Below are 144,179 nucleotides of genomic sequence, written 5' to 3'. Positions count from 1 at the left end.
CGGCAGGATAGACTCGGGGACTCGTTACATATATATATATATAATCCATATATAATAAATACATATATAATATAGAATAGAGGAATCACATTACAAAAAAAGAGGCTCCTGAAAAGATCATCAATGTGCATGGTCCATTGGACAGATTCAAAACAAAACAACTGTGATGGTAAGGGCGTGCCACACAAGCCAAGGGCTTATCAAAAAAATAATAATAATGCAGGGCAATGTACCCGGAGGAAGAAGTCAGCGAAGAAGAAGACGACATTGGATAGAGGACACCAGGGAGTAGACTGGGCTACCTGTTGCAGAATTACTTTATGAATGGGTAGAAGACCTCAAAAAGATGGCAGAAGCTCACGAGAACATAAACTGTGATGTCCCAACGATCCTATGGGTTAAGGATCGATTGACTGATCACTGAACTGCTCTGTGCCATCTAACCCTATACTTTTCTACCTCTGGCCATTCAAACCGTTTGGGTCAAGGCTAAGTAAATAAAGGCTCTGTCTATGGGTCAGTAGCGGAACGAGAAAAAAAGCAATCCCCACCCCAAATAATTTTTTATACCACCCTTATATATATATATATATATATATATATATATATATATATATATATATATATATCAGTGGCGTAGCAATCGTAAAGCTAGCGTTAGCAATGCATAGGGGCCGAAGGCACATGGGAGTTCTTTTTCCCTCTTTAAAAAAATAAAAAAATTAAAACTTCTACATAATATTTTATATTTATGTAAATAATTTTTAAAAGAAAATGGAAATACATTTTCTTTTCTACTCTAGAAATAATTAAAATTTCTAAAAAGCCACAGTGCCTATCGGTAATAATAATAATAACATTACAGGTGTTGTCGCATTGTCGGGCAAGCCATTGAGAGAATTAGCTTATCAATAAACTTGAACTTGACTCTTTTATGAGATCGGTTGACTGCACTCGTATATTTACATTTATTGCTACAAACCTCAACTCACTGTGAAATTACCAACACCTCCCTCCTAACTGTCTGTCCTCCCCAAAATTCGACCAAACTAAACATCCATGACATTAATTGAGCCATTTTAATAAAAAAAACAATCATGTTTTCACAACAAGGTAAGTCCAACATGTGTCACTGTTTTTCTACTAATGTTTACCTAATTGATATTTCACTTTTTTATCTAATTAATCTTTAATCAATATGGCACTACTAACACCATAAGTTTTTGGTTTTCATCCGATCGACAATAAACTTTGAGAAGTAGTTGCGAATACTCCAGACATTTTTCTGAAAAGGTGCCTGAAATAAACGCTGACATTTGAGAAGGTTTCTGCTATTAAATTTTAATTTTATTTTGGATGGAGGCGCCCCGCAGTACAACGGTGTGGTTTGCCACCCAGAGTTTCCCAACGGCTATCTTTGCACCTGGGGTCCGTTGATTGGGTGTCCGGCGCAGAGGGTCAGTGTTACTACTTAGTTCAACGGTCAAATTGCACAGGCACATCATCCGGTGCCTCGGCAGTCGTGTAACCTGGTGCGCCCCGGGTTTCTCCATGAGCTCTACGGCGCCTTTATTCATTTTAATAAGCGACATACACTAGGGATACGGAGGGATGCTAAAATTGATTACTAAATCGAATAAAGGCTGTACTCCAGTGTATTAGCAGTAGTAAAGGTTGGGCGCCCCGAGATAGCCATTGGCTACCTGAGTGAAAGAGATCCGTTGATTGCGCGTCCTGAAGGGAGACCAATTATTCAACGAGCAAACTGCAACATGGGCGGCCCTCGACGGATGACACCAAGCACAAGAGCACCCTACACTAGGGACACCGTGGGCCTCGACGTTCGATGATTGAACCAAACCAGGGGTTGCATCCGGCTACCTACGGTAGTGCAACACGTCACTCCCCCGACGCCTCAAGGTGGTCGGTGAAAGGTGCTCAACCTCACTATTACGGAGGATAATTAACGTACACTCTATGCCTTCATACAGCACGCTAACGGCGTCAGAGCGGTGGACGAACCCGAACCCAAGCAACAAAGATCCGAAAACAAAATATCATAAATAATTATATTTCAACTACCTTAGTTTTAAAAACGAGGTAAGACGACTAAAAATACGTAATCGGTAACGCGTTGATAAAACCCTTACAAATTGTTTCGTTACCCTGGAATGTGAGACTAGATCGCAGCAACGCGGACGGGTACGCTAGTTACAGATAAACAATCTTTAACATTATTTGCAAATTTTGATGCTTTTAATTTGTTATGAAACAAATTGTAGATATGTCCATTAGGTCAGTAACTTGGCCATCTAAGTATTGACCATACAGAAGCAGCTAAAATCGATCTCAAGAAACTCATTAAACATTTTGCAAAGTTAAAAGCATGAAAACAAAACAGATCTAAATTAATCATGATCAACTTTTTTAAAGAAAAGTTTGGTTAATGGCGTCACAATGTCGGTTACCCTACTCGTTTATTAAAGTTGTCACCCAATCGTCCCCAACAACTTTGCACTTTCGGTGGGGCGCCACCCCTATCTCACTTATCTTTTGTTACTTTAGCTGGATACAACATAGTTTTGACTGTAAATGTTACAGTGTTTCGTCATGGTGTTACGCCTAAATGTTTTTATCCGATGCGGACCGCACCTCTGACCCCACCTTGTGACGATACTGTCTTTGGTTACTTAAAAACAAATTAACTGTAAGCCAGTAACATTTTTACAAAATTACGGCCTACATAATAATAGAGTATAAATAAATATTTAAAGCAATTGTATTACCCTCTCCCCCCCCCCCCCAAATCGACTATTTAAAAGTGTTATGAGTTTTTAGAAAGCGTATTAAGGACTCCAGCTATTTGACTATTTTAAAGAAAAAATGCACGCAAAAAAAAATAATTCCTAAATAAAATCCAATCTTTCTTCTTGTCGTAGCATTTTGGGCCCCTAAACAGACTGCAACTCCCTCCCCTCCCTTATTTAAAATAGATGGGTCCTTAATCTAGCTTAGTAAAGATAATGAAGGTAGTTAAACATTATTGTTCTTTGATTTCTCGTACAAATACAGTAAAATGTGTTTGCTAAAACTAAAACAAATTACGAATGTTAACAAAGAACAGTATACAATGCCGAAAGTAAACAGGTACATCAGAAAGTCCTAGTAAAGACTGCCTTTCATATGTACCTATGTCTATCCTCGGCATTGTAATAATATTCTGTTTACAACTTTTAATATATTGACTCGTAACACCCCTATATGCTAAAACTATAAGATTCACACTTTTTATGCATGATATGATAATTGGTCTAATTGTATTGACAGCAGTATTTCCCCGGCAGGTGGGGGGGGGGGATTAAAACTATCAGCGGATGAGACCACTAAAATAAATTTAATTACTATACTAAGTATACGTTTTCTATATACATTTTTAGCGCAATTCTGGAGAATTGCGTTTATTAACTCGTCATTTCTGGGAATGTATGGATGTGTGTCCGCAGCTTTAAGTCGTATCTCCTCCTCAACGAAGCAATATCAAGGACTAGTTCCAAAGCAATTATGTTAAGCAAGTTACGAGGATGAACATAGGCCATAAAAATTCCGGGTTTCTTTCATGGATTTCCCGGAAAAGCCAAAAAAACTCGAAAAATGCAGTTTTTGGCCCATATCTCGGCAACCAGACCACTTAGCGACTTGAAACATGTACCAATCGATTCCTGCCATAATTTAGAACAATATTGCTGAAGAAAGTTTTCAAAAATATCCTTTCGTTCGGTCACAAAAAATTTTTTGAATTAATTAAAATTTGGACCGAATTAGTAGGCATTTTATGCAACCACACCACACGTGTCATCACGTTCAATAGCTGCGCCATCACGTTCAATGGCTGCGAGGTCACGTTCGGTAGCTGGGTGCGCAATGGTTTTTAGTCATGTTACTCTATTGTAAATAAAACATGTAAAATACTGAAAAAAAATGTAATAAAAAACGTTTTAATAACTAACCAATGGTTTTACTAACCCTGCTCTTGATTTACGCTACGACAGAGCTATTTTTAGATAACACAAGGAAATTGCGCTAAAATTGTCACTAGACTTTTTTTAATTACTTGTTTTCTATTTTGTCGTTGTGGTGGTGGTGGGGGGGGGGGGGGGAGGGCGGTGCTCTCCAAGACGTGTTGTTTGCTCCCAGTTTTGTAAAGAAATCTATATGGTTTATAGTTCAGACATAGTTAACTATTTCTAAGGCAAAATATTAAACTTTCCTAGATGTAAGTTTTTTTTTCAGTCTTAAAATTTAAAAAAAAAATGTTTGTTATTGAGAAACTCAGTGGCGTAGGCAGGGGGGTTATGGGGGGTCATAGATCCCTCGGTATATATATAAAAAGTATGAGGGGGTGCAAATCGAAAGTTTGAGGGGGTGCAAATCGAAAGTTCGAGGGGGGGATGCAAATCAAAAGTTGGTCCCCGGGTAAAAATTGGACCCCCCCCCCCCCCCTCCCCTTGAGACGTTCCTGGCTACGCCACTGGAGAAACTGATGACTAAAACGAACGGTAAATCCTCAACACTAAGTTGGGCCGAAAGTACTTGCAATTCTCTGCTTGAGAATTGCAGAAAAAAAATATATATTTAAAAAAAAAACGTAATAAAAAAATAGCGAACACATTTTCTAGAAAAGATTATGGATATGTTTTTTATTTCATTGCGTCAAAAGAGAAACGCATTCGTTTCTTAGATCGGTCTTATTTTCATCTCAGTAAAAGTTGCCGAATTATGTTGAGTTGTTGTCGGTTCCCAGGTGACACCTCTGCCGTATCTCATGTTTCCCCACTCCCCGTTTAGATTGGCGGTATGACATTCGTGGTACCACCAGCCCCCGAGGTACTTCAAGGCGCAGTTTTGATACCGGCCAATGTCGTTGTCTCTGTCAAATGTGCTGAACTTGCAGTTGTTGTGGGGTTTCAAAGCGTCTCCTGTATTCCCTGAAAACCCGGTAACTTTTAACTTATAACTTTCCCGTTCACTACCCACATTAAAGCTTGAATATTTAGCGTAATAGTCCTTCTTTTCATATTTAAAATCGACCCTCAGTTCGTGTTGCGCTAAAGACGTAAGACGATAAATGTTTTCATTACCCAGCCAAAATTCTCCACCGTCAACTTCACCAAACCCATGTTTGTATTCATTCCAGTCCCGACTGAAATTTGTTGATCCGTTGAATCTTCTCTGTATCACCGTCCACCTTCCGCCGTCTGTCTTTGTGTCACACATCACGTCCAATCCACTTGGCAGAGTGACCACTGGTCTGGGCAGGGTGCTGGTGCAAATCCCGCACGCGTTAGTGGTCAGGAATTCATCAACAATATGACGTCTTGATCTTGCGTTGTTGGCACTCACTATAGACAGAAAGTTATATTATAATACTATATAAATGCAGTTTTTAAAAACTGAATGCCCTCTTAAAAATATACGTGAATTTAAACTTCCTTAGACTTAGAGTCATTTTGGTCAAGCAAGAACGATGATTAAACTGTCCTTCGGCAGAGAACAGACCAGACTTGTTTAAAGAGTCTACAGGACTAGACTACGGGTGTCTAACTAATATATGCAAACATACACATCTGGAGCAAGGTTCTTAAGCCTTGCAGATCGCAGATTTTTCACTCTTCTCTTAAGGGAGACAATTCCCTCTCACGAAGAACGTCTATTCCGTACCCCATCTTCACCCCAACCCGTACTAAATTTCAAAAATATATATTTTTTTATAAAATAAACACTATATCCAGTGTCTGACCCCCTAACGGAAATTTTTCCACCCCCCTACTCCCCCAAGAAAGTTTTAAGTGCTTGAGGTTCGACCCAAACATGCAGCGCTCATTAAAAATATACCTACCAGTCTAAATTCAGGCGCTGTACTGATTTGTTATGCATACTACACAAGCTGTAGCGATTGTTCAAGTGTTAACTAAGTTCTTATGTAAGCCCTGCTAGGGGGGGGGGGGGTTACCTTAAAATCTATTCTACCCTTCCCTAGGCTTATCTAACTAACTACCGTCCGGTCAGTGCAAGCCCGGCTAAACCCAGGCTGGTTAATAACCTAACCTTAGTCTAAATAATAAGCTACTAAAATAAAACAAAAACTTTTACAGTTAATAAAATTTATTCAACAAAATATGGAACCAAAAGTTATAAAAAAAGAATAGATAAAACTGACACAAAACAGAACCAAACGAAACAAACCTTTTACTTCAAACAAAACAATTCATATATAACAAAACACCCAGCCAAGTTTCCCAAGCAACCTCACTGGAAGAGGGGGGGGGGGGAAGAGAAAAAGAAAAGGAAAACATAAGAAAAATGCATGGTAATGGCTGTTAACGGTAAAAGATAAATATTTGGTACCGTATAATAGATATAATAGTAAAATCAGTGAAATGCTGGTATTCAACCGGTAAGAGGGTCTGTGCCGCTTCTTTACCGGGAATATAGATTCTAGTATTGTATAACTAGAGGTAATATTATTAAGGTCTGATGACTAAGGTTCAATTCAATGCCCAGAGTTCACAGCCTTATTAAAATGATAATTGGTTCTTACCAGGTCCGATGACCTCTTGTCTCTGGCAAGGGTTTACGGCCGGTTAATAAAATAAAATAGCAGGTCCGATGACTACGGGTCAACTCAATGCCCGCAGTTTACGGCCTGTAGTAAAATAGAATGAGGCTGTGTATGATATATATCTACTGCTCCGTGGCTGATACACGTGCAGGATAAAAGTAGTACAGCAGGTAACAAATATCTACTCAACTGCCACGTGGAATTACATCACAGGCAGGAATAGTTTAGGTCAGATAAGTATTTAAATGCCCTGTGGGCTAAGGCACGGGCAGTGTAAAGTTAAGTAATTCAGGTAAGTCATCGACTAGCACAATGTAAAGTAACAATGTATAGTGTTTATGAAAAAAATACATGACAGCAAGATAATATCTATATATGGTATTTATTAAAACTCCTTGATACACTGTTAATCAATTATGCATATAAAAAGTAAAGTTAAGTAAAAGTAAGAAATAACTAAGTAAAACCAAACCCAGAAAAACACGTGGAGGTCGGGCCGACGGCCCCAACGCCGCGTGCGACACCACCAGCTGAGCTCAGTGCTGGGAGAGTGCGAGAATCCCTTTGTTGCATCCCCTTATATGCCTTTACATTGGCGGTGTGTCACGTGGACAAACTAGCCAACTAGAGAGGGGCCTGCGAGGGGGACGAAAGATAGGAATGTACGTAGTTGTATAGAGGGGGGGGGGGGGAGTATAGAGCAGGTAAGGGGTGGTGTAAGAATAACGTGGAGCTAGGCCTAAACGGTTTCACCGTCACACCCCCTTTCCTCGCTAAAATTTCGTGGTAACGCAATTTTCAGCGGACCAGAAATAAAACAATATCTTTTCATGTGTCTTTCAAAGTATAGTTAAGCAAAAAATGTAAATAACAATGTCTTTAGACGAAAATTAATAACATTGAAACATAGGCCATTGACAGGCAAAATGAGTATACATTAGTCCAACATCAATTACAACATTGTGATATGCCATTAGAGGCTATAGAAAACAAAAATTGTTTTTATGTAAATTGTAATAAGACAACGGTGAATAATGACATTTTTTTGTTCAGTATAAGTTTACATTGTATTCAGGAAATTAACTAACGCCAAGTTCTGTTTTAGAAGTATGACAACCAGGTCTAAGAAGTCAGTGGAAACCTGTGAAAAATACTGCAAGAACAAGGGAAACCAACAAATTTATGCATAGATATGAAGTTATGATTACATAAGATATGACAATGATAAATGCCCATAGAATTTTTTTTAAAAAGCAATGCTTGTGTATACAACATATATCAAAGTAAGTCATAAAATAGCTTCATTATTTTTTAACTGTGCAGCTTGCATCAATTAAGTGCAAGGCTGGATTTGAGCTAAGTTCAGGCAATCGACCATGACTTACTAAGAAATTCCACCCTAAGTCTAACTAGCTAAGTTATGCTTAGTGACTTGTCAAAACTCAGAATGGGGTGGGTGGCAAAACGTGAAGCGCCAGTAATTAGAGATGGGTAGACATGGACACAACAGCTATAGAGCAAACGGCACGTCTCCCGATAACTTAGGCTGGTGTCCTTGGACCGTTGTTTCATCAAGTTGTATGTAGGAGGGCGGGGCTTCCAACGAGGTTGTCTGCGTTGGCCAATTTGAGCGTTAGAGTTCTTGTTTTGGCCAGGTACGCAGTAATTGACTGTGCTGTTAGTTGGGGACGATAAGTCTGATTCGGTCCGCAAGGGGCGAGAACCAGATTTTGTTGCTAAGGGTGATAATTGTAACTTGCTTTGTTGATTATCTGCCCCTTGTATAGCTGCGACAGGTAATTCAGGACCGAGAGCGATCCTCCTCTCGTCGGCGAATTTTTTCCCTCTGGGCAGGGGCTGGTAAGGTTTGGTATGTGTGGTAGGTATAACAATGGGGCCGATAAGGCTGACAATCTCAGTGGTTGGGTTGTTTGCATAATTAAGGTCGACTGAAGCATCCGGTGCTGTGTTTATTGATGATTCAGTCGGGGCAGGGGAAGTAATTTTAACGAAGTTGCTGCTATGGCTCAGTGTAGCATCATGAGTGTTATCTTCTCCCTGTGGCAGGGTTGGTGTGTCTGGTGTAGCGGGTGTTGGTTCAGGTCCTAATATGGTCATGTTTTTCAGCTGCTCAAGCATCGCCTGCTCGGCTATCTGCAAGCGTGCTTTCATTTCGGTCATTCTTCTTATACGTTCGTTACAAATAATAATTTTCTCAGCTATTGATATGCTGGTATCTGCTAACATTTCGTCTTCTTGTTTTGCTATTGGTTTGATACTATCCCACTCCGATCTTTCAAATTCATAGAACCTGGCTTCTATAGCCCATTTTCTCTCTTTTAATTTAATTTCTTCTTCCCACTGCAGCTCATTTAATCTTTCTTCTTCGTCTAATCTTCTTCGTTCCTCTTCTTCTTGTAAGTCCTCTAAATTCTCTTGGTATCTTTGTCTAACAAATGCACTGAGTGCCGCCCCTTCGTAGCCATAGTCAATGGCGTACCTGATGAGGGCGGGGATGCTAGTGGAGCCACTCATTATGCAGCCTGGCTAGGCCGTTGACACTGGTAACGTGACACGCGTGTGCTCAAGCCGTGTACCGGGTCACGCCTAACAATAAACTAACTACAAGAAAAGTATTTGACAGACTAACAGAAGTAGGCCTATTCTGCAAATAATAGACTACTAAGCTAACTACAAGAATAGGAGACCAGTTTTAAAAGTACCACTAAAGGAATCAACGTAGTAAGTCAGAGTCAAAAGCTAAAACTTGACACTTAGCTACAATTCCAGTGGTCTTGCCTTTCTTGTGCAGCCGTCAGTTGTACAGAATACTTCTTGAGCAGGTAGCAATAACACACAGAAATATTTTTTCTGAAAATTCAAAGTAAACAACAGCAGTAAAATTCAAATATGTGAAACAGCAGGATTTATTCAAATACGAGTGGCTAACTCGTGTCTAGTATTTAGTTTGACGAGCCCCCATGTTAACGGTAAAAGATAAATATTTGGTACCGTATAATAGATATAATAGTAAAATCAGTGAAATGCTGGTATTCAACCGGTAAGAGGGTCTGTGCCGCTTCTTTACCGGGAATATAGATTCTAGTATTGTATAACTAGAGGTAATATTATTAAGGTCTGATGACTAAGGGTCAATTCAATGCCCAGAGTTCACAGCCTTATTAAAATGATAATTGGTTCTTACCAGGTCCGATGACCTCTTGTCTCTGGCAAGGGTTTACGGCCGGTTAATAAAATAAAATAGCAGGTCCGATGACTACGGGTCAACTCAATGCCCGCAGTTTACGGCCTGTAGTAAAATAGAATGAGGCTGTGTATGATATATATCTACTGCTCCGTGGCTGATACACGTGCAGGATAAAAGTAGTACAGCAGGTAACAAATATCTACTCAACTGCCACGTGGAATTACATCACAGGCAGGAATAGTTTAGGTCAGATAAGTATTTAAATGCCCTGTGGGCTAAGGCACGGGCAGTGTAAAGTTAAGTAATTCAGGTAAGTCATCGACTAGCACAATGTAAAGTAACAATGTATAGTGTTTATGAAAAAAATACATGACAGCAAGATAATATCTATATATGGTATTTATTAAAACTCCTTGATACACTGTTAATCAATTATGCATATAAAAAGTAAAGTTAAGTAAAAGTAAGAAATAACTAAGTAAAACCAAACCCAGAAAAACACGTGGAGGTCGGGCCGACGGCCCCAACGCCGCGTGCGACACCACCAGCTGAGCTCAGTGCTGGGAGAGTGCGAGAATCCCTTTGTTGCATCCCCTTATATGCCTTTACATTGGCGGTGTGTCACGTGGACAAACTAGCCAACTAGAGAGGGGCCTGCGAGGGGGACGAAAGATAGGAATGTACGTAGTTGTATAGAGGGGGGGGGGGAAGTATAGAGCAGGTAAGGGGTGGTGTAAGAATAACGTGGAGCTAGGCCTAAACGGTTTCACCGTCACAATGGCAGATATATACATAAATATATACACAAGTTCAAAATGCTACCTACTATTTCTAGCTAGCTAAAGCCTCGAGTAAAACTAATCCTTACTATTACAATTCTAAAAGCAATTCTCAAAAACACAACTAACCACTGTCTAACCAAGAACTATCAACTTAAAAATAACGTGTAAACAAATTCATTGTAGAACCAATCTTTCCTACACAAGGAGCAGCCCGAAGCCATTGGTCTACATAAACAACATCTATATTGATAACATTAAAGTTAACACACTCCGCTAAGGCCCCAATGAAGGCAGACACAAAGCAAGCGATACTCAACATGACGTTGCACGAAACAGCACACACATTAATTTTAAACAACCTAAAACTCGAGGCAACTAAAATATAGTAATCTAATTACTGTCTAAAACAAATGACTATTGACTAAGCCAATCCTAGTCAATAACAACACATCATAAAACAATCAAGTAAATGCACACACGCATTCACAACAGTTTAGGAAACACTCCTAAACACACTGACCTAAACCACGTGGTCCGAAACACCCCTAAACACAATGACCTAAACCACGTGGTCCGAAACACACGCCAAGGGTTTAGAAAACATCAAAAATACATTTTAAATCTTTCAAAATAACACACCACGTGCATACCAGACATGCCGATGCTCACTATCTCGTTTTAGACGAAAATGAAAGAAAACGAGAAACATCGGCAGTCGCATTCATACAAATCACATAAAGATAAAGTATAAAAAAACAAATACCCCCACGCGTGCGGTGCGCCACGCAGAAACCTGACCCGACCTACATCTCGCCGCGGGTCAAAAAGGAAGAAAATCACTCCGAGCGGTCAATTTATACTGACCGCTTCGGGCGAGGACCCCGTGGCTGTTCCCCATTGGACCACCATGCACTCGCAGATTCGCAACAAATAAAATAATACAAAATAATCCATTCACCCGCTCACATTATGTTTTATTAACATAAAACTCAAACGTAAGCGCTTGTACCCACATCAACAAGTGTAGGTGATGCCCATAGACGAGAGAAGATGAAAAATATTTGACCAGACTTTAAATATTTTAACTCACCGCTAGAATCTTGTGCAGTGATGTGTGTATTCGACCAGAATAGGCAGAATACGAAGACAAATCGCGTGAACATTTTAGACCAGAGTTTACTGCTCGCTTGTTAAGTAATTGCTGACTCAAATCAAACATAGAACAAACAAGCAGCTACTAAACTGTGTCATCTATGTTACTACGCCATACACGTCACCACATTCTATCAATAAGAAGATAATCTCTAAACTAGAACATTGGATACGTGCTCACTAATACGTGGGTATTCATGTACCAACCCACATTAGATTATCACTGCATGTGGTCATTTTCATATAGTTAATCTGTTGTTATTAATTTATTATAGGGATATAACTGACATCGATTCAAAAACTTTTTTTATGCTGCTAATTCAAATAATGGTAAAACGGGTTGCATTTATAGCAAAGGAATATGATGTGCGTTATTTAAGATTTAACACTGAATTTAAAGCTTCCGTCAATGGATTCTTTCCTCAGTGTTACGATAACAATAGTATTTCCATGAAATGTTGGGTAGTTGCTGAGAATACTCCCGAGAAGGTTTCTGTGGGTGAAAAAAATCATTTTCGCACGGGCGGCCCCGGGATAGGTGCGATTTGGTGCCACGGTCGTTCGTTTTAAACAGCGCAATTGACTATGGATAAAATGGGGTTTATAGTCGTTCAATAAATTGAATCAAACGAGTCCGCCGGCGCCCCTGCAGCGATCAATTTTGCGCCCCGAGCTATTCCGTAAGCGATATGGCTTTTAAAGACTATAGACTAGAACACCAACAAATATGGAAATCGACTGGTGCCAACGTTATAGAGAAGACAAACATGGAACTAAAAAAAGTGGATGGCAACAACAATAACGTAGATTGAAATAGAAGCCAGAAGATTAGAAATCTCTCTACAAGGAAACTTAAAGATGACATGAATGTCAGACAAAAGTAGGACCTACCAGCCCTCAGTACCCCTGTGAGGGAAAAACATGGCAAAACAATAAAAAAAGTGTTGCAGAACAGAGAGATTGCTTTGTCACACATTTGGAGGTGTTAGGTACTCATCCTGATCATTCTTTCTTCGTCTTCTTCGTTCTTAATTTTTTAGTGTTGGAATGGATCGATCATTATCTGCCAGAGAGTTTGAACTCGAGACTTTTTCGAATTTATCAACCATGAGCTTTTGCCGACTCGACCACGCCTACATCACAATTAATGATACGTGTCAACTGGTTATGCGCCATTGATGCCATTGACTCCGATTTCAGCCTGCTTTTCTTTTTGGATTTGCTTCTACCAACCAAGAACAGACTACAAGGCAGCAGTTGTTTGATTTTGGAGTTGTCTCTCCTAGAAGACTGGCTGTCCCCAACTAAGGAGCATCATATGTTCGAGGGCTCGAACTCGAGACTTTTCGGTTTAGCAACTCTGAGCTTTACCGTCTCGACCACGCCGACCCCCATCCTCATCATTGATTCCTAACATACCCCTTGCAGCACAACTTTTTCATCTGACGCAAGGGTCCACCAACTTTGGTGCAAGTCATTAAGCCCATCAAGAAAATTAAAAATGGTCAGTCAGCTGGACTAAACCTAATCCCTAGAGGCACTAAAGGCGTCGGCGTGGTCAAGCCGGTAAAGCTCATGGTTGCTAAACTGAAAAGTCTCGAATTCGAGAGCCACTCTTTTAGGAGAGACAACTCCAAAATCAAACAACTGTTGCCTTGTAGTTTGTTCTTGGTTGGACAAAGGCTATGGAAGCAAATACAAAAGGAAAAGCAGGCTGAAATCAGAGTCAATGGCCTCAATGGCGCATAACCAGTTGACACGTATACTGTATTGTGTTGGAGGGGATCACTTCCAACACTAAAATTAAGAACGAAGAAGAAGAAGACTGAAGGCAGATCTATCTGCGACACCACTGCCTCTACTCTCGTATAAGATCTGGGCGAAAAGACAACGTCCTACAAATTGTTAACCTGGATATTTAGTTTAAATTATTTTTTTTAAACATTACTTTTCTTAATGGATAAGATGTTCTAACCCGTTCATGTTTTTTTTAAACGGTTATGGGAGGTAACTTTAAATTACATTCAAAATATTTACTAAAGTGTATATTTTGTCTTTTTTATTGCAATACATGTAATTTTAACTTGCTTAGTATTAACATAAGTATTTATTTATTTTAATAAGTTAAATAATAAAGATTTTATTTTTTTTTACATAAGTTTTTTAAAATATTTAGAATAGCTGAACTTTATAATACAAGTTTTACGTTTATTATATATAGTTAATGTATTAAATAAATATTACTTAACCTCTTTTAAAGTTAGAACTTCTATACTTCTCTTTATTTTGTTCATATGAAATGTAATTTAAATTTATCAAAAATTAATGTAGACCTAATATATAACAAAATATATTGCGAAAAACTTCCATTGACCTCCAAAAATGTGTATATCTTCACTATTTCTAGAGTAACAAACAGCTACCTTTAGCACCAGACATATATTTAAAATTTTCTTCGCAGCATGCTTTTGGTGTATTTATTTACCATATATACTCCACAGACAGCCCCACACCTCAACACCCCCCCCAGTCCCAGCACCGCCTCTGTCCTCATATGCCCCACCCCTAGCATTAAAGGGAGATAACTATATTAAATAGCACGCTTTTTGTACAATAACCTTACAACACAAATCAGAGCCAGGCAATTTTGAAATTTATTCACTTTTTCTTCCCCAATTATTTTATTAATACTAATCACGAATTTGTCATCATTTAAAAAACAAACCAACCAAGTTTTCGTAATACTTCAGTAAATTTCAATAACTATTTCAATATTTTAATTCTCCCCGATATCACTCATAGCAAACTCTCCCACATCAACAACACTGCTCTACACATCAGCGGCTTCGCTTGGTCGGGTGTCACCCGGTGCGGCATTTCGTGGTGTCACCCCCCCCCCCCCAAAGAAAAAAGTATATATATATATATATATATATATATATATATATATATATATATATATATATATATGTGTGTGTGTGTGTGTGTGTGTGTGTGTGTGTGAGTGTGTGTGCGTGTGTGTGAGTGTGTGTGTCGACCAACATAGGCCTATAATACCCTGCCCTTTTGCAATGATTGTTAATTTGTACTTAAAAGACTATTTAACTTTAATTAATCACTAATGGATCTGACAAAAAAAAGGCATTTTTCTTCGGTACCTTTTGCAATTTTTTGCCTTGATGTCACCCCCTAAATGGTGTCACCCGGTGCGACCGCACCCCTCGCTTCTCCCTCTGCTACACAGTACTGGGCTATAGGCCATTCAAGGGGACATTACCAAGACATCTAAGACAAGGGACGTAACTTTGACTTACAAGGCATAACGTAACACTGGGTTTTTTTCCCTAATTAATTACTCCAATCAATTGTGTCGCATGTGTAAGTGTAAATATTTTTTTTTATATCGTTTGTATAGTTTCCTTAAATTGTCAATCTTCTTTGCGAAATTTAGATGGATCACAACAGCAAACACCGTACAGCCCCCTTAATATTTATCTAGCTCATCGTGAGGTTCTCCATTAGTCATTGGCATCCTAAAGTGTGTTGGGTCTTCAGACTCCAAAACTGTGAGACGTTCATCATCGGTCAGGTATTTAGGTTCAGGCACATTCTCTCAATGACAGATAATTATAAACACCATTTCACCATTATCTGTTCTTGTTTAATTGTCATTGGGGTATTCTTCTGTTTTGAGTTTCTATAGCAGCTTTTTTGTTTTCCTTGCTTAAAAATAGTTGCTTTAGAAATATATTGGTGAATTCTTCTTCTTTCTTTTCAGAATCAGGTAATTCGCTGTTCGTCATGAATATAAAACTGATTATATTTAGATCGACTACAGTTAATGAATTAGAAATGGAATTAACTGACCTTTGTTTTGGTTTTTCTTACTTAAGAATTCTACTTTGTTTTATTTTTCTTATTTTCATTTCATTTAAAAGCCTTTTATTAGAAAAGTTTTTATACTTGTTTTTTTTTTTTTTTTAAATACACATTTAAATGATAACCCCACTAAGCCTTAAGAATCTGGTCGTCATTAAAACAGTGACCTCCCCTGCGCAATATTCTGCTGTCATAAGAATTAAAGGGAGGTTATCAGATAGTTAAATTGCAACCTTAGTCAAATAAATATTGTCAACCCGACGAAGGCAAAACCACTAAACTTTATTTATATTTTAAGTGTATTGTTTTCCCTTTGCTAAGATATCCACTTCTTTATGGTACATGTGCTTTGATACTTTTATAAGAGGAGACGTAAAACGATTTACGACAGCCTCTAGTATGCGGCATTGGTCACTTCATTAATGGACTACGTGACTTTAATCGCTTTAATGGTTTTAGCAATTAAACTTTTAGGTGACACCGTCCTTGAACTTTGGTAATGGATGTCACTCGTTAATGTCAGCTGTCAGGGTTTAAAACAGCGCGAACTTTGATGCGCCATGCCGAGTGCTGCCTCTAAAAATAGCACAAGTAGATCTCATATTGTGCGACTTAGATGTGCTTGAGGAACGCGCATAAAATATATAGATCTAAATCGAAAACGATATATATTGGATAATTGGATACCTTTACTTATATTTAGAAAGAGACCCGCGCTTTTCTTTATAGTTATTTAAATAGTAGTGTATAATTAATTTTCTACTTTTTAGTGCATTATTACATAAAAGCTTGTTATTTAAACGTTTTTATGAATTTTTTTGTGTAATGTTGTAACTTGTATTGCTACTTATTAATTCAAATTCGCATTTCTCCAATGAAGCGATGCATGAAATATACAGACCCTGCTGTAGCTGCAGAATGTAAGTAAAGGAGGACTGCGATGGTACTGTCATCTCGATAGAATTTCAAACACAAGCGAGGTGAAGAGACGTAGATATGTAACCAAAGACTGTATAAAAACCACCTACTTGCAGGCCGTGGCTCAGGTGGGTAGATGATGTGGAGACAGACCTACATAGGTGAATGGATAATGTGAAAACAGACCTACAAAGGTGAATGGATTATGTGGAGACAGACCTACATAGGTGAATGGATTATGTGAAGACAGACCTACTTAGGTGGGTAGATGATGTGAAGACAGACCTACATAGGTGGATAGATGATGTAAAGACAGACCTACTTAGGTGGGTAGATGATGTGAAGACAGACCTACTTAGGTGGGTAGATGATGTGAAGACAGACCTACTTAGGTGGGTAGATGATGTGAAGACAGACCTACTTAGGTGGATAGATGATGTAAAGACAGACCTACTTAGGTGGGTAGATGATGTGAAGACAGACCTACTTAGGTGGGTAGATGATGTGAAGACAGACCTACTTAGGTGGGTAGATGATGTGAAGACAGACCTACTTAGGTGGGTAGATGATGTGAAGACAGACCTACTTAGATGGGTAGATGATGTGAAGACAGACCTACTTAGGTGGGTAGATGATGTGAAGACAGACCTACTTAGGTGGGTAGATGATGTGAAGACAGACCTACTTAGGTGGGTAGATGATGTGAAGACAGACCTACTTAGGTGGGTAGATGATGTGAAGACAGACCTACTTAGGTGGGTAGATGATGTGAAGACAGACCTACTTAGGTGGATAGATGATGTAAAGACAGACCTACTTAGGTGGGTAGATGATGTGAAGACAGACCTACTTAGGTGGGTAGATGATGTGAAGACAGACCTACTTAGGTGGGTAGATGATGTGAAGACAGACCTACTTAGGTGGATAGATGATGTAAAGACAGACCTACTCAGGTGGGTAGATGATGTGAAGACTCACGAGTACAAATACAGACGTCTACGAGGTGGTGAATTAATTAACCCCCTCCATGGGCTATAGAGTCACAGGGATGGTTAGCGGACGGATATATATGAGGACACACATTGATATAATATAAAGATAGAAGCTGGAAAATTGGTCGCTACCACGCGCCACACGAGCTGTATCCGGCTCTGAATGAATTATTACGGCTCTTCTAACAGCACGTTTTAAAACTTTACCATAAATAAAAAGTATCAACAAAGTCCGTTGTCAACATGACCATACAACAAAAAGCCTCCGTCGTGTTTGGCTTGAGATTTTTATTTCTTACACAGAAGTAACCGGTTTTAAATGTAAACTCTACTTCACCTGCCCTATTTACTTTAAAAACACTTAAACAGAAGCAAGGGCCACCGGCCCCCTGAATTCAACTCATGTGATGACGTCTGTGTATTAAGACCTATCGGTTGAAAGCACCTGACAGAGCATTACCTTCCCCTCCCTGCCCTACCCTTGCATTCGATGAAAATGTTTAAACAAGCATTGAACGGTCCACCGCCCAATCTTAACGAGATCTTTAAGGCAAGGGTTGAACAGAATGCCGCTGATAAGTCGAAAGTAAATGACGTTACTGGCGGTGACGTCAGTGTTTACATACCACAAGATTCCATTTTGTTGTCTATAATTAGAACAGATTTTCTTGCAAATTCAATGTTTTTTTCTTCTCCACCCCACCCACCCCACCCCGTACTTCGATAAAATATACCATTATTTTAATAATAAGCCCGTACATTTGAATAGAAGTTTAGACATTTTCTTGTTACGTGTAATCTTCAGTTTGTTAAAAGTAAAGTACCAAAACTAACTTTCTGGTCAATGGGGTAGGTGAAGTAGAGTTGATCTGTTTCTGTGACCACGACATATAAATGGATAGAGTGGTTGGCACTATGCCCAGCCAGATGTGTACATCTATATTATGAAAATATTAATTTAGTAGAAACATAATTTTTTTTTTACAATCTTCTAAATGTAAATGTATGGTTATTTTTTTTTTATTTTTTACGCGTAATGTTTAGTGGATGAAAAATTAATATTGCCAACCTATATTTGTATAAGAATGTTTGACTCGATATATATTTCTTTCGTGACCAACTCCAAAATCAAAACTTCTGATGTTAACAGTGTAGCCAATCAAAACTTCTGATATTGATAGTTGTAGCCAATTAAATCTTCTGAGGTTAACAGTGTATCCAATCAAATCTTCTGATGTTAACAGTGTAGCCAATCAAATCTTCGTAAGTTGACAGGTGTAGCTAATAAAAACTTCTGATATTGACAGTTGCAGCCAATCTAATCTTCTGATATTGACAGATTTAGTCAAAGGACTAATTATTCACCCCTTCCATTTCACCCCCCCCCCCCCCCCACCCCCACTCCCCCACCCTACTCCCTTCATTGAACTTGAAGATAAAATCAACCATCTTTGATCCTCCTCACTCGATCCATCAAATAACTGTACACAAAAATGGTACCTGGTTTTTCCCTCGCCCATGACCCGCACTGTTTAATTAATGAAATTGTCAAGAATACGAAAATAAACCAGCCATTGATTTTTGACGGAAGTATTCTGAGGAAAAAACAAATAGGACAAAAAAATTAAATGCTCTATTTATGATCTGATGAAGGCTGTTTGATATCACAAAATAACTCGTGTTTTGTTTTCGTCGAGAATAATTCAAACTTTAATTAATTAGGTAAGTTTTATCTGAAACTCTACCACAAGATTTAAGTTTTATTTGAAACTCTGCCACAAAAGTTATGTTAATAAAAAGGTATAACAGTGCTGATAATAAAGTAAAGTGACAATTTTAAATCTGACAGTCCATGGAGCAAGTGAAGTAGAGTTCACCTGTATATGTGACCTCGGCGTATGAAGGGATAGTGTCGTCAGCACTATGCCCAGCAGCCTTTACTTCCCCTAAGGTGACTCAGGTACACATCATATGGGGTCATGGCCGTCCATCGGGCCCAGGATCCGAACTCGAGACTTTCAAGTCAGTGCTGATAGATGAATACAATGGTCCATTCCATTACAGACTAGTTTAAAACACATCCTATATTCCATACATGTGTTAAATTGTTATCTTAAATCGCCCCATGTTTATTGATAATAAAAGATTTCTTGAGAAAAAAATAAAACACGTTTTACCTTAGTTAACCCTCTATATAATTTAAGGCCTAACCATTAAACAGCCAGATGAACACACGTCATACTGAGCAGTGTTTCTTTCAGCCTTCTTTCTCCATAGGGGCACTTGAAATTTTCGAGGTGGGGGGGGGGGGGACGGACCAGAGGCGTAGCGACCCTTCCCGGCGCCCGGGGACAAACTTTCGATTTGCACCACCCCCCCCCCCTCAAACCTTCGATTTGCACACACCCCTCAAACTTTCGATTTGCACCCCCCCCCCCCTTCAAACTTTCGATTACTTTTTCCAACCCATTTTGGCGCCCCCTAAGGTCGGCGCCCGGGGACATATGTCCCCCCTGCCCCCCCCCCCCCCCCCCATCGCTACGCCTCTGGGACGGACTAAACTTTCCGGGGACGGACACTGGTAAAAGTATATATTTTCTATATAAATTCTTTTTCGGTCAGGGGGAAGGGGGGCGGGCTAGACATTCTTTAAGGAGAGGGGCCCGGAAGAGATACCTGAAAGGAACTCTGATACTGGGTTAACCTTTGATATAATCTAAAGCCTAACCATTAAGACAAAGATTATTCTGAATTAACCCTTGATGTAATTTAAGGCCTAAATATAAAAGTCAAAGTGCTACACACGCCTTTTCTTAGACAAAAAAAAACACTTAAGTATTTTGTAATGGTCTTTAAAATGTTTTTATCTGATCTCTGTTTAACTTAAATTTATGAAGCGCGAAGATTTGGAGCACGGAAACGTACCTAACCTAATGTTAGTACGCGTTTATATTTAGTATACACCTTTTGCACTGTGCATAAACCTGGCTAGCGAGTTTTAGATTTTGATGCAGCTTGTTCAATAAATATTTTATTAGGTATATTAAACACTTAGCGAGATTTAAAATACGTACCTCAAAGTTGTAGGATAATGTTTTTCTTGTTGGATGAGATTTCTTGATGGATGAGATTTAGAGTTTCTTCCAAGCATCTCTTCGGCTGAGGCCCCCCCTCCCCGAAGGAAGTCTACCGCCCCCCCCCCTCCCCCCGAACAAAATGGAATTTATATAGAACATATTTACTTTAAACAGTGTCCACCCCCCACCCCCGGGAATTTTAGTCCGCCCCCCCCCCCCCCCCAAAATTTCAAGTGCCCTCCCGGAGAAAAAAAGTATGGAAGAAAGACTGATAAGATTGTCATAACAACAACAATAGTCAATACCACCAGGCAGTGGCGTAGCGAGGTCGGGTGTCACCCGGTGCGGCACTTCATGGTGTCACCCCCCAGAGGCGTAGCGACCCTTCTCGGGGACAAATTTTCGATTTGCACCCCCCCCCCCTCAAACTTTCGATTTGCACCCCCCCCCCTCAAACTTTCGATTTGCACCCCCCCCCCCCCTCAAGTTTTTCTCTATATATTTTGTTATTTTTTGGCTTGGTGTCACCCCCCTAAATGGTTTCACCCGGTCCGCACCCCCGCCCCCCCCCTCGCTACGCCCCTGCCGCCAGGTTGCTAGCGTGTGTGTTGATGCAAGAGACGTATATTGAACGTCAGATAGACTGGTGTGATTGCTATCTGAGTACCGTGGCGATAAAGGATCCTATCGACATGGATGTTTGTAAGGTGTGGTGCTGGTGGGCCACACTGTGGATAGTCGGGGTGGGGGTGGATTCGTCACACTATGTTAATGGGAGTGGATATGTTACATCGCGCGTGTATGTGGGGGAAATGTCATATCCCGCGTGTATGTGGGGGCGCATAGCCGGATAGGTCATACACCGTGTATGTGGGGGCGGATAGGCTACACATTATGTAGTGTGGGGGCAGAGTTTCTTCCAGGCATCTCTTTGGTGGGACTCCCCGCCCCCCCCCCCCCCCGAAGAAAGTCTACAGCCCCCCCCCCCCCCCGAACGAGATGGATTTTATATAGTAAACATACACTTTTACTAGTGGCTGCCCCCCCCCGCCCCGAAAAATGTTGATCGCCCCCCCCCCCCTAAAATATCAAGTGCCCCCCCCCCCCGGAGAAAAAAGTCTGGAAGAAACACTGTGTGGGGTGGGGGGGGGGTTTAGGTCATGTGTAAGTGGGGTGCTTAGGTCACACTCTGTTACGTAAGGTGGATATGTTAAATTGTGTGGAATGTGTTAGGGTTGGGAGGTTTCTCGCAGTGTGGGAACATGTTGCTAAAATTCATCAGACCAGTACCCTTCTCAAAATATAAGAGCTAATACATACTTGGATTATGCAGGTATATATGCAGGTTTTATAACGTTGCTTACACAAGCCTTAGTTTAATCTTAAATATGAACTTGGTTACCACAATTTAGACCACAATATCACTAGCGTGCATCAGTCGCTAAATACTACGTTTGTTTTTGTTTTTTTGTTGTTTTTTTGGGTACGGCTAATCGGTTATAGTCATATGAGTTATTGTGGATTAATTTCAAGCGTAGTAAACTGGTGAAGTGTGATTACTGCTCTTTGGCTAAAATAAATCAATATCATTTATGGGGGTTTTCTACCTTTACTAAACATAGTGCTAAAAACTAGATCTGTCCACTAAATCATACATAATGCAACTTTAATTAATTTCTTATAATTTTGAAAACTATTTATGAATATTTCTAATTTGCAAAACTAAACGAAATTTAAAAGAACTAGATCTAGATAGAAGAAGGTAAACGTACAGATCTAGCATTTTCTATATTTATTATCTGTTTTTCTTAGTTTCTTTTTTTTTTTTTTAAGTTTCTTTTTTTTAAAGAAATAATGACATTTGGACAACTAAAATTGTACGAACTATAAAAAAAAAACCATCCTTAATTTTGTTTTCAGTACACAGTTACCCTTACGACACAAAACATTTACAGTAAACAGAACCAGACTAGGCCTATAGTTTACTTTATATTAGATCTATATCCCTACGCCTGACAAAATACAAATCTTAAACTCCACATTCTCGTGTCTTTATGGCCCCATACCATCTTCACCAACCATCTTCACCAACCAGCCGACTAACGCCATCCACAAACGGCTGTCGGGTCCCATCACTTCTGGCCTGTCACACACTCGCCTACCTGGCCAAAAGGTGACATTTTTTTGTGTGTCGAAAGGGGAGAGAAGGCGTACGCGAACACACTGACACACAACACATTATGTGCTTTTTCGTTAGTCGTGCATGAACATTCTTTCTTCGCAAAACGGGTAGGCCTACAGACGGCTATTTTTAAATGTGAACACATTTCATACCAGACTGCTGGTGGATTATTCTAGGTTAGATTGTGGTTAGTGTGTTGATTCCTTGTAGTCACTTTATTCTTTAGGGCCTGAGTTTATTTTTTTTTAAAGTATTGATTTTTTTATTTAGTGACTGCCGTGTTGTGGCGTGTTCTAATTTAGTGGATTTAAATTTAAGTCAGTTGGCAGTGTTTAAAGTTAGTATAAAGCTATCACTCAAAATATCGAATATAACCCGAAGTAAAAATTATTAATTTTAGGCCTAAATATAATAATATTTATAGGTGTGTGCCTTATTTAAATCAGTAAGTAGGCTTACTATTTTACTATTTTGTTTTGTTTGTTTTTATGTAAACAGTGTGACTACGATTAAATTGACATAAATTTCATTTGCTTAATTTTCTGAAGTTACCCGGGACCTAAATATATAGATCTAATTCAAAATCTGAAATCGGACTACAATTTTGAATAGTGTACTTCATACTTAGATCTACCTACAGGACAGATTTAGGTAAGTCAATAAAAATATTAAAATACCTAGATCTAGATCTAGATTCTAATCTAGTTCTAGAATCTAGATCTAGGTGCATCTTAATTACAATTAGTACAATGACAGAAATGACATCATATTCTGTGTTGCAAAATGTTGATTTATTATTTTAACTTAAAAAATTCTCTTAGGGTACACCCATAGATCTTATTTAGAGTGTATTGAACATAATATTTCATCTCGTAGCTTTGATATTAAAAGGTAGCCCTATATTTAATTAGATCTAGATCTAGAGTCTATATCAATTTTATTAAGTAGGTAAATCTAGGCCCCTAATGACAATGGGTATCATAGTCCTAATAAGTTGGAAATAAATATCAATATTGATTATATTGTATAGATCTAGAATAGGTCTAGATCTAGTAACTACATGGCTTGGATTCTAGATCTACGATCAATTACTATATTTTCTGACTGAAATTTAACTTGAATAGACTCTAGTCCAGTTATTTTGAAAAAAAAAACGTCACTTTTCCGAGGTGCTTTGTGTAGGGATTTTTTTTAAGCCTATCAAAATGAAGTCATACTTTATTAGGATAGGATCTAAAACCTGGATATAAGCCTGTATAACATGCACAAAAACCCAACCCAACCCACGGTTGTATTAAAGATTGATGTACTGATAGTGCTGTGTACCACTTATCGTTATTAATCATTAAAACATTATCTGTCTTGGAGTGGTCTTTTTATCTTTTAAAACACCAGGGGATCTCAAAAAAAAAATGTTTCCTTGTATGTATGCCTTGTATTTCAGACATGCTTATGTAAAAAATAAATCAATAGTTTTATAAAAGTACCTTGTTTTTTCAGATAACAGTATTCATTGTTATTACGAATAACAAAAAAATATGGTCTTTAAAAAAAAAGTGTGTTCCGATGATAGTTTTAGAACCACTGGGACAGTTCACTTGACGTGTAGTGTAGTGTAATGTTAAAAAGTCAGACTTGAAGAAAAAATAATCTTGTACAAGATGACAAGAGCCGCTTGATACAAGACGATGGGTAGACAACCACATGATATCATTCACGTGTCTTGATTGTCTATCCTGTAGTCTTATAGACCAACTAGTTTTATGTTTATGTTAGCAATACTTTAATAATTAACATAGTATATGTGCTACTAGGGTCATCGGTAATCATAACTGTAATGGAACCCTAGCCTATTTGTATTTCAATTTGTGGGTACGTCTATCCAACAGTGCTATCTTTGATTTGTTTATTACTTAACGTATTGACAATGAATTTAGTTTTTTTTAAATGTTTGTCATTGTTCACTGTCGCCATACAATTTAGTCTAAGTCCAATGACATTTGTCATTCAACACATGACATATGTCACACTTTACAGAACAGGTGTAGCCTATGTTAGACTACCTATGGGCGCGACTGACTAAAAAACGGAAACGAAAATTCCGGCTTGTCAGAAAGTGGGCGTGTCACCGTGACGAAATGGGGTAAATCGTTTACTACGTCGTGAACAATGGGATGGGGTGACGCATTGTTCGGGGTTCGGGATGCTCTTTACGGTGACGGATTTTTTAAATTTTTATTTTAGAATGGAATGTAGGCAGGGCTACAGTGTAGTTAATATTTTAAAATAGGGTGTTCAGTGTGTTAATGTTCACAATGGGGTCCGTTTTGCCTTGAGATATTTTGATATTGTATAATGAAAACAGTTCACATCGAGGTGTAGTCTTGTTAATGGTTTATTTCTGAACAAGCCGCTAGAGTCACTTGTGTGAAAACACTAGTGTGTAGTAGAAGATTTGAGACAGATCTGGGTATTGTTGTAGGGGGCGCTTGGTCTTGTGGTGCTGCTCATGAATACTAACCCAAAAGTAATGAGTTCGGATCCCATGTCGAGTACCTGGAAAGGCTCAGACACATGCCACAATCCCATCATAGGTTAGGCTAAGTTAGCCGGTCGTGTCTCGTAGAACATGGCTGTCGACAAGAGCTTGTTAACCATGTATTCATAGGCTAGGTTAAGTTAGCTGATCCCCCCCCCCCTTGCCAACAATCCCTCCATCCATATGACGTCTGAAAACAAAAAACTTTGATTCATCTGCGCTATTAACCATCTAGTCTACAGTGAAACATGTTTAGCGAAACAAGTGAGTGGATGTGGCACGCACCAAACCATTTAGTCTACACTAGAACTGTATTGACTGTTATGCAACTATCGTAACATGTTTTGTTACCCAAGTGAGTTGATGTGGTATGGACCACAAGTGATGATGTTGGTGTTATTCTGTGTGCTCACTACTGTCTGCACTCGACATTAAGTATGTCTCTAGCCGTGGATAGCCTACTAGGAAAGAACCGGTTATCAACGTGTGTCCACATGTGGATCACTGGTAGTGCTCGCGCTGGTCAGTTACCTCCATACAGGTGTGTCCACCTGCAGACCACTAGTGTGTCGTCTCATGGACGTCAGGTGTCCACATACTGTAGTGTTCCCTAGCCCTACATTACTGCTTGTATTATAGCGATACATAAATTATGGGATTTTATTTTCTCAGAATTCATTTTGACTTGTTTGAGAAAACAAAGAATTGTTTATTTACCTAAGTGTTTAACAGTTTGCCTAAGTGTTTGTTATTTTATTTGAAGATTTTTTTTTCTTTCAAGTTGAATGTTTCGTTACCAAATTTGTTTTTGCGGTCGACATTTTATTACTGCCGTGACTCTGGGTACAGTCGGGGTTGATTTAAGCAACGTTTGAAGTGTTACCTCCTGTGTTTACACTGGCTAGGTGTTGGTTCAAGACTCTTTGATCACACAGGTGCCCACCCCCCTCCATAGGTGCCCACCCCTCCCACACAGGTGCCCTCCCCTCCGTGTCACTACCTTTCCCTTCTCTCCGCTCTCTTAAGTAAAGGTCTCAAGTTACAAGTTTAAAAGGTCACAAAAGATTCCCGTACCTGGTCTCTCCCTGTACATCAAGTTTTGTATTTTGGTGATTCTTACATCTTGAACATCTACAAATAACAAAATATTCTGTATATATTTAGCTCAAATGGGACGGAGTGGTCTAGCTGTAGAGAGCTGTACTGCTCACCTGTAAGCCTCGAGTTCGAATCCGGGTTTAAGTCAGTAGACCGTCCCTGAGTCCACCCAGCTCTGATGGGTACCTAACTCATGTTAGGCGGCTGGGCATAGTGCTGACTACACTTGCCCCGTAGACATTTAGGTTTGAAAGGCAACTTTACTTTTTTTTATGTAGCTCCTATTATAACGATCTATAGAGATCGCATATTCTCAAAATGTGACCAATGAAGGAATTATATCTGCAGCTATTCTAAACTTTACACAGACTTCGTCTACTCTATACTTCCCGTTTATTTTAGTTCCGTGTTTTATCGATAAAGCTGAGTAAAATAATTCCCTAAATCCGACACTACAGACCCTGTCTGTATGTGATTGTGATTTGAACGTTGGACATAAATCAATTAGTGCCAAATGAGGTGGTACCCTGATAGACAGGCTGTTACCGTTTGACAGATTGTTTGCGTTTGTTTATATATGTAGAGGAGTGGTAACATTGTTAGCTTTTCTCTAAAAATGGGGAGGGAGGTGGGGTTAACATTATCTTTAATATAAGAATGGGGGAGGGGGCGGTGTTAACATTGTTATCTTAATCTAAGAATGGGGGAGAGGGCGGTGTTAATATTGTAAGCTTTACTCTAAAAATGGGGGGGGGGAGTTAATAATGTTGGCATTAATCTAAAAAAAACAGAGTGGGGGGAGACATTGTTTTGGTCTATAAATGAGGGAGGGGGAGGGAAGAGATTATTTCAAATCGCGAATAATATCCCCGCTAATCTTTGGCATTTTCGTTTATCTAAATCTAGATATCTAGAGCTTAGGGCTAATTGTTGTTATTGTGGCTGAAATTATCACCAATGAATGCACGTTCTACGTGTGTTGCTAGTTATGTCAAATATTCTACTGCCAGTACTTACACCACTGCCTAATTTTTTTTAATTAGCATATCATGTAATGTTGACGTAAATATGTACATAAACATCAAGAAATCTACCCTATCTAGTTTAATACTGCTTGCACCTGTAGTACGTTAATTGATTATTCAAACAAAATCTGGCAATAGTTATTGAAGTGGGCCATAACTGTTGACCGACTTGCCAGATGGTCAGTTAATAACCTTTCAATAGCCCTTGTCTCCTGCGCAGGCATGTCTGCGCATTAATCACCTATGTTTGGGTTGGTATGCCAATTAACACGCCCGCATGCCTACGAATTTCTAATAGTTTCACGTCGTTGAGATCTAAGTCTTTAATAAAGAAGCGATCATGCCGTTGAATTTGGCTCGGGGCGTAGACTTATTCAGCCGAGTAAACATCGCGTACTTGTCAACTTGGGTGTGTAGAAAATATGAGATTACACCAGAGGCGCCCGGGGACAAACTTTCAATTTGGCTTTCCCCCCCCCCCCCCCCTATATTTTTTTTTATATTTATAATTCAAAATAGCAGCTAAATGAGCTTATTTTGGCGCCCCTTGGGTCGGCGCCCGGGACAAATGTACCCCCCCCCCCATGTCACTACGCCTCTAGATTACACTACGCACTTGGTCTTAGAAAACCAATTGGATTTAATTCACTTGAGAAAAAAAAAATCAATCGCGGGAAGTAATTAAAGTTTACATAATCCATGATTGAGCTATCGAGGCCGGGGATCTTCACCTGTCTCTTCAACCGTTAATCCCTGTGTCCAATCTATATTACCAATATGCTAATGCGTTAGGTAAGTTATGCAGGGCAACTGTTTTTTCGCGCGTCTTCATAACCTTACCTTTTCGTAGCCTCGTTTTCACGAATTCGCGTGTCAGTTATGATAGTGAAACTCGTTTGACGGGCTAATTCGAATATTAATTTAAAAGTTTTTATTTATTTTTTTAAATACACTTTCTTTCGCCAAATGTTTAACTTGTCGCGGTAATTGTGCTTTTGACATCCGACAATCGACTCTGTTAATGTGTTAAGTTGTTGACAGTTTTGTAATATTAGGTTAATTTTAGGGTAAAAAATAAAAGATAAGGCTATGTTAGAGTTAGGGATAGGGTTATTTTGAAATTAGCAAGAGATATTAGTACCTATTTTACCACCAGTACATTGATTACCCTCTTTTTACAAATAGTCCATTACTGTGGGAATATCGGATTCCGGTGTATCACATTCCCAACAGTGTTTCTTCCAGACTTTTTTCTCCGGAGGGACACTTGAAATTTTCGGGGGGGGGGGGGGGGGGGGGTGGGCGGGCGGACACTGTTAAAAGTATATATTTTCTATATAAATTATATAAATTTCATTTCGTTCGGGGGGGGGGGGTAAAAAAAATTTCGGGGGGGGGGGGGGGGGCTAAGCCCCCCCCCCCCCCCCCCCGAAGAGATCCCTGGAAGAAACTCTGATTCCCAACCCCCAAAGTACCAATAACTCTTCTTCACCTGCGCAATTGACTGTCAGGTCCAACATAAATGAATCAGCAGATATATAACCTATCATGCCACACGAACTCAATTCATTAGTTAATTAATAACGTAAAGACCTTAAACATAAATGAATCGACAAAGCAGTTGATTATATCATTTTAAAACTCTCAGCTAGTTAGTTGAAGTTATTTTAATGCAACAAAAATGAACAACCCCTTAAGCTAAGAAATACGAATTAAAACTAGCTTGAAAGGCCGTATAGAAACAAAAAAAAACAGCACAGGGTGTATTCAAGCATGTCCGTTACATTTCACTGAACCTTTTCAACGCGGAGATTTTGTAATTTGAAGTCGCAAGACGTTCGGGCCAGAGCTTTGAAGTTTTTCTGACAGGCGGTGTGTTCGTGTCTGGGCGTCATGGGAGTCACGCACTGACTCAACCCTCCATGCTTCATTGGCCACATAGACTCCTATGTATACGTAATATTTTTTATAGGATTTATTTTCTTTCTCAAGCCTTTGAAATTAGAAGCAAATCTAGGACAGTTTTGAGAGTAAGGTGCGGTAGCAATGACGTCATTGCCGCTGAAACCACGTGATGATTAACCAAGGCCAATAACCTCAGTTCAATTTGTTGTAGATCTAATAAAGATCCGGTAACATTTGTCTGACACTGGGTCTTGGTGTATACAGTAAGTTGTGTCTAGTAACTGGTTCTGGTTGTTTTACAGTAGGCGTCTCTTGTAGGTCAAGGTTGTTAGTAGAAGGTCGGAGCTGTGGGTGGATCAGGGTTGTTGAGGGTGGATCTGGGCTTTTGGTGGTAAGTTAAGGTTGCTGGTGTTAGGTCCGGGCTATTGGTGGTAAGTCAATGCTGTTGGTATTAGGTCAATGCTGTTGGTGATTGGTCAGGCTGTTGAGGGTGGGTCTGGGCTGTTGGTGTTAGGTCATTGCTGTTGGTGGTTGGTCAATGCTGTTGGTAGTTGGTCAATGCTGTTGGTGGTTGGTCAATGCTGTTGGTGATTGGTCAGACTGTTGAGGGTGGATCTGGGCTGTTGGTGTTAGGTCATTGCTGTTGGTGGTTGGTCAATGCTGTTGGTGGTTGGTCAGTGCTATTGGTTGTAGGTCAGGGCTGTTGGTGGTAGGTCAATGCTGTTGGTGGTAGGTCAATGCTGTTGGTGGCAGTTCAATGCTGTTGGTGGCAGTTCAATGCTGTTGGTCAATGTTTTTGGTGGTTGGTCAGTGCTGTTCTGGTTGGTCAATGCTGTTGTGGTTGGTCAATGCTGTTGGTGGTTGGTCAATGTTTTTGGTGGTTGGTCGATGTTTTTGGTGGTTGGTCAATGCTGTTGTGGTTGGTCAATGCTGTTGGTCAGTGCTGTTGGTGGTTGGTCAATGCACTTGTGGTTGGTCAATGCTGTTGGTCAGTGCTGTTGTGGTTGGTCAATGCTGTTGTGGTTGGTCAATGCTGTTGTGGTTGGTCAATGCTGTTGTGGTTGGTCAATGCTGTTGTGGTTGGTCAAAGCTGTTGTGGTTGGTTAATACTGTTGGTGATTGGTCAATGCTGTTGGTGGTAGGTCAGGCTGTTGAGGGTGGGTCTGAGCTGTTGGTGGAAAGTTAAGGTTGCTGGTGTAAGGTTCGAGCTATTGGTGGTAAGTCATTGCTGGAGGGTAGGGCGGAGCTTTTGAGGGTTGGTAGTTGAAACATTGTTATCTATGTTCAGATCAAATTTGTTGATACCTTGTCGAAATAACTGTGGATTATCTATTTTCAATGACAACCTGTTGTTTTTATTTGTAATTTTTGTTCTATTAAAACCACCCCAGGCAATACACTAGTGTGTCCTCATTATTCATAAATGTGCTCTATAAAAATCTAAGAACAGGGATTCATTTGGGGTTAAAAGACCATAAAGGATGGGGCGGGCATTATGGGATATTGGTTTGTATTAAGCAGTGCAACCGATAGATCGTTTCCGAACTGGAAACTGGGTCGCCTAGTATATTATAACGGGAATGGGAGACACTTTTTTGCCAATACTTTTTAAATAGTTATAGTGATAGGTGGCTATATTAAATCTATTAGCAGCTTAAATTTAATTGTTTTATTAATGTGTATTTTCTTGTCAACACTTGCTACTATTAAGAAGTAATTTAACTAATGAATATTTTACGTTAAATCATCAGTTAATTGTCAGCTCGTTTAAATCTCATGTATATGCCAGTGAGAGGAGTTTCTCTTAAGAAGTTATTTATCTAAGGCTGCATGGCTGTTATACATTAACTTTTATAGCTATATGGCTTCAACAGGTGGCGTATTAATAGCTGTATACTGTATAGCTTTAAAAAACTTTAATCAGTGACCTTTTGTCTAGCTGTGTGACTTTAACCAATGACATATGTCTAGCAGTATGGCTTTAACCAGTGACCTATATAGCTGTATGACACCAATGACCTATGTCTAGTTGTATGGCTTTAAAAAGTTTAACCAGTGACCTATTTAGCTGTATGACTTAAACCAATGACCTATATAGCTGTAAGGCTTTAACCCATGACCTACACAGCTGTATGGCTTTAACCAATGATCTTTCTATAGCTGCATGACTATAACAAGTTACCTATGTTTACCTGTAAGGCTTTAACCAATCACCTATCACTAGCTGTAACCTATTTAACATTTTGGCTTTTAACCAATCATCTATCTCTAGCTGCATGCCTGCACTTAATGCAGCACATTATCTATGAACAACTGCCCTTCCACTTCCTCATTTGTCTCTTATCTAAAACCTTTATCGACCTGAGATGATCCATTTCAATTTAAAATCTCGTTTTATTTTTAACCACCGATCTCGACTATGTGGCCTGTGTTGAAATGCCTGGTCGGTTTTTGTCGCAACAAATGGATTAAAATATAAGGTGACAATTTTTATTAAGGTGGATTTTGTCAGGTTGAGTTAGCATCCTGTAAAAAAGGTAGGTATTTTTATTGGTTGTATATCAGTGTAACATCATCCTGGTTGAGATGCGTAGCCTTGTATAACAACCTGGTTGGTATGTGTAGGTAAAAATGTGTAGCCTTCTATAACAAACTGGTAGAGATGTGTAGGTTTCTATTACAACCTGGTTGGAAGTGTAGGTTTCTCTTAAAACCCGGTAGAGAGGTGTAGGTTTTTAGAAAAACCTGACGTTTTTGTGTAATTTTTTTTTCGCTTTGTATATCCCCGAAATGTTAGCTGTTATAATCGTTTAAAGAGCGACCTAAGTATTGCTTACTTATCAAAGTCACGCGACGAACGTCAAATAATGACAGTGTTTGTAACAATACCTTTCAACTCTAAACTAACCCTAATTCATGTATGTTTACAATCTGTAAGAATGTCCTTAAAACGGTGCCAAGCCTAACCCTTACATCTCATGTAAAGAATACTTAATAATTTTTATCATACCTAATCGACCCCCCCCCCCCCAACCCTCTTAATAAAGAAATCAAAAACAACCCTAAACGTTTATAGATGTTTGAATAAGCAATATTTACTTGGTACTCTAACATGGGCGATCACTGATATACTGTATTTGCGAAATATCGTGTTACGTTATTACACGTTGCACATATAATCTGCGCACATCATGCTTTCACACGCAACACACGCAACACACGCAATTTCTATACACATACACATAACGACCGTACATAATGGCTATACACAACCCATATACAGGAACCTTTCGTGTCGATTGAATGATCTTTTATGGTCGACCTAAAATGTGCTGTAGAAATTTTATTAACTTGTTTATACATCTTTTCATCGCAGCGACTGTAGGAATTGTTGGGGGGGGGGGGGGTGAATATAGGAAAATGGAAGGTTGGTGTTTGGTTGAGGCTTGGGTTGGTACACGGAAGTGAATCTAGAGACGGTTAAACGGAATTGTGAAATAATTTAAACTAGTCACGGCTGATGTTTCTGTAATTCTAGTATAGTTTACCTCTAAAGACGGATCTGTTGAATTGGGGGAGGGGGGGGGGATATAAGGATAGCTTAGGCGTGGTCTCGGTTGATGATGTGTTTAGTCGTATGGTGATAAACTGAACAGTTGTCAACGTAGAAATACCTATTTTAACCCATCCTCTACTCCATAAAACATTATAGAGGCCCAACATATCTTTAGACGAACCCTCTACCCCATAAAGTTTGTATAGGTCTACAATTTCTTTATACCACACCCTCTTTATATACATTTCTTAGTCACGCATCCTCAAGCTAAAGTGACTTAAATATCAATTATGAGCTTCGCGTCATTTTACAAATAGCTTGCTACATCTTGATTAGAAACCACTGAAAAGTCGTCTGTTGTTTCAAATAAAGAACGTGTAAGCCCGCCTTGTCAATGTATTTCTCTGTACCGCCCCGTATAACAAAATATAACATGATAATAAACCACCCTCATTCCTTCCTTTGTATTGTACATGTACACAAAGTGTGTATTTTGTTTTGTTAAAGGATAGACTTTTCATTATATACGCGTCATGTTTTTTTTAGCTTTGAATCCCCAATAGACTTGGAGACAATAGATACAAATATTTACTTTACTATTTCTTCTAAACATTGTTGTCCGTTTCACGCGGTCTTGTTTACAGTTCACAGCCCCCTGTAGTTTAACGAAGTTTTTTAAAAATAGCAACAACAAAAAAAAAATAACTTAAAAAAAAATGTAATACTTAATCCAAGCCTCCGCGTGGATTGTTAACGATACACCCCACAAATATTGTCAAGTTACTGACATTAATCTTTGTGATTTGCAAAACTCCAAGACAAAAGCGAGTCAGTGCGTAAAGGTCGAGACGTGACGTCATAAGTCTTAACATTTTTTAAAGGCTTAAGGTACGCAACGTGATCTGAATTACAAGGTAACAGAATCTCTACCCTGAGTCCACACCCATATGTGTGACAACCGAACCTCCCCCACTCTCCTAGTGTATTCTGATCTCTAAAGTGTGTCTGGTCTTTGGGTCCACGCATACATTCATTCTGTTTACCCGGCATGCCTTGACCCATACATTACCTTGCTCAATTAATAACATAGGCAGCGTGTTCAGCATGTTTAATCTCCTGGGATTTAGAATTTAGACCGTCACTTGTGTATGTTTGATACCCTTAGAGCAGGGGTCTCCAAACTACGGCCCGCGAGGTCCTCTTATCCGGCCCGCGGATATCTTTTTGTCCATGGAAAAAAACGTTTGTTGTCCGTTTGTTGTTGATGGCTGAGGGCCTTTGCCCCGAAAAATAAAGACATGCCTGGAAGAAACTGGCCCCCGAACTGAAATTCGATACTTAATGCGGCCCTCGGACTGAAAAGTTTGGAGACCCCTGCCTTAGAGCATTTCTGCTGCTTGAGATAATTGAATTTGCAGTGGTGTCCAATACCTGTAGTTTTGTCTAATTGATTCTCCCCAGGTCTGAGAATATGTGTTTACTTTATTCTCCCCACCCCCACCCCCTTTCCTTGTCTGAGCATGTCTGTGTTATGTCTACCTGAGACCCTTGCCTGAAAATGTCTATATTTTCTAGGATCCCTGTTAAATTACTGTTATTTTGTTTATTGATTCCCATCTCTATATTTTCATAAACGTAAACACGTCTGTTTATGAATTCAATCCCCGCTTTACTGTGTTTTTTTTTTTACTTTGCACGTTGTATCCTATTACCATATAGCATTAGGCTGTTGACAAATTTCACCCACCCCCACCCCTAATGTTGTTGCGTCGCCTGGAGTTTTCACATCGGCTCTATTTATAGCAGTAGGGTGGGGGCTGCAGTGGTTTGGATTGGGTTTCTCTATGCTGAAGGTTTAAGCTGGTTTAAAACACGGATTATCCTCTGTAGTAACCGCTGGTTTAGGGTTTTATACGAGGTGTACACGTCGTATTTTATACCTAGATGTGCATTTTGTTGTTGCTTTCTTGGTGTGTGTGTGTTGTTGTTTTTTTTTATATAGAGCGTTTTAGATACTTCCACATTTTGTTCGCAGATGGTTACTTATTCTCCGTTCTTACTTGCAAAATATTGGATAGGAATTCCTCCAATATACTAAATAATTCCATGTCAGCTTTCTGTGTGCCTAATGTTTCATTGTCTTCGATTTTAGCTTTGTTTTTCTCTTTTAGGTATGTGCTTCCATAGCCTTTGTCCATCCAAGATTAATCTACAAGGCATCAGTTGTTTTATTTTGCTAGTTTTTTTTTTCTCCTAGATGGGTTTCTAGTCCACCCCGCTCTGATGGATATCTAACTCACGTTAGGGAAAGTAAAGACGGCTGGGCATAGTGCTGACCACACTATCCCTTCATAGGCCGAGGTCACAGAAACAGATTAACTCTACTTTACTTGCCTCATAGAACGTCAGGTTTGGAAGAGGAACTTTACATTTAAATGGGTTGCTGTCCCAAGCTAACGAGCCTCATCTTCCTAGGCGGAAAGCTATAACTAAAAATGAAATTCAAGGCCTGTTTTGGAATACAAAATGTGTACACATGAAGACAAAAATATGTGCACTTTTTGCGGCAAAGACCTTGGTTATGCTTGCTAGCTTTTAACTTTTTCATTTTTTCAGTATGTTTGTCTGCATCCTCTCCCCCTCCCCTCTGCCCCACCCCTCAGGGAAGTGGACCTAGTCTTACACGAAAGTGTTAACGGCCTTACCTATGGCCGCTTAGCTCGTGAGTCAACAAACACAGTCCACTGGTTCAAAGTCCCGGTGTGAAGCCAAAAAACGACCAGAAGATTAGGGTTCAAATTCTCTAAAGATGCATCCTGGTTTCGTGGGGGTTTTATTTTATGAGGGACCCGGATGTGACGTAACACGGTGTTTGATTTAGGTTTTCTACTTTCCTTTTTTTTTTTTTTTGCTGAAGTCGTACTTGTCACTGTTTTGCTTTTGTGGTCGTGGGTTTGCTAGATTTGAAGTCGGAAACTGCAATACTAAGATTTTATAAATTCTTAGATATGCTGACTCTTGTCTTTATAGGCCAAATACTTCTTGGCGTTTCTAGTTCATGTGTTGGCAAATAATTTTTTACATTATTCAGTTTATGAACTTTTGCAGCTAATTTTTTTTTTTAATTTAATTTTTTTCCTTGCACTGAAACGATAAACAGCAAGGTTATTCATTTTAACAGCCTTTTTCGTTGTTTTTTTTTAAAGTAGTGTGCCATTTTTATTCATTTAAAAAACAATGATTTTAAAAACAGCATTACTTTATTTCAAGAACGTTATGCATTCATTATTTTAAAAGCCACAATTATTTATTTTTTAAAAAAATTAGGTTTTCATGCTTTTAAAAGCCGCAATTATATCAAAAGTCATCTCCTGTTCTGAGACTTAGGCCCCATTGGTCTGTTTAAAAAATAAAAACTGATTTGATCAACACAATGGGAGACAACTCCGTGAGCTGAAGTCATCCCTACGTGTTTACCTCCCCCCGTCCGGGCTCTCAAAAGTTAAAAGAATGGCGTCGCTGTTCCATCTTCACCATCAACACTTTATTTTCTCAGCCACGTGTGCGCATCTCTCATCAAACGGACTTCCCAAACAAACTGACCATTGTAACCAAGGTGACCAGACTTCCTCTAACTAAACTGACCCAGGTTTATTTGGTGAGGGGAGGGGTAGTTTATATCTTAACGACCGTGACCTAGTTTTCCACAACAGACCGGTGTTTGATTTTAATGTCAATGTAAATTTTCACCTGTCTCTCTGATTATTGATAGCATGTCTTGTCCGTTGATTAGTCAATCGTGTGCTGTGTGACTGCGACCTGGCGCCCCCAGGCAGCAGACTTTGGCCCAGTTCACGCGCAAGGTTATTTTGTTTGTTGTTTTTTTTTTGTTGTCTGTCTGCGCGAGGTAGGACTTCGGCTGGGGCTGTGTTTGTTTACAAAAAAATTGTCAGCGAGAGTTATCGGTCTTGGGTTTGGGGTCAGCGTGCTGTTAGTAACCAATGTGTAGTGTGTTGTTGTTGTTGTGTTCAAACATGGACAAGAAAGACATCCACGGTTAGTAGAACCGGCGTTTTCATTTCGGTAAGATCTTTTACATTTTAACCGAATCTAGATCTATAAGAGTTTTTTTTTTAATCAGTGGCCGATAATAGACTTCTGAAAAAAAAAAAAACGTGTGAAGTTGTTTTGCTATATTTTGTTTTATGAGGTTTCGGTTTCGTGTACGGTGTTGTGGTCAGAAATTGAAGTTAGAGTTGTAGTAAATAACAGTAGGACTTGTGGTTTGTGTTTGGAAAGGCAGCGTTTACATTTAGGCCTACACGTTATATTGGTATTCCGTCTACTACTAGTAACCTAACAGCTCATATTTGTCTGCGGTTAATTACTGTTATGGTGACAAATAAACCAGAAAACATACGTTTTTATGTAACTGGCTCTCCGGGACGAAACTATGGCCACGTTTAGCTTCAATGCTCATTAAAATTGCAATCCCATTGTATTATTATATATTACGCATGTAATTATTGAGCTTAAAAACAAAGCCCGTGTTTTAACCTAATTAGGGCATGCACATTTTCATCTCAATTATTCCGTTTGTTAACGCTGTCAATAGAAATGCCTATATTATTAAGCCCTCTCTCACCTGTATCACGTGACTCGACCACACACACCTCACACAACACCTGCACATATTTCAACATTTCCCCATTATGAGCTGTCCTATGGCTACCTCTGCCATTACACAATAGTCTCACACGTACAGTTTGTGTGTGTCTTTAGTTGATCGTAACTTTGAGTTCTGTTCACCAATATGACTCATAACAATAGTTATTGTAAAAGCTAACACTAGCCATTCAGCAAGACGTTGAGTTACCTGCCCCCTCTTCTCCCCCCCCCCCCCCCCCCCCCCACACACACATTACTGGAGTGTCATATTTCAAAAGAAAACAATTTGAATAGGTCTGGGAATTCTTGTGTTGTGTAGCCCAATAATGTACACTTTACCCTTCTAATGGGCATTCGCTTGTAAGTTAAACTGTTTGCGTGGTATGTCCCTTCAGGGTATTGATACTGAGGTTTGTTTTGAGAGCAGGCTATGATGTCAAGTTATGGGGCATATGCCCTAATTTGGGCATACCACTGGGCACGCCTTTTTTGTTTTCTTTTCTCTGTGCACACACTTTTCTTTTTAAAAGTTCAATAAACAAGAAGTCCTAGAAAACATTAGAGTGAAACAAATGCAATTGCGAATTCAATGCACCGATGTGATTTTTTTTTAAAAAGTTTATTCTCTTCATGGAAGCATTGCTTAATTCAAAGTATTTTATTTCATAACATCCTATTTCTTAGAACTGAATGTTAACTATGGCGAATGACGTTGAGCTCATGTTCATATAGCCTTAGTTATCTTCAATTTACACGCGTTATGTCATTAATTTACACGCATAATGTTATCAGTTTACACGCGTTCTATTATCAGTTTATACGCGTCACATCGTCATTTTACAAGCATTGTATCAAATTTGTAGGCGTCATACCAATACACATAGATTTACACGCGTTATATCATCAATTTACACGCATTGTGTCAATGTACACGCATTATACCATCTATCTATCACAGGGGTCGGCAACCTTTTGAAGCGGAAGAGCCAAAAGTTACAATTTTCAAAATTTCCCTGGTTTTAAAGAGCCATTAACATTTTTTTTATTTCAAATATTTTATTTTTTATTAAGATTATTAGTATTTGTTCAAGGAGCTGGAGAGCCGCATCTTGACATCAAAAGAGCCGCATGCGGCTCGCGAGCCGCAGGTTGCCGACCCCTGATCTATCATCAAGTGCGAGATGGACCGCAGACTTCACCGTCTTATAATTTGACCTCAGTGGCGTCGCTGTGTCGAGTTTAACCCGGTGCGGAAACTAGGGTTGTCACCCCACCCCTCCCCTACCCCACCCTCTTAAAAAGTGTGCATTTTCGGTTAGTTTCACCTGTCTCCCTTACCTTTGTATTATGTTTAACAGTAAATTTTACAATTTTCGATTTGGTGTCACCCGGTGCGTACCGCTCCGCATTATGACACTATCGTCTGGACTTAATCGTATTAGTTATGCTGTATGTTATTGTTCAACCGCATAGTCAATGTAAACTTGGTATGTTCATAATGCTCATAATTGAGAACATACATGCCTGTCATATCACATCGTTACCTGCTGTGTCATACACAGTTTACATAACACATACATCTGACACAATGTTAGACTTCTTTGATCAGACTTTACATTGAGTTATGAAAACCTTGAGTTATGAAAACATTGTGGAAAAAAATGCTGACAAGCGCTAGACAAATGACTGTGTTGACGCCTGAGTTTTCATGCGAGGAACATTCCTGACACGGATAGTCACAGTAGTGGTGGCTGGTGTATCATAAAATGTTAAAACATAAGTCTAGTTTGTGAAAAGGGGGGTGGGAGGGGGGGGCAGTAAAGGGGGGAGGGAGAGGGGCAGTGTAGGTATACCACGTATGGGCCATCACAGTAACTGGCTAGTGCATCATGAAAGGTTAAACATTCGTTCGCATAGTTGTACCACCTATAGATAGTCACAGTACTGGTCGCTAGCGCATCATAAAATGGTAAAACAAACGCCTAGTTTTTGTGTGGAGATGGGGAGGGGGGCAGTGTAGTTGTACCACCCAACAGGCTTTAGGGTGTTGTTGCGGGTCAAAATATTGGACGAGTGATTTATGGCATCTAGTACGGTCACGTACGGTCGCTCATAAATGACGTCACGCTGTCGTAGTCTAACTTTTCCGTTGAACCTATTATGTTACACGCTTTCTCACAAAATACCAGTTATTCTCCCCCCCCCCTTTTTTTTTTCTTAATTATCTCACAAGTTAAAAACTATAATAACTATAATAGTAAAATTGCTCCTATTTTGTATTCTGAAGAAAATATATAACGAATGCTACCTCACATTTCTTGAACCCACTCTCCCCCTTCCCCCACGTAGAACCTCGTCATATAAGTGAGTCCCGCCTCCTTTTAACCATGAGGCTATTTATGGCCCCAATGAGAACATGACTTAACAACATAAGCAGTCACGACGGTAACTTACAGTAAATCTTACCAACTTTAATAGATCGCATCTTCTTCTTCGTTCTTAACTGTAGAACAAAATTAAGTATATAACATGTACTATATAGGCCGTTGCAGTGGCGTAGCGAGGTCGGGTGTCACCCGGTGCGGCACTTAATAGTGCCACCAGAGGCGTAGCGACCCTTACCGGGGACAAACTTTCAAATTTTCGATTTGCACCCCCCCCCTCAAGTTTTCGATTTGCACCCCCCTCCCTCAAACTTTCGATTTGCACCCCCCTCAAGTTTTTCTCTATATATTTTGCTATTTTTTGCCTTGGTGTCACCCACCTAAATGGTGTCACCCGGTGCGGTCCGCCCCCCCCCCCCTCGCTACGCCCCTGGCCGTTAATTCCAGCCTGTTCTTGATTGGCTTCCACAGCCTTTGTCCAACCAAGAACAAATTACAAGATAGCAGTTGTTTGATTTAGGAGGTTTCTCTCCTAATTGGGTTTCTGTCCCCGGCTATCGAACCTCATCTGTCCTTCCCTCTCCCCCCCCCCCCCCCATTCCAACTCAGGGCCCATCGGTTTAGCAACCATGAGCTTTATCCAACCGACCCACACCGACCGCCGTCCACATCTTGATTTCTGACAAAAATAACGCAGTCCCTTTTGTGAATCGTGTACGACATAAAAAGGTTTGGGATAGATGTTGCTTCTTTTTTAAATGTCTGCGTCTTGTAACAACTGGTGATGGCGTGGTACTGGGCGAACTGTGTCTGTGTTTCCTGCACTAAACAAACACAGGAGTTTGTTTTAAAAATTGGCTCTTCTGGGTTAGAAAGGTTGACATTTCACGTTAATTTTTTTTTTAAACTTCCGTATGTTGAGAGAAAAAACAACAATCCAAGAGTAACATTTTTAGAAAGTAAACCCAATAAAAAATACATATTGTAAAATTCCATACTTGAAGAATGTACACTAACCATTTACATTGTTTAAAATCCCCCCTCCCCCAAGAACGTCTACCCTCCCCCCCCCCCCCCCCACCGAAATAGAATTTATATAGAAAATATCTTTTATCAGTGTCCGTCCGTCCCCCCCCCCCTCTGAAAGTTTCAAGTGCCACCCCCCTCCCACCTCTCCGCAGGAAAAAGTCTGAAGAAACACCGGTTCCAAGAAACGTACTGGTTTAGATCATGCCACTTCCTTCCTGATAAAATTTTAGCAGAAATAACCTAGAGCATTACGTTGTCTATTATCTTAAACCGTAACTAAAAATAACCCAAGAGATAATTCGTTATCCGTTGTTTGAATCTTGAGATAGACACAGTTCTTGATTGCACAGCCCAGCACTGATTTCATTATTGATTCGTTTCCTCATACTTAAGGGCCTTCGGAACGTAATTAAAACTTTTCATTCGTTGTTGCACGCGCGGCTAAATTTATCTTATTATACAGTGTCTGTTATCGATTCCCATCACGTGCAAGAGTTTATCTTCTTAACCTTTATCCCGGCTTATCCGAACCTTGGGATTAAGCTAAGCTTCTTGTTCTGGGGTCTAAACTCCCCGGCGTCGGACTGGGTGGATTAGCAGTGAGATTAATGGAGCTGTTTGCTAACATGGCAATATGCGGCGCTCCATGAGACTCGTACAGCCGAGGGTGAAGGGGGTTATGTCCCAGCACCATGAGACTCGTACAGCCGAGGGTGAAGGGGGTTATGTCCCAGCACCATGAGACTCGTACAGCCGAGGGTGAAGGGGATTATGTCCCAGCACCATGAGACTCGTACAGCCGAGGGTGAAGGGGGTTATGTCCCAGCACCATGAGATTCGTACAGCCGAGGGTGAAGGGGGTTATGTCCCAGCACCATGAGACTCGTACAGCCGAGGGTGAAGGGGGTTATGTCCCAGCACCATGAGATTCGTACAGCCGAGGGTGAAGGGGGTTATGTCCCAGCACCATGAGATTCGTACAGCCGAGGGTGAAGGGGGTTATGTCCCAGCACCATGAGACTCGTACAGCCGAGGGTGAAGGGGGTTATGTCCCAGCACCATGAGACTCGTACAGCCGAGGGTGAAGGGGGTTATGTCCCAGCACCATGAGATTCGTACAGCCGAGGGTGAAGGGGGTTATGTCCCAGCACCATGAGACTCGTACAGCCGAGGGTGGAGGGGGTTATGTCCCAGCACCATGAGACTCGTACAGCCGAGGGTGAAGGGGGTTATGTCCCAGCACCATGAGATTCGTACAGCCGAGGGTGAAGGGGGTTATGTCCCAGCACCATGAGACTCGTACAGCCGAGGGTGAAGGGGGTTATGTCCCAGCACCATAAGACTCGTACAGCCGAGGGTGAAGGGGGTTATGTCCCAGCACCATGAGACTCGTACAGCCGAGGCTGAAGGGGGTTATGTCCCAGCACCATGAGACTCGTACAGCCGAGGGTGAAGGGGGTTATGTCCCAGCACCATGAGACTCGTACAGCCGAGGGTGAAGGGGGTTATGTCCCAGCACCATGAGATTCGTACAGCCGAGGGTGAAGGGGGTTATGTCCCAGCACCATGAGACTCGTACAGCCGAGGGTGAAGGGGGTTATGTCCCAGCACCATGAGACTCGTACAGCCGAGGGTGAAGGGGGTTATGTCCCAGCACCATGAGATTCGTACAGCCGAGGGTGAAGGGGGTTATGTCCCAGCACCATGAGATTCGTACAGCCGAGGGTGAAGGGGGTTATGTCCCAGCACCTTGAGACTCGTACAGCCGAGGGTGAAGGGGGTTATGTCCCAGCACCATGAGATTCGTACAGCCGAGGGTGAAGGGGGTTATGTCCCAGCACCATGAGATTCGTACAGCCGAGGGTGAAGGGGGTTATGTCCCAGCACCATGAGACTCGTACAGCCGAGGGTGAAGGGGTTATGTCCCAGCACCATGAGATTCGTACAGCCGAGGGTGAAGGGGGTTATGTCCCAGCACCATGAGACTCGTACAGCCGAGGGTGAAGGGGGTTATGTCCCAGCACCATGAGATTCGTACAGCCGAGGGTGAAGGGGGTTATGTCCCAGCACCATGAGACTCGTACAGCCGAGGGTGGAGGGGGTTATGTCCCAGCACCATGAGACTCGTACAGCCGAGGGGGAAGGGGGTTATGTCCCAGCACCATGAGATTCGTACAGCCGAGGGTGAAGGGGGTTATGTCCCAGCACCATGAGACTCGTACAGCCGAGGGTGAAGGGGGTTATGTCCCAGCACCATAAGACTCGTACAGCCGAGGGTGAAGGGGGTTATGTCCCAGCACCATGAGACTCGTACAGCCGAGGCTGAAGGGGATTATGTCCCAGCACCATGAGACTCGTACAGCCGAGGGTGAAGGGGGTTATGTCCCAGCACCATGAGATTCGTACAGCCGAGGCTGAAGGGGATTATGTCCCAGCACCATGAGATTCGTACAGCCGAGGGTGAAGGGGATTATGTCCCAGCACCATGAGATTCGTACAGCCGAGGGTGAAGGGGATTATGTCCCAGCACCATGAGATTCGTACAGCCGAGGGTGAAGGGGGTTATGTCCCAGCACCATGAGACTCGTACAGCCGAGGGTGGAGGGGGTTATGTCCCAGCACCATGAGACTCGTACAGCCGAGGGTGAAGGGGGTTATGTCCCAGCACCATGAGACTCGTACAGCCGAGGGTGAAGGGGGTTATGTCCCAGCACCATGAGACTCGTACAGCCGAGGGTGAAGGGGGTTATGTCCCAGCACCATGAGACTCGTACAGCCGAGGGTGAAGGGGGTTATGTCCCAGCACCATGAGACTCGTACAGCCGAGGGTGAAGGGGGTTATGTCCCAGCACCATGAGACTCGTACAGCCGAGGGTGAAGGGGGTTATGTCCCAGCACCATGAGACTCGTACAGCCGAGGGTGAAGGGGGTTATGTCCCAGCACCATGAGACTCGTACAGCCGAGGGTGAAGGGGGTTATGTCCCAGCACCATGAGACTCGTACAGCCGAGGGTGAAGGGGGTTATGTCCCAGCACCATGAGATTCGTACAGCCGAGGGTGAAGGGGGTTATGTCCCAGCACCATGAGACTCGTACAGCCGAGGGTGGAGGGGGTTATGTCCCAGCACCATGAGACTCGTACAGCCGAGGGTGAAGGGGGTTATGTCCCAGCACCATGAGATTCGTACAGCCGAGGGTGAAGGGGGTTATGTCCCAGCACCATGAGACTCGTACAGCCGAGGGTGAAGGGGGTTATGTCCCAGCACCATAAGACTCGTACAGCCGAGGGTGAAGGGGGTTATGTCCCAGCACCATGAGACTCGTACAGCCGAGGCTGAAGGGGATTATGTCCCAGCACCATGAGACTCGTACAGCCGAGGGTGAAGGGGGTTATGTCCCAGCACCATGAGATTCGTACAGCCGAGGCTGAAGGGGATTATGTCCCAGCACCATGAGATTCGTACAGCCGAGGGTGAAGGGGATTATGTCCCAGCACCATGAGACTCGTACAGCCGAGGGTGAAGGGGGTTATGTCCCAGCACCATGAGATTCGTACAGCCGAGGGTGAAGGGGGTTATGTCCCAGCACCATGAGACTCGTACAGCCGAGGGTGGAGGGGGTTATGTCCCAGCACCATGAGACTCGTACAGCCGAGGGTGAAGGGGGTTATGTCCCAGCACCATGAGATTCGTACAGCCGAGGGTGAAGGGGGTTATGTCCCAGCACCATGAGACTCGTACAGCCGAGGGTGAAGGGGGTTATGTCCCAGCACCATGAGACTCGTACAGCCGAGGGTGAAGGGGGTTATGTCCCAGCACCATGAGACTCGTACAGCCGAGGGTGAAGGGGGTTATGTCCCAGCACCATGAGACTCGTACAGCCGAGGGTGAAGGGGGTTATGTCCCAGCACCATGAGACTCGTACAGCCGAGGGTGAAGGGGGTTATGTCCCAGCACCATGAGACTCGTACAGCCGAGGGTGAAGGGGGTTATGTCCCAGCACCATGAGATTCGTACAGCCGAGGGTGAAGGGGGTTATGTCCCAGCACCATGAGACTCGTACAGCCGAGGGTGGAGGGGGTTATGTCCCAGCACCATGAGACTCGTACAGCCGAGGGTGAAGGGGGTTATGTCCCAGCACCATGAGATTCGTACAGCCGAGGGTGAAGGGGGTTATGTCCCAGCACCATGAGACTCGTACAGCCGAGGGTGAAGGGGGTTATGTCCCAGCACCATAAGACTCGTACAGCCGAGGGTGAAGGGGGTTATGTCCCAGCACCATGAGACTCGTACAGCCGAGGCTGAAGGGGGTTATGTCCCAGCACCATGAGACTCGTACAGCCGAGGGTGAAGGGGGTTATGTCCCAGCACCATGAGACTCGTACAGCCGAGGGTGAAGGGGGTTATGTCCCAGCACCATGAGATTCGTACAGCCGAGGGTGAAGGGGGTTATGTCCCAGCACCATGAGACTCGTACAGCCGAGGGTGAAGGGGGTTATGTCCCAGCACCATGAGATTCGTACAGCCGAGGCTGAAGGGGATTATGTCCCAGCACCATGAGATTCGTACAGCCGAGGGTGAAGGGGATTATGTCCCAGCACCATGAGACTCGTACAGCCGAGGGTGAAGGGGGTTATGTCCCAGCACCATGAGATTCGTACAGCCGAGGGTGAAGGGGGTTATGTCCCAGCACCATGAGACTCGTACAGCCGAGGGTGGAGGGGGTTATGTCCCAGCACCATGAGACTCGTACAGCCGAGGGTGAAGGGGGTTATGTCCCAGCACCATGAGACTCGTACAGCCGAGGATGAAGGGGGTTATGTCCCAGCACCATGAGACTCGTACAGCCGAGGGTGAAGGGGGTTATGTCCCAGCACCATGAGATTCGTACAGCCGAGGCTGAAGGGGATTATGTCCCAGCACCATGAGACTCGTACAGCCGAGGGTGAAGGGGGTTATGTCCCAGCACCATGAGACTCGTACAGCCGAGGGTGGAGGGGATTATGTCCGAGAGAACAGGGGGATAATTGTTCTGGTAATTAGTTCGTGACCTGCTCTATTTTTGGATAGTAATTTACAATTGTCGTTAGTGTTGTGCAACAATAAAAATGCCAAGAGAAAAGTCCGTTTCCTTCTAAAATATAATGGCCATTATTTGTGTGTCAGATGTAATTATTTCCCCCCCCCCCCCCCACAATCTGTGTGGGTTATATAAATGTATTCCTGAAGTTCCCCCATTGTGGGTTTATTTATGAAGCGCTCCTAATCTTGGTTTATTTCTTAAATGCTCCCATTTTTTTACATTTAAAACATAAAAGGACCCCATTTTTGTGAGTTATGTGTGTGAAATTAAAAGGACCCTATTTTTTTGTGATTTGTGTGCAGAAATTTAAGCCGGCTTTTAACTTGTGATCTCGTGATCATAACAGAGGCCAAACATTATGAAACGTAAGGGATTAGTTGAACTCTTGTAACATCCAGTCTAAGTTAAGTCAAAGTCGATTATAACATAGCGCCTGCATAACAAATAATCACATAGCTTTGTTCGTGTTTTGTTTTTTCTTCCTTACTCCATCGTTTCGCACCATCTCTAATGATACCATTCATTACAACACAAATAAGCTATGATGATAACCCCACATCAGGTGATTTCTGTACTCATCCGTGTTGTCTCCTGTATACACACGTCATATAAATCAGCACATTGATAATCACACATTGAAGGGACCATAAAACTGGCTCTACACATAGTACCTACATTTTTTTTATAATGACCTTTTATTTAAAGTCGGACATAATTGATTGTCTCAGGGCTATACATTCAATTATACATTAGTAAATATTCATTGTGGTGAGCTAAAAGTAATAGCATTTTAACAGGGCGTGGTTTATCTACTTGGTGCAGTGTAGATTTCAGGAATGTTGTCCTTAGGCAATATCCAGATATGGTCAACACTATGGAACGTGTCTCCCTGATGCCTACCAAATTATTTTGACAGTTAGGCCCTATATACGCGTACAATTTTTGTTCACGGGCCGTGGGTGGGGCAGTTGTCACGTGGTTTAACTTACTGTCATCTGCGTCGTCTGTCATTGAACTGTCATCTGTCACTGGTCATTGAAATGCTAGACAACACGGCCATGTTACATACCATCTGGTTGTTGTTACATACCATCTGGTTGTTGTTACATACCATCTGGTTGTTACATACTGTTGATGTTGCTTATATCCGTGTTCAATATCGCAACGCGACATACTAACCCAACATTAAATAACATATCCTACAACACTGTTACATATCATCAGAGGCGTAGCGAGGGGGCGGCGATGCGGACCGCACCGAGTGACACCATTTAGGGGGGTGACACCAAGGCAAGAAATAGCGAGGTCGGGTGTCACCCGATGCGACACTTAATGGTGTCACTCCCAGAGGCGTTAGCGACCCTTCCAGGGGACAAACTTTCAATTTTCGATTTGCACCCCCCTCCCTCAAACTTTCAATTTGCACCTCCCCTCAAACTTTCTATTTGCACCTCTTAAAACACTATTTAAAACTCGAATTAATCACTTAATTAAGTGGAATTATCATTTTTCTCTATTTATTTTGCTCTTTTTTGCCTTGGTGTCACCCCCCTAAATGGTGTCACCCGGTGCGGTCTGCGCCCCCCCCCCCCCCCCTCTCTACGCCTCTGCTCTTACAATATATCCCAACATTACAAAGCATGGCCTACCAAACTGTTACATGTCATTCCAACTTAAACACATATCCTATCGCACTCGTACATACTACCTCAATATGATAAAGTCGCACTGTTACCTAACATGGTATTGCTACAAATAAATACAGTACCACATACGTTTTGTTTACCTACCACTATAGTCCTACATCTTATTTGAATTATCGGGAACCAGTCATTATTCCATTCTATTTAAACCACAACCATGCGTACGCCCCAGTGTATCTGCCTTTCTTGCTTAAAACAAAAAACCACGTACATGCATAAGCCCGTGATTCCCCCACTCGGCTCTAATGACTCTATCCTAACCAAAAACCACCTGCGTGCATATGCCCGTGGTGCCCTACTCTGCCCTTATTACTAAAACCACCTGCGTGACTATTTCGATTTCCCCCATACCTTGTCATCCACCCTCCCATATTAGCGCACAAAAACTAATCTCAGCTTATCGATTTCCGATACGTTAAGACCCAGGTAAGTAAAACAACGGACGCGATAGGGACTCAAGATGGCGTGTAGCCGGTGTGTAGTGTTGATAACGGGGTGTCACATGGAGTGTCTACCTACAGGTAGGCTAGCACCCTGTCCCCGTGTTATGAAAAGACTTTTAACTTCATCGATTTACGACATTTAAAACTTTTTTTTTCAAATCGTAAATTACAAAAGTTAAATCGGCTGGGTGAGAAAAAAAGGAGACAAGAGTGAAAGTTTTCGTAGGTTATTAATTTGCTTCGTTGATAGCTGGTGTCAATCTTTCGTTACTGCATCACTTGATATACTTGCACGGCTGGGTAAATGTAATATATTATTATGTTACGGCCAAAGTCCGAAACGCGCATTGGCCGACTATCTTGGCCAGTGTCCGAAAAGCTTAAAATTGACATATATCGTACATGCGCAAACTGGCCACTATGCCCTGGCCAATATCCGAAGAATTTTAAAACTGATATCGTATTTTGTACACCCACATCTACACACCCCACACCTGTCAAATGCAGACCTCAACATCGACTTCCTACGCACATCAAATCGACAGCAAAATTGAATTCCCTCCCCCCCCCCACACACATACACTGCCAAATTTTCACAGTTCATTCACAATTTTTGCAAGGGTTCACTGTGAACAAATATCAGCTTCGATCACATCTCCCATCGGCTATTGATTTTGTTTCGTTTCTAATTGATTTTTTTCTCTTTATTCTAAGAGAGAAAAAAAACAGCCACGCCCGAATATTGAGACAATGTGGCGGTGTCACGCATCACGTGATAGGATCACGTGGAGATGCGAAACTTCATTTTGTTTTTGACACCTTTAGGCGGCAACTGCGCAATGGCAGAAATGTACTTTACCGGAGTTTTGGGGCGAACGTTAATTGCAATAATCAAACAGGGACCAATATAGAATTCAAGCGAAGATAAGCAAGGGATGTAACCAACCCAATATGTATTTTTCTAAAACATAGACCTACGATATGAAAAATGAAGAGACGAAAGAAAATACAACGAACGTATCATTGACTTGAGTTATGATACCTTCTGAAAACTAGATTAAATCCCTTTCATAGTCATCGTATTGACTACTGTAGGCCTACACCAGGGGTCTCCAAACTTTTCAGCCCGAGGGCCGCATTAACTATCAAATATTAGTTCGGGGGCCAGAGTTTCTTCCAGGCATCTCTTCGGGGTAGCTGAAATGCCTTTAGTTGGGTGTATAGAAACTATATTTCCCTCTCTTATAGTTATGGGTTCAGAAAATTTCAATGACTAGTTATGTTTGCAGCAGAGGCCAATTGCTATACTCATTCTTCACCAGACATTTATGGACGTGGCTTGCCTACTTTCCAGGAAGTCACCTATTTCCTTTCTTAACTTAAATACTCTGCTCAGAAGTTTCTCACAACTTAGCCATCGTACTGCTGTGTAATATAGTAAATATTGCGATTCTGTGTTTGTATCTTTCAACATGTCGCTAAACTATCTAGGGTTAAGCCCATATGACCTTATTAAATTCACCATCTTCGTTAGAGTATTCAGTACACAGCTTAAGTCCATATATTTAGCACACAAAGCTTGCCATTTTCACCAATGTCTGTAAAACGGCGGGCAATGGTATTGCAACCAAAGCTACATTTTCAAATTATTTTGAATTTTCTGGGCAAAGTTCCTCAGCCACCTCCAAGAAACATTTTTTCCCGTGGACAAAAAGATCTCCGCGGGCCGGATGAGAGGACCTCGCGGGCCGCATCCGGCCCGCGGGCCGTAGTTTGGAGACCCCTGGCCTACACTATAAACTTAATTCTTATCGTTTCTCAATCTTTAGTTGTTTCTTTATAAACCGCCCTCTAGGGCTTACACAGTAACCGCAAAAATTCTCTACCGTCAAAATATTATCCTTTGTTTTTTCTTTCCGTAGATTTTTACCTCATAATAAAATTTCCTTGCCGTGTATCAACCCCGTTTTTTAATCAATAACAATCGGGTAAACTTCTACTTCAGTGGCCGAAACTTATGTAGTAAAGCTAGCAACAGGTGGTGTGGTCTCACTTACGTCATATCCACACACAGCCGGTCACTGCAGCAATAGGCGGTGCTCTACATTATAATGCTACTGAAATTTGTTCCTACCACTTATTAGTTGGCAAAATAAAAAACAATTGTTTTTAAAGGTTTTCTTAATTATCCTCGATTGACGTCATATTTAGAGACTAACTACACATGCAATGTGAATTATTTTAAAATTAATTATTAAATTAAAATGTAGATTATTTTTTCTAAATTGCGTTTGAATGTTTTCCATATAAGTTTTAATAGATTTCATTTTTATTTTTATTTACAGACATCACATAGTTCTATCACTGAAGACATAGTTTCACTGGAGTCTTATTTCGACTAAACTTGGATCGGATTACATTTCGTTGTTGATAATTAATTGTTGCCATCACGAAGGATAAACACTTTAAATTTCTGACTTGAAGGGAGATAATCGACTTTAACAAAGTCTAGATCATCACTTCTCTTGAAACTTGTTCCCACAAAAAAGTGCCATAATGGGTATGTGGAGCCAGAGAGCTAGCATCTACAAGGTGACTCTTCTCTTCAACTACTTCATCTTCCTGGTGTACGCCCTCGCTTTCTGCATCCCAACCTGGTGGGGCGTCACTTACTTCCAAGGTCTTTGGGTCGGATGTTTGGGGACTGACACTGCTAAGATGACCAACTGCTCCAAAAAGGCTTTTGGTGATGATGTTGGTAAGTTGTTTTCTATGTTCTCATGTTGTGTGTGGGTTTGTGTGGTTGAAGGGTAGAGTGCATGCTTACCAACCTAGAAGCTGTTGAGTTCAGTTCCTGAGGATGAGTCTGTAAGATATCTTTGAGTACACCAACTACTTATGTCTTATGGGCCATCAAGTTAATAAAGCTTACTTTGCTGTTTACTTTTAATTTTTTATTCATTTTAGCAGAGGCCTAGCGATCCTTCCCGGCGCCCGGGGACAAACTTTCGATTTGCACCCCCCTCGAACTTTTCATTTGCACCCCCCCCCCCCCTCAAACTTTCAATTTGGCGCGCCCCCCCCCTAAGGTCAGCGCCCGGGGACATATGTCACCCCCCTCGCTACGCCTCTGCATTTTAGAATGTACTGAGATCAGTGGCTATTGTTCAAATTTGCCAACCCCTTAGTTAGAGGGTCTGTTTGAATGCTGTAAAGAAAGAATTTAAAAAGACATTTACTATGTTGACATGGGTTCCGATCCAGCAACTGACATTTAGATATCATATTCTCCACCCGGCCACGACATCGATTCCCAATTTGTCAAAATTTAGTATTTTGTATTACTTGAGACTGAGGGGATTAGCCTAGTTGCCAGAGTCTTCAGACAGCACCCCACTGAGATCAAACCTCCTAGAAGCCTTTTTATTTTCTCTTTATTTTCATCTGAAAAAAAAACTTTTTATGCTGCTGAACTTGTGTTTGTTGGTTGTCTAACTTTATTTTTAACTATATTTCTAAACTGTAAAACTGTGACATATCCTCGCTAAAATATGTGTATTGACTTTTATAGACTGCCCTATTTCCTTTTTATTCATTCATTCTAAACTGACCAATGCCAAACCTTGATTACTTTAGTTAGTTATTTTTAAAAAATTCGACTTTAATTTTTAAAAATAAATTTTTTTCAATTTTCTAGTTTGGATGGATGGTGTACGAGGTGTTTGGATTGGTGGCATGGCCTGCTACCTCCTGGCTGTCCTGTACAGCCTGATACAGAACTGTTGCGGGGATCCTGACAGCAAGGATTATGGTTTTACTGGAGTCATGACTATGTTGGCTGGTATGTGTTTATTTTCATCATCCCCTAGACCTTTCCATCTTTGATTCTAAGCAGTGATATGCCTTTCTTAAGTGTTAGCTATTGGATAATTGTTGTTTTTTCTTATTTTATAAGCAAGTTAGCCCATGTCATATTGGTTTCTACACTTAACTAATTTAATTAAAACTTTTGTACTTACATTATTTTCCATATGACTATAAGTTCCCAGTGTTTTTAATAATTTAAAAAGATAGATATATAAAAATTAGTTAACATTTGTACATTTTAAAAATCTAATTAGGGTTATGTGGAGCAGCTGGTGTGATTGTTGTGGCCATTGAGGTCGAGATAAATATCAATGCTAGTGAGCTACTCCCCGCCACCAAGCAGTACTACTGGGGTTACATGCTGGCTTGTATCGCAAGTGGACTTGCCCTGATCCTGGCGCTGATTCTCCTCATCACATGCAACATCAGAACCAACGACAAGGCCTCAGCGTCCAGGACTGCGGATTACGTGTTCAACCAAACCCCAGCCAACCCGTACGGCCCAGAGTACACCAACCACGCATTCAACCGTGATGAAATCCCACTAGCCAACGGCGTGACGCACAAGCACGTCCCAGTCAACAACCCATACTCCATGTACGGGAACGGTAATGGGCCTCAACACCCCAGAAACGGCGCCCCCTATCCAAGCTATGTCGGCAATGGTTACGAAATTACAAGACCCAACCAGCGCAACAGTTACGCTGAGTCAGCAGACCTCAGCAATGGATACACGACAGAGTTAATCCAAGCGGAGCACACGCTGAGTAGGTCAAATTTAAATCTGGCCGGGCGCGGGGATGGAAATTATGCCAGAAATGACACCAGGGCTGACTATGTTATGAATGGCAACAAGCGGTATTAAAAAGTTTCGTCATGGTCATAATTCTACAACTAAGATAAATTTGATACAGCAACATTATTTAGTTAATTTTAAACAAATCAAAGTTGGATACACATAGGTATTCTGTGAAGTTGCCACGTTTTTAAAGATAATCAAAAAACTGAAAATTTGCCTGTAATTCATAAAAATAGGTTAATTATTTTGTAAAATGTAAATGTAATGATTTACTAGTAACTAGAGGTGAATTTATTTTTAAACTTAAAATCTATGCAAATTTAATTTAAATATCTCTATAATTCGGTATACCTGCATGCTAAAAAAGTTAATTGATAAACAATTAAAGAAATTTGGCTTTAAAATGCGGAAACATTTTTTGAAGGAGGTTCTTAATTGATATTTTTTGTTAGAGATTGTAGGCCATAGTACAACAAAAATAACAATTCTAGATACATTATTTCTAGATGTAGATTATTACTTTGTCAATAATTAATTATTCATTTTAACATATTTTTAAAACATTATGAAATGTCATTTAAATTTAATTCTCAAAAAAATTATTGTAACATCAGACTCTTTGTCCAACCAATGAGCAGAGATTTACAAGTAAAACTTTTGAGACTTCTTAATTAATACAAACTTCTTATCAAATTCTTTTTTACTGGCAAATTTCAGTTAAATAAAACATAAGGCTAGCTAGTTTCAAGAGCTTTAAATATATTTCATTTCATTTTCAATTAAGGTCTAAAATTTAAACATTGATATCTAGGCTAAGCATTAAAAAATATTTTTTCATTTAAAATTAGCTCAATTTAATTTTTTATAATTAAAGAGCTCTAAAGACAGTTTTTTTTAAAACTTTGGAGCTGGAGAGTCAAAATTAGTTTTGGTCGAATACAATGTAAATCATACTGATGTTAAATAATGTACTTTCTAAGCTTCTGAAAGCTTGTGAAATCATTCTGGGTAAGCTTTTGGATGTTATGTTTGTATAGTTGAGTACTTTCACTAGATGTGAGGATGAGTTCTTTCTGGGACGTCTGACTAATGAGTGGTTTGTCTTGTATCAGGGAAGTATTAGGACTGTTGTTGCCATGCTGTGCCTCAATATATATCCAATCATGTTCACTTCCAGTTTGTCATGTGATTGGATGAATGAGTAGTGTTCTTCAAGTTGTGAAATGTGTGTGGTGGGGGGGACAGGTATGAGAAATTATGATGTATTGATGACCAAAAAAAGCATGACAGAATATTGTGCAACCAAAAATTTTGCCAACAGAAAAATGTGCAAATGTAAACTCATTGTACTAATATAGCAACATTTGTTTCATAGAAAGATCTTTTATTATGCTAGATTTTACATATGGTCATTTTTTTTTACTAATATCTTTTTTAGTTAAAAATAAAATCCATTGCGCATTTTTCTGTTGCTCTTTTTTTTGTGAACTGACCTTTTCTGACTGTCAAAAGGGATTTGTTGATTATTGTTGCTTAATGTTTACTAAAGCAATTTTCTGATGGTAAATCTTGTTTGTTTGCTTTGATGAAAGGAGCATAGTAAGAGGTGTGCAAGATATTGAGGTAGATTACTTATGGTTATGTCTTTGCTACGAACTTTTTTTTATTATTATTAGAATAATAGTGTACACTGAAAAGAAATATTGTAATCGTCAAATAACATTACAAAGTGTTGAATTTTTAAACTGAGTACACGGCTTATATCATTGTTGGTACTTAATTAAACCTTAATCAATGCAATATATAAAAAAAACATTCCAATAGCACTGAGGTTTATTCTTTTGTTTTGTAAATATTTCACACTTAAAAAGAATAATATTTCTGTTTTTGTATTGCCATGCTACTCAAACAGTATCAAAATTATGCCAAATTTCATTTGTATATGTTTCATAATCTTCTCACAATTTGTTTGTTAAATACATTTCATACTTTGTAATTGCATTACCTCTCTGACTGCTGTATAGCTGCAAATCATTTTTTTACTGCTAGTGTTTCCAAACTTGGCACTATGTGCATTACTTTTCAGACTGCTGTATAGCATTATTGTACTTGCCCAGATTTGGCATTTTCAGCCTTTGTTTTTTTTTTTCAGAAAAAGTTCTGTGATATTTCATAATATTAAATTTTAAAATCATCTAAAAATGTTAGGAGATAAGTTTTTTTTTTATTGCTTTTGTAAAAACTAATTTTAGATTGAGAATTAAGGCTTCGGCAAGTTAGAACCATTTTTTTTATACACCTGTTAAATAATTACTATTACTGCTATTATTCATAACCTACTCATTAATATATGTATACTGGTAAGTTATCTCTATCATTTATACTGTACAGGCATATGCCCATTAATTCATACATATCAGGCATTTGCCCATTTCTTAAATAACTAATACTGGTCATACTTATGGCATGAATTTTAGTACTGAAAAAATACATTTTTTTTTATTATAAGCTGGATCATTAATTTATTACTGGTATGTATTTGTACTATCATGAAACTATTAAATACTATAAATTATTTCTCTAAAAAATGTTTTTCCAGTTTTTATTTTAAGACTGAAATTGTGTGAGTGACAAATGAATGACTACATTGAATACTTTGTGTAGCTTTATCTACACATTTTTGTAACCTAGTTCTAAACCTAAAAATAAAATTAGTTCTAGATGAACTCTACTTCACCTAATCTATTGCATAAATATTGGCATTATCTTCGGAATAGGCACATGCTAAACTTGTCATTGTTGAGGGTTGAAAACTTGCAAGATTCCACAGGCATAACAGACATGGAATTAACCAAAAATGTCTGTTATTTAAGCTGTTACATTAAACAATTCCAAGTTGATTTATTCCCTCCATTTAGTAGAAGTTAATTTTTCTACTAGAAATTCAGATGATGATCATCTTCCACAGAAAAAAAAAAAACAGACGGTAAAACTTATAGCAAAAAAAAAACAGTATAACAAAGAATACAAAACATGAAACAAGATATACAATTTATAATAGAAGATATGTTGAATGGAAAGGAAAACAAAAGCTAGAACATCATTGAAATTGAAACATTTATTGGAACACAGCATTTCTCTACACATCAAAGTGCAAAAGATACTTGATTGTTGAAAACAATATGAATTTAGAACTTTTAGAATTGTATATTTGTTTAACCACTAAATGTATATTGTTAAGCAAATATATTAAACAATTAAAAAATATTAAAAATGCATAATTTCTTTTAAAAAATTTATCAAAAAAACGAATCTGGAAATGTTGAACCACATTCCGTAATAAATATTTTGTAAATTGAAATAAATGCTGTGATCTTTTCACATTTTCATTATCTTTTTTTTAAATTAAATTATGCTATTGAATAATAGTTAGGAGTTTGAAAAAGAATTATCAATAAAAACAAAAATTGTAGTAAATGTAGTTGTCCATTTGTAATCATGGCTATTCAAATTGCCTTGATATTGCTGTTTCTCATTAAGGTTCTGTAATTTTCTAAAACCAATGGAGCCAAAACTACACAGTAGAAAGACTAGTTATCAAGAACAAATTGTGCAAGATGCTTGCGATAGACCTGTAAATATGGGACTGTTTTCTGAAAATTGTTTCTAAGTGATAATATGGCACACAGTATTTATAAATACTTTATGAAGGAAAAAGGAAAAAAAATTCCCTAGTTTGAGACACAGTCATTTTTAACAGTGATGGGACAAAGATAGCACTATTTTTTGTTTGTTTGGTGACATCTGTTAGCTGATAGATCAAAGGAACATCAGATTTCTAGGGGATTATCTATTTTCTGATGGAACAAAGAAAAGTAAAAATAATTTATCAGAAGATACACAATCAGAAAAATATCATTCAAGTTTACCGGACCAAATATTATTTCATAGTGAATTACACTAAACACATTTCTTTTATCTAGTCAAGTAAAGGGGCCAAAAAAAGTATTAGCTTTTAAAGGATATATTAAGGATATGTGTCAACTGCGAAAAAATTAAGAACAAAGAAGAAGAAGAAAAGGATATATGTATCATTAACACACTTTATGTATATCACTCTCTTTCTCTCTCCCTCTCTCTCTGTGTTTGTTTTAACAATAAATTGATTAAAATCTAAAGCTAAACCATTTTTCTATTCTTTTTTCTCCCTCAATTTTAAATTCTGTTTAAATAGATCCTAGATATTCATTGCATAAATTTATCTACTAGTGTTGAGAAAAACTAAAAACTAAACTATAGTGATCTATATATATCTAAATTTAAAAAAAAACAACATTAAATACATTGCATGTTTAAGAAACAAAACTCAACTATTTTGAATTGACATTACAATTTGTAAAGATTTTGTATTTGAACAGACAGAGGCATAAACAAAAAACTTTGTACCTACTCATTTTATTCTACTTTATTTATATTTAGTTTTTTTTTTTTTAAATAGCTTTTAAATTACCAAGTAGTGTTTTTGAAAAACCACAATTGAATGAAAAAAATTAAATTTTCAGCATACATTGAAATTGCAGAGATTGACTTACAAAGTTCAAAAGGTTGTTAACAGTAAAAAAAATTTAAATATTAATACAAAAATATTAAGCAACTCGCTTTGGAAGAATTAGATATTCATGCTTTTAAAAGAATTAGATATTTGATATTCAAGCTTTTGAAAGAATTAGATATTTATTATTTGAACAATTAGATATTCATGCTTTTGAAAGAATTAGATATTTATTATTTAAGGAGATAGATATTCAAGCTTTTAAAAATATGCGATATTTGTTATTTGAAGAATTAGATATTCATGCTTTTAAAAGAATTAGAAATTTAGAATGTTAAAAAAAATTGTTTACAAAAAATTTAACATGATTCTGAAAGAATTAGATATTTAAAATGGTAACATGTAATTGTAAAAATAGTTTGCATTATTAAAAAAAAAAATTTCCATTTTGTTTACAATTCACAATTAATTATCATAATTTAAATAAAAAATGGAAATTTTATATTACTTTTTTTGAGCATCACAGCAAAAACAAACATTGAAAAAATTGAAATATTGGTCAATTTGCTGAGGTCAGCGATTTATCTGGCCAATTTGCAGAACAAACAATCTTTGGAAATATAAACAAAACCTGAATTACAGCAACAGTATATGTTCCTGGCTAAAACATCAAGCCTAGAATGCTTGCACTTGATTTATAAACACATCAGCCATCAACTCAAATAATAATTAAAATATAAAACAATAAGGAATGTAATAAGGCAAAAAAAATTGTTTTTGAGCAAATAAGTGCACATGAAATTCACAGTAAAAAAAATTTGAGATCAGACTTTTGCTGCAGTTCAATGTAAAGGTCATCACAGGCAGGTTTTATTTGTAGGTTTTAAAAAACTAGTAGCACATTTATCAGCGAAATAAAATGTTAATCCATTAATTAATATAAGGTTTATCTCTTAACTAATATCACATTAATTAATTTGTATATCACTATAATCAACTAATATATTAATCAATTAATATCACATTAATCAACTAACTGATATTCTATTAGTATTAATACATTAATTAATGTCACATAAGTCAATTAAATAGTTGCAAATTAATTAATAAAATAATTTCACATTTATTATGCATAAAAGAAAATAGTTGTATAAAAATATAAATGTAAACTTAAGTAGTTCAGTGTAAAATGTATAGACCACACTTCTGTATAAATAATAAAAGTGTCAGGTGAGATTCAACAAGTAACAAAATTTGCTGAAAAAATAAACATTTCAGGCAAAACGATATTAATATAAATATAACATTATTATCTATTTATATAAAACACATCTCAAAGTGAGCAATGTATTTGTGTTGTAAAAGAAAATTTTAAAGCTGCATTAAAAGACATGCAGCTAAAAACAAGGGAGATAATATTTGTTTTAAAGCTAAAGTCTGTAGGCATACTGTAAAAATCTAAAAAGAATCAATTTAAAATAACAAATACTCTTAAAATAACTGTTTTTTAAATTTCATGTTGATGTAAGTTATGTCTGCTGAAAAATAATTGGTTTAGTAATTATTTAAAACTTTGCTGAATTTTGAATTAATGCCCAAAAAAGTATCCATATATCAGAGCTTAAGTCAAGAAATTGTTTGCTTTATGCCATTGTTCCATAAATATATTTGTTCACAAATAATACCATCTGAATTATCTTTCAAATTATCTCACAGAGCTACAACTGTGAACATTAAAACTATTTTTAAAAATTGAGAATGGAAACTAAACCAGCTAAACTAGGTGGACTAGTGAAGTAATTGATTGAATAATATATTCACACAATTAACTGGTGTGACTATTAAAAAGAAAATACCCACAAAATATTTCATGTAAAAGTGTATTCACTACGAAGCAGTGTGTGCCAAAAAGCAGATATGAAATCTCTGCAACCAAAAACCGGTGGAGTCATTAGGATTTGTCTTTAACAAATAAATATCAAAATAAAAATGTACTAGTATTGCCAGATAAGAAAAAAAATTATCTGTCAAAAAACATTATCTGTCACATAAAAAACACAGGGAATGTTTCTAATTACTACCATTAAAAAATGTAGTTAACATTAACAAATATTCCATAACCGGAAATCAAAAACATAGTTACATTAATAATAAGAATAATAGATATAAAAATATTGATTTTAAAACAGAACACTAAATATAAAATTACACCTAACAAAATGTGTAAAGACTCCGGTTAGATAAATTAAAATGCTCATACCAATATATCTATAAACAAACACAAGAAAGGTTTACACAAAAATAATGTAAAACCCTTTTTTTAAAAAAAAAGGTTTTACAATTTAGTTCTAATATTTGATATTAAAATTTTTCAAATGAAAATTTTGAAGACCAAAATTGGATTACTTAAATACAATTAAAAAGCATTTGATTAAAATCAGTAGGCCTATGAATAATGAAATTTAAATTACTTGTTTTTAATCTATTTCGTCTGAGATAAACTTCAGATATCTAGATAAAATGGATCTCTGTTCATCAGCAGATGAGGTAATATCTTTCTGGATGAGCTTTTAAAAGGTCACAAAAAAGTTTGATTCAACATTGTTGGACACATGATGTAGGCTACAGAAAGCTATATTTAACATTTGTCACATGAAAGACATTGTTGATCACATGACATACCCAAAGCAATTGTCAACATTAGACAAACCCAAAGCAATTTTTAGCATGGTCACATGACAACCAAAGCTATATTTAACATTTTGTCACATGACATACCTAAAGTTATTTTTAACATGGTCACATGACAGACCCACCCATTTGTTTTGTATGGTTCAGTCTTTTTGTTTGAGCAGCTTCTCCAGCATGGCTGTCAGCTCCATCAGTCGCAGGGAATTCTGGGATGTCTGCTGCTGAAGATCTTTCATCTGTGCTTGCAGCACTATCTCATCCCCTGGGCTAATACTGTTGTAAATAAACAAAATAGTTAAAAGCTTGGTCTAGAAGATATATTGGTGTGTAGGGTTATTACTGTAATAAATAAACATAGTTAAAAAGTTGGACTAGAAGATATATTGGTGGGTAGGGCTAATACTATAATAAATAAACATAGTTAAAAAGTTGTCTATCTATCTATCTGTCTATCTATCTATGTATCTGACAAGAACGCTAAAGAGAAAATACAAGCAAATTAAAAACTTTCATAGTAAAGCGAAATATGACGTCACATTTAGCATATAGTAGAAAATAGTATCAAGTCGGAGAGTCCACACAGTAATATGACGTCATTGATTGTCGAGTAAACATTGAGTTAAAAAAAGCCAATTTTGTCTAATCTAAGTGGTTTGCATGAAGAGTTTCTTTCATACAATTCTTCGGGTAGGGGCGAAGCCCCACCCTCGAGAAAGAACGTCTAAGCCCCCCCCCCCCCCCCAACTCAAAAGAAATGTAGTCATCGATACTCTATTATAAAATTACCGCCTAATTAATGTGTCTATGCTAAAAAGTGGTTTGTGTGTAGAGTTTCTTTCATGCAATTTTTTGGGTGGGGCTTCGCGTTTTGCGTGTAGAGTTTATTTCATGCAATTCTTCGAGTAGTGGCTAAGCGCAACACCAGTGTTTCTTTCAGACTTTTTCCTCTCCTGAGCGGGGAACTTGAAATTTTCTAATCTAAAAAGTGTTTAGCGTGCAGTTTCTTTCATGCAGCTCTTTCAGGCTCTACCTTTAGTTTGTATGATCAACAAATATACCTGCTACTGTGTGCAGTGATCCTAGGGGTGACATCAGATTGTGACACAATGGATGAGGTAGAGGCTCCCAGTGGTATACTCTTTGCTGGGGTGACCATTTGTTCTGCAGAGTTCAGCCCTTTCTCTTGTTGCTGGACAGCTTCTTTAATTCTCTTCAAGTCATCCATCACTATTTCTAGTCTAGAGGAAGAGAAGGGGGATGTAAGTAAAGTTGTCCTTTCAGAATCAATGATCCAAAGGGCAAATAAAGTGGAGCAATGTTTCTTGACGTCAGCATATGAAAGGATAGTGTGGGCCACACTATTCATAGCCATCTTTACTTTGCTTAATGTGAGTCAGGTACCCATTAGAGCTGGGTGGACTCAGAGACATCTTACAGTCACTAGTCTGGACAAAGATCCAAACTTGAAACATTTAGGGCTGGCAGTCAAGCCTCTACTACTTGACCATGCCATCTTCTATGGACATAACTATGTCTGAGATGAGATACTTATATAGTTTTCATAACTAAAATATATAAAAAAAAATAAGCATGAAGTCAATTTCTTTTACAGAGGTTGGTGAGCTTTTCTATAATTCTGAGATCAGCAACTAATGTCAAGTTTCTTTAAGTGCCTTATTCATTCATGTTAGAATCTGGTTAGTGTCAGCATCTTTAGTGGCACGCATAACATCCAAAAAATTATGGTACAACTAACATCTTTGTGGTTTGTATAGACAAATATTTATTTCCCTTTCTGAAAACATGGAGACCAATAGATCAGATGAAGTAGGGTATCTCTTCATTTAACAAAATCATAAAAAGATCTTGTGTAGCCAGTAAAATATCCAACTGCTTTATACGACACTACAGACCACCATGAGAGTGATCTAACACATAGATAAAAACAAAGACCAGACACACTTGTTCACCATCAAAAAATCATTGAGATTATTTACAGAAATTATGTACAGAAAGAAACTGACCTCTCTGCAGTCGAGGCTACTCTACTGTCCAGCTGCTCCCGCTCTCGTATGGACGAGTTGGCCAGATAAACCTCCATTGCTTCCTTTTCAAACAAGCTCAGACGTAGGTTCACTTCATCACTCAATGGTACCCCTACAAGAAAATATACAGTACACTAAAACTTAACTACATAGAAATTATAAAATCACCTATGGTTTTGCATCCATAAAAATCCTCAATTAAAAAGTATATCTACAGAGAAAAAATATTTCAATTTTACTGCATGATAAAAAAATCTTATTTATTATTTTAAAAAAAGAAATAATAGAAATAAATTTTGAATGATTTATTTAAAAAAATTTATTTCACAGTATATGTTGTTAGAAATTGTTACTGAAAGGAAAAAGGAAATCTCTTACTAAATGCATTATGTTCTGCTGACATGTAGCCTTTTTTAATCAACAGATGACGAAGAGCTCTCCACAAGTGGTTTAGGAATATAATGGGAGGAACCAGAGATGGGCGGTCAAGGTATTCGTAGATCAGGGATATACGGTAGAAATGCCAGACTTTGGTGGAGACATTTTGGACATTTTGAAAGGTGCAGCTGAAATATGTTAACAATGATTTTAAAGGTTGAAGGTTGAAGGTCAAAGGTACAGCTGAAATATGTAAACAATGTTTTTAAAAGTGAAAGCCAAAGGTGCAGCTGAAATATGTAAACACTGATTTTAAAGGGGTGCAATGGAAATATGTAAACAATGATTTTAAAGGGGTGCAATGGAAATATGTAAACAATGATTTTAAAGGGGTGCAATGGAAATATGTAAACAATGATTTTAAGGGGGAAGGTCAAGTTTTCAATGTATTTAACAGAGTGAGTTTCTTAAGGTGTCCCCATGTGAATGTTTTAGAACTTTCATTCAACTTTTACTAAATGTTTCAAGAGGAAAGAAACATTGTATTGAGGCATCAAAGTTTTATTGAGCATTAAAAATTGAAAGAATGTAATAATATTATAACTTTTAAGTTTTAAAGCATGGACGTTTAATCTAAAGAATTAAATAAATGGCTCCTTAGTCTGATAGATGATTGGAGGATTGTATTTTGGAAATTAAGGTGCAAAATCAGGGCAGCAAGTTAAGAAGAGCCAGATGTTGCCCATGTATCAGATGTTGCCCATGTATCAGATGTTGCCCATGTATCAGATGTTGCCCATGTAGCAGATGTTGCCCATGTAGCAGATGTTGCCCATGTATCAGATGTTGCCCATGTATCAGATGTTGCCCATGTATCAGATGTTGCCCATGTATCAGATGTTGCCCATGTATCAGATGTTGCCCATGTATCAGATGTTGCCCATGTAGCAGATGTTGCCCATGTATCAGATGTTGCCCATGTATAAGATGTTGCCCTTGTAGCAGAAGTTGCACGTGTATCAGACCCCATCTTTCCACACAATTGATGTACCCAAGGGAGAGGCATTACTTATACAACATTTAATTTATTCTCTTTCTTTCTTAATTTATACTCTTTCTTTTGAGACCTGTTTATTATGATAAATGACCATGGTAAAGATGACATCTATTGTTAGACTTTGTGACAAATGACAATGGTCAAGATGTCATCTATTACTGTGAGACCCAATCATGACAAATGACCATAGTCAAGATGACATCTAATGAGAATGACACCCACAACATAACTCACCTGAACATGGCAATGAGCAGATTGACCAGGAGAATGTTGGTCAGCACCAGGTACAGGGCACAGAAGATGAGGTTGATGGCATTTTTTTCTGGACACCTGCTGGCAGGGTCAGATAGCCACAAGGTCTGGTTTCTGGTGCAGTCATTGACATCCTCACCTGGAAACATTCAAACAGCTGATTCATGTTGGTCTTACTTTGATGAATAATTTTAAGATTTATTCTGGTTTTACTTTGATGAATAATTTAAACAAAGATTCATGATGGTTTTATTTTGATGAATAATTTTAAGATTCATGCTGGTTTTATTTTGATGAATAATTTAAAGATTCATGCAGGTTTTACTTTCATGAATAATTTAAAGATTCATGCAGGTTTTATTTTGATGAATAACTTAAAGATTCATGCTGGTTTTATTTTGATGAATAACTTAAAGATTCATGCAAGTTTTATTTTGATGAATAACTTAAAAGATTCATGCTGGTTTTATTTTGATGAATAATTTAAACAAAGATTCATGAAGGTTTTATTTTGATGAATAATTTAAACAAAGATTCATACTGGTTTAATTTTCATGAATATTTTAAACAAAGAATTTAGAGTTCACACTATAACCTAACCTCCTCTGTACTGACCTACTCTTTGCTGAGACCATGACCGACTATGATCTACCACTTGCTGTGACCATGACCTACTCCTTGCTTTGACCAACCATAACCTACTCTCTAATGTGACCATGACCTACCCCATGCTCTGACCATGACATTACCCAGATGTGAATATGACCTACATTTAATGTACCCATGACCTACCCCAACTGTGACCATGACCTACCAACCCCTTGTGATCATGACCTACTCACTACTGTGATCATGACGTAACCCAGCTGTGACAATGACCAACCCCTGCCATGACCATGACCTACCCTCTAATCTCATCATGACCTACTCCTTACACTGACCTTGACCTAACATGACCTACTCTCTATTGTGACCCTAAGACTGACCCTCTACTGTGATCATGACCTACCCATGCCACACCCTTTAATTTGACCATGACCTATTCTTTAATTTGACCATGATCTACCCTCTAATGCCATCTTGGCCTACTCCTTACTCTGACATCACCTATCATGACCTCTCTATGGTGACCCTCACCTACCCTCTACCGTGACCCTGACCTACCCTGCATATCCTCCAGGAAGATGTTGCCCTGCAGCTGGAAGTAAGGGTAGTAGAAGACCCTGTAGAGGATGGACCAGCTGTCTGGGGAGTTGGGGAACATGTTGATGTGGTAGGCCACGCCAAAGCTCACCAGGAACACAGAGAGGATCAAGAAGAAGAACATCAGGTCTGTCAGCTGCAAGGGGAGGCAACAGATATGTGTACACAACAGCAGGTAATTATTGGTTACTGTTAAGGGGATATAATTCTTGACAAGGCACTAGTTATAAACAAGGAAATATCAACAAATAAAATATAACTTTAAATGTGTTTATTCTGTAATTATAATGGTGAAGCTCTAATCAAGTACAGAGTCTGAATGTGGTACAATTTTGTTAACAAAATGAAAACAGACTAAATAATGTCTTTGTGTTTCTAAAGCAAACTACAAAAACATAATGACATATTTCTCTGAGTTTCTCAGTCAAAACAAAAAGATCTAATGATCTTTTTTCAGATAAAAAGTGGAGACGTACCATTTTTCTGATCATGATGACCTTTGGCCCCATATTCTTCTCAGCAAAGAAATACTGCATGAAGCGCAGATAACACATGATCAGGGTGATGGAGTACACAATCCTCACGTACACAAAGTGGGAGTCCGTCATCAGCTCGAAGCGCAGGATGACTGACAGGATCATGCCGAGGCACATGACAAAATCAAACTGGTTCCAGAAGCTGCTCCACCAGCTCTGGAACTTGTACTTCACTGACCGCTGGTCACTCACACAAATCTGGGGGAGAAGTTTGAGTTTTGTCAAATATTTAGGAAAAATTCAGAAATTTTGTCAAATCTGGATGAGAAATTTGAGAGTTTTGTCAAATATTTAGGAAAAATTCAGATATTTTGTCAAATCTGGATGAGAAATTTGAGAGTTTTGTCAAATAATTATGAAAAATTCAGAAATTTTGTCAAATCTGGATGAGAAATTTAGGAAATTTGTGTTCATAAGTTTTCTATTGAATTAACTAGTTTATTTAAAGGTGGTTAATATGAGGGATCAAATTATGCAGTTAATGTATGGTTCCAATTTTTTAAAGCTTTACATATGAGCTTTTTATATTTTTGGTTGAAATTAATACAATAGAAAGATGCTTAAAATATGACATGCTGGCTGCTAGGAAAATTAATAAAAGCTGTAGAACAGAATCAGTAGAACTATCACAACATTTTTCTAATGAAATTTTTTTTTTAGACCATATAACAGAAATATAATGTTTTATGAATGCTATGATAAAATGCTAGATAAAAAATTATTTGAAAAACTGACTTGTCTGATTTCTTCAAAGATCATGGTGAGGAACCAGACCCAAACAATACACTCAACAACTGATGGACGCTGTCCATTCTCCATTGGGTTGATGTCTGTCAGCAGGAAGTAGCTGAACAAGGCCAGGAAGATCAAACTGGCAATCTGGGGATGGATGTGGCATGTGGTCAGCTGGACAGTTGGTGGACAGTGGATGGACAGCTGGACAGTGGGTGGACAGTGGATGGACAGCTGGATGGACAGCTGGATGGTGGATGGACAGTTGGATGGACAGTTGGATGGACAATTGGTGGGTGGGCAGAGTGTGGGTGGACAGTGGATGGACAGTTGGTAGACAGGTGAATAGAAGGTGTACTGTGGGAATGTGGGTAGACAAGTAGAAACAGCTGGGCAGTCAATGTCAAAATTCATTGAAAAATCTTTAAATGTAACTTCTTTAACTACTACACCTGTTAGATTAATTGTATCAAACATATTTATATAGTCAAGAGTTTTAAAATTGCCTTTGTTGCTAACACAATGATGAAATATAAACACTCTGAACAAAGGCCTCTACTTACAATATTGTTAAGAAATTTAGTGACTGGAGTCCTGTAGAACTTGTAAGCAGCCTCCAACAAACTGATGGAGTTCCCATCCCCACAGAACATGCGCACCTCCTGGAACTTGGAGCGCAAGGTCGTGTCCTTGGGCTTCTTCTTGGAGGGGGAGAAAACAGCGGAATCTGTGGCGGGGTTGACCTTGTTGGTGTCCAGGTATGGCTGGTTCTCTGGTGACCCCGCCTCTACCTCAGTGGTCAGGGAACTGCTGGATTTCTCAGTGGTGTGGAACTTCATGAAGTAAATCAGAGGGGGGAAGATGATGGTCATCAGGATCTGCAGGGAATGATTAATACAAGGATTAATGATTAGAAGCAACGGATTAAACAATGATTATCATAATGCTTAAAAAAATATTATAAAAAATGAAATGTATTAAATGATTAACAGAGTTATTAAAATGACAATAAAATGCATTGGTTTAAATAAAGTTTAGAAGTATGATTAATGATTTAAAGCAATGGATTAAAAAATGATAAAATTAATGATTTTAAGCAACAAAAACAATAAATAAAGCAATGATTAAAAGATATTTTTAAAACATTTGCTAAAATATAAACTTAAATGTTGCACGCTAAGCAACGGTGAGTATAATGAAACAAAAGAATAAAAGATTTATAATTAAGCTAAAATGAAGTAAATAGTGACTTAAAATAATCAGATATACATGAAACATATGAATAACAAGATAAAGATAGTCTCAAATAATAAACACAATATAGAGAGTGAAGAACAAGGTGTTGAGAAAATAAAAATATCAAAAATTAAAAACGCAACCCAAGGTGCAAGACGAAAATACAAAGTCAAGATGTTGAGTCAATAAATAACTCCAGGCTAACGTGTGAAGAAGATGAAAAGTAAAGATACAGAGTCAATTAAAAAAATCCCAGGATAAGGTGCACTACGAAGATAATAAGTCAAGATATTGAGCCAAAAAACTTCAGGCTAACATGTATGAAGAAGATAAAAAGTCAAGATGTTGAGCCAAAACAAAACCCCAGCCTTGAAGAACTCACCCTCAGCTCTGACGTGTGCAGGGCGACATTTCCCTTCCAGATGCTGCTGAGTTTGGTCTGACAGGCCGAGTGTTCGGCCAGGTCCATCAGCTTCTGCCTGTCCACCAGCACCAGGATGGCCATGTTGCCCAGGTGTTTCAAGGTGCGGCACAGCAACAGGTGGGTGTTCATCTTGCTGCGCAGGTAGCACACGTCCAGTACATTGACGGCAAAGGATTCTAAAGTTCTGTGGGGGAATAAAAATTAATTAATTTTTTAATTACTAAAAGGTTTTAAATTCAAATGTCAAGGCAGTTTAGTTTTATGAAGCAGAGACGTGGAGAGTCTCCGAGACCTTACGGACAAGATACAGATCTTCCGTAACAAATGTCTAAGACAGATTTTGAAATTGACATGAAAAATCTTCATTTTAAAAAAAACATGCACTGAATGTTAATTACAAGCCTTAAACCAAACAAAACATGAAATACCTTATACTAAATATTGATAGAAAAAAAAACATACACTGAATGTTAACTACAAGCTATAAACAAAACAAATTATGAAAATATTGAAAAGAGAAGGCAAAGACGACACTGAATGGATGACATCAAGAATTGAACGGTGCTACCAGTCTCAGAACTAATCACAGTGACAGAGGACCAAGATGGATGGTGGAGAATTATAACAGGAGGATGATCTTCTTCTTCTTAGTTCTTAATTTTTAGTGTTGGAAGGGATCGAGCCTTATCTGCCAGAGGGTTTGAACTGGAGACTTTTTCGAATTTATCAACCATGAACTTTTTGCCGACTCGACCACGCCTCCATCACAATTAAGGATACGTGTCAACTGGTTATGTGCCATTAAGGCCATTGACTCCGATTTCAGCCTGCTTTTCTTTTTGGATTTGCTTCCATAGCCTTTGTCCAACCAAGAACAAACTACAAGGCAGCAGTTGTTTGATTTTGGAGTTGTTTCTCCTAGAAGAGTGGCTGTCCCCAGCTATCGAGCCTCATCTGCTCGAGGGTTTGAACTCGAGACTTTACCAACTCAACCACGCCGACCCCACAGGAGGATGATGATGAAATTTTGAAAGAAAGAAAAAAAAATTTTGAATGTTAATTACAAGCATTAATCTAAAGAGACGTGAAAAATCTTACTCGGAGTGTGACATCAAAGCTAGGCTAGTGCTCGTCTCCTCCTCCTCTGTGGCTTTATCAGACAGGGCCCTCAACAGAGAACACCCAAACAGGGAGGTGCCTGGTGGACAACAGAAAAAATTTCTTACTGCTAGCTCAATGGCTCTATCACATGAAACAAATTTATTCACACTTCATTTTAAAACTCCAGTTGTAGTATCATTTTTTCCTGTTTGTGCCCAAGACACATTGGGCAGATGAAGAAGAGTTCATCTGTTTCAATGACCTCGGCATACAAGGAGATAATGTGGTCAGCACTATGCCCAGCTGGCTTTGTTTCACTAATGTGGGTTAGGTACCCATTAGAGCTGGGTGGACTCAGGGACTCTACTGATTTGAACCCGGATTCAAAATCAAGACTTCTTGTTTACAGTCTAGCTAAGCCATGCCATCTACTATTTGTCGTATATCAATATATAATTCAAAATTCCAAAATTCATGCCGATTTGGGTTAAAAATTGAAAAACGCTTGAATAAAAATTACAAAAAAATGACCAATCATTTTTTAATGAAAAAAAATGATTGAAGAAAGTTTCCTACCAATGGGGTCAATACCCTGCTGAAGAAACATGTCAGCCATGTGCCTTCTGTTGAAAAGGATGGCAAAAATAAACAAATCCCTCTCAGGAAATTCAAAGTCAAAATTTTCTTTCATCTTCAGCTTCTGTTTCATCTTCCTGCTTCGTGACATGTGACCTCCAAAGCCTGATGGGGAAAATGGGTAAAAATAGAATCCGCAGATGTCAAATATTTAGTCAAATTTTGGTTTTAAAAAATAATTCAAGCAAATAGTTAGCTATTGGTTAGTATTTGTAATCTAGCACTAGTCTGTTAAATAAGCCTATAATCAAATTTAATATAGGCCTCTATTGATGCCATTTTTTCTAAAGAAAGGAGCTCTATTCCAGAATAGAATGACCTAAAAATTAATCATTTTGTCCTTACTTTCATCAGTATTGTCCTCATAAGTCTCAAACTGCTCATTGCCTTTACTTTCATGACCTGTAATAAACACATGCAAAAATTGGTGACCGGAAAACTGCACATCGGAAAACTGCTCACAAAAAAGTGTGCAAGCTCTTTTTTTTAAATCGAGCGTCTATAGATATTAACAAAGAATGACCACATCTATAATATAACGCTGCTGGTAGTGTGTCAGTCCTTCCTTCCTTCCGTCATCGCTATAGATTTTGGAACCATAAAAGTAAACATTCGCACCATGCTGTGCTTTTCAGTGCACCGCAGTGTCTTATTATAAGTATTAGAGTAGGGTTTGTTTATATAGCGGCATAGAGCTATTTTATAATTGCCACGGTTTTTACTCTTTCGCATAACGTCAAGAAAATATTAAATACACGCAAACTGCTAAAACGTATTAAAAAGATTAATGTCAAATATCATTTTCGTTTAGGTTCCCAGAAAAAGTGGATACATTTTAATAAGATAATAACAGTACGGTAGAAAAATCAAATTAATTTAACTCTTTTCTAATTTTGACAAAGGAGGTAATTTAAAAATACATTAAACTCACGCTAATAAAAAATGTAAATGCAAATATACGTTCGTCATAGAAGGAATTAGTGTTGCAATAATATAATTAGCAAAATGTGAATGCAAATTATTCGGATGTGTAAGAGGAAATTATTGTTAGAAAATTATAATTAGCATGGATTGATAAAAGGCAGTCTTTTATTTATTTTATTCACTGAATGTAGGCCCTACTGTTTATTACTTATAATTTTTAATCAACTATTCAGCTCTATTATAGACGCGTCATCACGTTCATTAGGTGCGCAATGGTTTTAGTTATGAAACTCTATTGTAATTTTTTTAAATTTAAAGTACTGGAAAAAAATGCGTGAATGGATAAAGTGAAATATTGTAGGTAAAACACGGATATTTTAAATACTGCCTATTATTTATACTGTTTTCTAATTATTATTCTATCTTTCGGGTTTTATAGGAGAGGCGTAGCGAGGGGGGGGGGGGCATATGTCCCCGGGTGCCGACCTCAGGGGGCGCCAAAGTGCATTGGAAAAAATTTGCGAGGGGGGGGGGTGGAAATCGAAAGTTTTAGGGCGGGGGGGGGAGGGGTGCAAATCGAAAGTTTGAGGGGGGTGCAAATCACCGGAAAGGGAGCGATTTGGCGCTACGGGCTAGACTGTGAGCAATATGCCTTTATGATTGCATTTAAATTGTGTTTATGTTATGAGTGTTGTGTTTGTTTTTTCGTTTTTTTTTTTGCGTTCGTTTGTGTTGTGTTTAGTTTTGTTCTGTTCCCAAGTTGGTACATTTAAAAAAGATTTACCGTGGCGGAGCACGGGATGCAGCTAGTACACATTGAAGCATAATAAAACACTTTTTCATGAAATATAATAAAATGAAAGTGTCTTAGTATAAAATTTGTATTTGCGCATTTTTCTGTTTGTGCAATTATCGGTTTGCACATTTATCTGGGAACAAAAAAAATTATAGCAGGATGTATTGTATATTTTGCCATAAATCCTTGTATTATATTAGTTTTTATATTTCACTATCAAAGATATTGGTTCAGCATGTTTTAAGTCCACATTAAAACAACACTTCTAGACAAATACCAGTCTTGAGTGAACAATTATATTCTCACCAGTTTGATCAGCAGTTTCCAGGCGAGACAGAAGTGGCTGGATGCTTTTAGAATCTCCCTTCCATTCCATGGTGATCTTTTCATTTTTCACTTTATACTTCTCTCCTGGGGTAAAAAATATAGGGTTCAAGCGCAAGTATATGTACATGTATATGTCAAAGTATACATGCATGCATATGTATAAATATAAATGCATATGTGTTATATGCATGTCCATATAAATGTACAAGTATATTTCCAGTCATAGGTAAAGGAATGTGTACTTGTGAATGTACACATGTCTCTGTACTTGTCCATTTATAAGCCTAGTTGTACATCTATGTCAAATTATATGTAGCCTGCATTTCTTTGTCTATACATAAATGTAAATTTGCATATACTGTATATGTTCATGTGAGTAAAGGTATATGTCCATATGCATACCCAGGTATCTGATCATGGGTTTATACAAGTATACTTAGACCTACATATCTGTTTGGTATTCAGAAAATTAGGACAGGATAAACAAATGTGAACTCACAAAAATCATCTATTAATCTACTCAAAGTGCATTTGATCCAAATGTTTTGCTATAATGACAAGAATGAATTTAAGGGGTCAAATGGGATTTTACCAATGTAAAACTCGAAGCCCTCGTCAGCAAGCAGGTAGATGATAACCTTGTTGATACACTCCAGAACTTCATCTTTAGGGAAATCTCTCCACTCCTCTAGTGCCTGGCGTCTCAGGTATGCCCCCCATCCTTGCTGTAAGATCGAATTTCAAAACATATTCAGCAGTTTTAAAAAATCTTTAAAACATCTTCTTTAACGGTGCCAATATCAATACTTTCTTGCATACTATCAAAGTTTGAAATTTTGTAAACTCTACTTAAAAATGAGTTTTAATAAATCATTTTTCATTGATTATAGAGGAAAAACAGTACAAAAATGCAGAAAAGTGAGCTACATTGTACCTACATTGAAAATAAATTGAATGTCTTGTAACTTTTCTATTAACAGGCTTATACAATTAAAACTATATGATTTTTTACAAAAAGAAAATTAAGAAACTCATTTGATTGATCTTTATGTTTTCAGGATATACTATTAGTCTGTGTTGATTTTGAATAAAATCACTGTAAATGATAGAGCCTAAAGAAATGTTATCAAGGAACCTCACCTTAAGGAACATGATCATTTGCCTCAGTATGGTGGCCTCCCCATCATCTTCAACATCCAGGCACTGCAACAATGAGAGAAAAACTGCTTTATAGAACTGAATACAATTTTACAGAACTGAACACAGCACAATTTTCCACAAGTGACTTCAACCGCCTCTAAACAGAAAAACCTATTATTTAATTCTATCCCTTATAAGTAAATTTTCCACAGGCACCTGTAAATGTACTAAAAAATTATGCCATTAAGGAAAAATATGAAAATGTTTGCACCATTTTTAACAAAATATTATAAATTTAACCCAAGCTCAATTGTGATAGATAAAAATACACAAAGGAAGTTAGTTTTCCTTTCTTTCTTGCTCCACAATTTTGTTCTAGGGCAGGGGTCGGCAACCTTTTGAAGCGGAAGAGCCAAAAGTTACAATTTTCAAAATTTCTCTGGTTTTAAAGAGCCACTAACATTTTTTTATTTCAAATATTTTTTTTTATTGAGATTGTTGGTATTTGTTCAAGGAGCTGGAGAGCCGCATCTTGATATCAAAAGAGCCGCATGCGGCTCGCGAGCCGCAGGTTGCCGACCCCTGTTCTAGGGGAGGCAGTTTGTGACCATATGACCGTGCATGTGAAATTAAAATAGCTATTCTAAAGAACAAAACACAGCACAGAGATACAATAAAAAAGTCCAGACTTCAGAAGTTAAATGCTTAAATATCAGAGAATAAAAGTTACATCAGGAGTCAAAGAGTTAATTATCAGAGAAAAAAGTTACATCAGGTGTTAAAGGGTTAAATATTAGAAAAGTTACATCAGGAGTTAAAGGGTTAAATATTAGAGAAGTTACATCAGGAGTTAAAGGGTTAAATATTAGAGATAAAATGCTACAACAGGAGTTAAAGGGTTAAATAATCAGAGAAGTGAAGAGCCGACTCACATGGCAATACAAATTCCACAGTGTCTTGACTGTCAGGAACTTCCTCAGGTCCACACCGTTGTCCAGGAAAAGTTGGACAAAATCTGGCCGGTCCTGGACTAGGGCAGTAAACATGGCATCATACAAGTCCTTGACCTGCTCGAAGAAAACAAAATTAATGACACACGGTTTTTCAGTAATGAGATCTATTACTGGACTCTTGTTCTTACTGAAAAGTAGGCAAAATAATACAGTATTGGTTGTTGTATTGACTTTTTTTTTAATACCTGTTTGGCTGTTAGAATCAGAGTTATTATTACAAGCAATACAATAGCCTTGAATAAGTAATACCTTTGTTTTAATAATTTGGCCTATTTTATTTTCTACATAGTTAAAAAAATATATATATTTAAAAAAAAACAGAACCTTGGTTTTAATAATTAGACCTATTTTATTTTCTACATAGCTAAAAATATATATATATTTAAAAAGAATAGAACCTTGGTTTTAAAAAGAATAGAAAAGCAGCACATAATACAAAATTGCTGTCAAAACCAATGTCCGTTATCATAAGAACACAAACTCTACAGGACAATTATTGACTCACCTTCCAGCTACTTCTGTTTTCTGGGATGAAAATCTGCTGGCGTGCGATGTCACATCTGTTCCATGCCAGGGCCAGAGCCAACTGGGACTTGCAGTCAAATTTGTTGGCTGTATAACAACAAAGTATACTCATTTAGATGATTCAAGAAAAAAGCTTACATTAGGGTTGATTTAATTAAAAGTATAATAAAAAGTTTACTCACTTATGTGATTCAAGAAAATAAGCTAATAATACTATATAATTAATTTACACAATGAAGTGTAGTCATTATTAATTTAAAAGAAAAAAAAAATCTTATATTTGTTTTCAGTTATTTGATTCATTGAATAAAATAAAAATAAAATCTTAGAGTAGTGTAAGTTTGATTAACTACGCAATAAAGTTGAGCCATTTTATTGATGTAAGTGTAGGTTAGATTGACTAAACAACAGGTTCAAATTTTGAAAATAATTACAAAATAAAATAACATTTAATTTTCACAACGAAAATGTAGGAAATGTTTTAAAAAATAGTTTTCTTGCCTTTGAGCAAAGCATACAAGATGGCTCGATCAATGTCCTCTGCTGATTCTGACTTTTCTAAGTCATAAATGTTGATCTGTTAATTTTTAAAAAGTCACATTCTTATTCTCAAATAAATTGGTAGCTGCAGCAAGATATATGTAACCAGCATTTTTTTTAAACAATAGTGTTAGAAATCTCAAAATTTAATAAAAGATATTGAAATTTCAATCTTTAAGGACAGTCACAATTACAACAGTGTGATAGAGGTTACTTAATTAAAAGCATAAAAAAAATTATTTATATAAAACTAACCAAAAAGTATCGATATAGTATAGTTCTATCAAAAATGAATATAAATATAAACATACATTATAATGAGAACAAACAGTCATACAAAAATTGTGGTGACACATTCTTATGATACTATTTGTAAATTTCAGATAATTTTTATGAGAACTAATATTTGTAAAATTAAAAACCCACCAAAGAACGATGCTCTTTAAGTGCTTTCTTCAAGTTGTCTATGCACTCTATTATTTTCTTGTCCTTATTGGTGTCATGGGTCTTCCAGACAAATATTTTGTTGGCTGATTGTGTCAATGTTGGTTTGAAGTCAGAGGGGAATTTTGAATGATCTGGGCTAAAAAAATTAAAACAAAAAAACCAAAGGATTTAAGTAGTTTAAACTTTATACAACAATGCTCTTTAATAATACTAACAGTTAAAAACATTTTAAAATGTATTGGGTTTTTTTTAATCTATGACTGAAATATTTTTTAAATTGTGTTGATTTAGTCATAGGCTGTAACTGTTTATATTACTTTATTTAAAATTTTGTTATCACAATAAGTAGGACTATTACTGCAGATTTTGGTGTGAAGAATTTAAATCTATTCAATTTCATTCATCGTTTGGGAAAACAAAGTTGTATAGCAGTGGAGATGAAATTAATTTTCAAATTATTTCATGGTTTTTTTGGCCAAATAGCCAAGTGTGATTTTATATATCATCCGTCCAAATATTAGATATTACTAACATATATACATTAAATACCCTTAAAAGTAACGCTGAAACATTTTAAAACTTTCTAAGGCATCTGCCCTTAACATTAAGTAATATTTAGCACATTTTAGATATTTTTTGATAAGTTATTTAATGTTAAAAATCGATAACATTTTTCTACACTAAACAGCTAGATGATTATTCGCCAACATGTGAAATTTGTTTACTTAGTTGGATCCGAGGTCATTCTAAAAGCCAGGGCGATAAAATCCGCAGCCCTCCCTGATCCGTTTATGACAACCACTGGAGTTTTTCTTTCAATTGACTGGAAAAATGTATCCATTGTGCCGACCCCTCCTTCTACAACAATGAGAACCACTGGGATGTTCATATCTGTGGAAGAAGCAAGAGTGGTTTACACATGCATCTATAGTGCTGGGTTCCATGACAATTTGCCTATAGACTTTTCAGCTATGACAGATTGTCTACAGAGATTTGGTCAACTAGTCTGGTTCCATTACCACATTTTTTAATGCTACTAACAATTACACTCTCTTTTTATGTGGATTCGAGTATGTTAGGAAACATTCAACATATATGAAATAAAATTAAGAACTTAAATTTGGTAATGGGCCTGATTTTTTAAAAATAATAATGCAAATGCACTAGTTAAATACTTAAAACCCTAACCCTGCTCTCTATTCTACTTTTAGCCCTAATCCTAATTGAACAGACATCCCAAAAACAGACAAGCTCTACTCCATCTGTCCATATTAACCATCTAATCTGTAAAGATATTTTTCTTTAAATGTGAACTGTTAAACATTTATTATCTTAAAATTTCAATAACAATGTAGAATTTGTAGTAACCTCAAATAGCATTAATACAGTTAACCACCTAGATTCTATGGTTTTAGCCTGCTGCACTAATTTAAATCAATAGCACAATTTTAGCATTCTTTCTTTTCTAGTAGCTCTTGCTTTTAACATAAAATAAACAAAAAAAAGGTCTCAAGAAAAAAATGTGTCAAGAATGTAAGTACCTTGGGTCTCTGATGCGCCTGTTGTTCCAGCATTAGAAATGTAAGATTCAAGCTGGGTGCGGAAGGAAATCTCAGCCCCATACGTGATGTCACACCCATTGTCCACCAGTATGAAATGGGAGTGGTTAGGATCTAATGATGTGTACCCTTTAGGCTGATGAACAACATCCTCAATAGCATATGTGGCAGGCCATAATCCTTGCTCCTGCACAAATAACATATGTTCATATGAATACGTTCAGCTGCTACTTTAATATTTATATGAATTAGTTCAGTTGTTACTTTAATATTCATATAAATTAGTTCAGCTGCTACTTTAATGTTCATATTATGAATAAGTTCAGCTATTACTTTAATGTTCATTTGAATAAGTTCAGCCATGACTTTAATGTTCATATTATGAATAAGTTCAGCTATTACTTAAGGCTACTGACCACATGTGTTCAAATAAGAAATTGTTTACGCTACAGATCCTATATTTTCACATATGAATTTGTTTTACTATTACTTCAAGTTTCTTTTGGTAAGTGCTAAATTCTAATACTTTAGTGTAAGGATAGCTCAAAGTTAAGTCAATAAAGGCAATCTATAACATTGATTTAAATTATTAGTTAATGTCAGTTTGGCATTTGATAATGTAGAAAAAAAAATTTTAAGTGATGAATTTGATATTTTATTTATTGTGCCATCTTAATGGCATCAACCATAAATCTTTTCTCTCAAGCATTGCAAGCAATAAACCCTGATAATAAATATCATTAGGCTTATATAAAGCGAGATAATCACTGTAATCTTACAATCCAAAACATACAAAACTCAGAAGAAAAAAAAATTGTCAAATCAATTACTCACCCCTTCTCCATCCAGTGCTAAATTGTTTGCCACACAGCCCCACGGAGCAATGCCGAGAGCCACGCAGGATTCGTCGTTACTTCTCCCACGCACTGTCATGTGGTCCCGGACTGCCTCCCCTACAAACTCCATCACCCCTGAGGCAGTACCTCCAGTAATGATCCATGCACCTAGAATGACACTACTTGTTAATGCTGCTATCAGTCCACATTAAAGAATCTTAATACAGTCTCAAGGGACATTTCATTCTGTGTTCTTTTTTTATTTCTATTGAGACTGCTAGTGAATTTGTAGCAATAATATTAGAGACATAGTAGGGAATTGTACCTAACCTATAAAATTCTACGGCAGGTCTCTTAGAAAGTATATAATAGCACAAATTGTGGTTTGTAAAGGAACTGTTAAAAAAATAGCAAATTTTAAAATGTACTATTATTATATAATATGAATATATAGTTGTATATAAAAAAAATTAATTTGCAATAAAAAAAATTCTATTATGAAAGCTGTATTAATACTAAAAGAGTTAAATATGCTATGCTAATTATATAATATTTCTACTGGTTTTATTTGTAAGTTCATAGGCTTAAAGATACTATATAATAACTCTTGTTACTTTTAAAAAGGCTGGTGGATCATACAGAAACTACAGTTGTGAAAATATTGCTACTCTATCCCTGGTCTTAATGGTGATAACGCTTACAGGCCAAAGTGTGATACTAAAATAAATTTAACAATAGATATAGTTTTTAATGGTCTCAAGTGCAATTTTATAAAAAAAATACTCTATAATAACTCTGTTACTTTTAAAAAGGCTGGTGGATCATACAGAAACTACAGTTGTGAAAATATTGCTACTCTATCCCTGGTCTTAATGGTGATAACCCTTACAGGCTTAAGTGTGATACTAAAATAAATTTAACAATAGATATAGTTTTTAATAGTCTCAAGTGCAATTTAATAAAAAAATATATATATCTTAAACAACTAAGACAGAACAAGAATGTAGTTCCCCCTAACCTGTGTTAATAGCTGCGCCAACGAGGCCTCGTTTCAGTAAAGTGCTCAACCTAGGCATCAACTCAAACCTTTGTGCTCCGCCAGTAACAGATATCAACAGTCTGGGAGGGGGCATCTTCCAGTAGTTAATCAACAAATTGTGAACGATGGCGGGGTCTGTTTTTATGTCAACACGAGCATACTGAAACACAAAGTCAGCAAATAATTGAAGAATAAACATTTAACTCACTTTTAAAAAATAATTTGTTTTAAAAGTTGAAAGGAAAAAAAACAAATTTTTTTATTACACCCACAAAATAAGCAACTGCAAAACTTGTCACTTACTGGAGAATTTGCCACGGTTGTGCCGAAACCTCGGAAGTGAATGTCCCCAAACGAGTCGCAAGGCATGGTGGCTGTGTGTTTTTCTGGGTCCCATTTCTGTCCTTTTTGGTCATCAATGGGCAGCCTGCGCTCCACGTGCCACTGTTTTGGTCTGTTACAGCAGCATTTGTCTTTGGTGCTTGATAGTAAAACAAGATATTTTAATTACTTGATAAAATACATATACACATAAACTAAGTAATGTAAAAAAAGTTTGAATAATAAAATATAATCATTTAAATAGAAACTATAACTCAATATTTTTGTTTCCATATAAATTGAACCAATTTATAAACAAGTCCTAAATGCCAAGTGAGATTATATTAGCTCTTGTTTCAGCTAGTACTTTCCACTTATATTAAAACTGTTAGTATTTTCGATCACAAGAACAAACATAAGAAGAAATTATTTTTTTAAATAAAATCTGGAAAAATGCTATCAATTCCAGACCAAAATTTATAAGAAGTCACAAGTAAACATATTACAATGGGCAAGTTCACCTAAGTAGGGACTGACTTTTATTCTTTAAAAAGGTTTATCAAAAAGCATGGGTAATTACAAAATAGATTCCCATAAGGTAATTTAAAATTATCAAACACAGAATGTTGAACCATCACATGCAGAATAATAAAAAAAACTAATAGCTACGTTAGTTTAATATAACTTTAAAAGTAAGAGTAGCTTACCTTGCTTTACTCACATAATGACAACACTCACGTTGTTTTATTTTGCTTGATACATACTGCGCAGTTTCCCTCTGCAAGAATAAGGTTAAAGTTAAAGTTATTCCATATTATTTACATTAACATTTTTTTACCTTTTTACTTGTAAGCACTTGATGCATATTAAATTCTGTCCAAAAAAATTTTTTTTACCTGCTTCAAAGTTAAATGTTTGGCGTGGTTTCCTAGAAACTGAGTTAAGGTTTTCTCAGCAGAAGCCAGTGACTTGTCTAATGGATAAGACTTGGAACTTGTCATACTTTTCTCTTCAGCATCTTTGGTTGGCACCAATGCTAAGGGCGGTAACTTTAAAAGAGAGCTTTCAGGTGCATCACCTTTACAGTTGATTTTGTGCAGTGATGTGGTTAGAGAGCTCCCAGAATGAGGTGCTCCTGTGGGGGAAAACGCCTTGTTGCTGATATCTTCTTCAACAGTTTGCTTTTTCTTTGAGTGATGTTTCCTTTTCTTTTTATCCCTAAGCTTGCTCGTCGCATCCAATGGTTCAGCGTCAGTGGCATTAGTAAGACCAGTGTCGTAAGAAACACTGCTGTTAATACGCGGTAAATGCTCAGACATGCTTAGATCAACTTCTATAGTTGGAATATTAGAATGAGACTTTGTATACGAGTGGTTGTCTATATCAGGGTTGTCAAAAAATAATTCATTTTGAGTGCCATCCGTTTTAAGAAGCTTTGACTGGTCTCTTGAAGCGCCAGCCCCGAAATAATGTTTGTCGCTCCCAACAGTTTTCAGCTTTTTGCCACCATTGGGTGAGCTCATAATGAAGACTTCGTTAATTTAATGACTGAGTTGTGAGCAATTTTAGCCAGTCTTGTCATTTTTAAACTCTGAAGTCTCTTTATCACCTGTGTAAAACTGTAAGTAGATAAAATTGTAATTAAATTTTGGCAGGCTAATTAATAATTAGCACTAGATCTAGACTAAATCTAGGTATTATATAAAATATTATATTATAAAATTATAAATAAATTATTAACATTATGAGGCTATTAGTTATTAGATCAATAGGGGAGTGGGTCTATAACTATAAGTTGTATAAGACTATTATATATATACGAGCCGACCCGCAGCGTATCATACACCGCTATTTAGTTGTTTTATTTTCTACTTTTCAGTAATTCATAATTTGCTGCCACTGAAAATATTTGCTTTAAAACACTAACCCCCCCCCCCCTTTCCCCTAACCCCGACCCTACACCCCCCCCCCCCCCCTGTGAAAGCAGCCTCCTCTTAGTTATTTCTTAGTTACCTCCTGTAAGTTTAAAATCGAACTAAATTATCTAATAGAAACCCGGCTCGACAGCTCTACGATTTGTAAACATTTAGCTTTGTAAACATTTAGAGAGAACACCGCTCACCAGATAATGTGGGGGTGGGGGTGGTAGTGATAGTGAAATAGAGAAAGAGAGGGGACTGCAAGGAGGCGCTTGCAGCTTGTTTTCTAACGGCACCCAGAAGAGAATTATATATATAGATATATATAGGCCTATAATATATATATATATATATATATATATATATATATATATATATATATTATATATATACCTAAGTCTAGATAATATATATAGAATAGAGATATATAAGATAGTGAGATACCAATGGCTGGAGCTGTTAATTATTTATTTAAGAAACATCATTAATATGGACAGATAAAAAGAATTAAAATTATTAAGATTGCCTGACATGACAGTGACAAGAAAACTGACTTTTTGGGTGGTTGGGTTAGGCTGCCTAGACATAGGAAGCTCCCCTAATAAGGCCTACGTTGCAAAGTTAGAAATAGTGTAATAGAATCTAGAAGTAGGCTTCTAATATTAGTAACTTAGTAGTTTTAACTCAAACTGGCATGCCAGGCCATATCAAACAAAATCAATCAGTGTGATTGGTTGATGAGTTGAATGAATTTACAAACGACAGGTCTAAAAATAAAATACCTAGGTCTACTACTACCATGATTAATTTTAATCAAAATATATTTAATTGCTTAATTCTTAGATAATTTCACAAGTGAATATCTGAATCTATGAAATAGTTTTCACATTATCATGTCGTTAGTTACCGAGTTTGTTTACACAAGCTATACGCCGCAAAACGCCATCTTTTACAAAGGGAAGCCAGTGAAAAATTATTATAATTAAGCCTTTGCCGAATATTAATTACCGTTCTTTCCTACCAGATCTAGAAAGTCTAGTACTATAGATTCGGCCATTACTAAGAATATTTCCAGTGTTAAATCCATTTTACAAAATTAAGTATATCCACAACTATTTAAATTGTGACTTCTCAGATAAAATTAAAACCATGGCGTAAGCCTTGGCTTAATGAAGCTGTTAGGCCTACACACTTCTGTTCACACACTCACTTCTGTTCTGGTAGATTTTTATCATCACATCACATGTTGCATGTGTATGACGTAATGATCGATTTTTCTCAGACAGAGAATGACTGCAGAAAATGTCTATTAAGCATCTGATACGAATGAAAATGAAATATGATTGAAAATGTAACGGCATAGCTTAATTGATGTGATGGTTAAGGTTGATAGCCTATAACTATATTTTGTTATCTATAGGCTACTATAATATTAACTTCCCCGGCAACATATTTAGTACCCTGTCCCCAGCTACTGGATAGATTACATTAGTAGGCGGACACTTTTTATAATGAGAAATCTTACATCTAGATCTATCCAGGCTACTTGTTTGATTACAGTTGCACCCATAGTCCATCTCGTTAAATGGTTCTCTTTTAGGGTAGGCAGATTTTCTTTCTCTTTGAGGAGGGGGTAATTTTAATTTCGCCCCTCCCCCGAAATTTTATAATGAACCTCCTCCCCCCCCCCCCCCTAAACATACGGAGCAAAATTGGAGAGTTGTTAACAACATTGATACAGTATAAAATATTCAGTGCAGGTTGGTCAGGGGAAATTGTATGTTGGGGGTGTACTGTAATGTAATGCTACGGGTTAATGGTATGCACAAGAAAGATAAGACCACCCGGAGGACACATACGGTGATTTGTGCTACTTTCTGAGCGTCTGACAATGAAAAGACAAGCAGTAACAGATAGCACCGTAGTTTAAAACACTCAATATGTTAATGGAATGGAGGAGTGAAAATGCTGTGGGTGGGGGGGGGGGGGGGATGGGCTGTAGTGATTTGTCCCATTTTATGGAGCTCTGAAATGTAGTTAAAGAGACAGTCTTGTAGCTTAGATTATTTGACATCGTAATCAGAAATTAACCTAATTAGAAGAGGGAATCTATATATATAAAGCAAAGTGGTCAGGTGCCCGATAGGGCACTTCCCGGCGCCGCAGGCGCGTCAAATTTGGCACGATGGTGCCTTCGGGCGATAGAACACGAGGGCCGGTGACGGTTGGCCGAAAAGTCTACGGAGAGGGGGTCAAAACTGACCTCGACTGACCGGCGCCTCATATGGGCTATATTACGAAAAAAAATTTCCTCCGACGACCCCCCTTGATATTTTGTGAGGTGGTAGAAGAACACCTAGGGGTGTCACAAAAAACTCGGCATATCTGGGAAAACTTCGTAAAGCGGTCAAAACTGACCAGTTGTATTTCCCTATATAATCTTTGTATTTTATGGGAAAAACAGAGGGTCATTTCAACGCAGACTTTAGGGTACTTAAGCTCAGTATATCTGGCTAATTTTTTGCATGCTCCTAGGTCAATGGCTTGACCTTTAGGGAAAACTGTCGGTTACACTCAAAGCCCTCGACGAGGGCTAAAAAGTGACCGCGAGTGAAATTCTCTTTATATGAGCTCTATTACGAAAAAAAATTTCCTCCGACGACCCCCCTTGATATTTTGTGAGGTGGTAGAAGAACACCTAGGGGTGTCACAAAAAACTCGGCATATCTGGGAAAACTTCGTAAAGCGGTCAAAACTGACCAGTTGTATTTCCCTATATAATCTTTGTATTTTATGGGAAAAACAGAGGGTCATTTCAACGCAGACTTTAGGGTACTTAAGCTCAGTATATCTGGCTAATTTTTTGCATGCTCCTAGGTCAATGGCTTGACCTTTAGGAAAAACTGTCGGTTACACTCAAAGCCCTCGACGAGGGCTAAAAGGTGACCGCGAGTGAAATTCTCTTTATATGAGCTCTATTACGAAAAAAAATTTCCTCCGACGACCCCCCTTGATATTTTGTGAGGTGGTAGAAGAACACCTAGGGATGTCACAAAAAACTCGGCATATCTGGGAAAACTTCGTAAAGCGGTCAAAACTGACCAGTTGTATTTCCCTATATAATCTTTGTATTTTATGGGAAAAACAGAGGGTCATTTCAACGCAGACTTTAGGGTACTTAAGCTCAGTATAACTGGCTAATTTTTTGCATGCTCCTAGGTCAATGGCTTGACCTTTAGGGAAAACTGTCGGTTACACTCAAAGCCCTCGACGAGGGCTAAAAAGTGACCGCGAGTGAAATTCTCTTTATATGAGCTTTATTACGAAAAAAATTTTCCTCCGACGACCCCCCTTGATATTTTGTGAGGTGGTAGAAGAACACCTAGGGGTGTCACAAAAAACTCGGCATATCTGGGAAAACTTCGTAAAGGGGTCAAAACTGACCAGTTGTATTTCCCTATATAATCTTTGTATTTTATGGGAAAAACAGAGGGTCATTTCAACGCAGACTTTAGGGTACTTAAACTCAGTATATCTGACTAATTTTTTGCATACTCTTAGGTGAATGGCTTGACCTTTAGGGAAAACTGTCGGTTTGACTCAAAGCCCTCGACGAGGGCTAAAAAGTGACCGCGAGTGAAATTCTCTTTATATGAGCTCTATTACGAAAAAAAAATTCCTCCGACGACCCCCCTTGAAATTTTGTGAGGTGGTAGGAGAACACCTTGGGTTGTCACAAAAAACTCGGCATATCTGGGAAAACTTCGTAAAGGGGTCAAAACTGACCAGTTGTATTTCCCTATATAATCTTTGTATTTTATGGGAAAAACAGAGGGTCATTTCAACGCAGACTTTAGGGTACTTAAACTCAGTATATCTGACTAATGTTTTGCATACTCTTAGGTGAATGGCTTGACCTTTAGGGAAAACTGTCGGTTTGACTCAAAGCCCTCGACGAGGGCTAAAAAGTGACCGCGAGTGAAATTCTCTTTATATGAGCTCTATAACGAAAAAAAAATTCCTCCAACGACCCCCCTTGAAATTTTGTGAGGTGGTAGGAGAACACTCTGGGGTGTCACAAAAAACTCGGCATATCTGGGAAAACTTCGTAAAGGGGTCAAAACTGACCAGTTGTATTTCCCTATATAATCTTTGTATTTTATGGGAAAAACAGAGGGTCATTTCAACGCAGACTTTAGGGTACTTAAGCTCAGTATATCTGGCTAATTTTTTGCATGCTCCTAGGTCAATGGCTTGACCTTTAGAGAAAACTGTCGGTTACACTCAAAGCCCTCGACGAGGGCTAAAAAGTGACCGCGAGTGAAATTCTCTTTATATGAGCTCTATTACGAAAAAAAAATTCCTCCGACGACCCCCCTTGAAATTTTGTGAGGTGGTAGGAGAACACCCTGGGGTGTCACAAAAAACTCGGCATATCTGGGAAAACTTCGTAAAGGGGTCAAAACTGACCAGTTGTATTTCCCTATATAATCTTTGTATTTTATGGGAAAAACAGAGGGTCATTTCAACGCAGACTTTAGGGTACTTAAACTCAGTATATCTGACTAATTTTTTGCATACTCTTAGGTGAATGGCTTGACCTTTAGGGAAAACTGTCGGTTTGACTCAAAGCCCTCGAAGAGGGCTAAAAAGTGACCGCGAGTGAAATTCTCTTTATATGAGCTCTATTACGAAAAAAAAATTCCTCCGACGACCCCCCTTGAAATTTTGTGAGGTGGTAGGAGAACACCTTGGGTTGTCACAAAAAACTCGGCATATCTGGGAAAACTTCGTAAAGGGGTCAAAACTGACCAGTTGTATTTCCCTATATAATTTTTGTATTTTATGGGAAAAACAGAGGGTCATTTCAACGCAGACTTTAGGATACTTAAGCTCAGTATATCTGGCTAATTTTTTGCATGCTCCTAGATCAATGGCTTGACCTGTAGGGAAAACTGTCGGTTACACTCAAAGCCCTCGAAGAGGGCTAAAAAGTGACCGCGAGTGAAATTCTCTTTATATGAGCTCTATTACGAAAAAAAATTTCCTCCGACGACCCCCCTTGATATTTTGTAAGGTGGAAGGAGAACGCCTTGGGGTGTCACAAAAAACTCGCCATGTCCGGGAAAAATCGGGAAATGGGTCAAAACTGACCAGTCGTATTTCCCTATATAACCTTTGTATTTTATGGGGAAAACAGAGGGTCATTTCAAAACGGATTTTATGGCACTTACCCTCTTTACATCTGGCTCAGTTTTGGCATGCTTATAGGTAAATGGCTTGACCTTTAGGGAAAACTGTCGGTTACACTCAAAGCCCTCGACGAGGGCTAAAAAGTGACCGCGAGTGAAATTCTCTTTATATGAGCTCTATTACGAAAAAAAATGTCCTCCGACGACCCCCCTTGATATTTTGTGAGGTGGTAGGAGAACGCCTTGGGGTGTCACAAAAAACTCGCCATGTCCGGGAAAAATTGGGAAATGGGTCAAAACTGACCAGTCGTATTTCCCTATATAATCTTTGTATTTTATGGGGAAAACAGAGGGTCATTTCAAATAGGATTTTATGGCACTTACCCTCTTTACATCTGGCTCAGTTTTGGCATGCTTATAGGTAAATGGCTTGACCTTTAGGGAAAACTGTCGGTTACACTTAAAGCCCTCGACGAGGGCTAAAAAGTGACCGCGAGTGAAATTCTCTTTATATGAGCTCTATTACGAAAAAAAATTTCCTCCAACGACCCCCCTTGAAATTTTGTGAGGTGGTAGGAGAACACCTTGGGGTGTCACGAAAAACTCGGCATATCTGGGAAAACTTCGTAAAGGGGTCAAAACTGACCAGTTGTATTTCCCTATATAATCTTTGTATTTTATGGGAAAAACAGAGGGTCATTTCAACGCAGACTTTAGGATACTTAAGCTCAGTATATCTGGCTAATTTTTTGCATGCTCCTAGGTCAATGGCTTGACCTTTAGGGAAAACTGTCGGTTACACTCAAAGCCCTCGACGAGGGCTAAAAAGTGACCGCGAGTGAAATTCTCTTTATATGAGCTCTATTACGAAAAAAAAATTCCTCCGACGACCCCCCTTGAAATTTTGTGAGGTGGTAGGAGAACACCTTGGGTTGTCACAAAAAACTCGGCATATCTGGGAAAACTTCGTAAAGGGGTCAAAACTGACCAGTTGTATTTCCCTATATAATCTTTGTATTTTATGGGAAAAACAGAGGGTCATTTCAACGCAGACTTTAGGATACTTAAGCTCAGTATATCTGGCTAATTTTTTGCATGCTCCTAGATCAATGGCTTGACCTGTAGGGAAAACTGTCGGTTACACTCAAAGCCCTCGAAGAGGGCTAAAAAGTGACCGCGAGTGAAATTCTCTTTATATGAGCTCTATTACGAAAAAAAAATTCCTCCGACGACCCCCCTTGAAATTTTGTGAGGTGGTAGGAGAACACCCTGGGGTGTCACAAAAAACTCGGCATATCTGGGAAAACTTCGTAAAGGGGTCAAAACTGACCAGTTGTATTTCCTTATATAATCTTTGTATTTTATGGGAAAAACAGAGGGTCATTTCAACGCAGACTTTAGGGTACTTAAGCTCAGTATATCTGGCTAATTTTTTGCATGCTCCTAGGTCAATGGCTTGACCTTTAGGGAAAACTGTCGGTTACACTCAAAGCCCTCGACGAGGGCTAAAAAGTGACCGCGAGTGAAATTCTCTTTATATGAGCTCTATTACGAAAAAAAAATTCCTCCGACGACCCCCCTTGAAATTTTGTGAGGTGGTAGGAGAACACCCTGGGGTGTCACAAAAAACTCGGCATATCTGGGAAAACTTCGTAAAGGGGTCAAAACTGACCAGTTGTATTTCCTTATATAATCTTTGTATTTTATGGGAAAAACAGAGGGTCATTTCAACGCAGACTTTAGGGTACTTAAGCTCAGTATATCTGGCTAATTTTTTGCATGCTCCTAGGTCAATGGCTTGACCTTTAGGGAAAACTGTCGGTTACACTCAAAGCCCTCGACGAGGGCTAAAAAGTGACCGCGAGTGAAATTCTCTTTATATGAGCTCTATTACGAAAAAAAAATTCCTCCGACGACCCCCCTTGATATTTTGTAAGGTGGTAGGAGAACGCCTTGGGGTGTCACAAAAAACTCGCCATGTCCGGGAAAAATCGGGAAATGGGTCAAAACTGACCAGTCGTATTTCCCTATATAATCTTTGTATTTTATGGGGAAAACAGAGGGTCATTTCAAAACGGATTTTATGGCACTTACCCTCTTTACATCTGGCTCAGTTTTGGCATGCTTATAGGTAAATGGCTTGACCTTTAGGGAAAACTGTCGGTTACACTCAAAGCCCTCGACGAGGGCTAAAAAGTGACCGCGAGTGAAATTCTCTTTATATGAGCTCTATTACGAAAAAAAATTTCCTCAGACGACCCCCCTTGATATTTTGTGAGGTGGTAGGAGAACGCCTTGGGGTGTCACAAAAAACTCGCCATGTCCGGGAAAAATTGGGAAATGGGTCAAAACTGACCAGTCGTATTTCCCTATATAATCTTTGTATTTTATGGGGAAAACAGAGGGTCATTTCAAAACGGATTTTATGGCACTTACCCTATTTTCATCTGGCTCAGTTTTGGCATGCTTATAGGTAAATGGCTTCACCTTTAGGGAAAACTGTCGGTTACATTCAAAGCCCTCGACGAGGGCTAAAAAGTGACCGCGAGTGAAATTCTCTTTATATGAGCTCTATTACGAAAAAAAATTTCCTCCGACGACCCCCCTTGAAATTTTGTGAGGTGGTAGGAGAACACCTTGGGGTGTCACAAAAAACTCGGCATATCTGGGAAAACTTCGTAAAGGGGTCAAAACTGACCAGTTGTATTTCTCTATATAATCTTTGTATTTTATGGGAAAAACAGAGGGTCATTTCAACGCAGACTTTAGGATACTTAAGCTCAGTATATCTGGCTAATTTTTTGCATGCTCCTAGGTCAATGGCTTGACCTTTAGGGAAAACTGTCGGTTACACTCAAAGCCCTCGACGAGGGCTAAAAAGTGACCGCAAGTGAAATTCTCTTTATATGAGCTCTATTACGAAAAAAAAATTCCTCCGACGACCCCCCTTGAAATTTTGTGAGGTGGTAGGAGAACACCTTGGGGTGTCACAAAAAACTCGGCATATCTGGGAAAACTTCGTAAAGGGGTCAAAACTGACCAGTTATATTTCCCTATATAATCTTTGTATTTTATGGGAAAAACAGAGGGTCATTTCAACGCAGACTTAAGGGTACTTAAACTCAGTATATCTGACTAATTGTTTGCATACTCTTAGTTGAATGGCTTGACCTTTAGGGAAAACTGTCGGTTTGACTCAAAGCCCTCGACGAGGGCTAAAAAGTGACCGCGAGTGAAATTCTCTTTATATGAGCTCTATTACGAAAAAAAAATTCCTCCGACGACCCCCCTTGAAATTTTGTGAGGTGGTAGGAGAACACCTTGGGGTGTCACAAAAAACTCGGCATATCTGGGAAAACTTCGTAAAGGGGTCAAAACTGACCACTTGTATTTCCCTATATAATCTTTGTATTTTATGGGAAAAACAGAGGGTCATTTCAACGCAGACTTTAGGGTACTTAAGCTCAGTATATCTGACTAATTTTTTGCATGCTACTAGGTCAATGGATTGACCTTTAGGGAAAACTGTCGGTTACACTCAAAGCCCTCGACGAGGGCTAAAAAGTGACCGCGAATGAAATTCTCTTTATATGAGCTCTATTACGAAAAAAAAATTCCTCCGACGACCCCCCTTGATATTTTGTGAGGTGGTAGAAGAACACCTAGGGGTGTCACAAAAAACTCGGCATATCTGGGAAAACTTCGTAAAGCGGTCAAAACTGACCAGTCGTATTTCCCTATATAATCTTTGTATTTTATGGGAAAAACAGGGTAATTTCAACACAAATTTTACGTCACTCAACCTCTGTACATCATGCTAATATTTTGCAAACACTTCTATAGATGACTAGGCCGTATGGAAAAACTGTTGGACAGACTCAAAGCCCTCGACCAGTGCTGAAAGATGACCGCGAGTGAAATTTTCCTTATATGAGATATATATAAATAAATTGATCCCCTTAATATTATTTGAGGTCGTAGACCGACCCTGGAGGGTAACAAAAAAACTTTATTCCCGTCGGAAAAAGCCATTGTAGACGTTAAATATGTTTATATATCGTATTTTCTTATATAAGCATAGTAACTGTTTAAAAAAAAAAGTAAACACAGACATACGTCATTCGGTTAATTTTCAAGGGAGGTAACCTTTTTAAATAATTATTTTTCAAATAATTGTATACTTTTTTAAACAGAAACAGAAAACGACAAAGTATAGCATTTGTTTTAGAATAAAATACGTTGCTAATTAAGCAACGTATCATAATTAAATAAAAAATTAATTTTAAAAGTCAATGTAATATAAATTGTGAGATATACTGTTCATGGAACCTCTGTAGTTCTATTTCCATTTTAATTATAAATTGCGTACTTTCGAAAGCTTTCTCTGAAAGCGAATATTACACAACAAACAACAACATCTTCTCTAAAATTAGCATTGCTGTTTAGATTTAAGAACTCCACGCCTCATCCATCACCAAACAATTAGTATTCAAATTCTCAAATGTTTTTGAAAACCTAAGCGAAGCTAGGCAGAATGCCTAGTCTATATATATAAAGCAAAGTGGTCAAGTGCCCGATAGGGCACTTCCCGGCGCCACAGGCGCGTCAAATTTGGCACGATGGTGCCTTCGGGCGATAGAACACGAAGGCCGGTGACGGTTGGCCGAAAAGTCTACGGAGAGGGGGTCAAAACTGACCTCGACTGACCGGCGCCTTATATGAGCTCTATTACGAAAAATTTTTTCCTCCGACGACCCCCCTTGATATTTTGTGAGGTTGTAGAAGAACACCTAGGGGTGTCACAAAAAACTCGGCATATCTGGGAAAACTTCGTAAAGCGGTCAAAACTGACCAGTTGTATTTCCCTATATAATCTTTGTATTTTATGGGAAAAACAGAGGGTCATTTCAACGCAGACTTTATGGTACTTAAGCTCAGTATATCTGGCTAATTTTTTGCATGCTCCTAGGTCAATGGCTTGACCTTTAGGGAAAACTGTCGGTTACACTCAAAGCCCTCGACGAGGGCTAAAAAGTGACCGCGAGTGAAATTCTCTTTATATGAGCTCTATTACGAAAAAAAATTTCCTCCGACGACCCCCCTTGATATTTTGTGAGGTGGTAGAAGAACATCTAGGGGTGTCACAAAAAACTCGGCATATCTGGGAAAACTTCGTAAAGCGGTCAAAACTGACCAGTTGTATTTCCCTATATAATCTTTGTATTTTATGGGAAAAACAGAGGGTCATTTCAACGCAGACTTTAGGGTACTTAAGCTCAGTATATCTGGCTAATTTTTTGCATGCTCCTAGGTCAATGGATTGAACTTTAGGGAAAACTGTCGGTTACACTCAAAGCCCTCGACGAGGGCTAAAAAGTGACCGCGAGTGAAATTCTCTTTATATGAGCTCTATTACGAAAAATTTTTTCCTCCGACGACCCCCCTTGATATTTTGTGAGGTTGTAGAAGAACACCAAGGGGTGTCACAAAAAACTCGGCATATCTGGGAAAACTTCGTAAAGCGGTCAAAACTGACCAGTTGTATTTCCCTATATAATCTTTGTATTTTATGGGAAAAACAGAGGGTCATTTCAACGCAGACTTTATGGTACTTAAGCTCAGTATATCTGGCTAATTTTTTGCATGCTCCTAGGTCAATGGCTTGACCTTTAGGGAAAACTGTCGGTTACACTCAAAGCCCTCGACGAGGGCTAAAAAGTGACCGCGAGTGAAATTCTCTTTATATGAGCTCTATTACGAAAAAAAATTTCCTCCGACGACCCCCCTTGATATTTTGTGAGGTGGTAGAAGAACATCTAGGGGTGTCACAAAAAACTCGGCATATCTGGGAAAACTTCGTAAAGCGGTCAAAACTGACCAGTTGTATTTCCCTATATAATCTTTGTATTTTATGGGAAAAACAGAGGGTCATTTCAACGCAGACTTTAGGGTACTTAAGCTCAGTATATCTGGCTAATTTTTTGCATGCTCCTAGGTCAATGGATTGAACTTTAGGGAAAACTGTCGGTTACACTCAAAGCCCTCGACGAGGGCTAAAAAGTGACCGCGAGTGAAATTCTCTTTATATGAGCTCTATTACGAAAAAAAATTTCCTCCGACGACCCCCCTTGATATTTTGTGAGGTGGTAGAAGAACACCTAGGGGTGTCACAAAAAACTCGGCATATCTGGGAAAACTTCGTAAAGCGGTCAAAACTGACCAGTTGTATTTCCCTATATAATCTTTGTATTTTATGGGAAAAACAGAGGGTCATTTCAACGCAGACTTTTGGGTACTTAAGCTCAGTATATCTGGCTAATTTTTTGCATGCTCCTAGGTCAATGGCTTGACCTTTAGGGAAAACTGTCGGTTACACTCAAAGCCCTCGACGAGGGCTAAAAAGTGACCGCGAGTGAAATTCTCTTTATATGAGCTCTATTACGAAAAAAAATTTCCTCCGACGACCCCCCTTGATATTTTGTGAGGTGGTAGAAGAACACCTAGGGGTGTCACAAAAAACTCGGCATATCTGGGAAAACTTCGTAAAGCGGTCAAAACTGACCAGTTGTATTTCCCTATATAATCTTTGTATTTTATGGGAAAAACAGAGGGTCATTTCAACGCAGACTTTTGGGTACTTAAGCTCAGTATATCTGGCTAATTTTTTGCATGCTCCTAGGTCAATGGCTTGACCTTTAGGGAAAACTGTCGGTTACACTCAAAGCCCTCGACGAGGGCTAAAAAGTGACCGCGAGTGAAATTCTCTTTATATGAGCTCTATTACGAAAAAAAAATTTCCTCCGACGACCCCCCTTGATATTTTGTGAGGTGGTAGAAGAACACCTAGGGATGTCACAAAAAACTCGGCATATCTGGGAAAACTTCGTAAAGCGGTCAAAACTGACCAGTTGTATTTCCCTATATAATCTTTGTATTTTATGGGAAAAACAGAGGGTCATTTCAACGCAGACTTTAGGGTACTTAAGCTCAGTATATCTGGCTAATTTTTTGCATGCTCCTAGGTCAATGGATTGAACTTTAGGGAAAACTGTCGGTTACACTCAAAGCCCTCGACGAGGGCTAAAAAGTGACCGCGAGTGAAATTCTCTTTATATGAGCTCTATTACGAAAAAAAATTTCCTCCGACGACCCCCCTTGATATTTTGTGAGGTGGTAGAAGAACACCTAGGGGTGTCACAAAAAACTCGGCATATCTGGGAAAACTTCGTAAAGCGGTCAAAACTGACCAGTTGTATTTCCCTATATAATCTTTGTATTTTATGGGAAAAACAGAGGGTCATTTCAACGCAAATTTTAGGGTACTTACACTTTGTATATCTGGCTAATTTTTTGCATGCTCCTAGGTCAATGGATTGACCTTTAGGGAAAACTGTCGGTTACACTCAAAGCTCTCGACGAGGGCTAAAAAGTGACCGCGAGTGAAATTCTCTTTATATGAGCTCTATTACGAAAAAAAATTTCCTCCGACGACCCCCCTTGATATTTTGTGAGGTGGTAGAAGAACACCTAGGGGTGTCACAAAAAACTCGGCATATCTGGGAAAACTTCGTAAAGCGGTCAAAACTGACCAGTTGTATTTCCCAATATAATCTTTGTATTTTATGGGAAAAACAGAGGGTCATTTCAACGCAGACTTTTGGGTACTTAAGCTCAGTATATCTGGCTAATTTTTTGCATGCTCCTAGGTCAATGGCTTGACCTTTAGGGAAAACTGTCGGTTACACTCAAAGCCCTCGACGAGGGCTAAAAAGTGACCGCGAGTGAAATTCTCTTTATATGAGCTCTATTACGAAAAAAAATTTCCTCCGACGACCCCCCTTGATATTTTGTGAGGTGGTAGAAGAACACCTAGGGATGTCACAAAAAACTCGGCATATCTGGGAAAACTTCGTAAAGCGGTCAAAACTGACCAGTTGTATTTCCCTATATAATCTTTGTATTTTATGGGAAAAACAGAGGGTCATTTCAACGCAAATTTTAGGGTACTTACACTTTGTATATCTGGCTAATTTTTTGCATGCTCCTAGGTCAATGGATTGACCTTTAGGGAAAACTGTCGGTTACACTCAAAGCTCTCGACGAGGGCTAAAAAGTGACCGCGAGTGAAATTCTCTTTATATGAGCTCTATTACGAAAAAAAATTTCCTCCGACGACCCCCCTTGATATTTTGTGAGGTGGTAGAAGAACACCTAGGGGTGTCACAAAAAACTCGGCATATCTGGGAAAACTTCGTAAAGCGGTCAAAACTGACCAGTTGTATTTCCCAATATAATCTTTGTATTTTATGGGAAAAACAGAGGGTCATTTCAACGCAGACTTTTGGGTACTTAAGCTCAGTATATCTGGCTAATTTTTTGCATGCTCCTAGGTCAATGGCTTGACCTTTAGGGAAAACTGTCGGTTACACTCAAAGCCCTCGACGAGGGCTAAAAAGTGACCGCGAGTGAAATTCTCTTTATATGAGCTCTATTACGAAATTTTTTTTCCTCTGACGACCCCCCTTGATATTTTGTGAGGTGGTAGAAGAACACCTAGGGGTGTCACAAAAAACTCGGCATATCTGGGAAAACTTCGTAAAGCGGTCAAAACTGACCAGTTGTATTTCCCTATATAATCTTTGTATTTTATGGGAAAAACAGAGGGTCATTTCAACGCAAATTTTAGGGTACTTACTCTTTGTATATCTGGCTAATTTTTTGCATGCTCCTAGGTCAATGGCTTGACCTTTAGGGAAAACTGTCGGTTACACTCAAAGCCCTCGACGAGGGCTAAAAAGTGACCGCGAGTGAAATTCTCTTTATATGAGCTCTATTACGAAAAAAAATTTCCTCCAACGACCCCCCTTGATATTTTGTGAGGTGGTAGAAGAACACCTAGGGGTGTCACAAAAAACTCGGCATATCTGGGAAAACTTCGTAAAGCGGTCAAAACTGACCAGTTGTATTTCCCTATATAATCTTTGTATTCTATGGGAAAAACAGAGGGTCATTTCAACGCAAATTTTAGGGTACTTACTCTTTGTATATTTGGCTAATTTTTTGCATGCTCCTAGGTCAATGGCTTGACCTTTAGGGAAAACTGTCGGTTACACTCAAAGCCCTCGACGAGGGCTAAAAAGTGACCGCGAGTGAAATTCTCTTTATATGAGCTCTATTACGAAAAAAAATTTCCTCCGACGACCCCCCTTGATATTTTGTGAGTTGGTAGAAGAACACCTAGGGGTGTCACAAAAAACTCGGCATATCTGGAAAAACTTCGTAAAGCGGTCAAAACTGACCAGTTGTATTTCCCTATATAATCTTTGTATTTTATTGGGAAAACAGGGTAATTTTTTGCATACACCTCTATAGATGAATGGGCCGTATGGAAAAACTGTTGGTCAGCATCAAAGCCCTCGAAGAGGGCTAAAAATGACTGCGAGTGAAATTCTCATTATACGAGATTTGGTCATTTGGTCTATGAGCAGGGGAGGTAACTTTTTAATGTTACAATTTTTTAAATATTTTGTATACTTTTTTTTAGAAAAAAACAAAAATCATAAAGTATAGCATTGTTATAAATAGATAATTTGTTATAAATTAAGTTTTGTATTGTATTGAAATTGTAAAATTAATTGCAAAAGTAATTTAATATAATATTTGATTGATAATTTTTATGAAAGCCCTTTCAGTTCTAATGACCTTGCGAGTAATAAGTTTGCGAATATTCCATCAATTTATATATATTAAATAAGTACCCCACTGTATAAATTTAGGCCCTAAGCATTTAACATAACAGCCAATCACCTATTAATTAATCATTCAATTTCTCAACTTTTTTGAAAACCTAAGCGAAGCTAGGCAGTATGCCTAGTCAGGACATAAAGACAGAACCAGCCTGGAATGCTAATTAGCAGTTAACACGGGGTAATTAATTGATGGAGCTGGGGGTGGGACAGTTTGGTGCATAAATAGAAACAGAAACGTAGACGGTACTCACAACAACCGAAGACGTCTAGAAACTTATCTGTTTAAACTCAAGAGCCATTGAGAGAGGAGTGTTTTTACTTCTTTTAGTGTTTCTACGTCATGAATCAGACGAAGAAGATAAAGAATGACAGCCAGTTTTTTTCAGGTATCTCTTCAAAAGAACATCCCCCTCCCCCCCCCGCCCCCACCCAAATGGTGATATACCTTCATATGCAGAGTTCTAGAAACATATGAACTCTACTTCATCTGCCCAAATGCATCCCTAGGTCTAAAGAGGAATTTTTACTGTCTGACTCACTGATTGTGTGGTCTTTCTCGTAAAATTATTTCCTCTATAAATGATTCTACACAACTGTAAAAATAGACCGCTATTAAAAACTAAGACCAGTATAAATCAATAAAATCAGATTTACTTTTACAATGTGTAAACATATGTTGCATAATCGAAAAGCCAGTTGTTCTGCTTTAAATGACATACTTTACGCAATGATTTTATCGGATTTTTTTTTTGTCCTACTTGGCAAGATACGACAAAGAACTTGTCTGGAAAGACTCAATTGTTTTTGCTAGAGTCTATGTATTTCCCCCCCCCCCCCCCAGAGTTTCTTCCAGGCATCTCTTCGGGTGGGTCGCTCAGCTTTCCCCCCCCCCCCCCCCCCCCCCGAAAAACGTCTACACCCTCCACCTCCCGAACGAAACAGAATTTATATGGGAAATACATACTTTTACCAGTGTACGACCCCCCTCCCGGGAAATTTTAGTCCGCCCCCCCCCCCCCCAAAAAAAACCTTACAAATGCCCCCCCCCCCCCCCGGAGAAAAAAAGTCTGGAAGAAACACTGCCCCCTCCCCCATGCTACAATAACTTTACTGGCAAAAGTATAGGTCTAAGTAATAAAAATCTCCTTGTTGGTGATATTGTTGTTTTAGCGCTACACAAATTTAGCTTAAAGATGTACAAAAACAAATTGAGCATATAATTCTGCATTTTATTTGTGGTCGGATTGCGCCCCCCCCCCAAAAAAAAATACGGCGTTTGGTAGAACTGTAGTGTACGACCCCCCTCCCGGGAAATTTTAGTCCGCCCCCCCCCCCCAAAAAAAACCTTACAAATGCCCCCCCCCCCCCCCCGGAGAAAAAAAGTCTGGAAGAAACACTGCCCCCTCCCCCATGCTACAATAACTTTACTGGCAAAAGTATAGGTCTAAGTAATAAAAATCTCCTTGTTGGTGATATTGTTGTTTTAGCGCTACACAAATTTAGCTTAAAGATGTACAAAAACAAATTGAGCATATAATTCTGCATTTTATTTGTGGTCGGATTGCGCCCCCCCCCCCCCCCAAAAAAAAATACGGCGTTTGGTAGAACTGTAGTTCCCCCCCCCCCCCCCCCCCCCATAATATACTGACAATGTAAAACAACCTTCGACAATTCTAACTATAAATTTGAGTCTTTATTCATCTCGGTTTATATTCCCGCCTATTATTATATTTGTGCCACCCAATCAATAAAACTAACAAACATCAGCCAAGCATCATTGTAGGGCCTTGTTCCTTAGTCTAAGTTAGGTCAAGCGTGAAGTCTGCATTTTTACGCGCGCGCTGTTATTCTTTTTATCTTTCTGTCAATTTTGAAGTTACAAAAAATATTTTGTATCGTATTTACGTCTGTTGCGAAAGAAAAAATAAATCATGCGTGCGTGAGAAAAAAAAACTAGATACAGGGTATTATTAAGCTACTATAATTATCAACGTCTCGGAGCTATTTAACCCCCCCCCCCCACACCCCGTCCCACCCAGAGGCGTAGCGACCCTTCCCGGCGCCCGGGGACATACTTTCAATTTGGCGCCCCCCTCGGGAGCAAATTTTCGATTTGCACCCCCCCCCCTCGAACTTTTCATTTGCACCCCCCCCTCAAACTTTCAATTTGGCGCCCCCCCTAAGGTCGGCGCCCGGGGACATATGTCCCCCCCCTCGCTACGCCTCTGGTCCCACCCCCGTCCTCCCCATCGTGTACACTAGTAGTAGAAAGCCTATTTGTAGATTATGAGGTATTATTCCATGTTTTAGTTTTAGCTTTCTTACCTCCTTCTTTTTGTTCAAAGTCTTTTCATCAATCATGAGCTTACTATACAATACACACTGATACAGCTTTATAATGCGACGTGACTGGGTACAATACTCCATGTGTGTGCGTGCGGGTGTGTGTGGGCGTGTGTGTGTGTAGGTGGGCGGTGTACCGTTTCACATACATTGGCGCTCACCACATAAAAGGAAGCTACCATGTCGTACCGTCAGTTTGAAAGAAAGAAATTTATTCACACAAGATCGCACATGCCATAGGTCATAGTGTCTCTTGCGTGATTAAAAAAATATATACCTATTCCAAGGGAAATAACAAGGTGGCCTGGGTAAAGCAGAAGTCTGTTCTGTAAGTGCCTAATTTGAGCAAGATTGAAACAAACTTTAAGACTTATTTACTTATATTCTCATTAGGAGAGGGGGGATAGAACTTTAAGGATTATTGAAACTTGAATTTATCCTAGTTATTTAGCTGAAGTCATGCACCTTTGAAAGACCGTGATTTTTTTTACAATAAAATGTATTAAATATAAAGATATGTTGCAAACGTTGATAAAATATAAGAGATATACGATAGTATTAGCCACTCCAATATCAAATCTAATGCTTGAAACAAAGTTTTTATTAAGCTCGGTCCATTGTGTTTGTCAGCAAATGTATCTCCCCCCCCCCCCCCCCCCCGGAGAGATGCCTGGAAGATATGCTGTTAAGCATGAAATAGCCGTTTATTTGTGTGTTCTGTTGGGATTTTTTGATGGGGACAAATAAACAGTTTACTGAAAATAGGGATGAATAAGATTAGTCATCCCATCCCCACCCACCTCGAAAAAAAAAGAAAATTGGAAAATGTTTAGAGGAAAATGAAGGCATAATAACTAGATCTATGCATATTCATAATTATGAAATATTTTCTTGGTTTTATTAATGTTTCGAAATTCATGTTTGTATTGCTTTTTTAGGTAGATCTCTAGAGGGACAAAGAGCCCCCCCCCCCCCCCCCAGTAAGTCAGCTTAATTTATACATCGGTCCTGGCTGGAAATTTTGGAAACCCGATGCATAGGCTTTAATTGGCTGTACGTTGTTTGTATACCACGTAGGAGGGGGCTTTTGGTGTATTTATCAGCTACCCCAGTAATACAGCAAGATGTCCGCTCCCCCCCCCCCCCTCCCGGAAAATCTTGACCGCCCCACCCCCCCCCCGGAGAAAAAAGTCCGAAAGAAACACTGCCTATACATATTTACCATCAGACCGCATTCGTAGCTTGCTCGCCTTTCCAAAGCAAATAAACGACGTCATATGACCTACATATAATTATTCGACTATGAAAACTAAAATACGTTTTTACAGTTTATCTCTTCAATGTTCACCTTATGAAACGGTGATAAGCAGTATAAGTTATAGGCCTAATTATTACCACAATTTCCAAAAGAAGTATGCTTATTTATATAGTTTAACCAATGCGACCTTTTCTTTAAACAGCATCACAGTTATTTTTATACTTTCTGGGAAAATACAATCTCAATGGTCTATCAGCTATAAGTTGCACAATTAAAAATGGTGTTAAAAGTATGCTTCTTTTATGTTTTACTTACGATTATGTAAAACATAAATAATACTAACCTAAACCTGTTTGCTTAGAGTTTGAGTAAGCTTAGGCTTTATTTAGAGACTAACAATGGTTAGAATGCGAATAACAGCCCTTAGCTGGATTAACATTGTTATATCCCTTACATGTGAACTAAAAGCTAGATCTATATTTAAAAATAAAAATAATTTACTAGGACATCCATCGGATATACGTATACGGATAATTTTGTTAAATAAAACATCGACATGCTTGAAATTGTTGAATAAATCGAATTAATGCTGCCTAGCTTTAAAGTGTAGGCATAGAACCGAATAAACAGAAGAATAAAGCGCGGAAAGTTAACATGTTATGAAAAGCTTAGCAATTCCATTGGTTGACGAGATCACGTGGTACTTTAAACTGACGCTAGGCACCCCTAAGGTCTGAGGGATTCCTGTCGACTCATTTTACTTCGCTTGAACACGGAATTTGACTATCAAGATGGTACGAAAATCCAGCAATATCGTATCCAGAAGAACCCATCTGTCATCTATATTAATTATATGTAATTATTACAGATTTTAAAACATCGTGAAATCGATATAAGCAATATTTTAAATCATCTTCATTCTTTCTTTTACAGCCTGGTGGTAAAGCTGGAAAGGATTCTGGAAAGGCTAAAGCCAAAGCAGTATCTCGATCAGCCCGTGCTGGGCTTCAGGTAAATTATTATATTTGCGATTTTAATAGTAATTAAAATTGTACCAAATTAGCAATTCATTTTATGTTTAATATTGCATGATGTTATTGTATGTTTTCATAATTTTATTTCAGTTTCCAGTCGGTCGTATCCATCGTCACTTAAAGACGCGAACTACAAGTCATGGGAGAGTTGGAGCGACGGCTGCCGTTTATAGCGCAGCTATTCTTGAATATTTGACTGCTGAAGTGAGTGTCAATAGTTCTGTTTTTAAAATTAAGTTATGATTACTTGCAACCGTTTTTTGTTATAAAAAAAATAAATGGTGAACATTCAAATTCTATCACAAAATCAAAACAAACCCTACTTCCGGAATCTAAGCCATTGTCACTCATTGTGTATTTTAATTTATTTTTATCGGCTTTAGAAAGAAGATTCCTTATGTATTGTCTTTATTTGTTGTATAGTGTAGGTTTTAGATCTAGGCATAGTGCTCAGGCGAATCAATTTGATTTGAGTGATTTGATAGCCTTTTTTAAAACGCAGTTGCTGCTCGTTTTTTACAGACTGCTTTTACGGTAAAAGCTTTTACGAAATTGGCGGGAATTATTCTAAGCGCCATAAAATATATCTAGAAGTTATTAATATTTTCCTTCCTATTTCTAGATTTCTATGCTTACTTCTTTAGCATAGAAATCGAGTTCAATTGTGTAGTAAAGCATCTTTTCACCAAGGTGTAACATGTAAATGAAAAAGGCCTAGCCCCTAGTTTATACTTTATAGTTTTATAGATCTACTAGATCTAGCTAGATGTAGCTAGATCTATAGAATCTAGATCTAAGAAAAGACTCAGTCAAGCAAACTGCTCTCCCTAACTAAACCCTATACTATACCTATAACTTTATGATTAGATCTAACAAGATCTAGATCTAGACTTTAAATTCTGAAAAAAAAGGCTAGATCTAGTGACTTCCTGACTAGTGTGTTACCTGCTCAGTACTCAGTAACTATTATTATGAGTTCATAGTTTTCAACTTAGAGCTAACTCTAGGCCATGGTAGTTTTCATCTAGATTCTAGATCTAGTAACTACAGGGTAAAACAGCTGGATCCATTCTTGACCCTATTTAATAACTATTTATACTTGTCTCTACTGCAACTCTTTAATTTATTAAGTCTATCTTACTTTTGTTTGAACTCAGTTATTAAACTGTAACATGTACTCATCATCAATGCTGATATGATAGCAAATACTCCTTGAATTACTGATTATGATTGATACCTTAAATTAGAAGGTAGATTTGGGTGTTTTTTTTTAATTGCACTCCGCTCCCCTGTTATGATCTTTGGTGAACCCTTTCCCAACTACACATAATAATCTAAACTCTTAGCTTTTATTGATACCGGTTATAAGTGGGAGAACTATTCCATCAGAATTAACATTTTACAATATGATCTGTAGATGAGCATGTTTCTTTTCTAGGTTCTGGAGTTGGCTGGAAATGCAAGTAAAGATTTGAAAGTAAAACGTATCACACCTCGTCACTTGCAGTTGGCTATCAGAGGAGATGAAGAGTTGGATTCCCTAATCAAAGCTACCATTGCTGGTGGTGGTAAGTAGATTTATTTTTAAATTATTGCAACACTAGGCAGATCTGAATATACATGGTGATGACATTTGTTTATAGATTTTCTATTTTCAATCCACACCATCTAGCTAGTAATGAAAATTATTGTGACCAGCATTACCCATCTTGTTTTTATTGTATTTTAATTGTTTAATTGTTAATAAGGGGCTTCTAAGCTGTTACCACTTACGTTTTAATTATTTGATTGATGTTTGCCTGTTGGAAATAATTTTTTCAATTGAAAATATAGCCCATACTGCTAGGTTTTCCTATTAGATATTCTTATTAGAAGTACTTGCAAATTTATGTATATCAAAGTAATAGTTCTTTTACTGATCTAGTCAGTGACAATTGATGGTATTTTAAAATAGATTTTATTTAGTTTTACATTCATAAAATCATTGAAACATTAATTTTTCAAGATGAAGAATTTTTCATGAAATTGCTTTTGTTCTCTTCTAGTGGTGCAATCTTCTTTAATAAATAAGTAAATCATTAAAAAAAATATAAGGTTATTAAATAAACATTTAAGTAAATAATATTGTTTTGGGAGGAGTAAACTGCTTTCCGCTGTACCAAATTGATTCCAGGCTCAATTAGATTTGAGTCATCAACAAGAACCTGAATTAGATTGACTGTATATTAGTTTGCCGAGTTTGCCGTATATTTTGGTTCTGTTAGGTATTCGATCAGATGCAAATATATCAACTTAAATATAGTTCTGGTCATCAGTTGTCTTTTTTTTTTTTTTTTTTTTTTTAAATCCTGGTAAAAATTACCTGTGTGTGGTTCTCCAATATTCCAAAAATCACATTTTAGAGTAGATATTGCAGAAGAATATTAAGTAGAATGTGGCTTTTATGTTTAACGAATTATTAAAACTATGGTCATACACATAGTTGTGCTGAAGATCAGAAGTAGTTTAGCCCCTGCTTATGAGTTACATTGTATGGGATTTAAGTATGGTAGTGATAGAGTAGTAGAAATATCGTTTTTGTATTTTCGTCTCACTGATGTATATCATTTTCTTTTCAGGTGTTATTCCCCATATTCACAAATCACTGATAGGAAAGAAGGGGTCTCAAAAGGCAGCATAACCACCCTTTTAGTGTTCAAGCTCATTTTATTTGATGTTGTTTGGGTCCTGCGTACATTTGAACTGTTCATCATTGTTGTACAACCACCAATCCGTGTAGATTTTTATTTCCTTTTTTATATTGTCACCACAACCATGGACCATTTTAAATTTTCATTTAATAAATGTCATCTTCACAAGTGGAATATTTCCCTTTTATTGATAAGAGGAATGTCAGATTTGCAAGGCTTTACAAGATGTTTCATTCATACTTAAAAAGATGCCAATACAAAGTTCATAGTGTTACATGAGGATCTGTAGATTCTGTGACTAGACTACATGAGTTTTTTCGTGGGGTGTTTTTAAGACTTTTTGATTGCGCTGCAATTATAATTGTGAATATGTGTATTAGGAAGCTTTCAGGTGATTGTGCTAGTAAGAAGATAATTTGTTTCAATGGAACAGCATTAGTTTTAGAGTGTTTAGTGGGTATTAAATATTCATGCTGCTGTTACTGTGCTGTTCAGTGTAACTTTTTTAACTATGATGTATGATTCTATTGTCGTAGTATTAACTCTGAGAGTATTACTTATTGGCAGATAGAGATAGGAATTTTTAAGATATTTGGATGTTGCATTCCTCAAGGAGTTGCTATTGTCATAAGAACAGCTGTAGTTCTGGTTTGTCAAATCTAAATATTAAGAAAATAAAAGTATGTATGATATTATTAGTTTGTGTCCTTACTTTTTTATGTATATAACTAATTAGTTCATTTGTATGGCCATTGAATTTGACACAGATCAATTGCATAAATGTTCATTGCTACTATTACTTAGTATGATTGTTATGGTGTTGACAACTTAAAATTAAATTGTGGATATACCTCATAGACTGGATTATTTAAATTAGGTCAAATAGCATCAACACTACATTTCTATCAAACCAGCTATCATTAACCATGTATGACCTGACATGGTGCTAGCCTGATGGTTGGAATCTGACTTTAACATGGATATCACTGAGTACATCCTGACTTATTGAAGAAAGTAAAGGTGTCTGGGCGCAGTGCTGACCACACTACATGTCAAAACGGTTTAATAGCAACTATGAAACTTTGCACAGCTGCTGGTGTCTTACTAAATAAAGAAAATTATCCATCAAAACCTTAAACTTAAAAGTATAAATTCTGAAAATTTAAAAAACTAATTTCTTGGTTAACACCAGCTTGAATTTTTATTAAGACAGCAGTTGAATGAGCCTTGGGTTCTTCAGAATGGTGCTTTTTTTTCCAATGATTTTAAAATTTAACAATCAAACTCAGCAGGTAAATGTAATTTGTCAAGAATTACTGAAATCAGTGGTTTAATTAAATACACTTTATTATACATATATACAGCTATTCTGGATCAACAACCTTATAATATATAATTGAGTATAAAAATATTTTGTTATGTATAACATGTACTTTGTAAAAAAGACGAATAGAAAAGACATCTCTATTATTTGGGTGGTCTACTTGAACTTGTGTGAGACAGTCTCTGCTGTATCAGGTAGATCCATTACATTTATTTGCCCCCTCACAGCCAGTTGGTATTTTATTACAATAAATGAATAACTAACAACAAATTGCCTAGCACATCTAAGTTGACAGCTTTACAGATCAAATACAGATTATAAATGGATATACAAAAATTCTCACTAAAAACATGAGATGCTCAATATTTCCTTGTTGTATAGTTGTAATCTCAACAGTAAACTTAATCATATGTAAACTAACCCCAGGCCACAAATCTGCATTTCATTTTTCCTGTCTTGTCTACAGCAATGATTGAGTACGATTTTAATAATAAGCTAATAATATTATCATCTGTACATGCCTCTTCTTTTTGGTGGTGAAATTATGAATTTTATCAAAAACAAAACAGCAACAATGACTAGCACTCCAGCGTATATGTATAAAAGTTTATAGCGGCTTGGCAGCCAAAGGATTGTATACTTCATGTGTCCTGATTCATCTGAAATTAAAAAAAATGGTATGTTGAGGTAAAAAATAGTATTAATATAGACAAGCTTTTTGTAGCGCATAAAACTGGCTAATTAGTTCAAGTTAATTATTTTAATAAAGATGCATTTCACAGTAATAAATTTTGGCCTTTCATACTTCAGAAGCTAAAGCTGCTAATATTAAGTTGAAAATATATATAAGTATATTATTTAAATACTTTCAATTTCAATTTGCTCATTGATGTTACAAAATTGGTGGGATTTTGTTTTTGCTAGACTTAAAAAAAAATATTAGTGCCTCATTAGAACTGCAGTAAATTATGAAGTCAGCACCAGGGAAGCAAACTGAATATTGGTACACATTGATTTAATATGCAGTGCCAATGTTAAATAGTTAGAAGAAATTGTTTACAGCAGAAAAAGTTACAACTAAAATTAAATAAAAAGCCATTTTGGTGTCACAGAACTGATTTTAACAAAAATAAATGCTGCATGAAATACTGAAGTTGGTACTAAGTTCATTTTTATATTCCAGTGTAAATTGTCAAATTGTCTTCAAGACTTTGATATGTTGTATTAACACTTGGTAGATGCAAGAAGCAAAGTTTGTTGCGTCAGTCAAACAATGAGAAAATTTATTTTCAAGCTCTGGTATTTATCAAATGATGAAACTGGTATAATAGTCTTTGTTTTTAACAGTAATTTTCTACAGGATTTCCTTAAACAATTAAGGATTACATGTCGACTTGTTATGTGCCAAATAGGCAGTTGACTATGATTTCAGCCTTCTTTTCTATTTGAATTTACTTTCAAAGCCTTTGTCCATCCAAGAACAATCTAAAAATAAAATGCAGCTGTTGTTTGATTTTGGAGTTTTCTCTCTTAGATGGGTTGCTGTCCCAAGCTATCGAGCCATATGTGCCTCGGGGTTCAAACTAGGGGCATTTCAGTATAGCAGCCATGAGCTTTACCGACCTGACCACGCCTATTATCCAATAATTTTATAAACATGTAACAGTTTGGTAGATTTCGTGCATGTTATTATGTAGTAATGCTAACTCTATCTTCTGCTTCCATATACTCAAAGTCTCTGACTAAATTATAGACAAAGTGTTCAATTTCAACAAACACTAAGTACTAAGCTTGGTCTTTTTAATGGACATAGTTAACATAGTGACAAATTAAACTTTTTTCCTAAATTTTGTTAGTCTGGTCACAATATCTCTGGGTGATTAAATAAAATTATTACCTAAAATTGCAACACCATAACCCATGTTTGGAACCCCCATCCTGTAACTGCAAGTTGGCACCATTATTTCACTCAGGGATATTAGATCTGAGAAGTCCACTTCTACAAAGTCTTCTATGTTAGAGATGTCTTTAGCATGGTATGGCCAGTTGTTCATGTCCTCATCATCAGCTAGGCATGTAGCACAGGTGAACATCTGAGACTAGAAAAGAACAATAAAAAAAATTTCACATTAAAAACATGGATTTCAAAACTTACAAGACTACCAGTTATCCTTGGATAACTGTGGGTTTTGAGGAACATCAATAAATGATGTCACTTTAGTTTGACTATTTTAGTACTTTTATCTACCCACTGTGACTTATCGTCACAAAAAGCCAAACCCCCACATCTAAAAAGACGTCACACCTCAGGCATGTTTTTGTCTGACCACACTATCACTTCGTATGATGAGATCACAGAACCAGGTGAACACTACTTCACCTTCTCTGCGTCCCACCAAGACTGAAAGGCAACAATTTCATTCTAAAAAGAGTCACACTTCAGCTTGTGTTTATAAAGACCAATTTCGGCAGAGCAAGGGTCTGACCACACTATGCCTTCATATGCTGAGGTCACAGAAAAAGGTGAACTCTACTTCACCTGCCCCATCCCCTGCCAAATCAGAAAGGCAACTAATATCTTTCACATCTAAATCTAAAAAAGAAGTTAAACCTCAGCTTACATTTTTTTTTTACAGTTATAAACATAGTGCAGATGCTCTAGTCAAGCAATACAGACAAAGAAATAAATATACAAACTTGTAAACAACAGTGACTTTTAGTAGAATATTGATTAAAATATTATATAAACTTTTCCATCCAATCTAAGTTCAGCAGTATGAATAAAAGAGTTAGAACACTGACGCAATCTAAAGTCTTACCAAGTGCCAATGACCTGAGAATATTATTCTGGGTTGTGCCATTCGAAGAATCTGCAATGCAATAATTTTTAAAATTGAATGCTTCTCATTGAAATCAACTTTACCAACAGTTTTTGCCCTAAACTGGATTAAAAAAGATACTTTAACCTTGATCAAAATAAAATGATACATTCTTTGTAAAAAGGCGCAATAATAATAATCCATGAGCACAAAAAGGGTTTGACAGAAAAAATTTTATATAATTTTCCCCGCAAATATTTGCTATTATTATCAGGACAATGGTAAGTAACAAAAATAATAACTATAACATGCAAACATTTGAAGAAGTACCAAAAGGATCATTGGCCATTTATTTATTTATTTTGTTAAAATTGTGTTTTAACAAAATATTTTCTTTTCAGGAAAGCCAAAACGTCATTAAATTTGGTTATTTGTAGGACTCAAAATCAACATGCATGAGATCCACAAAAAATGATTCACTATTATTGAGTTGCCCTAATCAAGAAAGGAAAAAAACATTCAACACACTGGTAGTAAAATTTTAAAAATTTGTTTACACCTTTTGCAGGGAATCCACAGCAAAATGTAATGTACATATATATGCAGCATTCATGAAACTGCAATATTGTTACAATTCTTGCGCAGCAGTGAATAAATTTATTTTTTTGTTTAAATAGGAAATGTACTGAACTTATTTTTTGTGATACCCTTTGTAGAACGCGAATAGAATTGTATTTCAGAAACAATAGAAAAAAAAAGTGTTTCACTGATCTAGCTATTGAGTCTTAGTTTTTACAGTAGAATTTGTTAGCATTTTTATGTACCTAGTCACACAAGATTGGGAAGGTGATGTTGAATGTAAAATAAGTAAAAATTCAAATTTAATCTAAATTTAACATATAAATAAAAGATTAATTTTGGTTTTATAGAATTCGATAAACATCTAGGTTACTAATTAAATCTTTGTTATTATCGAGGTTTCTTTTATTTAAGCACAAAAATGATTAATGTCAAATGGAGTGGAGAATTAGTAATTCGGATTTGTTATCGAGAGAATGGAGAATAAAACAATTTATTTATTCTATACCTACAGAAGCAGCATAAACAAATGTTTTACTTACTGGATAAATTGAGCCTTTTGATTTAGTAATCATACTCTCATGGTTAACAATCATTCGATAGGTGGCTTTAAGTTGGCTGGCGAAACTGCTGATGAGTTGCTTGGTTTCTATCACCAGGTCTTTCGCTCTGCGATTGTCAAGCTTTGTAAAAAATTTAAAAAACAAATGGAAACAAGTTGTTGGGAAAATTAGATTTTAAACCTATAAGGCAACTTAATTTAAATTTATATATGTTATTGGTTCTATCTGATAGTTTTTTTTTCAAATATAAAAACTTTGTGAACAAGTGTATCCGAGAAACAAAAATCAAATCTAAACTGGTCACTTTACCTTCAGGAAGTCAACAAAGCCATGGGAGACGACCCCCGTCAGATTTTCAAAATGTTTTTCAAAACGCCTAACTTTAGATGCTGTTCTGAAATCACTGCCTTCCCCACCAATGTCATTATCTCCTGGTATTACAATTGTCTGAAAAGGTTTTGAATGGTAACTTTCAAAAGTCTAAAAGTCAGAATATATACATACATTTCAATCACAAAACAATTTTTATCCACATTTCTGCATACCTAAATAAAAATATATCACTTTGAACATTTATTCATAAAAAAAACTATTATAATTATCAAATTATCTAAAATTATACTTATAAGGAAAGCCCTTTTTGAAAAGCATTGTTAATGATAAAAAATGCATCTCCTATAATTTTATGGTTAAAAAAAAATACAAAACTTCCTGCTTTTTCTATTAAACTTACAGCACAAAAAATTTAATTTTGGGGTCATACTGATAAATTGATTACATTTTTTAACTGAATTTAAAAACAAAACAGCTTTCTTCTATATTTAAATACAATAAAACTAAGTGCTAAGGTCACCTAATGATGAAACCTATTAATGTTCATTATAAAATTGTACATAAAAAACAGCATGTCATCATCACTGGTTAAGTTTAATAGAAAACTTAAAAATAATTTACAAAAAAGTGAACACAAACTATAAAAGAACAAACCTTTGAGTGCTTCTTCTCGTAGAAAATGCTATTGAATCTGTCAAAATAAGATTCATACTCCAGATCTGTGGCCTTGCTGCCTTCATCCATTATATCTCCCAGGAAGATGATGACATCAGGCTGTGTGTGTTCATACACACGAGAGAATGTCTTCCGTAGGTAACTGTCAATCACATTTAAAGCTCATACAAACACGAGAGAATGTCTTTCTTAGGCAAATGTCAATCACATTTAAAGCTCATACACATGAGAGAACGTCTTCTTTAGGTAAAACTGTATATTATACTTAAAGATTAGTGTATAAAAGGTCATCCCTGAGTCCACCCAGTTGACTAATTAAAAAAAGTTTAAAGCACTTTGCCGAAGACAAATCAAGGCTGTTATGATACCCGCTTATTTAAAATTTATTATTGCTGCATCTTTTAATACTGTGTGTTCTCTTAAACTGTTTGTACCTCAGCCTTCATTTTGTCATTTGCCTGTTAAGGTTGGAAGCTGAAGTAATACTGATGTTTTATAATTTAAAGCATCTTTACCTGTCTGAATCCCATCTTGCCAGTGGACCAACAGGAAATCCTATTTCATCCTGTATCCCAATTAGTTGGGGATCTGATATCAGAAGAATGACCATTTCATGGTTCCGTTCACTGTACAAAATATTAGCATAGTGTTACAAATTTAAACCTGATCAAAATACATTTTTGTATTCTTTCAGCGCTCGCTGTTCTAAGGGAAGTCAGGCTGCGTTACTCTGTAATTTTTCGAATTTGTGTGGACTAAGGGATATTCTGCTGACAACACCCCCCGGAACCAACTTCCTGCCATTGTGCGCTCAACCACACTGTTCCTTTCTCAAAAAACTATTATTAGAATCTCTATATACATGATATTTGAAATGGATTGTACCACACCTTATAATGTGGGTCTGTTTCAGGGATAGGCTAGGGATTGAGTGAATATTTACCAAGTATAATGATTAAAACATCAGAGTAGTAAAATATTATCTTAATCAAGTTATTAGCATTATGGAAGTAAATTAGTGGTATATTAAAGAAAACGAGTTGGCCCGCGGCATAACATACGCCGCTATTTAATTGTTGTTTTTTCTACTTTCAGTAATTCATAATTTGTGAATTCAACAGTATCAACGCTGCAACTGAAAATATTTCTTTAAAACACTATAAGTAGTTCGTTAAGAACCATACCCCCCCCCCCTACGTTTAAAATCGTTTCAAACTAAATTATCTGCCCCTAATAGTCGTCACTAAACCCGGCTCTGCTTGTAAACATTTAGAGTGAACACAGCTCACCAAGACCATGTAGGGGTGGGGAGGTAGGGAGCACGTTTACAGCTTGTTTTCTAGCTTCTCCCAGAAGAGAATTATATATAGGCCTATATAGATTCTTTAGTCTTTTCAAATAAGAAAAGTAGTTCTCAAAATATTTTTTAAACGCATAATACCTTGGTGATTTTATAGTGATCCATCTTAAAGATTGGATGGTATAAACAAAATATTCATTGAAGGCTACAGCAACAAGTATTAAAGAAATCACCAGCTTGGTTATTATGTGACTTTGGCCTCTGCGATTCCACTGTATAACTGAAACCATTTCTGGAGAGGAAAAAAAAGATTCAAAAATGATTTTTTAAAACAGTAGGGTTAAGGAAGCCGATAGGATACTAAACAGAGCATTTTCTTTTTAAGTGTTTGGCTTAACTGTAGGCCTAAAGACAAAGTACAAGTATTTTAATTAAAAAACTTAGAAATAAAGCGAGATATACCTGCGGGATTACAGGTAAACAGAAAGACATTTTACGAAACATTTTTGCTTTGTTAGCTTTTGATTTTCTTTCGAGACAAGAGATTTTTAATGTATTTTTTCTTTGTTATTTTTAAATTTTTAGAAACAAGATAGCTGCTAAAGTAAATGAGCTTGGTTGCATCTGATGAAAACATTGCTAGTCTTTATTTATTGGCCGATTCTAGCCGGAAAAAGATACGCATGTGCAATGGATAGAAACTATGACTTTCCTTAGCAGGGATGTTTTCGATGGTGCTGCGCATGCATGTATTTACAAACAAACAGCAGAACCCTATCCCTAACCCTCAGCTATTAAGATCCCTGCGCATGCAATAAACTATTTTTTGCCGACTAAATGGCGACGCTGGGGCGAAAAATCTTTTTCCGAGTAGTCACTTCGTTATTTATTACTGAAAAGTTTTAATACAATTGTAAATGTTTAAAAACTGGGTAATCTATAGTTTTAGGTACGTAAAATCGCCTGCGACTAGTAATGTGAAAAACAGGTGACTCCTTCAGTTTTAATAATTATTTCACATTTTGAGGAGGATTTATGTTTTGAAAAAAAATACAAAAATGTTTCCTTGTTTCATTTATGTACCTGTTTTTAAACAATTGAATTAAAACTTTTCAGTAATAAATGAAGACTAGCGATGTTTCCAACAGATGCAACCATGCTTATTTACTATAGCAGCCATCTTGGTTTATTTTTTTTATTGAAAACTTATAGCGCAAGATTCAGGGGAAGCCACTCTAACTTATAGATAGCCGCTTTTTATATATAGACCTTCTATAGCAAATCCTGCTCGCAAACACTGCTGTTAAAGTTAAATTCTTGCCTATATAAATATTGATTTATTTAGCCGTTGATATAGAATATAGGTTTATTAGGCCTATTCATTTACATTTATCTATAATATTTTACACAAATATAATATCACAATATACTTCTATTAAAAGCCTTGACAATGAGGTAACTGTTTCGTACATTACTAGCCGCGGGCGATTTTACGTACCTAAAACGATAGATTACCAAAAACAGGTACAATAAATGTCAATAATCAATATAAATGAAACTTTGAAACATTTTTCTAATTTTTAAAACATACATCTTCCTAAAATTGTGAATTAATTACAAAATTTAAGGAGTCACCTTTTTTCCACATTACTAGATCTAGTCTCGGCCGATTTTTAGATTCTACGTCTACTTATTTTTTAGTACTTAAGTTATTTTATAGTCGTACTCGTAGCCCGTAGGTAGGCCTACCTGCCTAAAACTTAAAACGATAGAATACCGCACTGATTACTCGGTGGACTGTATTGTTTTACAAAGAGTTACCATACAGCTGAGTAAGAACCAGTAATGCTTTACCAAAGAAATGTACCACTCACTTACCCTTTTTTTAAGTATTCGAATTATTTGGCTTGGGCTACATTAAATTACATTGTTTATCAAAATAAAAAAAGCGAATAATTTCTTGCAGCCGCCATCTTAAAACACCTGCATCATGATTGGATGAAACAACAGCTTTTCGCAGTTTTGTTAATACTAGGCCTAGGCCTAATGTGAAATATTGTCTGTCTACAAACAAGTGTTTTCGTGTCAAAATAGTATTCACTATACGGGCCGTTAACTCTGATTTGATTAGCTTCCATGACTTTTGAACAAGCTGTAATGAATCCTCATCCGCCCCGGGTCCAAAGTCGTTGCTTTTGAAGCAAACAATCACACGCTATCCAGCCATACTTTCTAAACCTAATATCACTGCCGTCACCTCTGCTGGGTTATGGGGTTGAAACTTTTTTCTCCGGGGGGGGGGGGGGGGGTAGACTTTCTTCGCCCCCCCCCCCCCCCCCCTTCCCCGAAGGGATGCCTGGAAGAAACTGGTTGAAACCGCAAAGATAGGATTCGCCTAGAGTCAGGTTGAGAAGATGGCATAGGACAGAGAACTCTGGAGGAATTTCTAACGGTCTGTGGTCATCGTTTCTATTGCTAACTGCCCAGTATAACAGATTTCAAAGAAGGTTGCGGATGTCAGTACAGCCTGGCACACATTTCCCGCTGTCCGTGGGGTTTTGAGGCGACAGCAAATAGCTTACCTGGCACAGCAATTCCACTGAATTTTCCAATTTTTTCTATAATGTAGTCTACCTTTCCAGCTGATAATGACATATCATGTCTTTAATAAAGCGACCCCCCATCCAGTATTTAAATTTCAGTTACATCAATATGTTGATGATTACTTGCAAATTCAGTAAAATCAATATCTTGATGAATGCTTGCAACTTGCAATGTGTGGATGAATGTTTACAATCCAGTTCAGTTAATGAATATCACGCAATCCAATTGGCTACTCAAATATAATAAAAGCAGTTTCATAAAATTATTAAGTAGATTTTATAATAAGCTATAAACTACATGTCAATTCCATTATTTAGTAAGCCTCCACTTTACTTCCAGCGAAAGATGGAAGCATTCACATTGCCCTCTGCCGATCTGCCGTTTGTTTCCTATGCCATGAGATTGAGAATATATAATGTTTAATCAAGGGTCGTCTATACATACGGTCGAGGGATATAGGGGTTTTTACTGATGATAACGAGGCTCGTGTGTGTATATGGTGGGGGGTGGGGGTGATGGTAAGGGTAACACAGACTCAGCCATATGAGCTATTTGTATTTGAATGCGTCCCTATAAACTACATTCAAGTAAACATCATCTTTCAGAACCGATAATACATAGGACAGATAAGGTAGAGTTTATGTTTCTTGACATCGGAATATGAAAGGTATGGTGTGGTCAGCAGTATTCCTAGTCGCCCTTTCTTTCCCGAGCGCGAGTCAGGTATCCACTAGAGCTGGGTGGACTCAGGCACGTCATGAAGACTATAGCCCTGAAAAAGATCCAAACTCGAGACTTTCGATTCAGCAGTTGAATGCTCTACCAGTCGACTACACCGTCACACTAAATACAGTAAAAAGCACACAAAAATGATACATCGAAGTGAATATTTAAAAACAAACCAACTCAAGGCAATTATATATGTTAGTATGTTTACATTTACTTTCAAAGCATTGTTACACCATAAAAGACCACTCCGTTTCAAGCTTGTGCCAGTAGGAGTTATCGTACATGGTTTCCTTATCGTTACACCCTGTGAGAACCAAAACATTAAAATTAAAAATAAATAACGTTAACAAAGTTAAATATAGATTGGGGAAGTGATAATTGAGATATACGGATGGCCCACCTTTCTACCAGACTTTTTTCTCCGGTGGGGCATTTTAAATTTTCGGGAGGAGGGGGGGGGGGGGGTGGACTAAAATTTTCGAGGGGGGGGCGGACACTATTAAAAGTATATATTTTCTATATAAATTCCATTTCGTTCGGAGGGGAGGGGGTTAGATATTCTTCTGGGGGGGGGGGGGGCGGCGACGGCAGACGCCCCCTCCTTCCGAAGAGATACCTGGAAAAAAACTCTGCCTCCTACTAGCTTCAAATTGTTGTCAGAACACATTTTCAAGCTGGAAACATCCACGAAGTACACTGCAGAATTTTGTCACCCCCCCCCCTCGAGAAAACCAAGTTAAAAATAATAGACAAGTAGTGAAGAGGGGTTGACACCAAAACAAAAATGCATAGTTGTTGGAGGATGGGGTGACACCCGACCTTGTAACGCCATGTCCAACAGTGACAGTTTGTATCTCTGTATGTCAAATAAAACAAACACAAAAAAACATGTTTCTAATAATAAGTTTTTAAATGCTCAGAGAATAAGAAAATAAACAACTTGCTTCCTTTAATAAACGTTTTGGTCGCTCATAAGATCTCTTACATACTAGAACTAACAGAGGCGTAGCGAGGGGGGGGGGCGGAGGTTGCGGACCGCACCGGGTGACACCATTAAGGGGGTGACACCAAGGCAAAAACTAGTAAAATATATAGAGGAAAAATTGAGGGGGGGGGGTGGTTGCAAAGCGATTCTTTGAGGGGGGGGGGGTGCAAATCGAAAATTGAAAGTTTGTCCCTGGGAAGAGTCGCTACGCCTCTGACACCATTAAGTGCCGCACCGGGTGACACCCGACCTCGCTACGCCACTGAGAACTAAAGCTATTTGCATAAAAACTCAATAAAAAGCTTGAATTATCTCAAAGACAACTATTTGCCCTTTCTTAGTCTGTGGTTAAAGCTCAGGTACCAATTCACGCTCGCCGAATAGCTCATCGTGCAATCGCTATTATTTATTCTTGCTTGTTATCTCCCCTTTTATATTAATTTTAAAATTTAATTTTAACGAGTACCCAAATGTCTAATTACATTTACATTAAAAAAAAATTCTTGCATTGTCACCCGAGACAAATTTATCCGGAAAGTGAGAACGAAATACGCTTCATTAGAAATGGGTCAAAATTAAGATTTTCTACATCCCACAAACAAAAACAAATAATAATAAAACAAACCCAAATAAACAGACAAAACATCAAAGCTTAAAATAAAAATCTGGCATTATTGTAATTACTTGCAGTATTTAAAAAAAAGTATCTAAAAATAAAATTGTAATTAGACGTTTCGAATTAGATCTATGTATAAGTAAACCATCTTAAATGAATGCAAGTAGGCCACAAGTAAGAAAGAAATATTACTATTGTAAATCTGTATCAGTCCCAGAGTTTCTTCCAGGCATCTCTTCTGGTGGGGGGGGGGGGGGGGAAGGAGCCCCCCAAAAAATTCTACCGCCCCCCCCCCCCCCCCCCCGAACGAAATGAAATTTATATAATTTATATAGAAAATGTATATACTTTTAACAGTGTCCGCCCCCCCCCCCCCGAAGAAAGTCTACCGCCCCCCCCCCCCCCGAAAATTTCAAGTGCCCCCCCCCCCCTACCCGGAGAAAAAAGTCTGGAAGAAACACTGTTCAGTCCTCACAAGCCGATGATGAAAACTAATACTAAAGCGAACACACTACTGACGCTGTAAATTACATGTCTAAGGCGAATAAAAAATAAAAATAAAAAAATAAAAAAAATATAAATAAAATATTCACTCAGTTGATGGCTTACCAAGTTTTCCTAGAAGAATTCTTTATCTAATTCCGACGCCTGTTTTTCAAGATCTTGCATTGTGGCTTTCCTCTGTTTCGGCGATTCTGGTCTGCTCAGTATTCTGACATCATTGGTGGGAAAGGACCTTTAACAAATGGGTTGTCAATGAAGGGCTATGGTAGAATCTGATTAAATCACGCAACAAACACTTCAAATAAAAAGTTATTTATGAATATTACTATTTAAACACGGAGTATAATTTTTCAGATCTATTAAAGTATTTTTTTCTCAGCCTTTCTCCCACGGGTAACACCATTTAGGGGGGTGACACCAAGGCAAAAAATAGCAAAATATATAGAGAAAAACTTGAGGGGGGGTGTGCAAATCGAAAGTTCGGGGGGGGGGGGGTGCAAATCGAAAGTTCGAGTGGGGGGGGGGGGGGAGTGCAAATCGAAAATTTAAGAGGTTTGTTCACGGGAAGGGTCGCTACGCCTCTGGGGGGGGGGGGGGGGTGACACCATTAAGTGCCGCACCGGGTGACACCCGACCTCGCTACGCCGCTGCTCAAACCACACATTTAGCAGGTGGAGTAGAATCTAACGTATAGTTAAACCAACCAGTATAAGGCACATATGTCTAAAAGTTCCGAAAACGTACTAGTTGTATAGGCCTACCCGCCATAGAAAAAATGTGTTTACAGTAACTGACTTAAAACAACGTCAAGGCACCGCCAGTTGTTTTACAACACAATTAAACCAACCAGTATAAGGCACATATGTCTAAAAGTTCCGAAAATGTACTATTTATATAGGCCTACCCGCCATAGAAAAAATGTGTTTACAGTAACGGACTTAAAACAACGTCGTGGCACCGCCAGTTGTTTTACAACACAATTAAGTGTTACGTGTCAACTTGTTATGTACCATACAGGCCGTTGACTCCGATTCAAGCCTTCATTTCATTCTGGATTTGCTTCCATAGGTCATTGTCTAACCAAGAACAATCTACAACGCAGCAGTTGTTTGATTGGAGTGTTTTCTCTTTTAGTTAGGTTGCTGTCCCCAGCGGTCGTGTCGGTCGTGATTTTGGTTCAACAACCATTAGCTCTGCCAACCCGACCACGTCGACCCCAACGGTCCAGAAATACACAATGCCACAAACTAAAACAAGTTAATAAAAAGTCTAGTGACAATTTAAGCGCAATTTCCTTATGTTATTTTTGAAAACTTTCTTCGGCAATATTGTTCTAAATTATGGCAGGAATCGATTGGTAAATGGTTTAAGTCGCTAAGTGGTCTGGTTGCCGAGATATGGGCCAAAAACTGCATTTTTTCGAGTTTTTTTGGCTTTTCCGGGAAATCCAGGAAGGAATTCCGGGAATTTTTTTGGCCCACAATCATCCTCGGAACTAGTCCTCGATATTGCTTCGTTGAGGAGGAGATACGACTTAAAGCTGCGGACACACATCCATACATCCATCCATCCATCCAGAAATGACGCATTATTAAACGCAATTGCCAGTATGGAAATTGCGCTAAAAAAAGCTTCAGTATCCGATTGATTTGTTCTACTCACCTTCGTCGTTTTTTACAACGAGTGATAATCACCACGACAATGATGATGATGACGACAAGGGCAACACCAGCAGCTACGGCCGCTACCAGGAGGGTCAGGTCAACCTGCACTGCAAGCATGAAAGGTCATGAGATTAGGTCAATCTGCACTGCAAGCATATAAGGTCATAAGGTCAGGTCAATCTGCACTACAAGCATATAAGGTCATGGGAGTAGGTCAATCTGCACTGCAAGCATATAAGGTCATGAGAGTAGGTCAATCTGCACTGCAAGCATATAAGGTCATGAGGTCAGGTCAATCTGTACTGCAAGCATATAAGGTCATGGGAGTAGGTCAATCTGCACTGCAAGCATATAAGGTCATGAGGTCAGGTCAATCTGTACTGCAAGCATATAAGGTCATGGGAGTAGGTCAATCTGCACTGCAAGCATATAAGGTCATGAGGTCAGGTCAATCTGCACTGCAAGCATACTAGGTCATGAGAGTAGGTCAATCTGTACTGCAAGCATATAAGGTCATGTGAGTATGTCAATCTGCACTGCAAGCATATAAGGTCATGAGGTCAGGTCAATCTGCACTGCAAGCATACTAGGTCATGAGAGTAGGTCAATCTGTACTGCAAGCATATAAGGTCATGGGAGTAGGTCAATCTGCACTGCAAGCATATAAGGTCATGAGGTCAGGTCAATCTGCACTGCAAGCATACTAGGTCATGAGAGTAGGTCAATCTGTACTGCAAGCATATAAGGTCATGGGAGTAGGTCAACCTGCACTGCAAGCATATAAGGTCATGGGAGTAGGTCAATCTGCACTGCAAGCATATAAGGTCATGAGAGTAGGTCAATCTGCACTGCAAGCATATAAGGTCATAGAAGTAGGTCAAACTGCACTGCAAGCATATAAGGTAATGAGATTAGGTCAATCTGCACTGCAAGCATATAAGGTCATGAGAGTAGGTCAATCTGCACTGCAAGCATATAAGGTCATGAGGTCAAATCAACCTGCACTGCAAGCATATAAGGTAATGAGATTAGGTCAATCTGCACTGCAAGCATATAAGGTCATGAGAGTAGGTCAATCTGCACTGCAAGCATATAAGGTAATGAGATTAGGTCAATCTGCACTGCAAGAATATAAGGTCATGAGAGTAGGTCAATCTGCACTGCAAGCATATAAGGTAATGAGATTAGGTCAATCTGCACTGCAAGCATATAAGGTCATGAGAGTAGGTCAATCTGCACTGCAAGCATATAAGGTCATGAGGTCAGGTCAACCTGCAATGCAAGCATATAAGGTAATGAGATTAGGTCAATCTGCACTGCAAGCATATAAGGTCATGAAAGTAGGTCAATCTGCACTGCAAGCATATAAGGTCATGAGAGTTTAATAAGGTCAAGTCAATAAGCACTGCAAGCATACTAGGTCATGAGAGTTTAATAAGGTCAAGTCAATAAGCACTGCAAGCATACTAGGTCATGAGAGTTTAGTAATGAAATGTGCATGTCTTGTCACAAGTGATTTGAATAAGGTCAGGCATTCTGCACTTTGTGCACATTTGCACAGCAAGCAAACCAGGTCATGAGAGTTTAATTGTGAAATGTTAATTGTCCTTTTAGACTTATTAACCCATATGTATCGTTTGTGAAATAATGTCATGAGAGTTTAGCCGAATTTCACCCTTTGTCCTTTACCCATTAGAGCTAAGTTAGCAGTGTCGGGTACCCATCAGAGCTGAAATGGCCCAATGTCGGGTACCCATCAGAGCTGAGTTAGCAGTGTCGGGTACCCATCAGAGCTGAGTTGAATTAATGTCAGGTACTCATTAGAGCTGAGTTGGCATAAATGTCAGGTGCTCATCAGAGCCGAGATGACCCAATGTCAGGTACTCATTAGAGCTGAGTTGACCCATCCGTTGATTTTAAAACTTAACTTGACACATTTTATAGTGTGTTGCATGAAATATTATAGATAGCGGATAGTCACTGGATAGTGATAGTGGTTAAGACTCACTCAAAATCATGTCTGGCGTCACCCATTATTGTCTAAAAATTGTGATTTAATGGAATACATAACACACACAACGTCATTCGCTTACTTGATTTTATTGTTAACATGATAATGCGACGCCTATATCTAAATTCCAGTTCTATTTTGATTTTTATCCACCATGTTTAATTTTGGTCTAGACGTCTAGTTTCATTTGTTAACTTTTTGCCGGTGGAAAATTTGAACAATAAAAATATGTACGAATTAATTAATAAAACAATATTTTATGTAGATTATTTAAAACATATTTTTTACAGATCGTATAATTATTATATTATTGTCTCACGAAAGAGGGGGGGGGAGAGAAATGGTTTATAATTTGTTCATATTGTTTTATGGGGTAGGAGAATGGTTTATTTCAATGTTTTTATAACACTACCCTTGGTTTTTATGTATTTTTATATTTGCTAAATACCTGCTATTAATATATTTGGGTAAATGACTGGACACATCTAGCTTACATATTCTTGCTTTTAAAAAAATTGCAAGTCCTTTGCAGTTCAGTTACTTTTATAAAGTGTAGAAAATCCTTCCCTTATTTTCTTATGTCTTTATCATAGTAGCGAACACATAACGTAAATTGTTCAATACAAGTTATATTCCTATATCGCAAGTTTCATCGAATTAGACGGGATTAGGGGTTCGAATCCTCGGGCAGATGAGGCACTCTTCTAGGAGAGACAACTCCAAAATTAATCAACTGCTGCCTTGTAGTTAGTTCTTGGTTGGACAAAGGCTATGGAAGCAAATCCAAAAAGAAAAGCAGGCTGAAATCGGAGTCAATGGCCTCAATGGCGCATAACCAGTTGACACGTATCCTTAATTGTGATGGAGGCGTGGTCAAGTCGGCTAAAGCTAATGGTTGATAAATTCGAAAAAGTCTCGAATTCAAACCCTCTGGCAAATAAGACTCGATCCCTTCCAACACTAAAAATTAAGAACGAAGAAGAAGAAGACCGGAATTAATTTTACATAAGCAACGTTTGCAACCATCTTTTGTATAATTAATATGTTGCATAAGTTTATTACTTCATAAGTAGATCACCAACTTTTCGTTCTCGTACTTATCTCTCCTTGGCTAACGAGATTTCAAATTTTAAGAGAGAGAAATCGAGACTTACAAGATTTAGAAGCTCTATTGTGAGACTTCAATAAATGAACAGCTTTTCACGCAATTTTCTGTAAAATAACGCGATGTCTCAGTTTGTGTTGATGATTCTTGAAAGAAGAGAGGATTGAGGTGACCGTTATATCACAAAAGGAATTTTAAACTTTAAAAATCTTATTCACTGATGACAAAACGTAATTTTTATTATGTAAGGTATAGTTGTATATGCATTATATTTCTATAAAATTTACATTGATGCAAAGCTTTTCGCACCTCCCTTAGCACTGCTAGGGAACCACTGCTTTAACGCTCATCAGGTTTATTAATGCCGTTTAGTCAGTAACTTACTGTAGATAAACATATGTGGCATATGTGACACAGTCAGCAACATATGTTCATATGGTACATACTTGTATTCATTTTCCCCTAAATATTTAACATTACAAACAACGTAATTATTGTGCATGCTGGCGGATAGTATTAAGGGAGGCAACTATTGTATTTTTGTTGTTACTAAAGAAAGCACGGTTATCGTTCATGAAGATGAAAAGTTAACCAAAAAAGTAGTAAATCTTTCGCCACTTTTGTCTACTTCAAGTAGTTTTAAAAAATGCCTAAACTGCCACATCTAAAAACTTACAATCAGGACAAACAGGTTAGAATATTCGCAACAAAACACCCAATGGCACTAAATTTTAAGTGTTCATATTGTCAGGCTTCAGGCTTCGTCTTTACCACAAAGAAACATCTAAAAGCACGTCTTAAAAGCTGGAACACAAACAACGATCCAGCACACAACCAAGTCTGTTGTAGGTAAGAACCAAACAAGAAAGTAGCATACGCCTACATAGAGGAATTGAATTAGTCCAACCAACAATGCAAATACAAAATATCAACGCCACAATAACTCCAAACTTTTTATCTATAATAAAGCGACCTCCGCCCTCCCTGAAAAAAAAAGAGAACGGTATGAAAAAGAAACAACAACAAAACACTTAGTCAAGCTGATTCAGCAAATGGGCTTTGATTTATTACGATTAAAACTAAACAAAATGTATATTCCTTTTAATAGGTTTACGATTCCTTTTAGCAATCTTCTGCATTGTAATATTGAATGGGATTTCCTCAAACACAATTAAATCTCTTCAGTCTGCAATTCTTTCTGGAATTGTCTCTCTTTCCCACCCAAGAACTATCTGCAAGATTTGTCAAAATCTCGATTCCGCCTTTTTGCAGGATTACATTATATCCCTCGACTGATTGTTCGAGAAGGTAAAACACGACATCTTTAAAAAAAAATTAATTTCAAACCAAGATGACACAAAAATTAGGAAAGAAAACAGAATAGGTAGTAATACAAGTAGTTCATTTTTACAAGCTTTTATTTAGTTTGCAGCGTCAGTTTGTTTGTTTGTTTGTGGGTTTGTGACTAATCTTGTAACTCAGTTTTGACCCACTTCTAATGCCGCGATTTCGTTCAAACTTTCCAGATAAGTTACACTTTGATGACAATACGGAAAAGCTTTTGTAAAATGTCATAAGCTTTTATGAAAGAAAGCAGATTAGTTTTATGTTCTTATTTTCAGAGCATTTACAAGCATGTTGCCTTTAAGGTTATTTTTAATGTGTTTTTTTAGCGCAATTTCCATTCTGGAGAATTGCGTTTATTAACCCGTCATTTCTGGATGTATGAATGAATGGATGGATGGATGGATGTATGTGTGTCCGCAGCTTTAAGTCGTATCTCCTCCTCAACAAAGCAATATCGATGACTAGTTCCAAAAGCAAATATGTTAAGCAAGTTCCGAGGATGATTGTGGGCCAAAAAAATTCCCGGAATTCCTTCCTGGATTTCCCGGAAAAGCCAAAAACCCTCGTAAAATGCAGTTTTTGGCCCATATCTCGGCAACCAGACCACTTAGCGACTTGAAACATGTACCAATCGATTCCTGCTATAATTTAGAACAATATTGCCGAAGAAAGTTTTCAGAAATATCCTTTCGTTCGGTCACAAAATTTTTTTTTAATTAATTAAAATTTGGACCGAATTAGTAGGCATTTTATGCAACCACACCACACGCGTCATCACGTTCAATAGTTACGCCATCATGTTCAATGGCTGCGTCATCACGTTCAGTAGGCGCGCAATGGTTTTTAGTCATGTAACTCTATTGTAAATAAAACATGTAAAATACTGAATTTTTTAAAAATAAAAAACGTTTTAATAACTAACCAATGGTTTTACTAACCCTGCTCTTGATTTACGCTACGACAGAGCTATTTTTAGATAACACAAGGAAATTGCGCTAGAATTGTCACTAGACTTTTTTTAATTACTTGTTTTTAAATTAATTACTATGTCCTTAGGTTTAGGTAATAAAATGTTAGACTTAGAATTCCTGAGTTTGACAATAATAATTAGCTTGAACTCTTAAACAGATCAATAACCAAATTGATTGTTTAGAAGTCTTCTAGTAGAAACATTTATACGGTTAACGGTATTCTATTTAAATTATTATCAATAAATTATTAAAAAAACCAAGCAATATTTTAAAATAGAAGAAAACTTATTATGTCATAATATATGTTTACGATTTTTTAAATAATATATAATGACACTTAGTCTGATATTTTCATACTTTTATATGTTTCTATTTTTATAGCTAATGCGAACTTGTTACAAGTTTTGTCCCTTATCTTCATGAATTCATAAATGGGGAATAATTCACACTTTATCTATTGATAGCACAGCAATTTTGCATTCATACTATTACTAGATAATTGCAACATTGAGGGAAAAATAAAAGGCTGATAATGTTTTGTTATTTACTCTTCCACCGAGCGTTGATCAAACATGTTATACAATAATGTGATTCTTAAAAACATAGACGTTATTGAATTTAGTACAGTTGTTTGTTCGGTATTTAGCACCACAAAGAAAGAAGAAACAATTACAAGAAAAAACATCTATTTTATCGTTTAAATCGAAGACTGAGTATCACTCCGTAGAGATCTTTATAAATATTTACAAATAATCTAAAATCTGAACTAAACCTAAACAGCTTATACTTACAGATTATTTAGAATAACATGCAGATTAAACCCGTCTATAAACAACGGGGAAAAACAGTTCCCTGACTTGGAGTGGTACTAACAACACATAAATGTAACCCCCGCCGCACGCGTAGACCCTATTTGACCTATCACCCTCACGTGTTCACACAAAACGTGAGTAATCCTCACCATTGAGCTGTGACGTCACGATACCCAAAATTCCCCCCTCCATGAACACACACACACCCTTCGTAATAATCCTAACAAAAAAAAAACATTTCATTTTAATCATATTCGGCCTTAGAAATACGAAACATAATCTACTTCACATATTTTAAACTGTTACAGATTTTTGTTGACTACCACATAGATATGCAGAGGTTAAGAAACATACGAACCCTACTTCATCTGCCAAATGGATCGCTAGGTATAAAAATGATTCTTTACCAACACATATTTCGAGGAGCCAACATTATCCACCAAAAATATATTTAAAGACCACCCGTTTCTCATCTTGTCAGCGCACATATAAAACCTTGTTATTTTAAACTTTTCTAAACAAATATATTTTTTTAAATATATATATATATATATATATATATATATATATATATATATATATATATATATATATATATATATATATATATATATATATATATATATATATATCTATATATATAAAAAGCAATGTATGTCTGTGTGTGTGTCTGTGTGTCCTTTATGCATTACTACACCTCTCATCACATCGCCGTGAAACTTTGGGAAGTTGTTGAGAATATTCCTGGGGAGGTTTCTGCGAAAAAAAAATTTCAAATTCGCAGGGGTGGCGCCCCGGCAGGGCGCGATTTGTTTTTCTCTATATACGGTATATAAAAATAAAAGTCTATTTTGATTTCTCACTGTTCATCCGATAGCCATGAGACTTTGGGGAATTCATTATACCACTCTAGGGAAGGGTTCTGTAAAAAAATAATTTTCAATTTCGCAAGGGCGGCGCCACGGGAGGGTCCGATTTTTCTCTATTTACGGTATATAAAAAGAATAAAAGTGAATTGCAGTGACACCGTTTATCCGATAGGCATGAGACTTTGGGGAGTTCATTATAAAACTCTAGGGAAGGGTTCTGTAAACAATAATTTTTAATTTCGCAAGGGCGGCGCCACCGGAGGGTGCGATTTTTCTCTATATACGGTTTATAAAATAAGTCGATTTTGGTGTGACACCGTTATTTGATAGCCATGAGACTTTGGGGGAGTTGATTAGAACAATTCAGGGAAGGGTTCTGTAAAAAAAAAACCTTTATTAATTTCGCAAGGGCGGCGCCACGGGCGGCTGCGATTTTTCTCTATATACGGTTTATAAAATTTCGTTGTTTTTTTTTTTTTCGTTTTCACACCGTTCATCCGTGTACCATGAAACTTTGGGTAGATGATTAGATCACTCAATGGTAGGGTTCTGTAAAAAATATTGTTTAATTTTGCAAGGGCGGCGCACCACCGGGGGGGGGGGGAGCGATTTTTTTTCTCTATATACGGTATATAAAAAATAAAACTCGGATGCGGTTCATCCGAGTACGATGAAACTTTAGGAAGTAGATGAGAATACTCCCGAGAATATTTCTGCGAAAAAGAAAACTGAAGTTTCTTACGGGCGGCGCCATATAGGGTACAACTTTCGTCAATACACGGTTTGGCGCCCAGAGTTTTAGAGCGACTAAGTTGGCACTTGGCATCCGTTACTCGAGCGTCCTGTATAGCGAGTAAGGGGTACTACTATATTCAGCGGTAAAACTACAACAGGCTTCTAAAAATAACTTTGTAACGCGAGGAAATCCTGTACAGTTTCGTCACCTTGCGAAAGATGAAAAAATAACTTTTTGAATATGAGTAGCCTACTGTAGAGTTTCGTCACTTTGCGAATGATGCAATAAGCATCTATTATTAGACAATCCAGTCAGAAATTGAGATCGAGCATCTAATAATAGACCATTAGTAACGCTAGCATATTGCATCAGTCACACTGATATTTAAAACACGTCAAATAATTTTTTTACGTGTTAAAGAAAAAAATCCTCTTCATTTGTGTCACTTTAGCGAATGACGAAATCTGCATCATTATTAACAGGATGCTTTTTGGCCGATGGCGCCTGTTAGTTTTAAGGAGCCAGGGGTCGTACGCCGCGCCTATGCGGTAGTGTAATTGGGGGGTGGGGGCCCTGAGAGCGCCCCTCTACGTCTCTGACACAGAGGCGGTCGCCGAAGTGTGTTGTACCATATTATTTCGGTGAGTGATTAATGTACACTCAAGGTTTTCATGCGGTAGTGTAGGTAAACACGTGTCCTGATATTTATGATCCAAGAACAGGCATTGTTTACATTTAAATAACTCATTTTTAGAAAAGGAGGTCACGCGTCTAAGAACATATAATTATAATTGATAACGCTTTGGTGAAATCCTAATATATTTCGTCAAACTTTCTTCTATCCCCGCGGCAACGCGCGGGGGTCGGGTACGCTCGTATATATATAATTATATACCTGCTAGCTGTAGACCCGCGTACAGACATAATGAAGTTCGTCTGAGACAGTTGTCTAGACCGGCATGTTCAGGTATTTGTTGACATGTGTAAAGGAAGAGCAGAAGATAGCCTGAGACAGCCAGCTGCCGTCTGGTGGTTACGTGTGAGCACCTGGGGTAGACTGGCTGTGTCCAAGAGGCCCGGGACATTTTAAAATGAGCTCCCCCCCCACCCCAGATACAAATTTTCATAGTGCATTTTCCCCCGTTAAAGTCTGATGATCATTCTCTGCTTGATTCATGTGATATTATATGAAACAAAAAAAATCAAAGCACTAAGAGACATAGTGCAGCACTGTTCCCGCGGCCTAATCGGGATATTTTTTCTTAGGGGCCCACCGGGATTTTTGCCAGTAGACATGCGGACCAGTCCACCCATGATGAGCACCCTCAATGCGATAAAACGTGTATATTTTCAATTTTCCGGTACTGAAGACCCATGTGAATGTAGGACCCTATATCTACGTCGTCTCTTTGTCTGTATGTATATGAGTGAGTAGATTGTGTGAACATTCTCGAATGATTTGTTTCATATTTTAAAATCGTGGGAGATGTTATTAAAATTAATGTGGTTCTAAAAACTTTACTCTGAAGTTTTTGTAAAAATTGAATGTCATTATTTGTTTCAGTATGTTCGATTAAAAAAAATCATTTTATCCCGGAGAAATTAAATAAATATCGCAGAACTAAGTCATGTGGTTAAATATTGTATTTAAAAATTGTATTTTGAGTACAATATACTTCAAAGTGAAGTTTTTAGAAGATCGATAACTGAGTTCCTGTTCCGTTAATCAATATAATTTGTCTTACGAATGTGAAACTTTACGTAATAATTAAGACTTGATACAAATAAATAGAAATCTAGCGTTAAACGCAAAAAAAAAAAAAAAAAAAAAAAAAAAAAAAAAAAAAAAATCAAGTTCTCTGCATTGCGACTTTTAATAAAACATATTTTATATATTCCTGAAATATTGTGAGGCTTAAGTTTTTTAAATTGTTTTTTTTTTCGGCGGATATAATGGCACAATCGAAAAAACAAATCTACACCAGATTTTTTGTGTTTTTAAAAATTCATGTCAACAATAATGATGGAACCTGCCTTGTCAAACTCAGCTGCCTCGAATAATCAATGCAGATGGTCCCACAAAACTGATTACCCTTACCTTAAGAATAGCTTCCAAGATGGAATTGGCTTAGCAGACACAATTTCCCCCCTTTAATTTCCCTACCGCTCCCCTTTACTTTCGCTGTGGTAGAACCAGAGGCGTCGCTAGGTCGGGTGTCAACCGGTGGTGTACCGCATGGTGTCATCCCCTCCCCCGCCCTGCGACGCCTCTGGGTTTAACCCCCTACATGTCACTTTAAAAGTGAGCAAGCATCAGCAGGAGTCTCTTTAAAATGATTAGCATTTTTTGTTCCATTATTAAGTAAACCTCAAGAAGGCAATGGTTTAAAATCAAATTTATTTTCAATGTAAACATTTTCATTAATCGAAGGCTAAACATGATTTTTAAAATTATCAATTAAAGTTTGTTTTACGTTGAGCAGCTTAATTTTTATGTAGCTTCTTTGCTCATATTCAGAAATGCCACCAAATCAAGATGGCTGCTATTTTTACACAGATGGCTTCCTGTTTAGGATATTATAAAAAAGACAAAATCTGCATCCAGGAATGGACTAATAAATTAATAAACACATACAATGATTAAAATAGAAACACAATAAAGCATGTATTTATCCTGTTGTACATTATGATTTCTTTTGAGTTTTTTAACCATTAAAAATAATAACCAGAAATAAATTTGGCCTAATGTTTCAGTTTTTAAAGTAAATCTTCATTCAATTTAAGTTTAGATACACACAAACAATCAAACTGCTTTGGTGTAGACTAGGATATTGCTTCAAACAAATAATTAGTTCAATCAAACAAAATCAATCATATTTTTCTATTAAATTAATTCTTTGTTTCCAGCAAAAATATGCTTAGATGATCTTGTGTTTGCTAGATTAACAATGCTCTAACAGAAAATGCATAGTTCTTAAACTTAGTAACAAGAAGAGTTGAATTTGAGAACAGTGCATACATACAGCACAAATATCATCAATACAAAACTAATAATAGTATTTTTTTATGTGAGTATAAAAATGATTTAATTATAAGTCATTTGAAATTTAAAGGATACATTTTCGAAAATGTCAAAATAAATAAATTTATACATAAAAAAAAACAAATGATTATAATTGGTATACTATGTACATTATGGAAATCGAAAATTTAAAAATTAACATTTTAAGTAAATACAAAAATATAATTATATTTCAAGTTTACTTTAGTTCCTACTATTCTAACTTGATTTTTTAATTGTTACAATTACAGCTGTTATCTAGTTTTCAATTAAATTAAAAATGATACAAACTTGTTTCTTTATTTAAACTGACATAAAATTATTCAACATTTCAGACAGTCCTCGTGCAATTTATAATGCAGTGCTGTTTCATAGAAAATAAAACATTGCATAGTAATAATATTTGTATACACGGATAAAGCTGAAATTTTCTGTTTTATTGTTTATGTTGGCAGTTTTGTTTTGAATCGAAAATAAATATTAAACTTATTGTAACATATAGAGCCTAGAAAGAAAAAGGTAAATTTTAAAGAATAAAAGTATATGTTTATGGGTTGAATTGGTTTTAATTAATAGAAAATGCTCTTTATAAAATTATAGAATATTTCACTACCTTGTCGCACGCTAGATGGACAAGAAATGTTGATATCATATACACATGAAGGCTATGAAAATGTATTTGAATAATTATGACAACCATTAGATAGCTCGTCCTATATTTTCAGTGCAATTTCTGTTTTTTTTTTAATTTGTAAACGCAGAAATACAATACTTCGTATGCGAAAGTTTAGATAAATCTTTAGTAAAACATAGCTAGCATTTTAATGAGTTGAGACTCTCGAGTAAAAATACAATTTTTGTGCTATATTGGTTTGATATAACTGCCATGAATATTTTTCTAACACAATCATATCGACCAGCATAACAATGTTTACATCACTCCATGTGCTGTACTGTAATACATCTAATATGCTCATGTCAAGCTATTTACAAATGACGTACAAATATCATTTTATCACTTCATAACAATTAATCATCTTTTGTGCCCATTTGTATCCCATACATGCAGTTATATTTCACTACAGAAAAATTTTAAAAGTCATGGGGAATTTAGAAAAACATAGCCTAAACAATAAAAAAAAACATGTTAACATATTTTATGTCACAGCTCATACCAGTTATCACATCAATACAAAACAATTTATCATACGTATCTACAGACAAAATATAAGCATAATCGAAACTAAAAAGATTAACACGGAAAATAATCAGAAACTCAAAAGTAATTAATAATAAAAATCGATAATGAAATAAAAGTAATGAAAAATTAAGCCAAATAAAATGTAAATCATATTTTTATCATTATTAATCTGAGAGACAATAGTTGATTTGTAATCAATCATTTATGTTCAGGAAAGTAGTCACGGATAGGTCCAACATTATAAATTTTGTTAAAAGAGTTTTGTATGAGTAAGTCATTTGTAAACGTTGATTTGTCTGTATTTATGAAGAATAGGCATTAAATTATAGAAATTGAATAAAAGGGAATTATATCAGGTGTTTTAAAAATGTTGATTATCTAATACATTTTAATTACTATAACCTATCACAAATCTTTACAAAACGTATATTTACTAATTTAATTAATTATTTTTTTTACAAAGGAAATCATAAATTACATTCCATTCACCCATAAATTGAAAACAATCATCAAAATATAAATTAAAAAACAAAATCAAAATATTTACAATAATTAAGACTAGAATATTCTGGGAACCTCTCTAAGGAACCGTCTTTCATAGTTTTAACATACAAATAACGTGATGGACGAATCTCATACTCCATCTTTGGGATTCCGAGTCAAGCTCTATGCAACCATTGTCAACATCAGTATACAAAGTCTCTTATGATACCCATGCTGGTCTATGTCGCGGTTATCAAAGTCTCGTTTGGTGAACTGGTCTAGTTTGATAAACCTATGCTGGTTTCTTGGATGATAATCACATCCTCTTTCAATATTTAAGATATCCAGTAGCAAAGCTATTACACTTTTTAGAGCACTATGTACAATGCATATATATATATATATATATATATATATATATATATATATATATATATATATATATATATATATATATGTGTGTGTGTGTGTGTGTGTGTGTGTGTTTTATCGGCTATTTTATTTTGGAAACAGATGTGCCCAAGGATCTATTGGACCCCTAGTGTAACTTCGGGGTCGATTGTAACCCTAGCTACGCCACTGGGTCCATGTGCAGACTGCTCCTAGACCAGCAGACCAGCATTAGGCAGATAAACGTCATACTTTTGTTGTTAATGTCACAGCTTCCTCGAGCTCTATGGAGGTCTGAAAATAGTTTTAAAAATTAAGACGAGATAGTAAAAAAATCCATCCTGAAATTTGATAAAAATTTTACAGTGCCTTAGAATAATTTCTAATAAAGAGCAGAATAAAATGAGGGATTTTGATGCTACATTTTAATAAAACAAATATAAAAAAAACACTTTCTAGTAACAAGATTTTAAATGCACTGAAAATAAGATAAAAAATCTAACTTGCTTTTTTTATAACAGCTTTTATTGCTCAAGAGAGCATTTGCATATTTTCGCAAGCTTTTAATATCTTGTTATCTGTCCCACCCACCTCCCATAAATTCGAAACTGTTTAATAAATTTTTATTGACTTATCTTATATCTAATTAGATTAAAAAATAAATATTCATGCATAACTCTCGAGGTAGAAGTTTTCTGTAAAATTTGAACGAAATCGTGCATTAGAAGTGGGTCAAAATTGAGTTACAAGATTTGCCACAAACCCAAAAAACAGACGTTGTGAACTAAGTACAAGCTTGTAAAAATACAATCATCACTCAAATTGAAATATTGTTATGAATTCATAGTTTATGAGCATGGCTTACCATTTTATTGTCTTGGTCAGTTAACAATGATTTACATGCATGGCCATTAGATCGTCCGTTCTCTTCTGCCCTCATCCTCCTCTGTTTCCTGTGTGACGTCACAAAAAGAGGCCATGTTAGTTTTTGTATAACTCTGCTAGTTTTACATTATAGTAGACGGTTTAAATATCGGCGTCTTAAATATATTTAGCTGTTTTTAGCACCAAAACCTCTCTTGCCCAATCTGTCATACTCTGCCTATCCCTATCCCACTCCGCCTACCCAACTCCACCTATCCCTATCCTACTCCACCTATCCATATCCCACTCCGCCTACCCCACTCCGCCTATCCCTATCTCACTCCGCCTACCCCTCTCCGCCTATCCCTATCACACTCCGCCTATCCCTATCCCACTCCGCCTATCACTATCCCACTACGCCTACCCCACTCCGCCTATCCCTATCCCACTCTGCCTACCCCACTCCGCCTATCCCTATACCACTCCGCCTACCCCTCTACGCCTATCCCTATCACACTCCGCCTATCCCTATTCCACTCCGCCTATCCCTATCCCACTCCGCCTACCCCACTCCGCCTATCCCTATCCCACTCCGCCTACCCCACTCTACCTATCCCTATCCTACTCCACCTATCCATATCCCACTCCGCCTACCCCACTCCGCCTATCCCTATCTCACTCCGCCTACCCCTCTCCGCCTATCCCTATCCCACTCCGCCTATCACTATCCCACTCCGCCTACCCCTCTACGCCTATCCCTATCACACTCCGCCTATCCCTATTCCACTCCGCCTATCCCTATCCCACTCCGCCTACCCCACTCTGCCTATCCCTATCCCACTCCGCCTACCCCTTTCCGCCTATCCCTATCACAATCCGCCTATCCATATCCCACTCCGCCTATCCCTATCCCACTCCGCCTACCCCACTCCGCCTATCCCTATACCACTCCGCCTACCCCTCTACGCCTATCCATATCACACTCCGCCTATCCCTATTCCACTCCGCCTATCCCTATCCCACTCCGCCTACGCCACTTCGCCTATCCCTATCCCACTCCGCCTACCCCACTCCGCCTATCCCTATCCCACTCCGCCTATCCCTATCCCACTCCGCCTATCGCTATCCCACTCCGCCTACCCCACTACGCCTATCCCTATCCCACTCCGCCTACCCCTCTCCACCTATCCCTATCCCACTCCGCATTTCCCCGCCCCACTCCACCTATCCCTATCCCACTCCACCTATCCCTATTCCTCTCTGTCTATCCCTATCCCACTCCGCCTATCCCTGTCATACTCCGCCTATCCCTGTCCTACTCCGCCCATCCCTGTCCCACCTACTCCCCATCTAACTTATCCTTCACTTTGCCTACTCTCACAACACCTATTCCAGCCAACCTACCCTCACCATACATATACCTAGCTTATCCGTAACCCAGATTTTCTTTCAGGCATCTATTTACGTCGAAAGAATAAGAATTTTTATAGGAAATATATACTTTTTTCCGCCCCAAAACGTTTCAAGTGCCCCGCCCCCTCAAGGAATAAAAAGTCTGAAAGCAATACAACCTACCCCCCCTTAAACATTACTAATCCCTCATCCTACCTACACCCCACCCAACCCATCCCCAACCAATCTACCCCACGGATGTTCCTTTGTCACAAAACGTTTACCACCGTCCACCACTTCTCCATCTTTTCCCCGATGACATTCAAAACATCCAAGTTTTTAACTTTACAAAACCCAACAGAAGTTTTTAACAAACAAACAGTATGTTCATGAAAGTCACGTATAAATCCAACATTATAAATTTTGTTAATGGAGTTTTGTATGAGTAAGTGATTTGATTATAAGGAGTTATACTAGGTATTTTAAAAATGTTGATTATCTAATATTTTAATTACTATAACTTATCACAAATTTGACAATGGAGGTCTGAAAATAGTTTAAAAAAATTAAGACGATAGTAAAAAGAATCCTGAAATTTGATAACAATTTTCAAGTGCCTTAGAATAAGTTCCAAATAAAGAGCAGAATAAATAACCAATTTAACATAACATATTTATAAAACAAATATTAAAAAACCCTTTCTAGTGAAATGTCCAACCCAACCATCCAGAACAAACCAACGGTTTATTCCAAGCTACCTAACAGGTAACAACCCACCAACCATCCTGAACAAGCCAAACGTCCACGCAACCTCAGCGGTAACAACCACCAACCATCCTGAACAAACCAACACTACGTCACAGGTAACGACCCAGCAACCATCAAAACATGAACACGTAAACAAAGTCCAAAAACTAACCTCTTGCCTACAATCAAATAAATGATGATGACTGTAAGAATTTGCCAAAACTCACCTCTTGCGTACAATCAAATAAATGATGATGACTGTAAGAATGATAATAATGGCAACGACTCCAGCTGCGATTCCAGCCTTCTCCACTTTGTCGGCTGATATAACTGGAAATAAAAACCAAACATGTTGACACGTGAACCATATTTTTATGATATAACTGGAAATAAAACCAAACATGTTGAAATGTGAATCATATTTTTATGATATAACTGGAAATAAAAACCAAACATGTTGAAATGTGAACCATATTTTTATGATATAACTGGAAATAAAAACCAAACATGTTGAAATGTGAACCATATTTTTAAAAATCCTTAGTTTTCAAGTTTTAAAGTGTTCTATAAATCGTATTTTTATAACAAACTCATCTTATAAATGGGGTTGTTATATTGTTAGGGAATTAGTTCTATTTAGCCTAGGCCTAAATATCAACCATGAAAACCTCTTATCATTGAAAAATTGCCTAACGAACATACATGTTATTGAAAGGGTCCAGATATTTTATGTAACGTTTTTAATTAGTCCAATTTAAATTTGAAACTGTTTCTAATAGTATATTTTACAAACAACTACTCATAGCTAAAATATTTAAAAAAAAAAAGGTAAGATAACGAAGCAGCGAAAATTTATACACTATGAACCTGTAAAACTTTGTGAAAAGAATAAATAATTATTTTTAAAAAATCAACCCGTTAACATAATAATCACATTTATTTGATCTATGATTTTTAACAATTAACACATCGTATGTGATGTTTTTCTGAGATCAAAACCTAATTTTAGCTTACAGAATGTTCTTAGATAGTGTATATTATTTTTAAAATTTCGGTATAACAGTTTGATTTTTTATTTTAATTACATTTAGAAATTTTCGAAAATATTAAATAAAATAATTATATTAGATTGCCTAATTACGGTTTCATCATTTTATAATCTTTAAATAAGAAATGGTGAACAACCTAAGGAAAAAAAAAAAAAAAAAAAAAAAAAAAAAAAAAAAATATATATGAAAACCACTCCATAAATTCAGCAGAAAGTCAACTTGATCTTAAACAAGCGATGGCCGGTGTTTCTTTCAGACTTTTTTCTACGGGGTGGGGGGGGGGGGGGCTGTAAAAAAAGTTCTATATAAATTCTATTTTATTCGGGGCGGAGGGGGGGGGTGCCTGAAAGACACACCGGTGAAGACACTATCGGACTACCACACCCCACTACCGTAACTTCTCACGACTATGAGAGCTGCTCACTCTACGTAATATGCACTAGACTTATGAATACATCTAAACAATTGTAATTATTTTTTTTTTTTAAATGATGACTTTAAAAAATCATGCAGCGCTGACAGATGACGCTAAACACATTATAATTAGGCATGAAAATGGCATGCATTTACTGCAGCGCGGCTCAGTGGCTGGCAGTGATGAAGTACCGGAGCCGACATAGGTGGTATTGAAGTGGCCGCCCTACAAAAGAATGTTTATTTTATACTTGTATATTATCCAATTTACAAACCCTATCTTACCAGCTAAGCCGCCCCTCCCCCCGAAAAAATTCTACCGCCCCCCCCCCCCCCGAACTAAATGAAATTTATGTAATTTATATAGAAAAAATATACTTTAAACAGTGTCCCCCCCCCCTCGAAGAAAGTCTACCGCCCCCCCCCCCCCCCGAAAATTTCAAGTGCCCCCCCCCCCCCCCCGGAGAAAAAAGTCTGGAAGAAACACTGTATCTTACTATCTATGATTCCTAACTGACTTTTATCTAAAATGTCGTGCATTGTCATCTAGTCTAAATAATCGCCAAGTTTTTAAAATATATAAAGTTAAAACTTTAAAAGCTTAGATTTTAAAAATGTCGCCAGTTTAGTTTAGTTGATGGCAGTTTTACAACTCGAAGTTGAGATTTATTGTCTGTAGCTTTAACACTTTTCTCGTAATTTTAACAAGCATGGCTAAAAAAAAATCTAACACGTATAACACATAGCTAATCTATAAGTGTGCATTTAAAAAAATCACACAGAAATAAAAACTAAATGAGAAGAAAAAAATCCAGAAAATAATTGGATTTAAATAAAATAAAAAGATGATGAACCTTAAGGGGCAGCAACCCAACAGTTAAAAAAAGAAAGAAAAATGATATCTGTAATGCTGTGATCTCCCCTGGGTGGAACAAGCCGACGAATAAAAAAAAAAACATGACCACTTGTTTTATTGACACTCAGTTTCACAAAACTACCAATACCGGGGTATTGGTTTTTATTTTGCGTATGGGTCGATAGCAGATTGCCCGAACGACCTAATGCTCGATATACCAATGTACCGAAGAAAAGAAAGGAATTCGAAAAATAAAAAATAAAAAATTGAATCTGTTAATTCAAATGGACTTTTTATTTTTAGTTACATAAAAAAAGAACATACGTTTTTTTAATATGTGAAAAGGTTAATTTGAAATACGGTATTTTATTCTGTCTCGTTATTAATTGGCCACGGAAAAAACGGCATTTGTTTAATGGCTTTTGGGGAATGGCTTTCAGGCAAAATGACTTTCTGGAATATATAGCTTTTGTGAAAATGGCACTCGAGCAAAAGTTTCAACATCCGGTTTTCCAATATCCTTTCTATCCGGGGTTATATCTTTCCATGGATCCCTTATTCCCCTTCCTACCTCACCCCACAGGCACCCACCTCCCTCCCCAATCCACCCCATCATCAATTGTAACAAGTCATGAAATGATGCAATTGTGATCAAACAGAAAATTAAATTAAATTAATAAAAGGCAACGAATGAAGAAAACATAAGCTCAGCAGCTATGATTAGAACACTATGCAGCTAAGGTTATCAAGCTATTTTAGGGCATCATAAAGCTGATGATGGGATACTATAAAGCTGTTGCTATGATACTACAAAGCTGTTGCTATGATAATATAAAGCTGTTGCTATGATACTATAAAGATGTTGCTATGATTCTATACAGCTGTTGCTATAATACTATAAAGCTGTTGCTATGAAACTATAAAGCTGTTTCTATGATACTATAAAGATGTTGCTACGATACAGTTGCTAGGATACAGAAGGCTAGAACAGCAAGCACCATCTTACCGCTGTTATCTATGTTGATTTAGAGAAATAAAAAGGGAGAGTGTTAGAAATTTTTTTTTTTTTGGTTGGATTTGGGAATTTCAGTTAAAATGAAAAAAAAAATTGAGGATTCAGATCGTCAATTTAATTTTGATAAAAAAATTAGAAAATTAGAAACATATTTTATCAAAAGCGAAGAGGATTCAGGACTTTTATTTTGATTAAAAGTATTAGATAATTGGTAGTCTGAACAAACGTTTTAATCTGAGTTAAGTGTTTGGACTAAGTTGTTAAAATTTTAAATATAATCTCGATCAAAACAGTTTCTACAGATAGTACTACCATCTTCTATACATTTAGGTATATCTGTTACAATTTTTGGATAATAAAAAGGATTTTAAAAAAAAGGTTAAAATGTAGTTGACTAGTTGAAATTGCACATTAAATTATTTTTTCCCGCTTCAAGTCAGTAATTTCGTAATGCATTGTACATAGCGTTTAACCTTCTTTCAACTAGGGATGTACCTAATCTAACTTCAAAAATGTAGTAACAGATACACAATTTTAAAGATTATTTTTTTCTTTCAAAGCTTAGGAGTTTTTCTTCAGTTTATTCATGACGAAGACTTCATTGATATTTGATACATTTTAAAATTAATTTCATTTTTATCTTCGTAAAACATTTCGAGAGCAAGATATTTTTGTTTTGTGGATATTTTTTTTTTATAAATACCATTCCTCTAAAACCAACTAAAGGGTGTTAGAACTGTTACAACTGTTAAAGAAAAAATATATATGATAAAATAAAAGACTTACCAAAAATGTTGGTATCGATTCTTTCACACCGCTTGCCAGTCCACCACTCGTAACATCTGCAAGTGTAAAGACATTTTGTTGTTACACAGATATACACAACAGAAAAGTATATATATATATATATATATATATATATATATATATATATATATATATATATATATATATATATATATATATATATATGTGTGTGTATATAATGCAGAATGATCTATACATCTAGACTTATGTAGATGTTAGAGAATCTACTTTTTTATTTTTGTATGAACTTTTACAAATGTTACATTTTTTATTTCTTAACTGTTGTGGATCTAGTTAATTTCTAAATGTTACAATTTTTATTGCCTAAATATTTTAGGTCATTTCTCTAGATGTTTTAAAATTGTACTTCTTAAATATGCATTTTGTTGTTGTTGTTGTTGAACTGTTAATAGAATTGTTATTATAAATTTAGTGGTTGTATAGAAATTAGGGTTATCGCTATGGTAAGACTTGGGTTAGGGTTTGTGCAAGAGATAGTATTATCTTTGATAATTACAAGCAATACTACATCAACGTTTATTACCAGTAAACCATACATCCTTTTTAAGAAGATTCCATAATTGTTCTTTAGAGCACACTGGCTTAAACCATACACACACAAAAAAAAAGTTCCGCGGAGTGATTTAGTCTCAGACTTACGTGCAGTGAGCTGATCTGACGCCGAAGAATTCCAACGCGAAGCAATCTCCGCCGTTGAGACATGCAGCCTCCCTGATCTCCGGGGGTGTGCAGACCTTCTGGTGACCCTCGTAGACGGTCGTGGTCGGGGGTGTGACCCCGGGGGTTGTTTTCTCATAAGGGTTCGGGGTGGTGGGTGGGGGTTTGGTTCGGGCCGGATTTCGGCCGCAGCCATCTGTGGAGGATAAAGGTCTTTTAGATGTGGATAGGCATCTTCGTTGTTGATTAGAAGTAGGAAGTATGAATTGTATTACGAAACACCACTCTATCAGCCAGATAGCTGGCGAACGTACCCGGGTTCGTTTAGAGGGTTACACACAGATGGCTTAAAGCCCTATAAATGGTAGCTAGCACAACAGTTAACGAGGACGTACTTATCGATGAACTCCTGATACCAACAACACATTTAATCCATATATATAACTTTTAATATGTGTACAAATTCAAGATAAGACTCTAGCTTTATACAGAATAAAATGAATGAGTAAAATAACAAAACCCAACTTACAATTTGAGGAAAAAACACTATGTTACACTATCACAGGATATGGCACTCAAAAAAAATCACCACAGCTTATACGACACTACTTAAAGCACAAAATATTCCTTAAAACCACAAGTAATAAAGGAAAAATGCTGCTTAAAACTATAGGCTACAAAATAGCGACACTCAAGGCTTTCTCTCTCAAAGATGTCTGATCTGACTGCTGCTATGGACTGCCGCGGTCGGCTGCCTGCAGAAAAGTGTGCGCAGACTATTTGACACCTGAGGCAACATGGGAGGTCACCTTCAAAACATAAGACTATTGGTTGGGACCCCTCCGATGTCCGAATCAACCAATCGAAAGTATAAAAGTATTGCACCACCACTGGTGATGGAAAAGTACTGGGTATATGTCTTTCTTAGAACTATGGAAAAGTACCGGTGGTTGCACCACAGGTCACTCATGGTTGAGCAATAAAAGTCAAATAAAAAAATACAAGACCTAAGTAGGTCACAATTGTTTTATAGATTTCAAGAAAACTTTGTTTATTATTAGACGGTGATTAAAGTTATAGCTATGATTTAAAAAAAAAAAAGCTCAGTGCTTTAGACACGGCTGTGTATTATAAAATAAAAATTAATTTAATTTAAAAGCTGAAAGTCAACAGTTACTAGTACTAGTGGATGTCAGTGACGCATTAAGTTAGTCATGTTGGAACCTAGATATTCTTGACGTCACCTATATTGTCATGATCGTCAAATGGATCATGACATCATGTAGATGGTCATGACGTCACTTAGATTTCACGAAGTCACCTAGATAGTTTCAATGCCACCAAGGTGGTATCTATGCTACATACTAATATCACGTATGCCCGGTAAATCTTGCACTGACAGTGTTGAATGCAATGCTTGGCCATTTAAATCTTACAAAGGGACGTATTTGGCAGTACTTCGACGTATAAAATATGTTATTTAATATATCATAGAACATGAGGTTAAGAAATCATTTTTATTATAATATTTGTAGAACATTTCTTTGCTAAATTGTGGATAAGATAAAGTTTAATTTAATACGAGCAAGTGGACAAGATATAATGATCAAGACAAATAAGGAAATGTTATGCTAAATGGTAGATAAGATAAAGTTTAATTAAATACGAGCATGTGGACAAGATATAATGATCAAGGCAAATAAGGAAATGTTATGGTCAAGATGGAATGAACCTACCTAGAACTGATATCCAACATTGTGGATTCTCCAACGGAATCTCAACGACCGGATATTTTACATTTTTGCTCGCTGGTTTTGAACCAGCGTGTACAGAGATAATGAACACTACACAACAAAGATTCAGAAACAATAATTTTAAATTCCAAGCCATTTGTGTCCGAAAATTGATGTTAGGAAATCGTGCTTAGATGTTGAAGCCTTGGATAACCTACACCGGCACGTTAAGTCCAAATAAGAATTTTATTTTCCCACAAGCTCAAACGACTTCTTAGAAACTACAGACAGAATTTCAACTTTTCTTTACACTGAAAACATTCTATACTGAAAATTGTTCCCCATCTAGAAAGCTAATAGAAGAATTATTTTTTTTTTGTTAGTTTTAATTGCCGAGGGAAGGCAATCAATGACTCCACAGTAACAGGCGAACGTCCAAGAGTAAAATGTTTTCCATGTCCCAACTCTTCGCTAAGACGAACATCAAAGTCTGGCACAATCGAACTGCATTGATCGAATTCCTGAACTTATCCAAGATTTCCTGGAGTAGGTCACGTGACTCGACCAATTATTTATTTTTATTACAGCGGGTTTCGAACTGGCAGTTGGCAAAATATATTTTGTATACCATCCGTCACGTTTACATTTATGTTTATAAAGCCAACATACTCTTTGTGGTGGGATTAAAATGTCTTAACTGAATCTTTTTATAATTCCAATATAACCATGAGATTAAAATTATAACTTGTCTTTTATAGTAGTAAACTTTTGTTTTAAAAAAAATTCGACCAAAACCTAAATTTTTAAATAAATAAATTGTTTATCACAGTAGTCTTTAAAAAAAATATTTTAATTTTAACCTGAAATTTTAGATTACAATTACAGAAGTCATCTTCTAAAATGTCAAACTAAAAGTGAAATTTTTAATAAATAACTTGACTTTAACAGGAGTCCATTTAAAAAAAATGCAAACGGATTCTAAGATTTAAAAATCCCACAAGCAATGTGTGTTTATCTAAAACAAACGTAATTGATCTTTTAGTAAAACATGTCTATATTCAATCTATTGACGCGAAAAAAAAAAAAAAAAAAAAAAAAAAAAAAAAAAAAAAACTCTCTTGAAAAAAATTCACTCCGTAAAACAGGTCTATATTTAATGCTTTACGTAATACCTTGAAAAAATCCACTCTGTAAAACAAGTCTATATTTAATGATTTAAATTACACATTGAAAAAAATAAAATTCCACTCCGTAAAACAGGCCTATATTTTATGATTCACATTACACCTTGAAATTTTTTTTTTTATAAAACAGGTCTATATTTAATGATTTAAATTCCACCTTGAAAAAAAAACCCACTCTATAAAACAGATCTATATTTAAAGATTTACGTAACACCTTTAAAAAATCCACTCTATATATAAAACAAGTCTATATTTAATGATTTAAATTACACCTTGAAAAAAAATAAAATTCTACTGCGTAAAACAGGTCTATATTTAAAGATTTACGTAACACCTTGAAAAAATCCACTCTATATATAAAACAAGTCTATATTTAATTATTTAAATTACACCTTGAAAAAAAAAAATTCTACTGCGTAAAACAGGTCTATATTTAAAGATTTACGTAACACCTTGAAAAAATCCACTCTATATATAAAACAAGTCTATATTTAATGATTTAAATTACACCTTGAAAAAAAAAATTCCCCTCCGTAAAACAGGTCTATATTTTATGATTCACATTCCACCTTGAAAAAAAAAAACAATATATATACAGGTCTATATTTAATGATTTAAATTTTTACACCTTGAAAAAAACCCACTCTATAAAACAGATCTATATTTAAAGATTTACGTAACACCTTGAAAAAATCCACTCTATATATATAAAACAAGTCTATATTTAATGATTTAAATTACACCTTGAAAAAATAAAATTCTACTGCGTAAAACAGGTCTATATTTAATGATTCACGTTACACCTTGAAAAAGTCCACTCAGAAAATCCACCACTTTGACAAAAGAACTCGGATAAAAATAGCCCAAAACCTCACCTGACCACGTGTGGGAGGCCATTTTCACACCCACACTCCCCCCTCACCGCATCTTAACGAAAATCAATCAAGCTGATCGATGGCTAATTAATGAAGTGCGTTTTGACCTGTTTCCACCCACGCCTCTATGTCTCACCTCCCACGAAATCTCCAGTCATTAATTAAATATTAATGAACCGACCGGGAAAATCCCGCAAATTCCCAACGCTAATCACTTGGTGAAGCTACACAAAAATACTGAGAAAGTTTTTGTTCGAAATAGCAAGATGCAACTCTCTCCAAATTAGTTAACCGTGGTACGGTGTTGTGATAGTTGTAAAAACTTGGTATACGTTCAATGAAAAGCAAAGTACCTTTACGGCCAAACGGTGTATCTGTTTCTCTTACGTAGTAGTGTTATTAACACTATACATCATTATCATCTTTTCCCGTTCGTGCCTAAGACGCATGGGGCAGATGAAGTAGAGTTCATCTGTTTTAGAGACCGCTTGAACTGAAATTCAGCACTATGCCCACCCGTTTTTTCCCCCTAACGTGAGTTCAGTACCCATCAGAGCTGGGTGGACTCAGGGACATTCTACTGCCTTGAACCCGGATTCGAACTCGAGACTTTAGGGTTAGCAGTCTAGCTCTACCCCTAGGCCACGTCGTCCCATAACATGATGCATAACTATAATCTTCCCCCCCCCCCCCGACTAGAGCCAGGTACTGATTAGTGCTGGTGGACTCAGTAGTGTTGTTAGCACCAGGAGCCGTACTCAAGAAAGTCGAATTACTTATAGATAGTGCTATCTTCCTGACCACATAGCCACTACTCTTAACACCTGAGTTACTATACTATTTTAAAATGTGACCACCAAGACAAAATGACTGACATCTAACCTCTGATATGCACTCGGGGCTCAAAATTAAGGCAAGAGAAATCAACTACCATTAAAAAAAAACAGTCAAAAGCAAGGAGAGTTATCGGACTTGTTTAGTAAAGTGGACAAAATTACCCTAATGACACAGCGGGGGAACGAAAATTCTAGACGTGATGACGTCATTAAATTGCTAGCCGCTGACCTCCCCTGTACATGGCTTATCAATTAGTCAGATTTAATTGCGGGCTATTATGTAAACTCTTACAATGGAACCAATGGGAGGGTAGGGTGAGGGGGGGGGGGCATTTGAAAGAAGAAGAAAAATATATTGATTTATAGAGGCCCGTTTCCCAATTGCTCAACTAGGGGTTTAATACAAGGTTCCAGAATAAAAAATTGAACTTTTTCAATTGATTAACTTTTAATTAAAATACTAGATTAGCCGGGCATTCAGTGGTATAATTTGTCTAAGGGGAAGGGGGGAGGGGATAGTGGGAAGGGGAGGGGGTGACATTTGTGAAGTTTTCTTAGAAAAAAGAGTAATATATTTTATCCCTGTCTTTTCCCAGACAAATTGTAAATCAGAGTTTATCGTATTAATATATCGGTGTGATACCAT

The 144,179-nt window shown here is 37.5% G+C and overlaps 6 protein-coding genes across 13 annotated transcripts in view; 2 read left to right on the top strand and 4 right to left on the bottom strand.

Annotated features, from left to right (window-relative positions):
• Positions 1 to 4,712: 4,712 nt before the first annotated feature.
• LOC131931210 (ficolin-2) lies at positions 4,713 to 11,846 on the bottom strand. The gene is made up of 2 exons (XM_059287931.1): positions 11,700 to 11,846; positions 4,713 to 5,399 (listed from the first exon to the last, which is right to left on the bottom strand). Exons 1-2 carry the CDS (start codon positions 11,770 to 11,772, stop codon positions 4,735 to 4,737), a joined length of 738 nt encoding a protein of 245 aa, XP_059143914.1. The 5' UTR covers positions 11,773 to 11,846; the 3' UTR covers positions 4,713 to 4,734.
• Positions 11,847 to 22,771: 10,925 nt separating this feature from the next.
• On the top strand, positions 22,772 to 55,505 carry LOC131931209 (uncharacterized). Of its 7 annotated transcripts, none has more exons than XM_059287926.1 (5): positions 22,772 to 22,916; positions 23,308 to 23,460; positions 50,587 to 50,999; positions 51,939 to 52,082; positions 52,363 to 55,505. In XM_059287926.1, exons 3-5 carry the CDS (start codon positions 50,798 to 50,800, stop codon positions 52,971 to 52,973), a joined length of 957 nt encoding a protein of 318 aa, XP_059143909.1. In that variant the 5' UTR covers positions 22,772 to 22,916; positions 23,308 to 23,460; positions 50,587 to 50,797; the 3' UTR covers positions 52,974 to 55,505. The 7 variants fall into 7 exon arrangements, with proteins under 7 accessions (XP_059143909.1, XP_059143908.1, XP_059143907.1 ...); XM_059287925.1 differs by having other exon boundaries at positions 22,772 to 22,985; XM_059287924.1 differs by having other exon boundaries at positions 22,772 to 22,996.
• Positions 55,506 to 60,211: 4,706 nt separating this feature from the next.
• LOC131931216 (transient receptor potential cation channel subfamily M member 2-like) lies at positions 60,212 to 81,762 on the bottom strand. Its single transcript, XM_059287940.1, has 28 exons — positions 81,691 to 81,762; positions 80,114 to 80,836; positions 79,925 to 79,995; positions 79,200 to 79,377; positions 78,876 to 79,056; positions 77,856 to 78,025; positions 77,004 to 77,208; positions 76,188 to 76,353; positions 75,442 to 75,598; positions 74,977 to 75,052; positions 74,456 to 74,562; positions 73,870 to 74,004; positions 72,938 to 73,000; positions 72,390 to 72,522; positions 71,777 to 71,881; positions 70,096 to 70,152; positions 69,691 to 69,855; positions 69,112 to 69,211; positions 67,972 to 68,197; positions 66,917 to 67,231; positions 66,357 to 66,500; positions 65,562 to 65,819; positions 65,047 to 65,221; positions 63,865 to 64,021; positions 62,574 to 62,761; positions 62,175 to 62,307; positions 61,209 to 61,388; positions 60,212 to 60,423 (listed from the first exon to the last, which is right to left on the bottom strand). The coding sequence occupies exons 2-28, from the start codon at positions 80,738 to 80,740 to the stop codon at positions 60,294 to 60,296; spliced, it is 4,602 nt and encodes a 1,533-aa protein (XP_059143923.1). The 5' UTR covers positions 80,741 to 80,836; positions 81,691 to 81,762; the 3' UTR covers positions 60,212 to 60,293.
• An 18,638-nt stretch (positions 81,763 to 100,400) lies between these two features.
• Positions 100,401 to 104,100, top strand: LOC131931215 (histone H2A.V). Its single transcript, XM_059287939.1, has 5 exons — positions 100,401 to 100,472; positions 100,612 to 100,689; positions 100,803 to 100,916; positions 102,151 to 102,280; positions 103,331 to 104,100. The coding sequence occupies exons 1-5, from the start codon at positions 100,470 to 100,472 to the stop codon at positions 103,390 to 103,392; spliced, it is 387 nt and encodes a 128-aa protein (XP_059143922.1). The 5' UTR covers positions 100,401 to 100,469; the 3' UTR covers positions 103,393 to 104,100.
• Positions 104,101 to 104,811: 711 nt separating this feature from the next.
• Positions 104,812 to 112,984, bottom strand: LOC131931214 (uncharacterized). Of its 2 annotated transcripts, none has more exons than XM_059287937.1 (9): positions 112,874 to 112,984; positions 111,137 to 111,287; positions 110,211 to 110,321; positions 109,675 to 109,837; positions 108,997 to 109,134; positions 108,667 to 108,807; positions 107,546 to 107,596; positions 106,624 to 106,825; positions 104,812 to 105,385 (listed from the first exon to the last, which is right to left on the bottom strand). In XM_059287937.1, the coding sequence occupies exons 2-9, from the start codon at positions 111,283 to 111,285 to the stop codon at positions 105,234 to 105,236; spliced, it is 1,107 nt and encodes a 368-aa protein (XP_059143920.1). In that variant the 5' UTR covers positions 111,286 to 111,287; positions 112,874 to 112,984; the 3' UTR covers positions 104,812 to 105,233. The 2 variants fall into 2 exon arrangements, with proteins under 2 accessions (XP_059143920.1, XP_059143921.1); XM_059287938.1 differs by lacking the exon at positions 112,874 to 112,984 and adding an exon at positions 112,773 to 112,820.
• An 18,179-nt stretch (positions 112,985 to 131,163) lies between these two features.
• The window catches only part of LOC131931217 (pro-neuregulin-3, membrane-bound isoform), a gene marked incomplete at its 5' end in the record, with an annotated part of 16,853 nt that continues 3,837 nt past the window's right edge, over positions 131,164 to 144,179 (bottom strand). Inside the window, 5 exon segments of the mRNA XM_059287942.1 lie at positions 131,164 to 131,377; positions 131,949 to 132,036; positions 134,314 to 134,416; positions 138,207 to 138,262; positions 138,888 to 139,101. Of these exon segments, the coding sequence (XP_059143925.1) occupies positions 131,330 to 131,377; positions 131,949 to 132,036; positions 134,314 to 134,416; positions 138,207 to 138,262; positions 138,888 to 139,101 (509 nt within the window).

Source organism: Physella acuta, unplaced genomic scaffold (genome assembly GCF_028476545.2).
Source record: "Physella acuta isolate Inbredline_101_S28 unplaced genomic scaffold, ASM2847654v3 ptg001919l, whole genome shotgun sequence".
Taxonomy (NCBI): domain Eukaryota; kingdom Metazoa; phylum Mollusca; class Gastropoda; family Physidae; genus Physella; species Physella acuta.
Note: the sequence above shows the minus strand (reverse complement) of the source record. Positions and strands in the feature narration are given on the sequence as shown.

What these genes read in the sequence shown, in the direction of transcription:
- LOC131931210 (XM_059287931.1), bottom strand. Translation starts at nt 11,772, where the DNA reads ATGTTCACGCGATTTGTCTTCGTATTCTGCCTATTCTGGTCGAATACA. An exon ending in CACTGCACAAGATTCTAGCG is followed by an intron (nt 5,400 to 11,699) that starts GTGAGTTAAAAT and finishes TTCTGTCTATAG; the next exon opens with TGAGTGCCAACAACGCAAGA.
- LOC131931209 (XM_059287926.1), top strand. Translation starts at nt 50,798, where the DNA reads ATGGGTATGTGGAGCCAGAGAGCTAGCATCTACAAGGTGACTCTTCTC. An exon ending in GGCTTTTGGTGATGATGTTG is followed by an intron (nt 51,000 to 51,938) that starts GTAAGTTGTTTT and finishes TCAATTTTCTAG; the next exon opens with TTTGGATGGATGGTGTACGA. An exon ending in AGTCATGACTATGTTGGCTG is followed by an intron (nt 52,083 to 52,362) that starts GTATGTGTTTAT and finishes AAATCTAATTAG; the next exon opens with GGTTATGTGGAGCAGCTGGT.
- LOC131931216 (XM_059287940.1), bottom strand. Translation starts at nt 80,740, where the DNA reads ATGAGCTCACCCAATGGTGGCAAAAAGCTGAAAACTGTTGGGAGCGAC. An exon ending in CTTGTATGCTTTGCTCAAAG is followed by an intron (nt 74,563 to 74,976) that starts GCAAGAAAACTA and finishes GTTGTTATACAG; the next exon opens with CCAACAAATTTGACTGCAAG. An exon ending in TGAGGACAATACTGATGAAA is followed by an intron (nt 69,856 to 70,095) that starts GTAAGGACAAAA and finishes TTTCCCCATCAG; the next exon opens with GCTTTGGAGGTCACATGTCA.
- LOC131931215 (XM_059287939.1), top strand. An exon ending in CAGCCCGTGCTGGGCTTCAG is followed by an intron (nt 100,690 to 100,802) that starts GTAAATTATTAT and finishes ATTTTATTTCAG; the next exon opens with TTTCCAGTCGGTCGTATCCA. An exon ending in AGCTACCATTGCTGGTGGTG is followed by an intron (nt 102,281 to 103,330) that starts GTAAGTAGATTT and finishes TTTTCTTTTCAG; the next exon opens with GTGTTATTCCCCATATTCAC.
- LOC131931214 (XM_059287937.1), bottom strand. Translation starts at nt 111,285, where the DNA reads ATGGTTTCAGTTATACAGTGGAATCGCAGAGGCCAAAGTCACATAATA. An exon ending in CAAAAGGCTCAATTTATCCA is followed by an intron (nt 107,597 to 108,666) that starts GTAAGTAAAACA and finishes ATTGCATTGCAG; the next exon opens with ATTCTTCGAATGGCACAACC. An exon ending in TTATGGTGTTGCAATTTTAG is followed by an intron (nt 105,386 to 106,623) that starts GTAATAATTTTA and finishes TTTTAATTTCAG; the next exon opens with ATGAATCAGGACACATGAAG.